This window comes from Hippopotamus amphibius, chromosome 2 (assembly GCF_030028045.1).
Source record: "Hippopotamus amphibius kiboko isolate mHipAmp2 chromosome 2, mHipAmp2.hap2, whole genome shotgun sequence".
NCBI classification, from domain to species: Eukaryota; Metazoa; Chordata; class Mammalia; order Artiodactyla; family Hippopotamidae; genus Hippopotamus; species Hippopotamus amphibius.
Window position 1 is genome coordinate 228,702,099 of NC_080187.1, and position 144,179 is coordinate 228,846,277.

The window sequence follows — 144,179 nt, forward strand, 5'->3', positions numbered from 1 at the left end:
TGGAAACTGAGCGAGTGTCCCTCCCTTTCTCCAGGGCATGCAGCCGGCACACCTTGGAGTCGGGACCCGAATTCAGACAGCCACTGACAGATGCTGCGCTTTCAGCCGCTATAGCTGACCGCCCTCAGGTTGTCTGACAGTACAGAGGGTCGCGCTTACTTAATGATTATACTTGCATAACACGTCTTTCATCTCTATTGCACGAGGCGCTTTCACCTGCCTTACCTGCTTTGTGTCCCTTTCTTTGTGCAGAGCATATATAAATGCATAGTTGGACACATTGTTCTTATTAGAGAATTTTAGGCAGGGTGGAGAACGGCTCACTGCTTTATACCTTCATGAAGTGTCTCCCATCACGGCGGGTTTCTTTAGCTTTATGGTTTCCTTCATCACACACATTAAAAACGGTGGCCGTACATTAAAGACGGTTTGTAAGTTGTTAACAGGTAACTGAACACTCAGCCATGCTTATTAATGAAATCACAACTTATTAACGTCATGACTTAGAGAGTTTTAGGAAAAAATATTGGGGGGAAAAGGGCAAGAACACCAACCAAAATATTAACCATCTTAGATTTCCCGGTGAATGTTTATTTCTACCTGGTGGGAGAAGGAAAAACAGCGCAAGCAGGACTCACGCCCACGGCGGGGTGCAAGAGCTGTTCTGAACGGCTTCCTGGTGGGAGTCAGGTTTTCCACTCTCTCCAGCACCCTGGCCCTCAGGAAAGGGGCTGGTTAAAGCCCACGACAGGAAGGCCAAGGACGAGATGTACAGGCAGTCTGCACCACACAGGAAGAGGAAGCAAACCAAGGTCCTTCCACGCACGAAGGGGATGTGGGAGGAGGAAGAACAGGCTGGGCCAGGGGGTCAGCACCTCGGTCCTCCATGCCGCTCCCCTCCGTCTTAGACTTTACCTCAGAGGACGGTTTTGGGGAAACAGGGACAGACTATTCCGTAGTTTGGTAGAGGCTGTAAGGGGAGCCCTGGTCATGTCCAACGTGGCCCCTCACCCCTTTCGCGTGCACAACTCAGTGATTTTAAATATGTTTACCAGGTTACGCCGCCATCGCGGCTACCTAATTCTGTTGTATTGAGTTCTGTACCTGCAGCTTTTCCCAGAATAGCTGTGGCAGAGTGGAGCTGATAACAAGTCCAAAGGACCAGGCTGGTGTTTCTGTGTATTTAATTTGGTGCTTCCACTGTTCATTCTTATTCGATACCCCAAATTCTGTGTGTATCCAAAAAGCTGGGTCTTTAGAGAAAGGCACGACTTAGGTAGCCTTGGTTACATGTGATGTGTTATGTCAGACCCAAGGTTCCCTAAATACCCATCTCGGTTGAAGTAGCTGGCTCATAGATTTGAAGAATATATTCAGATATCTTTAGCATGTTCATATAAATTATAAGGTAGTGTGATCCACGAACTTCTTTAATCACTATAGTTTCTTTGATTCATAATCAGAAGTTCTGATTCAATAGCAAGCCATCCTTTCTTATCAGTGAGTTGAATAGATGGACGAAAGATGAACACACACATTAGAAAAAAGAGGATCTCATTTCCAGAAAATAGGGTGATTTCTTGCAAATCACTTAATCACTCCCAGGAGGAAATTCGAGGGGGATCAGAAGTTCTGTTAACCTTAGCACCACGGGAAGAGTAAAACCTGCCTAGAACGTTCCATTAGGTAGCGAACAGAAGAGAAGAGAACCAGAGGGTGGGACGATAGAGGAAGAAGAGCAAAGTGGGTGGGTAGGGGGTGAAGAGAGCTGGACGGACACAGAGCAGCAGCTCCGAACGACTGCCTGCGGCTCCACTCAGAGCTCACAACCTGGATCGTATTGTCACTGAATCAGGTGTGTTTTGCCCGAGGCACAGCGAACCAAAACGCTGGGATGCAGAAGTTTCCAGCAAAGCAAACAGACTAGGGAACAACTCTCAACCGTCTCCCGCCCCAAGGCCAGGGGCTGGGGTGTTTGTGGAACGACTGCAGAAGGAAGCAGGTTGGCCTGAGGCATGGGGCTCACGGTGCGCATGGGGGGCGTGGGGAAAGGTGATCAGAAAAGGATTCGTGATGGTCATTCTGCCCAGGAGTAACTAATCAAGGCCCCTGCCCCTTCCAAAGGTCACCGAGAGGAGACTCACGCATGCCCAGTTGACGGGTCGGTCATCCTATCCCGTCTCAGTCACCTCGGCTGGAGCCAGACACAGCTGACGCCAAGTTGCTGCAAAACGACTCCCGCAATCATCTTAGAGTTTAGGCTGCGTGTGACTTGGAGGACATGCGCATCTGAAAACAACCTAGATCCGTGAAGGCAGGTGAAATGGATTTAACCCATGATTTCAATATGCTTTTTAGGTGATGTTTTTCTTTCAGTACAAAACCAAGGCAGTTCATTTTAAAAGGCCAGTTGTAATTATTTAAAAACAATCATATTGCTTTGCCACTCCAAGAAATGGTGAAGGAATCAGGTTAGAAAAAAGTCAGTGACGCTGTATCTTGCAGTACAAGCTTGTGGCTCTTCTAGGAGCAGGCTTGTTAAAGTAAGTTCCCAATGTTTGGAAGCAGACACTCCACAGCATCTAACTACTAATGCTTCATACTAAGTTAAGATTCAGGAGGTCAGTACCACTAGGAGACAGGGCCAGGTTCCCAAGGAGATGGGATGACGTGCAGGTGCCTTCCTGAGCTCTGGGGGACCTTCCAACGACACGTTGCCGAAGAAATGTTGCTCTGACAAAGGCGAATTGTCACCCTGAATAGGCAAACACTAAGAAATTCTAAAGAGACATAGGATGTTCTCTCATAAAAATCATTTATTGGCACACCAGAAATATCCATTTATTCTAGTACAGTAGCTTTGTGCATCGATAGCTGCGATTCTGTGTAAACTACGTGTTACCAGTCACTAGAAATCTAATTAGCAGGACGAATTTAACAAGGAACAAGAGTAACTACGCGTCTACAGCGGCCCAGCCATCGAGTCTCATTGGAGAGAAAATCAAATATTAAATTAGTGTTGGCCTGCAACAGAGCATCTCTGTAGCCAAGAAAAACCAAGGTGGACACAAACAGGATAGCACCCATTCAATAAATTAGGTACACTTGACTAGAACAACACCACAGCTAAGAGAAATACTCTAAATAAAACCCCAAAGTAAATTATTAGCTATTTACATGTTACTTTTTTGCCAAAACTTAATTTTTAAAAACAATTTTTTTTGATGTGGACCATTTTTAATGTCTTTATTGAATTTTTAATATTTTTGTGTGTGTGTGGTTTTTTTTTTTTTGGCCGCGAGGTACATGGGAACTTAGCTCCCTGACCAGGGATTGAACCTGTACGCCCCCTGCACTGGAAGGTGAAGTCTTAACCACTGGACCGCCAGGGACGTCCCTGCCAAAACTTTAATTTGTTTGCTTTCCCATCCTACCTCTTCCCTTGTGTTATTTTTGGGTTTTTTTCATGGTGAATTTCTTGGCTCCCTGGCAAATATTTAGATAACTAACCAGAACCTCTTTCTAGGTCCTACATTTTCTAAAACGTCATGTCGAACAAAAGAATCTGAGGGTAGCTTCTTTAAGTCTATCTCTACATGGAAGTAATAAGCTTATTATTCTGCTATCAGTCATAGCAGCGACCTACAGTTTCATTTCCTTCCACACATGATTTGACGTATTCCAGAAAGCTGGGCTGTGGATGGCTGCAGGGCAGATGGACTTCGTGTGTCACAGACACAGGGAGCGAGTCGACACGGAGGCAAGCGCGTTAATCCTGAGAATGCGAATGCCGTGAACCGCACCTTAAGATACCTCGTTACAGAGAATGAGGCGTCCTCCTTCCAGTCACTCATTCTTTTCCACATTCACTTTTAAGGCTTAGTATCATTGCAGCACTGACAAATAAGGATGCTGACATCGTTTCTACCAAAGAAGGGCTCTGTGATGAACGGTAGCAGGTACCATAACAGAAACAGCACAGCTGAAAAGGCGTTGAGTTGGCATGTTTCTGGCGCTACGGCCGGAACGTGTGGATTCTTAGCAGCATTGTAGGGGAGCTGAAAGATCTCACCAGTGAACCTCGTTGGCCCTTATCTCCTTTCTGGTACTAATAACAATCTGTAATCATTTTATTTCTGGTTTGTTCCCCTAGGACAATACAAGCTCTAGGAGGGCAGAGACCACACCTGTGTGTTCACCGCTGTGTCTCCACTGTCTAGAACAGTCCCTGGTCCATAATAGGTTCTCAGTTAGAAACCTGTATTAAATAAATGAACCAAATCAGGAAGTCCCCTGGCCTGCCTGTTTAGAGACTTCCAGTTTCATTCAGTGACGGGGTTTCTGGCCTGTCCTAACGACCCAGCAGTCCTATGAGCCCGCCGCGCTGTGAAACCTTTATGTCGTCGTGTAGTGGATAGTTTTGTGCTCAGTGGATGGTAAAGCTTCTCCCTGCTGAAAAGACGAGCTCTGCAGAGCGAACGCTGCAGGAGAGGCCGCAGGGCCAGAACATTCAAGAACATTCTAAACGGCCAGCACCAAACTCAGCTCATCCTTCCCTCCCTCTCCCTACCACCTACCTCTTTTTAAGAAAAAAGGTATCAGGAGAATTTTCTCTTAGCAGTGCCAGTTCAGTAAGTCACCAATGACACAATCAGAAGAGAAACAAAAGATAACTCACCTACATAAAGCACTGATGTAAATGAAAGCAAAACACGGGCGTGGAAACAAAGTGACCAGGTGGGCTGTCTAGGTCCTCTGTTGGTTAGAATTGCTGAGCGTGGAAGAGAAAGCAGGGTTGACAGCAGCAGAGAGGCTGGAGGGAAGGGGGCCGTGGGTGTGCGGGTCAGCGGCTCTCCCCTCCTCCCTCTCCCTGCAGCTCCGGCTCGCGCTCGCAGGCACTGGCGCCTCCGCACCCTCAGGCTATCGAGGCTCTGCTGGAGTAGACGTCGGGGACGGCGAGCCCGGTGTGAAGCGTGACCTGGGGGAAGAGACCGTGATTCCCGGAGGCACGGCAGGATCCTGCCCTGCACCCCTCCCCAGGGCACAGCGGGTGTGGTCCCAGCTCTGAGGGCCATCTGTTCACTGTTCTGTAACATCGATTCTAGCAAACATGAAAGAGAATGCTAGTAGAATTCAGCCTGTGCTAAGAACCTGGCCACCACGCTGGGCTCCCTGGTGTTGGACACACTTGATAACACGGTCCGCACCCACCGGCCTCTTCACAGGACTCTGGGGCAACTGTGTTCCTCATGACTGAACACGCAGGCCCTGATGTGAAAGTTAGCAAAGCTGTTGGCCACATCGCAGTGCTCACTGCCAAATCCAAGGACAGAGAACAGATGAGCGGACAGCCCTTCCCCTATGATCTGTCCACTCGTTATTCCCGTTAGGTTAAACCTTTCATTTTGGTGTGGCAGAGATGACTGTCAGGTATCAAGAAACATGGGCACGTCTACTATTTCACAGATTCCTGTCCTAAGTGGATGGCTGCACGGACCAGGCTGGAACCAGTCCATGCAGTGCTGTCTGTCCTCTCTCCCCTTCCCGTCCCTGTCTTCCCCAGCCCAAGAGTCTTTCTCTAAAGATACTCAGAACAGCCCGGAAACCCTGAAGAGCATCGGATACAATATTCTTTGCAAGGGAAACAGCTGAAGGTGTGGAATACTTTGAATGAGGGCTTTCTAAGACGCACTTCTAGGAAAATCTACAGCTTTCTTTCGTCCATCAGATTAGATTTCAGCCTTCCAGAAAAACCCATCTAGCTGCAGCAAGAGAGCAGGGCAGAGGTCACTGGGTGGCGAGCGCTGCTTCTGCACTGATAAGCGAGAATGGATTTTTAAAAACAGCTGCCAAGACAGTGGTTCTGTATAAAGCAAAAATCACCAGCAGTGTTTTGATTCTCAAGCCCTATCTATCCTATCGCGCGGCAGCCGTTTGCTGGATGAAGTTCACACCCGATGCTGAGTTCCAGCTCAAGACGGAAGGGAAAGCCCCCACCCCGGCCGGGGCTGGCAGGGCCCAGCCTCCCGCACGGCCCTGATCCTCTCTCCTCGGGCCCCTCATCTGCCCCTGCTGCCGCCCCGTGGCCCTCCCTTGCCTACGTGAGGCCCCCCGTGCCTTAGAAACGTTGCCCTGGCAGTTCCCTCTGCCTGGAAAGCCGCACACAGCTCACTCCCTCACCCTCTTCCAGGCTCAGCTCACCTGTGACTGCAGTAAGGCCCAAGGACGCTGACCACCTGCTTAAGACGGCCACTGTCCTCCCACTCGTGGTCCCTTGCCCTACCCTCGGTCTCCTCTCCACTGCATATCGCCTTCTAACACGCTACATAATTAACACAGCAGCTGTGCTCATCATTTACTGTCTGTCTCCTCTAACCAGAATGCAGCCCTGAGAGGACACGGTTTTTGTTTTGTTTTCACTGATAAAAACAATACTTACAATACCTCAATCATGCCTCTAATACGTCAATATGCCTTTACATAGTAAAGGCCCTCAATAGATAGTTTTTTAAAGGAGAAGAACCTGTAATCACTATTTACAATCAATCTTTATTTAGGAACTCGCAGGCAGGGACTACGTTTTCTGTCCCCGAAGCACCTCACAGAACTGATAAGCGTGCAGAGGAGATGCCCCAACTTTCCGAGCATCCTGCGAGCACTTCAGGCTCACACCTTCACTCCTCAGGCACTCACCGCGCTTTGCAGGTCATTTCATCTGTTTTCACACCAGCTGGCTCAGGAGTTTCCTTTCTAACTAGAGAGGAACCCAGGGCTCAGAGGGACTGTCATTAGCCAGCCACGCAGAGAAGCCCAGTTTCCCAGCTGCCGGTCCCTGGGCTGTGTCGGAACATAGTGCCGGGGGCTCTGCCGGTCTGGAACCAGCTCGCCTGTCTCGTCCACCCCTACGCTCCCCACCCCCTTTCCTTCCGCGTCTCCCTCCGGGCCTCGGGGGGTTGGGGCTGAGTCCCCCCCGCGGCAGAGCCCCGAGCTCACCTGCACGTTCCTGTTCAGGCTGACAGCCGGGAAGAACAGCCCCTCCACGTTCTCAAACGCGATGGGGCCTTGCTGTTCGTCGTTGATGAAAAATGTCAAGGTTTTTCGATTGAAGTCGAGGAGGACGCCGACCGTGGCCCCCTTGGCGATCCCGCCCTCAGTCCTGTGGGAAAAGAAAACGTTGGGTTTCACCTGCCTGTCATCATTCTAGAAGCTTCCCGTTCTGTATGGTTGACCCACTATTTCTTAACCCCTTTAAAAGTACCGTTCCATCCCCACCCGCACCCCAGGAGCCTTTTAAAACACTTTTCCTCTTCACGCCGCTCCTCACGGACGATTTTACTACCACGTCGCCTGTGTGTCTGCTTGCGCCGTGTGCACATCTGCGCTCCAGGTGTAAAAAAGCAAGTCTTCTGCCCGCTCCCCGAAACCCCGTTCCCTGCCCCGTTGAGAACGTCCAGGTTCCCGCTGCTCTGCTGTGTTGAGAGTCAACGCCTTCACACAGGCCTCTACGCCAAGCCACGCAGTAGAAAACAAAGCACCGAAGGCCCAGAGCAAAATGTAGCCCTTGGGCTCTCAGAGCTCTGCCTAGAGCTGGGTCACGCGCTTAGCACACGTGAGGTGAATTACACATCATGAAATCCAAAACGATTTCACTTGCGAGTCAAAGTAAGGACGCACGTAAGCGGAACCTAAAACACACGCATGGACGTTGGATTTGGGGCCTTACGCTGTGCGCTACACAGAAAAAGTCATTCCAGAGAGATGGTGCGTGGGGGCATGCTGGATTTGAATCTGGAAGCTGGAGGCGCTTCATAAAATGACCACATTGAAGAAGAGGACTCTCCTCTGTGTAAGGAGAAATAATTAATTACACTGTGGGAGGTGGAGTGACTGTCATTGGACAACAAACGGTGCCTTATGCTTCCACCGATGGTTCAGGAAAGCCCTCAAGCACAGTGGGTCAGATTTGTCTCTTTCCTCCTCCTCGAGAGCTAGCAGCACTGAACTTCCGCCTCATCTCCACAGAGCACGGACACGGAAGCGTGTGGCTCGTTCCCCCCGGCCTGCAGAACACAGACTGCACATGGTCGTTCAAACACAACTGGGTCTTGGACGTTCACAGCTTCCGCAATGAAGGCACTGGTGACATGCAGTGTACGTGCAGGCAGATGTGCTCGGCTTTGAGAACGTGCTTCTCTGCACCGTGTGGCAGTTGGGCTATTATTCACTCCTTTACTCCAAAATAAAGAAGCTAAAAGGGAAAAGTAAGCATGGTGCATGGGTGATGGCATCAGGGATCTGGTGACAGAGGGTCCCCCCACATGTGAATTACAGAAGATAACAGCTTATCTACATCCAGTAGGACTTGCTATCAGGCTGGAATGACATGTGTGCTCACTTCCAGGGATAGTGATGAACGCACAGCAGGATGCAGACGTGTAGACACTGTCCCAAGGGCACAGGAAGTGGGGGCCCCAGGAGTCCTGCTGGCTAGAAGAGGGGCAGGGAGAGGCATACAGAAACAGCTGACACAGTGGAGTCCGCTGCCTACCACTGCCCGGCTCACTTTCCCTGTGATCCGACTGAACACAACTGCATTTTTTTTTTCCCCACAGACATCAATAAGAATGTATGCTGGGGATATATTTGAGAATAAGGTGGACCAGGGTCCATAAAAGACACGTCTCTACCTAGGAAATGTGTGAAAAATACATTTGAGAAAGAAAACACAAACCAAATGAAAAAGGAAGTCTAGAGAAAATATCATAGTATGAGCTAAATTATAACTGCCTATGTTTTGGGTAAAGGAAAACCTAAGGCGATTGCCGTGTTCTCTTTCCCCAGCAAACTGGGTGCTCTGAATCTACACAATAAGAAGAGAGGTTTTCAAGCATAAAGCTATCCAAACTGGCGCCCATTAGATTCAGTGGAATGAATGGCCACTATTCTCAGCAGCGGCAGTGCTGCTCAGAATAAGAGGCACAGTGGCTTCTATTTCCAGGTGCCTCTGACGGGAGGCATTTTTGCACGACTCATTTAACCGTGGGAACATTTACGCTTAGAAAAGCATGATTTTCCTAATTGGTGGGTTGGAAAACGACGTTCAGAAAAACTAAGTATCTTGTCCAAAAGCGCTTCCTGGGCAAGCTGTAAGTCTGGCTTTTAGAATCCCGGGATGTTTTTCTCTAATAAACATGCATAAGGATTCTTCGTCTCCAGCCCTGGGTGGACCACAGCGATGAGGGGGCCTGGGGAAGGACTCAGGTCTCTGTCATGACACGCAGACAAGAAAACACCAGGATGGACTCGGCCAAGAGCGGTAGGACTGCTACCTAATAAAGACTGCCTGCCCGACTTCCTTCCTGTCGTCCGTTTGACGGGTCCCTGAACTCGGGCTCTGGTCCCTGACCAGGAGCCGACGTGAGGAAGGCCTGGGTGGGGGCGGCAGGGTACCTGTTGGTGTGCGCGTTGCTGTGCAGGAACCAGCTCCGGTTGCTGTCCACGTACATGGCCCAGGCTCTGTCGTCCTTTCCGAGCATCACGTCCTTCATCACGTCCGTGCGCGCCACGCCGAAGGCAGGGTCGGGGTGGTTGTCGTAGCGATCCACCGTGAGCTCCCAGTAGCGGACGCCCTCGGAGAAGCCGGTCTTCCCCAGCACCACCCGGTCATCGTAGCTGCTGCAGGTCACGGTCAGGTTGTCATTGGAGAAGATGATGTCAGGGTGAGCGCAGCCAGGGTCGAAAGCAAACCAGGCCACTGGGAACAACAGAAGGGAGGGCAGTTACCAAGACAGGCCCGATGAGCTCACACCGCAACTCACTCCTGGGCTGGAGAGGAGCGTCTTGTCCCGTTTGCATGCTTCCACGCGGGAAGGAGACGTCCAGGGCCAGAAGGGGCTCTGAGGGAGCAGACAGGGGCGCCTCCTGGGAGCTGGGGCTCTCTGCTCCCACAAGCAGACGGAGAACGCACGACCCATTCAGCCGGGGTTACCTGGCTCAGACTGCACTCCCGACCAGGTGGTCCGGGAGTGAAGTGGCATCGGTTTTGGAAGGGGCAAGTCCCTTCACCCGGTGTCTGGCGGAATAGTACACCAGAGACATGAGGCGGGAAGGATGCGCTAAGATGCCTGTGTAACCCTGAGACGGGGAGGCTAGGAGCTAAGAGTCCTAGACGGAGGAGGGATAAAACAGTGAAACAAGGAAGTATCCCTTCTGCAGAAGTGCTCAAAAATCCAGTCGTTTTGCAAATTGCCTCAATGTCGGTGAAAAGCTCAAAAGCTTCGACGCTATCAGCAATAAAAACTAATTTTCATGAGTGATTGTGACCTGGATGTAAGACAGGTTGCTTCCTTCATCATAAATACAGTTTGGGTGTCACTCCTAAAACTAACGCGTAAAACGTTCTGGACGTTCAGTGCAGATGGAATGACGTCTTTGTACACAGCGCTGTGCCCGAGTTCTAAATACCGCCAACCAAGAACACGCTCGGGACAGACGACATTGCTGACGTATCAAACCTGTGGACCACCTCACATGCACTTGGGTCTTTGCTATTTGTAACAGAATAAGGTTATTCCATACCTGCCAACAGCTTTTTAATGTCAACTGTTGTCATTCCAAGTGAAAGGCATGGGAGAGAGAAACAGGAAGCAAAAGTGACATTGATAAGAAAACATCTCTTTTGATAGACTAATACCAAAAAAAGACTCAGTTGAAAACTGCATACACTACCACCACTGATCTGATTAGTACCTTTGCCCTCAAGTGCTCTGCTTATAAAGAGTGCTTTGCATCGATGCATCTGGGGGGAAAGTAATCTTCCTTGAGGTATACAATTTAAAAATACAGGCATCTTTTTCATTCTAAGGTAAGTGAGAAACTGCTACAATGGGATTTGAATGACAATTAGACAGTTTTATTGACACAGAATAAGCTGCCGCCATTTATTTTGTGAAGGGAATGAAGCATACCAAGCACAGAAGTAAAAGGTAACAATTACAATAGGTATACTTGCCTAATTGAGAGTAAGGTGCAGACTGTGTCTCAAAATTGCATCCTATAAAGAGATACTACACATCAAAGCTGTGAAACAACAACCAGGTCAATAAAAATTATTTGTATACACGTAAAAAGCACCAGCTGAACAGAGTCACCAGAGGCCTGATTCATGAAAAACCAAAGCCCTTTTTATCTCAGTTTACTTGCCTGTGTAAAAACTGCTTCTCTGCCCTTTCAAAATGAATAGTACATCTTTTTTTTTAAAATAAAGTCTCCTCCAATTGTTTCTAAACTGTACAGCTTAAATTTCCTTAATCTTCCAAGTTTAATCTTTTCTACTAAAGTTTCCATATTCAAAAGAAAATGAGAAAAACTCATGCAATTAAAAATGGAGAAATCACTGGATCTTGATAACATCCCATTCTACATCACTAGTCCATGTACTTCTAACGCTGGTTATGCCAAAAGGCCTTTGTCGTGACTTGGGCCCAAGTCAAAGGATAATTATATAACTAAATGTGTAACGTAATCCTTATGTTAATGAATACATCTGGTAATTATTAATAATGACATGAATTCAATGTCGTACATACAAAAACGACCTCGTCTCTTTCTTAGATTGTTTTACTGCATCATCCTTTCCACCTAAGGGAGGGGAGGGGGGATGGTGGCTGAGGGGGTGGGAGTGGCCTCAGAGATATGTTGGAATCACCTGTGGACATTTTGCAACCACTTCCCCTCTCCTGAACACACCCTCACCGTCCCCAAGAGACGCTTCATCAGGGTGGATGAAGCAGTCTAGTCTTAAAATGTTCAAAGGTGTGTGAACTACCATTTCAAGCTGTGCCAGTGACTGATCTAGGAAATGTGTTTTTGATGAGCACCAGGGTATCTCCTAGAAAGGATCATTTAATTTTTTTCAACCCGGTAAGGCTCATATGTGCTACATGAAGGGTCAGACACTGAATGAAAAGAATTTTGGAAGACTTAAGAAAGCACCTTAGAAAGGACTAATGACTGAATGAAAAACAAAAGGAAAAGATTATGCCCTTACTCTTGATTACTTTATTTCTGTCTGGGATGAATTCACGGGCAAAATAATCATTTTCTCCAACTCGTGGCTGATACTTATGTTTCGTTTCAATCAGTCATCACTTCAATTCCTATTCACAGGTCAGCACTTAGTGAGTACGGAACACATGGAGTTTTAAAACGGAATCTCACATCCAGCTTTGGAAATAAATTTGTAGACTCTGAATAGGGCTTTAAGTTTTTTAAATGAATCATGCCTTGTGCAAGTCTTTTTCAAAACAAGTTTTCCGAAATCTTTTTACACTACTTTAAACACACCATCGTACATTTAAGGTTCAACGATACAACTAGAACACTGGTGTCAAACACAGCCATCAAATATCCAGAAACCCACATTTCATTTTATTCTTGAGACAATATACATTACAAAGACTATGACAATATTTCAGTACATCAGACACAAGTGAAAAGAGTTCCATAACAAAGCATGTTTAAAAGCCAATAGTGCACAGAAAAACAATAAGAAACACAAAAGCACAAAGAAAATGTCATTTTAAAGAGAGCTTGAAGTCCCTGCATCCTTTTTGCATGGTCATGCTGTGGCCTTCTTCATTCCAGGATGTGGGATGACCAAAAAGGATAACATAGCAAACAAAAGAAACCTCTGGAAATGAGAAATGTGCATCACGTGTATTCCTGATTACAAGATAGTCCTAAAGAGATCAAGTAGGTCTGCGTCTTAGATATTTTAAGATTCTATTGGCTAGACAGAGGTCACTGCATAGATCACTAGTCCAGCTTCCTGAGATCAGCCTGAAGCCCTGTCACAATCCTCTTGGCTGTGGGAAACTTTGGGGGGCCAGACTTTTCAGTGACTCCCATCTTTAGGCCTTAGGCTAGTTAAGGGTTTCTGATTCAGCTGGTGGTGGTTCCTCCCCTTTGCTTAGAAAAAAATCAGCCCTGAGCCTGACCGTCTGACCAGGGAGCACAGGCTTTTGCAGAAAATACTTTCACTTTCTGCTCTCTGGTTTGCCTGTTTTGTATGATACATTCTGCTCTTGGCAAGTTTTTTACTTTTATTTTTCCAATAAAGATCTCTTGAGTCTATGTTTAATCAGACCACTCCAGGCTGGATGCACAGATCCAGTCTCCCAGACACAGCTGGTTTCCTGGATGCAGCAGGGCTGCAGACCTCCAGACGAAGGCCACAGCCTCCACTCAGCCAGGACCTGTGCGTGAGCACCACGGCACGTGATGACAGAGCAGCCCTCCCACGGTGGTACCAGCCTGTGCAAAAAGAACAACTTCACTCATCACTTTCCAATGCCACTGTATACACTGACCACAGCCCGATGGTCCTCACATCACACAAACAAGAATGCCACAAAGCTCCATCATCCTCACACTGGAAGCGGGTCACAGACAGAGAGACTAGCTCATCACCCTCTGCACGCACATGAATGGCAAGAACAAAACAGGTATTTCAGAGATGCCTTCAAGGCACAGAGATCAAGAGGAAAGGTCAGAGGAGCTCAGCTCACCCGGTGCATTGAGAGACTGTAAAGAGGAGTGCAAGCTCAGCTGGTGGGGTGAGGATCGGAAATCAAAGTAGGATCTCCCGGGGAAGCTGGGCTGTAGATTAAGGGTGGAGGAGAAAGGACTCCTTCTACGGAGCGGCAATCTTTCCGAAGGCACTGGAAAAGGGACTGTCTGTTCTTCTGAATCTGTGTCTAAATGTAAGATCAATGCAAACTAGAGATCAGAAATCTGCCACCGGTCATGCTCACTTCCCCAAGTCCTGCCTTACCAATGCATTTTCACAGAGCCTCAGCCACCCCAGAGATGCCAGTGTGGATTGAAACTGGGAAGGAATTCTTGGCAGGTCAGAACCCACGACCAGAGGATACTGCAAATATCACAGACAATTGTTTTCATTTCCCTCCAATTTTCAGTGGTAGAGAAAGTGTTGGAAGTTTCCTCTTAATTAAATATCTTTAGAGTTGCATTTAGAAAACTTAGAGCTAAATTTTATCCATTGATGACCAAGAGGAGATTCATACTTTATCCTCTTCAGCTCCCTTGGATCTCACTACCTGTACAACAATGGCCTCCTAAAGGGTTTCTATTTAGGAGGTGATGATTTTTACCAACTCTTTGCTGTTCTATATTTTCCGTTTTCTCTCTTAATATATTTTTTCCATTTCTAAATGGACAAGATGGTTTTTTTGCACCACCACAATCAAAAGTTGCTCTTTGAATGAGAGCGGAAGACAGGGTTGAGCAAGTAATCAGGGAAGGAGCCTTACCTTTGTTTCTGAATTAAGATCAGCCCCTAAGGATGCCCTGAAGATCTCTGGTTCTCTAACAATAAACAGACCGTGGGCAGTGGTGAGGTGCATGGGTGGCAAAAATGTCTTTATTTTCAGATAGTCAGGTCTGGTATGAAGATCACTATTGTACCAGGGTAAGGACATATCCATTACTTGATCTGGTTTTAGAACTGAGGGTACTTTAGAGGCAGTTTCTCTAAATTACTAAAATCATTCCTTCGTCTTTTGTCAGATAATAGGTGGTTGTATGCCGTAGGGTGATCTGCTCAGAGAGACGTGTTTCACCAGTTGGGGGCTTCTTCGCACTCAGTTTTTGATAGTGATGATTTAGGGAATACAGATGGCACGGTGGTAGTATTCTATTTCCAAAACCGCCAAGGAACTTTCTCCGCAATGAAAAAAATAATTTTGTTTTGGTGGCCAGAGTGTGTTCCTGGGTTTGAGTCTGTTAGCACGTGCCTCTGTGCTGCACACATCCTTATCCTATCAAAGTGCTCTTCCCTGCACGCTCAGTGGGGCACGTTTGTGCAGAACAGATCTCAGCTGAAGAGCTCAGAGCAAGGGCATTGGCGGGTTTCAGCTTAATACTGCCAACCCAGCCTCGTTTTCATTTTTGAACTTATAACATTAAACTTAGCTTTTCAGGTTAACTTTTTTAGCCTGGGGGGATTTTGTTTTCTTTTTTTAAAGAAAAGTACAAACCAGATTTTCAGAGAAAAGGAATTGCTACGTATGGAGTTAAGGCGTTGTGTTCTTAACAAGAATACATTCCAATTTTCTTCCACCTAAACTTCATATGGTTTGGGTAACTTGGCGTGTGTGACTGTTTCCTTGTTCAGAAATGACTGATGTTATAATTATCTCAGGGGAGAAGTCGTCTTTTAGTTTAATGGAAAAAACTGAAAGACAACTGCATAGAACTGCAAACTGACATGGGCTCCCTTATAGGGAGAGAATTTACAACTGTATCTCAGTAAAATATTTTTAACAAGAATTTGCTTGCACATGTATTTTTCACCAGGTGATAGCCATTAATTCATTATACTTAAAATACTTGTTGCCCTGAAAATTAAGGGAAAGGATATATATATATATTAAAATGAGTTCCAGAGTATATTGAACCCTCGAGTCATCATCTGAAAACCAGTGAGGAGACAGGTGTTGAACCCAGACTCAGGGGGCATATCCAGTCCCAGCACACTCACCTGTTCTATCCTCAGCACCAGGAGGAGGCACTTAAGGGTTGGTGGCGGCACCACTCTGTGGGCGGGGCTGAGGGCAGCTATGCTTATTCATGGGATCAACAACTTGAGGCTAAAGTGGTTAGTTTCTCTCTCCTTCTGTATAGATCCATCATTGATCGATGACCCAGTCTTCCTTGACTCCTCTCAGTCTTGAACCACGTTCTCTATTCAGGCAAGCTTATTTAATACCCATGTTATCCAATCACTCCAGCTCTGTCTCTGGGTCTTTCCCACCTGTGGCCTCCCATATCGTCCCAGCTGGGCTCTTATCCCATTTTCTCTAAAAAGCTCCTAAAAAAAATGTCCTACCTCATCATGAAAACTGTGCAAATGAAGCACGAGAGAGAGAGCAGTTTCCACTTGATCCCAGCCAGACCTGTTGCACTCTTCCCCACGGGCACATGGTACTAGTGTTGGGTCAGCTGCCTACAGGTCATCTAAGCCGCTTGATACTGCCGTAGGTTGCAGGAGTCTTAGAGGGAAGACACGTATCTCAATAACACCTGAGCAGCAATCGCAGGCTTCCCCTCGGAATCCCTGAGGCTGAGGACGTGTGGCTTCGAGGCAGCCCCTCCTGTCTGCAGTTCTTGCTTACATGGGTCTGGATGTACCTCTCTGGAGGCCCTGCTCCTCACCTGCAGCATTACTCTCTGCGGCCACACAGGAAAGATCACCAGTTCTTCCAGGATCTGAGAGCAGTCACCGGTGCCCTTTAAATCATCCCTTTTCTGGGATACGTAGACTCGATTTCCAACCTTTCTTCTAGGCTGTGGATTTCAAATCTTTACTCTCCTCATCATGCCCCTCTGGACATGTTCAAAGACACGAATCAAAGGCAATAAGAAAATACTGGAAGCAGTAGTGCCACACCTGTGTTTAGCCAAATCACACAACTAACCCTGAGCGTACTCACAGCGACCCAGGTGTGTATCTGTTACACCTGGGATGCAGGAAGGATGTACCTCCCACTTCCTTACCTCTCCTTCCAAGCCCAACTACTGAGACCTGGAGAAGGCGTCTCAGCCATTAATATTCTATTTGTCACGACAAAGAGGAATTGGGTTAGTGTTTTTTCAGGATACATGATACGAAGCTATTTTTCAGGTCATAGTTACTATCCAGGATATTATTAATTTTTAACGTATAGGTCACGAGAGAAAGACAAATAGCTTCTTAAAAGATTTTTAATTTCTTGGCATGTTTCATCACGTGCAGTGATCCTGTCTGCTGAAGAGCTTTGCTGAGCAAAAGCAGGTTAGCAGGAAAGAGCGATGGAAAACAGAATGCCAGCTGCACGCTGGTGTGGCCACGCCAGGCACATCTGTGTTTTTAACGAGGACGTGTCAAGACACACGTTCCCTCAGCTCTGTCAGTGACCATCCTTCTCCTGCCTTTGCCTGGACCGCTTTCCCTTCCCACCGGGAACGGGCTGGACTCTGGAGTTGGGGTCTCTGCTTGAAAGAAGCAGTCAAGAATTTTCAAAGCAAACACTGGCTGCGGACCAGACTTATTATTTACTGACTTTCGGGTTTGAGGCAAAAAAAGAATATTTAAGTGATGTACTCCTTTCTGGCTTACTGGATATTTATTTTATTTGTTCATTAGCAGACACTGAATTAGAACTGAACAGCTGGCAAATGGGAAACGAAGTTGGGAGAACTGACTATAGGAAAAAGAATGATTTCGAGAACTCTCTGTCTTGTATATGACTGGTTTTTATATTTCTGAGGGTAGAATGTCTTGACTGTTTCCAACAGGTACAGTGCACTAAAGATTTCTGCAGATGTGGAATATCTGGTAATGTAAAGTACTGTCTTTGGGGTGTTATTTTTGGAATTCGAAGAGGAAAAGCAAACTGACAGGGGTTCCTTACGCTAACCCATCCTCTCTTGTGCTCTGGTAGAATTGTTGGTTCTCTTCCTGTCTGGGAGTGAACAGCTTCACAGCTTAAGCAGCCCTTGGAAGCTGGTTTGACCAGATGGCTGTATTTCAGAGCCCAGTAAGGCAAGATATGTCACTAAGAGCTGCACAAGCAGTGTTAAAGATGTTTCAGTGCAATTATAAACCAGCTGTAAAATAATTTGCTTTTGTTGGGAAGACTTTAAAAGAGACAAAGAAATGAATGTAGGGGTTGAGTTTCCTTAAATGATCTAATAAGCATCTAAAGTCACAATCATGCCCCACTGGTACATAATTTACGACGAAAGGTGGTATTATAATCTTTCTTAAGTGTGGCATTAATTGCAGTTGAGAAGTGAGAAACAAATCTGTTTTGAAAAGCTCCTTTTAAAAGAAGAAATGAAACAGCCTCTTCCCACTCCTGGGACAGTTGCACGCTCTGTCACCAAGTGCTCCACTCTAATTTAGAACACCAGGGCATTATTTACAAGGAACTATCATGAAAAGAACTGAAAATTCCCATATTTCAAATAGATACAAAAGATCCCAAAGGACTAAACTGCTCCCCAGAGTGTGCCAACTGTAAAGCACATTCCCCAGAAGCAAAAATAGGGGGTGGGTCCAATTCAGTCCTATGGAAAATCAGGAAATTCCCTGGGATGTCATGCATGTTGTCAAAATTAAAAGGAACAAAGTGTCTCTCTTTCCCGGGCTCTGAAAGCTCTCCTTATGCCTCTCACCTTGGATTTTGTAAAAGCTACCCAAATTTGTTCAGGTATGATTCACCTACTTTGAGGAATCTGTCCTGGAAATGCATTTCCCTCTAACTAAATACGTTTTGTTAGGTGTTGTCCGGGGAAGCTCTGAGGCTCAAAGTCAGGAAAAGTAAAGCAGAGGCAGAGGGGGAGATACCTCCAGAAGGTGACCCTTTATCAACTCTCTCCTGGTAGTGTTGAATTTTCAGTATCACAGGCAACCTCTAAGACCCACTAACACCCTTGGAGGAAGCAGGAAGTGGCTATGCCTGTTCATGGCATTTTCTGAAATAATTAACAGCTTTCAGCAGTAATTTTGAAGAGAGAAGCCACAGAAGAAAACCAGGGTGTATTAATTCTAAAGAACTTAGAGATCATCTGCTCTAAGTGTATAGTTTTAGAGACAAAACACCCCCCCCAGACAAAAACAACCCCCCCCCCCAAAAAAAAAATCCAAAAACAAAAGCCTGAAGTCCAGAGAGATTAAGGAACACGTCTACGTCTCACTGCCAGCTGTGATGGGACAGGATAGGGGCCCAGGCATGTCCGTTCCTGGTGGATAAAATTTGGGGGGTTACAAGGCCATGGCGCTCTTTTGTGCCCTGGACATGTATAAATGGTAAGGCTGATGCTACAGACCATGGGGCACATTCCACAGGTCTCAGGGGGTGACCAAAGTTTGTTTACATGACCTGATTTTCATTCTCCAAACCCTACCTTATAGTGAAGAGGAAGCTTTCTTGTCTGCACAGAGCAGGTCCGGGGACTGTGGTGGTTAGGGATCGGCAGGCAAACACGTCCCCCTCCCCTGTGGGATTCTGGCCACAGGGGGTGGGCAGGCTGGGATCCCATGAGGTTCTTCCCCACCCCCACCCCCCCGCAAAGTTACATCTTCTCTTGAGGGAGGGACGGTGTCTCAGTACCTTAAGGTTGAAGAGTACGAGGTGCTTATCCTGGCCCCAAATTGCTATAAAATATCTGCAAAGGGATTTTGAACAGATGCATCTGGGGTCATTCAGGACCTACGTTCTGCCTGCATCGCTGAATAGTCCCGGGGTTATTTCCTAGGATGTGTGGGAGAAGGAACTATCACACTGGAAAGGGTCCTGTGATGCTGGGATCCAACAGGAAAGAAAAAGACATTTTAATCTTCACGAATGACAACTTCTATGTCACCTTTTAGAAAGCAGTCTCTAAGATGCAGTTTCAAGAATCCCAACCCTTTTGCTGTCATTAGATAAAACAATCCTGGAAAGCGTTGGGGAGGTGGCTCCTGTGGTTGTTCAGTAAGACGATGCTTGAGAGCAACGTTTTCTCAGGGCTCTGAGCACCTGTGTGCGGGAGTGCTGGAAATTACAGCCTTATCTACAGCCTGATTCTCTCACCATCACGGATCACTCTCCCCACTTTTCCTCACAGTTGAGATCTGGAGGGATGAGAGCTTCTGTGAATAAATAGCTCTGTGGTTTCGACCCAAGCAGAGCTCCTAGTCCCAGACCTCACTTGGTGGGTCTTTCAAGGACCTCAAAGATGTGGCTCTGACATTCTTTCCCGCCCTAGGCAGTGACCTGTCACTGACAGCTGAAAGCATCCACACTGGAGAGACGCTCACCCTTCCCTTCACCCTAGAGGGAAGACACGAAAAAAGGACAGGACCCAAGGAGGCGCTTGGCTTTTGTACTGGAAATGAGAGCCATTTCCACACCTTCTTCTTAAGACAGGAATATTATTCTTTGGAACAAAACTCTAACATGCCTCTTTGAAAGTATTAAAGTCCTATTTCTGCCTGGGGTTTCTGGATGAACATGTGAGGCAGCTATACAATACTGCTTCCACAAGCTGTTTCCAGACATCTACAAACAGACGTAGGATAGTTTTCCCTCCTTCCCTCCTTCTGGCTGAGTGCAAACAGCACTGTTTTAATGTCAGTATCAGAGCCTACCGTGCTGGGCGCTGGAGCGGAAAGGCCCAGGCCTGGCACGTCACTTATCTTCTCCGAGGCTCTGTTCTCGGAGCGTGGAATATGTAGAGCGGAATACTACTACTACTACTAAATAATAACATAACGATACTAGTACTTTCCTCATAGAGTGTGGTAGGCAGAATAACGGCCCCCCACAAAATCTCCACGTCATAATCCCTGGAACCTGTGACCATGTCACCTAACAAAGGAACTCTGCCGATGTTGCTAAGTTAAGGGTCTTGACATGGGAATTATTCTGGACAGTCCAGGTGGGCCCTAGGTAGTTAATCACAAGGATGCTTATAAAAGGGAAACAGGAGGGACGGAGTCAGGAAGAAAGTGGAAGATGCTATGCTACTGGCTTTGAAGATGGAGGAAGGGGCCGTGAGTCAAGGAGTACAGGTGGTTTCTAGAAGCTGGAAAAAGAAACAACAGATTCTCCCCACGATCCAGCTCCGAGGAATGCAGTCCTGCTGACACCTCACTTTTAGCCCCGTGAAACCCATGTAGGCTTCTGACTTCTAGAACTGTAACGTGATACATCGGTGTTGTTTTAAGCTGCTAAGCTTGTGGTAATTTGTTAAAGCAGCAACGGGAAACTAATACACAGGGCGAATCTGGGATGTCGTAGCAACAGGACAGAAGAGACACAAACCACAGCAGTGGGTACAGAGGTATAAAGTCTATACAGCAGTCTTAGGGTGAAGAGAAAAGAATCCGTATTTTTTCCTTAGGACCTTACAGTAAATGGATAGCTTTTATACAATTCCTCCACTGGATTTTATAACCTAAAAATATTTGCTGGCTTTCACACTGCTGTCATTTTTCATGGAACCTCTTAATGGACAGTGAAGAAAGTTCTTGTAAGCGCTATGCAAAATCAAGTAGGGTCTATTACCACAGTATTTTGGGGGTACTCATTTCATATCGTAATTCCATAAAGCCTTCTAGATATACTTAATACACCATTATCAAGAGATCCAGAATATATACTGATTGTTAAACGTATTGGGTGGAAATCTTTCTAAAATTAATCGTACACTTTCTGAATTTCTTAATCTGAGCATATGCCAGAGAATGTTCTCTTTTGATTTTTTTTTTGGGGGGGGGGATAGTTCATGGCTTTTCCAGTTACCTTCCTTGCTCAGTGCTGCCAACAGCCTCAATTCACTCCTATACCAAATTTTTCTTCTCTCTTCTAATGTAATGTTTCCGGTCTGCCGTGCTCTTTGCAAATGGGTCAATGAGCTCAGGGGAATAAACTAAGTGTAAGTGAGAACCGAGTGACGCCAAGGGCTCTGCCGTGAAAACAGCACAGGAGCTTCTGTGCCTGAACTTTGTCCTTTTTTTTTCTTCCCAATCAGAGGTCATTGTTGCTTACATCTTGATTATAAGATGGCTACCTACACTGGAGGGTGGATATCTTAGTTCTGGAGAGGTGAGATGGTACCATAGTCTTTAGGCACTCGGAGTCAGGTGCCATGAGGTTCAGGGAGGCGGAAGAGTAAACCGTAAGCTCTAGGGCAGGGCCATGCTCTACGGGTCTCTGTGATCACGAAATCGACGCGCTCAGAGTTTTTGAATGAATGAGGCTTCCTTTACACAGTCAGCTCAAGGCATATTTTGACGTTTCTGCATACAGTTATTCCCTCTGCTTGCCTTTCTCTCTCTCTCTTCTCTGTGAAGTCTTTCCTCCCCTTTAGATCATGTTCATTTTCCCTGCAGTGTGCTGTACTTCCTGTAGCTATTAGATGTAAGACAGTCAGAATATAATTTCTATGAAAATATGAATTAAAAAACCCTCTTTTAGAAACATTTTTACTTTTAGAAGAGGCTGCTTTTATTTGAAATTAAACTCTAAATAGTAGAATTAAGGTGATATTAAAAATGGAATGGTCATACATTTCTGGTGTAAAATCTACCTGGAAAGCAACTTGTAAACATAGATCAAGGGCCTTAAAAATGTTCGCACTCTTTAGTCTAGTAATTCTGCTTCAAGGAAATGATCTTCTTATGTGAAGATTTGTATTGAAGAGTATTTCTTTTTGCACAGAAGGTGCAGGCCTCTGCATTCTCATTCCCCTGAAGGACTGGTGAGCTGCAGCTCCTGCTCTGCTGAGAAGGCTGCGTGAAGCAGTTCCCTGGCTCTGAGAGCTGAGGGGAGTCAGAGGAAGACCTTTGTCCAGCCAGATAACGGTCTCAGTGAATCATTTGAGCACCAGGAATATTATCTTTGGTCTACCTTACTTTTTTCTCCAGATTTGAAAAGAAGAAGAAAAAAAAGTACAGTCTGTTTAGATCGGTAGAAGGAAAATAGAAGATTTTCTGTCATTCTCGCCCATGTCTAATTTTTTTTTTGGGGGGGGCAGGACAATAGTCTCCCAGACACAGGATGAACCCTAGCATTCTATGTATTTAGAAGGCCTTGTTATAGAATGTTTGAAACAAATACTCCTTTGCAAATGATTTCAGTCTGTGATACAGCCATCATGGTTATTAAATGAATTACTTTAAAGATATATACAACCAGGTTCTAGGCCTTAGTTTAAAATTTCATTAAAACTCAATTGCTTACAGTTAACTTTCTTCTCAAGTCAGGGTAATTTGGTTTAGATCCGCAACTGGCCTTATTCTCCCGGCGGTTTTAGGGAACTAACCAGATGAACTCATATCATTATGCGTTTTCCTTTCCTTTTCTCTTTTGAGAACACATTCTTTATAATTTCCATCGCATTAAATCATTTTTCATTGTTTTCCTGACTGATCCCTTTATACAAATTATGGTTTCCTTATGGTCCCCTTTCCTTCTCTTACAGTGTTCATTGTAATTGGTAAATACGTAATATTTGCGGGTCTGTTTCTTTAAGGCCTGTCTCTCTTCCTAGACTGTGAGCTCTTTGACAGCTGGGGTGACCTCTGCCCAGTAGTCTATACCCGTATCATAGCATACGGCAGACACTGATCAAACACTGCCCAACAAATAGACAAATAAAATTTGCTTTTGAAAAAAAGGTCAGAATTCACAACAATGTGGACATTTGATCTGCCTGAACAATGTTACCTTTAGGTCAGCAGAAGGTTTTATGATAGTTGAAAGAGTATAAGTGATAAGTGATTTAAACCTTGGACTAAATGCATGTAAACACAAGTTAGACTTGCTATCACATATGAAAGTGTATCCTTCTGTGATACATACTTTTTATTTTGAACCTTGGAAAGGGGTTACCTCTTGCTGAAAAGAACATAAAAGATTCTGTTAAAGTAGAAAGCAAACCAACCATCCCATCACCCTCAATAGCAGCAAAGAAAAAATCTCCAAAGCAAGTCTTTCCAGGAATGGTAAGAAATAAGATTTATAAAGTATAAGTTCAGTTAACATATTAAATCTCTGCTAATGGCATTTTTCTCATTGCTTTCTAAAAAACAAAAAAAGAGGTATAATCCTTTAGTTCGATAGGCTTTCTCAATTGTTACAGATTGATCAACTCTTTTTTATTCTAATAAGCTATTAATTATGTATTTTCTTGCTTTCTAAATCTTGTCTCACTGTTGGAATGAATTAGAATGAGGGAGAAACAAATAGAACAAACCAAAGTTATGGAGAAAGTATGTGTGTGAACTTTATTTCATCATGAGAAAAACCACTTCTGTGCGGTAACAGAGAATACTGATATCTACACGATGATAGGGTTTCTTTGTATTTAGATACATACCTTATATTTGTACACAATATATAAAATTCATGGAGAAAGTTAATTTCTACAGTACAGTTTCTTTGCTGGAAGAGGACTTGTCCCGTTAGTTTCTTTTAGAAAATGAGCCCCAGTTCTGGGACTGTGGTACCAAGGATCGCGGTTCCAATCCTGCAATTTATTAGACACCATAATCTTATGGACATTAATCGAGACTTAGAAACTACATCCTCCTGCAGGATGAAAAGAGAGACATAAGTGCTCAGGCTGCTATGCTAATAATGGATTTTACCAGAATAGTATGATTTCCATGATGCATTATGAATAGAAATAGTTTTCCCGTAGGTCCGGTGACACAGATGAACAACATTGCTGCAAGCTGTCTCCCTGCTCTGATGGCATGCACGCTTCAATCAAACCGCTTTGTACACACGTGGGAAACAAGGCCTCCCCGCCCCCCCCAAGGGCCTTCTGCGTTGCACCTAGGAACACTTCTGGAGGGCTCTAGCATCTAGGATGGTGCTTTGGGAAAAGAGGCCATTGCTCTCAAGCTGATAGATCTCTTCCCAGAGGGAAGCTGCTGAGATGATCTCCCGGGGAGGCTGGGCTACCACATCCCTATAACCCAGACGGGGGCGTGTGGGCGTTTCCCCTTCACCAGCTCCTTCTTGAGCAGCGCCCCTAAGACTTACAGGTGCTCCCCACGCGTGCCTTTCATGGCTGGGGGCCTCTTCACCTTGCTGTGGGATTTGAAGTTGTGCTTGTTTTTAACCATGTGAACCATTTTAGGGGTGACTGGAGCATGCTGAGGTTCGTGGGAAGTGGGAAAAAACACCACCACAGTCTCGTCGCTGACATTTTGAATGTGAACAAAATCAACACCATGAGTCCTGCAGAGGGAGGTGATGGAGAATGCCATAGGGCGGGGTGGCTCCTAGGATGAAAATCACACCCAGGAGGTCTCAACGTGCTTTGGCAGCGACCACAAATACCGTGTCCCAGGTTTCATTTCATGTGTTGCAACTGCTTTAGAGTGGAAATGTTAAGAGCCTCAGAGGTTATACCTGGCCATCAAACCCAAGCCCCTCTCCTGAGATGGATGGCTTGCCTTTGAGGACCAGAATAGTTACAGTCTAGCCAAGAAGCGGACGTGCTCTAGAGATGGAGCTTGTGGGGAGGGCCCGGGGAGCCTCACCGAGCCTAGCGGGACTGGCAAAAGTGGGACGGGCGGGGTAGCGCCGAGGCGCGGGTCTCTTCCTGTCTGGAGCCCACAGGGCGCCCCGGTCCCGCTGGTTAAGCCAGGAGTGGCCGACAGGCCCTCTGGGAACAGCTCCTGCGCCCCCACACCCCTCGGAAAGACGTTGGGTCAGAGGCATCCACGGCTGGAAGGGACCTCGGCCCCACCCTCAGACACACGCTCCAAAGCGATTTCGCATCGTCCGGGCAAAACCGGCCGGGGCTGCGTGTTGTGCGGCACGGGAGCCTGCCCTAGCGCCTGGGCGCCGCGGTCTCACACAGCGCGGCGCATCCCGCCTGCACGCGGCAGCTCATCTAGAGCGTTATCCCCGGAGGCCGCCGCGTGGGCTCCTGGGTTTGGCTCCCGTCCGCAGACCCCGGGCTCTCTAAAGGCAGGAGAGGAGCAGCGGCTCCGCGCCGGGGTGCAGGGCAAGTCATGGAAACGCTTGCGAATGTGGGCAGTGGTGGGGGTACCTCCGGGCTTGCCGGCCTCTCTAGATGCCTCGCAGTTCTCGCTCTGAGGGATACTGCTGAAGGGCCTTACCCTCGGACGTCTGGAGGACCAGGGTCTTGCTGTACTGGCTGACTCCTGTTTTGTTGAAGGCCTTGATGCGCGCATTGTATGTGCTGTTGAAGTGAAGGCCATCCACGGTGCACATGGTCTCCTTCCCAACATACACTTCCTGCAGGTGGAAAAAGCACAGGCCGCCCGTTACCGCCAAGCCGGGCTCCGGGCGGTGCAGCAGGCAGGGGTGCAGGGGGCGGGGAGCAGGTGCTCTGGGGTCCGCCCGGTGGGACACATCCTGTGAGATACTAGGCACTGAACTGACCTCTGTGAGCCTGTGTCCTTCTCTGTAACACGGGGACAAAAATACCGACCTTGTGAGGTTGGTGTGAGGATTGCATACGGTCACATGTGCACACGGACCCGCGCCCTGCCTGGAGCGCGGCTCCGGCAGCTGACGGAATGCTAGTTGTCAGCAGGTGGGGCTTCAAAGAGTACCACTGGGCGCTTCCCGTCAGCAGCATCACGCTTATCATCATTGCCGGCATTTACCCATCAGTACGGGGTGTGAAAAACAGGTCTGAAAACATGAAGGTGGTCTCTACGCTGTGTTTATAACCCACGGGTAGCTTCAGAAACTGTCGCAAAGCCCGGAGTGTTGAAGTTTAGGAAGGGCAATCATGAGCCTTCAGATGTTTGTCACAGAACAGAGGGACGAGGGAGGAGGCGGGGAAGGAAGAATGACATTTCCAAAGCTTAAAATAAGTCCCAGCAGAATGCATCTTAGCATAGGTTAGGCGTCGGCCTCCCGCTTTAGCTGTACACGTTGCACCATGCTGCTGACGTAATGAGTAAAAATAAGTTGCATCCGCAGCGCAGCCTTAAGATGACACCTCCCCCGGCGGGATGCTAGGAAGACGGGGGTCTGGGGCCGCAGGCAGCCGAGCATCTCGTGGGAATCCTCTGCGTGGCTCTCTCAGCAGCCGCGCGCCAGGTGCCGGCTACGACCATCGCCCCTTCTTTACGAATGAGGACCCGAAGCTCGGAGAGGGGAGCGACGGGCACAGCCCCCCAGCTACGCGCAGGAGGTGGGGCTCGCAGGGAGGCCGTGGGACTCCAGAGCCTGCGGTCCTGCAGGGTGTCTTCAGAAAGGGGGGCGGGGGGCGCGTCTACCCGTTTGTCCTTCTGAACTAGGAGAATGACGGGCCCCTGGGCCGGACAGCGGGTGGCCCTCAAGTGGAGTAAAACTCAAGCTTTGTTCGCACCCAGACACTCCCAAGGACAAAGCTAGTGGCAGAAGCTGAGCTCTGCTGAAGTGAAGAGATAAGATGCCCACTCCCGCGGTCAAGGAAAACGCCCCCGTCTGCACATGCGCAGGAAGGCTCCCTGGGGGTCAAGAAGGGAGGGGCTGCCACCCCACAAAACGTGTGGACAGGCACCCCCAGGCCTCTGCGGTGGGGTCCCTCTTAGCAAAAAGCTGTGCACGCATGTTGGGGGGGGGGGGGGTCCTGGGACCGGTCAGGTGTGGAGAAAGAAACAAGATAATTGGCCTAATGTAAACAAAGACCCGGAAGGGCTGTCCTACGCAACGTGATGTAAATCACCTCTTTCCTGCGCTCCTGCATCTGGCAGCCTCTCCCCCTCCTCCGAGAGGACGCCCACACCCTTTCCTCTCTGGGTGTGTATTTCTGCCTTGCTTCTGACATAAACAAACTGTCTCTGTGTGCTCTCCCACGTATTATGCTGCGTCTCTAATAGGAAGCTTTGTACCTGTTTTTACAATGTTTGCCTCCTGGAAACATTCTTGCTTTGAAGCGGGGGAAAGAGCTCGGACCACTTTGCTTCTGGCCTCTAGCCCCTGGTGGTCTAAGCAGTCAGGAGTCCTGGTTTTCACCCAGGCTACCCAGGTTCGATTCCTGGGCAGGCAACTAAGATCTCGCTTCAGCACCGCGGACCGCTGTCCCCCCGAGATCACTGCTTTGACGGGACAAGGAGAAAGCAGGCCTCGGATGAAAGGCAGGCAGGCCCTGCCGGGATGGGTCTGAGACTCCACGGCAGGTCCTCCGAGGTGGTTACCCAGCAGGAGGCTGTCCACTCACCCGGAACTGACCGCCGTTGCCGTCGTCCAGCTCCAGGATGTACCCTTCGGCGGGCACCGTGGACAGAGGCGGCTGCTTCCAAGAGAGCGTAGCGCTGTTGTTGTGGGTGCAGCACTCCTCCAGCTGTAGGATGGGGGTCGCTGGGACTGGAGAGGAAGCTAAACAGAAATTAGTGTAACCCTGGCTTCTGTCGCGCTGCCAGCATTTCAGGTGGCTGGACTAGGTAGCTGGCCTGGGGTGCACGGGGGAGGGGCCTGGACAGGATCCCTCCCAGGGTCTCGGGAGGGGGGTGCTTTCTGGTCGACTGTGCTGCCTTCTCCAGGCTCACGGCAGCACGTCCTGCCTTAACTGGAGAGGAGACAACTGCTCTGTTCTCACCCCTTGAGCATCGAAGGCGTCACCCCCAAGGGAAGGGTTTCCCATGGGGGAGGGACGTCCCATCCCGCCCACTAAAGCCTATTCACTCATGACATGGCTGATACATTTACGGTAGAGGTTACTCTGAGCCTTAAACCTCTTTTAATAAAATGGGGACCGCCTGTGCTGAGAAGCAGCTCTGAAATCACTTTATTCCTAAGGTTCTATCATTTTCTATTAGTGATTCCACTCAAGGTTTTGTGCACGTAAGTAGCTGCAGCTGTGGATTTTTGAACATTTGGTACCAAGTGACACAAACAGTGATTTCTCAGTTTTGAAACTTGTGGGGAATTTGACATCATTCTTTCAAGGCTGCTAAACCTTGAAAATGGCACTGGCTGAAGTCTACCCTTTCTGTGGGTGTAGAGCAATCAGCTGTGAGCCTGGTGAGTAGCACGGGGACAGATGGGCCCGGCAGGGAGGGTCAGCGTGTCCTTGTGACCTTGTAAGCATCTGTCACAGTGTCACTAGTCACAACACCACCCCCCTCTATTCTGCGCTGAGTCTTGTGTTACTACAACTGCAGGTTAGTTGAGCCTTCAGACATACAGACACGGAAATGTCAGGGGATGAATACTCCTAGTTCCTAACATATGAACTCAATGTATGTATCTGGGAGCAGTGTTAGTTTTACTAACTGCTTAAAATTCTTCTTTCAGCACCAAAACATGAATTTATTTTTGTAGCACTTTAGCACAGGAGAGAATGGTTTGGACCACGTCCAGGGACGTTCAGATGAACAGATGTTAACTGTGGAACACCTGGTATGCTATACCAAAACCGGACTCTGTTATGCACTGAATTAAAGCTGCTCCTTGCCAGTCACCCCAACTAAGTAGATAGTTAATTCAACAGCAGTTTAGGAAATAGGTTCTATGGTGGATAACCTAGAAAACAAAAGCAGGGACTGTAACGTGAGATGTGAAGGTGAAGTAGGTCTATTATCTTATAGTTAAGAAATCTGGTACATTACAAGAAAACCGTGCCTGAGTTACTAGACCAAATATAATTAAATCAAAATCACGACAGTTAATTGGAGCTCATCAGTTTAGAAAGGGAAGTCATGTTTCAAGTTTCAAGGCATAGAGTTCAGTTGGAATCTTATTAGAGAACAACGGCTCTGCAGCCTCTGAGGTCCCAGAACACTGCTTTTGGAGGAAAGGAACTAAATGCACTGCCTTGTTCAAAAAACAGACTACGTGACTGGATGGAAAGAGGAGACAAAAGACAGAATTCCTTCAAATGATTTTAATGACCATCTGCTCCTGTAACAGGCATCACCCAGGAGTTGTAACTGGAGGTTAACGTAAGGTCAGATTCCAGTTAGGAACTTACTTTGTCATTTAAATTTTTTCCATATAAAAAGAATACATCTTAACATATTAACGGTGGGATAAAATCTGGTAAGTTTAAGCAAACCATTCTTCAAAGGGCTTCTAGAGACCGAGTGCTTCTCCCTGGGGATATTTGCTCTTAACTGTCCTTATTGGTTACAGCCTCTTATAAAACAACAGTTCCTTGGACTCTATTTCATTATCTCCCCTATCAGTCTTCATTTTTCCTTTGTTCATGTTTCAGGCAAGTCTACATTTCATCAGTTTTAAAATCAAAGACTAGGGTCACAAGATGGTTTCAACGTGAATCATACAAATGCTTGCGATGCCTCTGAGGAGAAACTTAAGTTTCCCACACAGACACAGGGTAATTTAAAGATTAATTGAAATACATGGTGTCATGTGTAATTAAAACACATGAACTGCATTTATAAGTCCTCAGTGGATACATTTTAAAAGGCCGAGAAGATAGGAAAAAAAAGTCTAACCAGTCACTAGTCTTCAGATCTTAACACTGTCCTAAATTTAAACGAATAAAGAGAGAGAGAGAGAGACAGGGAGAGAGAGAGAGAGAGAGAGAAAGGAACCCAGAAACATTTGCATGTGTCTAAATCTATTTTTCAATGCACTGAGAATTATTTTTTCTTTTTCCTTATTTACCCCAAAGTGATGTTGCGTATAAAAGGAAGCGTGACAAAATTACAGCCTCATTAGCAAAGACTAAGGCTGGCATTTCAGAACAACAGATTTCATACTGAGTGTTATATCATTACCCCTTTTTACTTTATTAGGTATAAAATAAATGATCTACAAGAATCCAAAGTATTTTCAAATTGATTTATCTCTTGTGTTTTGGAAATGGATAGCATTGCAGCTCCTGGGCTGAGCTGTGAGAAAGAAGGTTTTATTTTAGTGAAACTCCTATCACTGGAGCTACAATAGTTATCCCAGTCTCAACCCCTTCGTGATCATTCCTGGACATCTTTGTTTTTTCCTAAATAACTAGTTTCCCTTGACCTGATCAGAATTCTATTACTCAGCATCCTTTCAGCCCATAAAATCAAGCTTCAGGCTAAAAATTTTCCTCTTAGACACAGGAGGGTAGCTGTTCTTACTGACTTCCTTGGGGTCTGACGGTGCCTCACCTCTAAATTAAATTCTGCCACGGTGGCTTGTTATACCAAGGTTTTCAAATGTCTTAACCTCTATAAGGCCGTTCTAGTTCCAATCATCTGTCCTGGTTTTCATATTCGTTTACTTATCTCTCTAGTCCTTCAGACTGAGCGCACTCACAGCCACCCAGAAGTGCTCTGGGAGGCTTCAGAGGAGTGTGGTGAGGACGCGGGAGGAAAGGGAGCCCGGGACGTGGAAACACGGCGGGGGGCCAGACGGTGGGGAGAGGCTTACACGTGTTCACTCATTTAATTTTCAACACGACCCCACAAGGTAGGTACTGGGATTATCTCTGTGTGTAGACAAGAAGACTGAAACTCAGAAAGGGTTCAGGGCTCCAGGGGCTGGATGTTTTTTACATTGCCTTTCTAGTCTGGCGTTCCATAATGGAGAACGAAAGGGAAAGTGCAGGCCTAATTCCAAGAGCAATGTTCCTTTTTGGTTCCTATAATGTGAACAATAATCTGTCATCTTCTCTGAAGGTTCCTTTGCGGACTGTCCTTCCTTTTCACGGTGGTTGAACAATACAGATGGCATCTGAGGGAAGTTTAGACTTTAGAGGCAGGACAGGCTGTTTCTGGAAGGCCATCACTGGTACTTTGCTGAGGATAAATGTGAACACAGGCTTTGAGGACACAAATTCAAGGCCCCCAGACCAGGAACGGATTCCATGCAAGTCTGCATGTGTGCCCATCTCCATCACTGCCAAACCTCTGGGCGCTCTTTCTCCGTGATTCACAGGACAGTCAGCTCGGATCACACTGTCCTTGCCCTGGACCTCAGTGCACACTCAGGGCTTTTAGCGCAACATGAGTTAAAGAAGATAGATGTATCCTTAGGTGAGTAGAGGCACTCAAGGGATTAGCAGCCATTGGTCTATGTGCTAAAAATGCTTGATGGACAAGTAGGCCCGTGTTTCATCCTGGGCCAGAAGGAACACACTGGTGTTTCCTCTCAGCACTGACTCACGAACCTTGGAATACTTTGTGTACTTAGACAATTCTGGGGTAAAATTTTTCTGGGAGATGGGAGGTATCTGAAATGTATTCTGAGCCAAGCAGGAGAACCCTTGATAGACTGGGAAAAAAATATTAAAATTTCCTTCCTGTGACCTGGTAAGAGTTGAAAATACCAATGTGGAATTAAAGAAAAACGTGTTTATTACTCCGTCATAAAAACAGAAAACAAAGTTTAATCAGTCGTTTTCTACAAAAGAAAAGCCTGAGAGATCAAACACCACTCCCAGTAGTCTGGAAAAGGGTAAGATGATTTCCTAATCAAAATGCAACTGGAAACCATGCCATTACAATTTAGGGATGTTTGAACAAAGAGGGTCCCAGCATTTTCCACTCAGATCTCAACTGCTTGAGGGCGATGTGGAATCAGAAAGGGCAGACCAGTTAAATCCTCAGCTAATAAGAGAATAATTTTAGCTGAGTCGCAGATGGCCTAAGTGGGAATATTTAAAACCAACAACAGACCTATCTTCTTTGATATTAAAAAAATAAAAAGGATCTGAGATGAAATTTCAAAACAAGAGAGATGCTCAAATTTTGAGTCAGGAAGTAAACAGGTATTTTAGTTGTAAGTATGAACCATAGCTATAAATGCATATTTCAAGTAACTTTGAAAATATTTATTTTAAACTTTCTATGAATTCACTTAGCAACTTAGAAATCATATATTGAAACTAACGTGTTATCAGTCTCACGATGGTCAGATTAGCGCCATTCCAAATGCTACTTAAGTTTGGCCATTTGCACATGGATCTGGGGGTATAATTTCCTGAGATATTTTTCCTGGCAAGCTATGAAAGCACAGTTTCTTAAACTGACTATGACTATCCTAAGAAAATAAAAAGACCAACGCTATATCAGGCATAGCTGTGTATATGTTAACAGTTATCAAAAGAGCCAGTAGGAGAAGTCTTAACCACAGCCAATCAAGTTCAACTGTGTCATGATCTTTTGGCTTTTTCTTTCCATTGAAAGCACGACAGGTAAAAATTATTCAGATTTTAAGGAGGACTGGGCTCTCACTGAATTAATTAAACTCAACGAGCACAAAGCAAAGCATGTAAATTAACTCCGCAGAGGGACACTTAACAGAAGCAAATTACATTAACATGAAGCATTAAAAAGAAAAGGAAAATGGGATAATCCAGTCTCACACCAAATAGCCTGCTATATTAACTTCATAAATAACTGTTCTGGATGATTTTGTGTTCCAGGTGAATTTTCTGCGTTTTGGCCCCTAGCCTGTGTGGCACTGTCTGCTGTGTGCACCGCCGTGTCCACACCTACTGCTGTGTGCAGCCCTAAACGGCTGGGTGCGAATGCTGCAGGAACGTGGTCTGTGATGCACGGCACGTGAGCCTGCAGGTCCCGCATCCGATGAAGGGTCAGTTCACTCCAGTACAACAGTTAGCATCATGCCAACTGGCCTGGACTCCCCCGTAGCAGACGGACATGACTCAGAATGCACGGGGGAAGAGAGGGCTCTCCAGCTGATTAAAGCATCTGAAAGCCCCGAGGCTTCTATCCTGTACCTGTCCCTCCTCCTGCCCCATCACCAAGGCTAATTGGATTGGCTCTCTTTTTTTTTTTTTGTCTTCCACCAAAAGCCCTTACATTGCCCTTCTGTGACACATTTTCTCCTCTGAGCTACTTATGACATAACCTTTCAAAGACTCTACCTCGAAGGAATTGAGTACAGGGAGAGGCCGATCAAGGGGGTTTTACTTCCGGCTTTATATACTACTTGGATGGTAACACATCACAGGCTACCACGTAGGTGTTAAAGAAAAACAAATTTTAAAGCCTGAAAGCATTGCTGCAACAAACAAATTTCTTAAGTTTAAGAGAAGACTTCAGTTATTTCTTGAAGAAACCACTTAGTAAGGCACTAACTTCACAGCACAAACTGGAAGTTGTAGGTGTGGGATCTGAACCATGCTCCCCAGGTTTGCATCCCCGCCCCGCGACTCACTAGCTGGGTGAGCTCAGGGAAGTAACCCAGTCTTCCTACGCCTCAGTTTCCTCAGCTGCCTACTAGGATTTTGAGATTAAAATGAGTTAATCCATGGAAAGCACTTAGGAGTGTGTCTGGTTTGGTAGGCGGTCAGTAAATGCTAAATATTTTTGTTACTACAATGAAGCATTTTTGTTTACCATCTATACAGTACTTACTTCGAAAATTAAGGCATTATCCCAAAGCAATACATATTAAACAAAAAGATGAGAAATTTAAAATAAAAGAGAGCAAAAATCCATTAAAAAATGAGGGAAGTACACGTACCAGGGACAGAGACGAGTGTAACTGAATGATGTAGTGATGTAGTCTGTAACCCTAACACTAGGGTTATGTGCTTCTCTCTGTCTAATGAAAGGACACATGCAGATTTTTCTTAAGAAACAAAAATTTTAAAGCACTGAATTCCAAGTAATTTATAACACAGATGCTTAACTTGGGAGAAGCAAAGAGCAAATCAATTTCTTCAGTTTTAAAAAAAGGTAAGAAAATGACAAAGTTATAGGGATGGAGGACAGATCAGTGGTCATGAGGGATTGGGTTGGAGGACGGCAGGGGTGTGGGTGTGACTAAAAGTGGCAGCATGAGGGTGATGGAATCGTTCAGTATCTCAATGGCAGAGGTGGTTACACATGTGACATGGTGGCACAGAACTACACACACACACACACACACACACACACACACAACCAGTGTCAATTTCCTGGTTTTGATACTATGTGATAGTTAATGCCAGATGTAACCACTGATGGAAACTGGATGAAGGGTACAGAGGACCTCTCCTTACAATTGTTGCAAGTTCCTGTGAATGTATAATTATTTCACAATAAAAAGTTTTAAAAAATTAGAAATATTTTTCAAACAGGATATTGCTTACACCGCCATAAAGATACTGTTGCTGGTTTGGCTTGAGTTTTTGCCTTGTTTTCAAAGAGCTATTTTCCTTAAGATAATTTTCAGTACTCATACTTCCCCTCAGCCACCCCAAATCTCAGAGACATCTTGCCATATCCCTTAATCACATGGACCAAAAAGTTTTAAGAAGTTAAAGTTTATTACATATTTTCATTTTCCTTCTGTGTGCAGGCTCTCATTTTGCTGACCACTATAGGCAAGCTGGCTCTGATCCTCTCAAATTCCTGCTCACCCACTGTTTGCCACTATCTCTATCCCTGTGGAAGCAGTCTCAATTCTGAACTCCCTTGATTTATATCAATATATCTGGGTTACTGCCGGCAACAAGATTTTATTTACGTACAGCGACGCTCTTTCTTCCTCTTTTTATGTCTGCTCTTCTCTGATGCTGAGCAGGTGAAATCTCTAAGTTTCTCAAAGAGGAGAGCACTGAGTTGATCTGGATTCATCTGACTGTCTGAGAGGCAGGTCACCCAGCGAAAAGGGTACATTTCCATTACACGATAAGATAGGAGCCACTCCAGATTTCTGTAACATTAACGGGGGCGGGGGGGGGGGGAGTGGGTGTGTGTGTGGACTTTCCCACCTCTCAGCTGATCTATATACCTGGCAGCTCCCTTTTGTTTGCTGCAATCTGGCGAGCCGCCTCTATCCTGCTTCCAGCAGCAGGATGCGTCCTGGGAGTCGCTACGACCGTGGCGGGGGGGCGGGGTGGCGGGGGGTGCAGACACGCACCTTTCATCTGCACGAAGTCAAGCTGGTGGATGGACTGCAGCAGAGGGCTGTTGTCCAGACTCAAGTCGAAGTCCGTGGTCATCCTGGGAGTAAGCGTGCCCTTCCCCCACTGATCCTCCGTCAGGTGCACTCTCCTTATGAGGGCGTCAGAAATCTGCCACAACGAAGACCACAGCCTGAGAAATGCACGCCCACGCTGGACACACCGCCCTGCTCCTCGGCTGTCCCAGAGCATCCCACCAGGCGCCTCGGGACTCGCACCCTCCCTGTCTCTGCGCAGGCAGCCAGGAGCCTCGCGTGACAAGGGTGACCTGTGACTAATCAGGAACATGTGGACACCACTGGGAGTCAGAGGGAGGCACGATATATGATCAGCCGCTGTTATTTGCTCTAATACATGATCTGGATACCTGACCATGCTATTCACGACTGGGCAACGGAAAGCGAACAGCATTAAGTAATGACACGTTAGTTATTAGTTAAATCTACCAGAGCCAGCAATCCTTAGTTTCTGATATGAGCTGTGGGTATCCTGTCAAGACTTAGAAATAGGTTTTATTACATAGTTCAGAGAGGCTGCATATGATCATCTGTAAAACAGAATTTTCTACCCTTTAAGCACATCGTCTTCAAGTCTGACTTTATTCTTTGGTAGAGAACTTTTTCTTTTCTTATATTTAGGCCCCCTCTGTCGTTCTTAGCCAGTTTGGTAGGATGTGAGTTGGAATAAATCTACATGTTCCTTAATAAAAGGTCCCTTAATCACTGGGATCACAAGTTCAGTAAAATTTAGCTGACATCATAGCAAGTCACTAAAACAACACTGAAGAAACCGTGAGACATCCAAGGAATGAAAAAACTCCAATTTATTTGGGAAATCACTGACTTGCCAGAAGGAGGTGTCAAAAAGGTAGAAACCTTGTGTACTTACATTTCTAGCTACAAAACTGTCCAAGATATTCCTAAAGGGACCCAATTCTTAAGCAAGGCAATAACTCTGCTTTGGAGGAACTTAGAGGGAATTGTGTTTTCGTGATGAAACAGAAACAGAAACAAGTTTGAAAAGCCCATGCACTCCCCAACCTGGTAGCACATGGCGGCAGAGACTTCTGAGAAGCCAGCGAAGTTCCAGAGGCACCCACATCCACACGGTTGCACAAAGCTGGGTTCGGTGGGCTCTGTTGTGGAGGGGCTGTGCCAGGGCTGTTGCGAGTCTGGCCTTGGCGTCGCACACTCAGCCTCATGGGACACTGAGAATCTGAAGCAGAAACTAGTTGACACTCACCTGCAAAAAGCCACTAGGGTCATTTTCTTTAATCACCTCCAGGCAGTACTCCATGAGACCCGTGGTCTGGCGCAACTTCACTGTGCAGTGGGAGATCTGATCTCGAACCACCTAGGATTGAGAAGACAACAGAATGGTCCAAAATGGCAGAGGGTAGCAAAGAAAGCAAACTGGGAGTGCGGAAAGCTTCTTCACACCAGAATCCAGGAGCATCGTGGAATGGAACTAAATTTATGACAATATTGTGTGGTGATGTCTGCTGTGGACAATGGCTCTTACAGGGAGGGACTTGTAACAACTGGACCCACGAGAAAGGCAGGCAGAGGTTGGACCTCTGGGAAGCTGGTTACCTTGGCCCCTCAAGGGACATCTTCCACGGGTCCCCCTTGCTCCCCTCCTCTGGGAGCTGCTCTAAGCAGGAGGTCGTGGAGAGCCTATAGAGGAGCTGACTAACCTGAGATACAGCTGCAGCTTCCGCTCTGGGACAGAAGCCCTTTACCCATCCCTTCTAAAGAACAGCCATCACCATCTGAACCCAGATTATCTCTTGTTCTGATTCTCTTTTCCCTGGGCGGGTGGTAGGGTAGGGCTAGAGGTGGAACTTGCTGAAAGACAATAAGCTAATGACAACAAGTAAGCCAGAGAAAGACGGATGCAGAATCAAGTTATCACCCACTTAGCATCACTTGTTGCCTCGCTCTGGAAAGTGGTTTTAAAGGCTATTTGCCAAGCGATGAGTCTGCCTTAACCTAGAGAGGCATCTCTCTGAAACATGCAGTTTCTGCCTCTAGGATGTTGTCTTTGCCCAGTGTCAAGCGCATGACAGTCCTTGAAAAGCTTCCGTCTTTAGAAACATTCATCTTCTGTTCATCTTCTGCTCCGTGACCCAAATCCTGAAGAAGTTTTTGGAGCACAGAGTTGAACAAGGGTTTTCTAGAACCTCAATTACTCATCCTGTATATTTATACTACCGTGCAAAAGCCTCGAAAATAACCAGCATTCTGGATTTCATGGATAATAACTAAAGGGGGTTTTAATAATAATCATGTAAAAAATTTTCCTTCTTTTCAGTTTTGATTAGAAATTTATTTTCCATAAAAGACTATTACACCCACTTTCAAAAACAACAGGAAAATAGGTGAAAACAAAAAAAAGCAAATCGCCTCCTCACCCCAATGCAAATTTTTAAAGTATTTTGATATTTCCTTTTAGTTTTTTCCCTTAAGCTAGATTCAGTTATAGTTGCAATGACAGTACGTGACAATTTTACCCCTTTTCCACTTAACACCATATCATAGGCATTTCCCGTGTTGCCACCATCAATAAATGTTACTGGTTACATAAATATCCTACCGAGTGGGTTATCATAATTTACTTAACCTATTTTTGGAACAAAATATTTTTGAAAACATTTTATTGAAGCGTAGTTGATTTACAATACTAGTTTCAGGTGTACAAGATGGTAATTCAATATTTTTATAGATTATACTTCATATTTAACCTATTTTTTGACATTAACGTTCTTCCTAATTTTTTGACAGTTCATCCATTCCTTATTATTGATCTTCTTTTCTGATTTTTTATTGTGATAAAATACACACAACATAAAACTTACCACTTAAACTATTTTTAGTTTGACAACTCCGTGGCCTTAAATTCATCCACGTTGCTGTGCAACCATCACCACCAACCACCTCCAGAACTTTTTCTTCTTCCCAGACTGAAGCTCTGTACCCGTTCAACACGAACTCTACATTCACCCCTCACCCCAGCCCCTGGCAACCACCGCTTTACTTTCTGTCTCTGTGACCCTGACTACTCCAGGTGCCTCACGTAAGTGGAATCATACGGTACTTGTCCTCTTGTGACTGGCTTATTTCTCTTACATAATGTCTTCCAGGGCTATCCATGTTGTAGCTTATGTCAAAATTGCCTTCTTTTAAAGACTGAGCAACATTCCATCATCTGTATCCATATTTTCTTTATCCATTCATCTGCTGATGGACACTGGGTTGCTTCCACCTTTTGGCTGTTGTGAGTAAAGCTGTTACGAACGTGAGAATACAAACATCTGTGTGAGTCCCCGTTTCACTTTGTTTATCTGGTATATCCCCTGAAGTGGAATTGCTGGCTCATACAGTGCTTCTATTTTAATTTTTTTTTGCGAGAAATCACCATGCTATTTTCCACAGCAGCTGTACCATTTACATTCACACCAACACTGCACAAGGGTTCCAATTTCTCTACATTCTCACTCACCCTTGTTAATGTCTATTAAAAATATAAAAGTAAGAGCCATGCTAGTGGATGTGAAGTGGTATCTCACTGTGGCTTTGATTTGCATTTCCCTATGACTAGCAACCTTGAGCATCCTTTCATGTGCTTATTGGCCATTTGTGTATCTTCTCTGGCAAAAAGCCTATTTAAATCCTTTGCCTATTTTTAAATTGGGTTATTTGGGTTCTCTGTTGTCTTTTGACGCACAAAGTTTATAAATTTTCATGAAGTCCAATTTGTCTACTTTTTCTTTTGTTGCCTGTGCCTTTGGTGTTATATCCAAGAAATCACTGCCAAACCCAGTGTCATGAAGCATTTGCCCTATGTTTTCATCTAAGAGCTTTATAGTTTCAGTTCTTACATTTCAGTCTTTGATCCCCTTTGGGTTAATTGTTGTACATGGCTTTAGGTAACTGTCCAACTTCATTTTTTTGCATGAGGATAGCCAGTTTCTCCAGCATCATTTGTTACAAAACTTCCTTTTTCCCATTGGATGGTCTTGGAACTCTTGTCAAAAATCATTTGACCATGTATGTGAGAGTTTATTTCTGGGCTCTATTCAATTTCCAGTGGTCTTTTGTCTATCTTTATGCCAGTACTATACTTTGTAGCTTTGTAGTAAATTTTGTAATCAGGAAGTGTGAGAACTCCAATTTTGCCCTTCTTTTTCAAGACTGTTCTATTTGGAGTCTCCTACTACTTTGATAGCTGATTTGTTATTGCTTTCTAACTTTTAATATAATTAAAATAAAAAATAAAATGGAGGATTTAAAATCTCTTTATCGGAATTGAAAGAAACCAACTTTGACGTGAAGATTGTCTTGTAATTTTGATTTTGGAGGGGAGAGATCAAATTTTAAACTCACTAATTGATTTATTTTCTTCTGACATCTAGTACATGTCTGTCAAACTACCACCACCGTCTGTTGGTCTGGGATCAAGGGATGCAAATTATTATATTTTATTATTTTACTTTAAAATCAGAAAGTAAAGAAAGGTTGTTTCTGTTTCTTGGGGGGAAAAACATCCACAGGTAAAACACTTAAAAATGCAACACAGGTGATCTACAGCTAATATGCTACTCATCTCTGCTATATGCGGCTTGACTAAATTGTTCCCAGAAATGCTTTTACATTTCAGCAGCCAGTGCATCCGTGCTGCTAGACAGCAGAAACCCCAGCCGTCAGCATCCACTATTCAGGTGGCGTCTGCTCCAGACGACGCAGAACTGACTGGTACTGAAAGTCCCAATAACAAGCACAGACTGGATCGGAGCACTGTATCCCACAGTAAGTCTGCTTTGGAGGCAAAAAAGACTGAATCGTGTTTACTTCCCAGAACATGCAGCTCAATGATAATTTTATGACCGAAATGTGCTGAAATAAATATATTACTCAGGCCTCATAACATTCTACGTCTGCCTCTATAAATTTCCTTCTCAAGCAAGGTTTATTCGGTGCCAAAGGAGCTGTGCGAGTGGTGGGGGCATTGACTGCTCCTAAGAAGCGTCACTGCTGCACTGCCAGAGAGTCTCTGAGTTTCAGGGGAGTCTGCCATGGGCTCCTGTATTCCATGGCCCAAGCTTCTTGGAAGGACTCAACATCCCTAAATTCCTGGCTCTCAACTCCCACGGTTGCTACCGTGGGAGTTGCTACCATGGGTGCTAGTCCATTTTTAAAACATTTTAATGAACCATTTCGCAATGATCACAGTAGCCTGTGATAAAAATCACTGTTAAACATTAAACAGTGGGGTTCCCAGAAGTAGCATTTTTGGGTGTTCCATAATGAACTTTTAGTTTCTCGATGAATCTAGCAAGATTTCCCATCTTATGGAAATCAGCCAGATAATTAAATCTTTTAAGAGTATAAATGCTTTTTTCTCTGAGTGACTTTATCAGCTTTCTTACTCTCTATCTTCTTCACTCTGTGTCATTTCTACCACTTATCACTGTTATTTATTTCTACATTATATTTTCTTATGAAAAAAATTCTTAGGAAGCCAGGCCACGTCACTCTTTCTCTGAGTTCCACATTTCTGTGCAGTGGCTCTGACGCTCTGGAGTAACCCCTGGCACAGTGTCTGCAGCTGGCTGGACTTAAGGAGTTTCTTTCCTTAAGAAGGAAATGTCCAAGTTGCGGGAGTGACACAGATAGGAACTTGGAAACCATCTTCCTGTTTTCACATGCGTGAAAGCCTAAACCAGCTCTCGGGGGACAATTCATTAATTTGTGGTCCACAGTTTCAGAGAAGCCTTTCACAGTTTATCAGCAGTCACCATCTGTTCTGCCGGGCAAGTTCTATTGATCACTGGAAGAGCTTGATTTTGTTAAGTGGCAAATTTATAAAGGTCATTTCTTGGGTCAGGATATGACACTAACTATTCGGAAAAGGAGTATCTGAGAACAGACTGTTGTGTCCCTTTGAATGCTTAGACTTTTTTAGCATCCGAGAGTAACACTTAACAGCTTATACAGTACAAATGTGAAATTTTGTTCTGCCTATCCACAGCTACATTTTCCCACCCCGGCCCGAACAGGCCAATCTCCCGCCACTCAGCTCAGGCGATACAAAGAGCAGCCAGAACTGAGGTTAATTAAGGAGAATTTCATTATTTTACCCGATATTGACCTTGACACCTTCCCCCACCTCCGTTCACTTCTCCGTCTTATCTGCAGCTCTTTAAAAATGTTCCTTTAAATCTTCTTTTTAATAAATACCTTTTTCTCATAGTATTCTTTCTTATCATGGGGTCTGGAGGGATATCACCAATGAATTTTTAGTCTAAGTAAATACTAACAACCTCTCTCTCATATTTCAAGACATTTTTTCTTGAATATAATCTATACATTTCCATCACCATTTAAAACAATTTCTCTATAATGCAATTTTTTTTCTGTCCAAGATACAAGTACTTTTAAGACACAATCTTGAAGAATTTATTCTTCACAGGTCCCTTGGGTCGGTGGGGATAGTTTTTTCTATGTGTCCCATGATGTCCTGAAGCGAGATGACTGATACTTGAATTGACTCATTGGTGAGTTAAAGGTGAGGTGTTTTGACCATTAGATTCATCTAGTAAAATAAATAATCCTCTTGATTTTCTCCTGGAGTAGAATATTATCTCCTATACTATTACATTTATTGAAACTCAGAGGCATTTACATCAAGGAAGAGCATTTTTAATTTCTCCCATGCCATCACTCTCCCACGTGGTTTATGGAAATATGGTGAACACGTCCCCCATTCTCTTGATAGCATCCCCTGTACTAGTGTTACTAATTTAACCACATTGGCAACTAATCATTTCAAAGACAAGTCTGAGGCTTTGAGTTTTTAATCAATAAAAGGATCATTCAGACGTATTAAATAAATAAAACACATACCTGTTTTGAGGAAGGCTTGAGATTTTAACTGTAAAACTGTGAACTTTCTATCTCAGAAGTGTGAACGCCAATCACCTCATCATTAACATTTTGTGGAATATCCAACGCATGCTCTTAGTGTACAGAATACTGTGTCCTTGTACAGAGCAGTTAATGAAGGAAGAAATACAAGCCATTTGGAAAGAGAGGCAGCCTGGTGTGGTCCCAGCCACACAGGAGAACGTTTACCATTTACGATGTCCCACAATAAACGTGATGCATCCAGCACGGTGCTTCGGAGGATGTGAGATGTGGTGGATCATTCCATCACCTTCAAAGTGTGCTTTCAGTGCCCTCTGGAGCTCTATATGGGTTTAGGCAAAGGGCATTAGAGAAGCTCTGGGACTGCCCTTCACTGGCATTGCCAGTGTGGGTCGAGGGTGGCATGTGGGATCTTCCCGGCCCAGGGATGGAACCCGTGTCCCCTGCACTGGCAGGCGGATACTTAACCACTGCGCCACCTGGGAAGTCCAGGAATAGTTTTTGAAAGCTCAAAAGCATTTCTTCCCTCCAGCAGCTTTCTGACATTTGATTCGTCTACCACACCCTGAAAACAGATATTCGGCTCCCAGTGTGTTTTCAAACCACAGAATAGTATGAACGGTACTTTACATTTCAGACAATGTTCCTAAAATATGGTCACATCTGCATATACCTCAATGCCTTTTTCTCAGCTTATAAAGTAGTTCGCCAAGCTTGGTGTACTATCTTATGAGCAATTATCCTCAAGCCACCGAAGAACTCCCTAGGTTCAGAGACAACCACAGCTGCACCTAGGCCGGCTCTACGACGTGAACTCTGGTATTACGGCAAACGAGTCCTTGCAGCACTTGTCCGGCGTGGGCAGCGAGACCATGTTCCCAGCCTTCCCACCGCAACAACCTTGAAGCCAGGCTAGTCTCTTGAGGATTGTGTAAGGGCTTTACAGTGCCCTATGAGGTGTCGACTGCGTCGTCTCAATTTACACCTGGGTGAAAGAAACGGAGCCGTGGACTTGTCCATGGTTAGAGACCTAGTAAGTGATAAAGGCTGTCCTCACGCCCCGTCCTCTATGACCCAGAATCTGGGCTTCTCACCCCCCAGCTCCATCTTGCCTCAGAACCAGAACTGTTCAATCTGCTCAAGCAATCAGCACTTTCAGAGAGGGGCATGAGTGGATTATAAAGGCTGCCTTTATGCACACTTGCTTCCCAGCTCCCCGAGCCTTCTGGATGGCTCAAAAAGAGAAGGTTGCCAGAAAAACACACTCACACAACTCTCCTCTTTGTCAGCAAAAAGCAGGCCCCCCAGAGAACTATGCCAAAGGGAAGCGGAAGACCGTAAGATTAGCCCCGCCGGACTGTGAGTGACAGGCTAGCCAACAAAGACAGAAAGAAGTACTGTGTTTGGCGAGGGATGCCTAGAAAAGGCCAGTCTTTTCTCACAAATCCGAGCAGCAGCAGAAGTGACAAGAAAGAGAAGAGGCCGGAGGAGAGGAGCGGAGGGAGGGAGACGAGGAGGCTGGCGTCAACGCTCACGGCGCCGGCCTTGCTGGCTGCTTTTAGAAGCCGTGACAGATACCATCAGCTGGAAACAGCAGAGAGGCAAATCACTCGGGACAGAAGACAGGACAGCTCTGCTGCCGTGGGGGACGACCAGCCACCTGTCTCTCGCATCTGTAGCCCTTTGGGATCTGGGGCAGGGAGCTCCACCCTGGGCCGGGTGGAGTGAGGGCAGGCAGCTGCCTCTGCTCAGTGGTCCCTGAGCGCATCCGTGTGCCCGGCAGGGCAGGCCACCGTCAGCGATGGGCTGACACTGGGCACGGGGTCTCTGCAGCCCCCTACAGCTGCTCCTGCACCGTCTCCGTCCGCACTCCCAGCATGGCCGCTAACCGACTTCCGCACAGTCCCATCCTGCGGAGGCAGCACTGAGGAGGCGAGCCAGGGCCTCTGCACTTCTTGCCACGGATAAATGATGTTTTCTCCATCCTCAGTCCCCTATCTGCCCAGATGGCTGCCCTTACGTCTCTCCCGTAGAGAAAACCCAGAGTTGCCACTATTGTCACCCTATGACTTAACACAAATTGCTCCCCGGGTTCTGTTTAAAGATGCCAGGAAAGGGTCTGCAATGCTTCACAAAAGAGATGTCCATTCAGGAAAAAATTAACATTTTATGGCAACATATTAAAATGGCTGGTCCACCGTTAGAGGGAAAATCCCAGCTGTCCAGCTCATTACCCGAAGACAGCTGTGGTTTTATTTTAGATACTCTATGTGGTTCAAATAACATTTTAGTTCCACGATAACAATAAAAGTTCTGGGTTTTTGAAGGGTGCTAAAATGGAGGGCTATAGTGATCCCGCTTTTAGAACTGCGAGAGCAGGTGATGGAGACAGCATCTGTCGGTCCTCATGACTAGCTGGACGGAGCAAGGGGACACTGTGCTGCTCTTCCTCCTCTTCCCGCACAGCTTGGCCCCCTCCTGCAGGCAAGAATGCAAGCGGCCATCAACGCACTCTCCCAAAATTCGGGCTCCTCCGATGCCAGGTTTTCCGTGAGGCGCTCTGCTGCCCTTTCAGCTGGAAGTAACTGCTCTCCTCGTAGCTCTAATGTCATGGTCCACCTTCTCCGGGAAACTCACTCTCTGCCTGTGTTGAGTCCTCTGTGAGTGTAACTGATCTCATCCAGTGTCCCTCTCCCCCGGCCCCGTGCCTAGCACGCAGCGCCTAGCAGGTGTGCAGTAGGCAGGTACTGGCTGACTGGGGCAAGGATCAGGCATGTCCCCACATGCCCTCTCTCTGCACTGCACCACCAGCTGGAGGCAGTGGGGGGCCAGGGTCCAGATTCTAGGCTCTGAAGCCAGGTTACCAGCACTGGAATTCTGGATCCTTGGACCCATTCTTAGCAACATGGTGCTGCAGTTGTCTCCTCTCTAGAAGGTGGCTGATGGTAACACTGACCTTGCAGAGCTGTCGCGAGGCGCAGAGGAGCTGACCCCTTCGTGCTCCCTTCTGCAGGGTGCTGCCCCTCTGGGTGCGTCCAGCCTGCTCTCACCGTGTTGCTGCCCTGCTCCGGGGGGCAACAGATGGGGTGTGAGATGTCTCCAGGAGGACTAGGCCTCCTGCCAACAGGGCCCTGGATTTGGAATCAGTTGATTCCACTGTGTGATGCCCAAAGTCTGCACAGCTCTTCAGTGGCATAGCTTGCATCAGAAGTTAAGCCCAATCTTGTTTGTGTTTTTGAAAGTACAGCTTCCATTTCCCAATTCAAAAATACACTTGCCTCTGCATGGTCGTTCCGGCCACTCTGTCTAAAATCTGCACCCATCTTTCAGATCCCGTCCATTCCCCTGATTTTCTCTTAGCACCTTTTACCATCCCGCTGCGTATTTTACTTACTTACATTGCTGCTGTTTATCCCTTCTGGTTGAGTACAAGCGCCAGGAGGGCAGGGATTTTTGTTTACTTATTACGTCTGTACCCAGGGCAGTTCCTGGCCTAGAGAAGTCACTCAATGAGTATCGGTGATAGAAAGGAAAAAGCAGGTGAATGAAGAGACATGCCTGCTCCGCACTGGCTGGGATACTGGCCCCAAGGCTGTGAGCATCAGTCTGTCTGTCCCACCCCGAGAGCCTGGCTCACTGGCCTTCTACTCCCCCAGGGGCACAGCACTAACCTTCAGCTTGTGGTCATGTTCCTCGTTTGTTTGTTTGTTGTTAATTTAAAAATTTTTTATTTTATATTGGGCTATAGTCGATTTACAATCTTGTATCAGTTTCAGGTGTACAGCAAAGTGATTCAGTTATATATATATACACATATCGATTCTTTTTCAGACTCTTTTCCCATATAGGTTATTACAGAGTATTGAGTAGAGTTCCCTGTGCTATAGAGTAGGTCCTTGTTGATTATCTATTTTATATATAGTCGTGTGTATATGTTAATCCCAACCTCCTCATTTGTCCCTCTCCCCCAGCTTTCCACTTGGAGAACCATAAGTTTGTTTTCTATGGCTGTGAGTCTGTTTCTGGCTCGTACATAAGTTCATTTGTATCATTTTTTTTAAGATTCCACATGTAAGTGATAGCATATGATACTTGTCTTTCTCTGTCTGACTGACTTCGCTTAGTATGATCATCTCTAGGTCCATCCATATTGCTGCAAATGGCATTATTTCATTCTTTTTTATGGCTGAGTAATATTCCATAGTACTTATGTGTATATATATATAGTATATATATATACAAATGTATGTGTATTTACCATTAAATATGATGTAATAATCTTGCGACGGTGCCAAGGAAACACCAAATATAAGAAGAGTTTGTTTTACCAAAAGAAGGCACATCTGTAAGCATTTTGGCATATTTCCCAAAGATTCTGAGATTGAACTGCACTCTGACTGGCCCTGAACACATATCTTGGTTCTCCTGTAACTGAACTAGAAACTGTGTACCCATCCAGGCTTCGTAAACAGCATCCTATATTCATTTTGAAATGCACAGAATGTGGATGAGGGGCTGCCGTGAAATCACCTTTCACTAAAGAATGAAAGGTGTGCGCAGCGTCCCGCGGGGCAGATGGCCACCAGCGCCTCCCCTCCCCCGCAGCGGCCCCGCCCCTCCCCCGCAGTGGCCCCGCCTCTCCCCCCGCAGGGGCCCCGCCCCCCCCAGCGCAGCGCTCACCTTCAGCTTGTGCTCGCGCTCCTTGTTCACGCGGGCCAGCAGCTGGGCCTTCCTCCTGTTGAGGGCGTCGATGAGGGCGTCGCACTGCGCCACCAGGCAGGCCTCGAACTCCACGCTGTTCTCCTGCGTGAGAGAGCATCACCCTCAGCCGCCCGGGGCCGGGCACCGCGGGCCGCCAGAGGCAGCAGGGCCCCCGTGCCGCTGCGGGGTGGAGGTCCCTGCTGGGGGAGGACAGGAGCCCTGTCCACAGGGCACACCTGCATTTTATAAACAGCCGCATAAATTTACTCCACAGTGATAGTGTTTCGCATAAAGGAGTAAACATTACTCCATACCTTTACTCTTATCAAAAGGAAGTCAACGCCACCGTCTGAGTTATAACAAGTAAGATCAAGTTTTAGTTTGTAGAGCTGAACATGAACGGCTTCGAGGGCTGGCGTATACCCAGCTGTGCCCGTGGAAGGGGGCACTCAGGAAGGCTGGTCGCTGGAGGCAGCGGGGAGCTGCTGAGCCACGAGACAGAAAGAGGCGTCGGATTCAGGGGGAGAAGGGAGAAAGCGGACGGCAGTGGTCTTCAGTATCAAACAATAATCTGATGACGACAGACGTCTACAAGAATAATCGTGGGCAAAGGCACTCGCTCCTTTCACTGAAAAAGCAAGTAATGGCTGTAGGCAGGCAGTGAGCACCAGGCACACGTGACAGGCATCGGCCTGCTGTGAAAACCAGACACGAAACTACATCTGTGGGGGAACAGGAGCCGTGTTCTAAACGCATGCCAGCCTTCCCATGATGTTCACACTGAAGGCTGGCTCAAAGTTTTCTAGTTGGTTTTTTTTTAAGCTCTTTATTGGAGCTTTACACTGTTGTGCCAGTTTTTTTCTGTACACCAGAGTGAATCAGCTGTATTTATACATATATCCCCATATCCCCTCCCTCCCGTGACTCTCTCCCACCTTCCCTATCCCACCCCTCTAAGTCATCACCCGTCATCGAGTTCATCTCCCTGTGTGATGCGGCAACGTCCCACTAGCTATTTTACATGTGGTAGTGTATATGTGTCAATGCTACTCTCTCACTTCGTCCCAGCTTCCCCTTCGCTCTCCACCCAACCCGGTGTCCTCAAGTCTGTTCTCTACCTCTGCATCTTTATTCTTGCCCTGTCACTGGGTTCATCAGAACCATTTTTACTTGATTTAAACCTGTACATGCTACAGACATTTTTTAAATCAATTCTCTCACTAAATTATAAGCATTCATTAAAGGTAATCCTTTCAATAAGTTACACATGTAACTTTAATTCTCAAACCGTAATCTGAAAAACAATTGTAATTTACAGCAAATGAAAGCTGAATACTCCTCACACATACAGTAACAGCATTGAAAAAACAGCACTCAACTGAGTAAACTAAATTTGAGGGGCTGGAAAAGAAGGAACAGCTTAGCCTATCAAATTTTAATTTATTACCAAAGTCATGTGTCTCTTAAAGTAAGGATCTACGGACAGATATTAGGTCACTGTTTCAAACGCAAGGTCTTCTTCGTATAAGGCGTGCCTTTGCAATTGCTTGAGTGCTGACTTCTACAAATGTTAAATTTTGGTTTTCATGGCAATTGCTTTTGAACTCTTACAGAAGTCCCCCGGAAAACATCACTGAAGAGCTCTCTACGTCTCAAGCAGGGTACCATTGGCAGGGAGTGGGGAGCCTTCTCCGTGCAGGCTCTGATTTAGGGCAAAAAGAAAGCTTTGCACTGATGAAGAGGTGAGGTGCAGGGGGGAGCCTGGGGCTGCACACGTTATGCAAAAGCAAAGAAGGGACCAACTGATAAACCCTACCGCTTTGGAAAACAGGAGGAAGTGTACCACTGCTAGGCTGTTAGGGAATCAGAAATTTTAACATGGGCCTGCATGCCAACGAAGGGCCTAGAAATCAGTGTGAGATGCTTTGGAAGGCTGGCTTGCATTTAAAAAGCCACTTCTGCCTTGACATGGGTCAAATATTAACTCAGAAAGCCAGTCTACTGGAGGCCAGAGCTAAGATTATTTCTGGGAGGCAAACCTCAAAACACAGGAACACTAAACAGTGCAGAAGGTCATTATTTTAGCATCTCATGCAATTTACGGCTTCTCCCCTTCCGCTATAGTAGAGTTCACAAGCTCTCAAATGCCAGCTGACCTGTTGGTCACTGTGTCCACATAAAGCAATATGGAATTATGGTCACCAGGGGATCATGGTTGAAAAATATTTAAGTACCTAAGTAGAGGAGAAGTGTTATCATAGGATAGGAAGGAAGGAAAGAAGGGGAGAAAAAAAGGAAATGTGACCTGTTTGTTACTATTAGATAAGATATAATTATTGCAAGGTGCTTTGGGAACCTAAAGAATTTTAAAAATTCAATAATAATGACTGCATTCACAAAGAAATAGGTGTCCTTGCACAGCAGCAGAGAATTAGGAGCTCAGGGTGGAAGATGGGCACCAGTTGGAAAACGGGGTTGTGTCCTTCCGTGTTGGGGAAATGTAACCACCTAGAGAAGGGGTGTATTTGAAGTTGGTCTGTGTATGTGTTTGTATGTATCAGAAGAGAAAGAGCAGGAAAAAAACACATAGGAAATTTCCCACAAAACACAAAAATAAAAGAGAAGATGGACACCCCCACCCCTCCACAGGTACATCTTAACCCACGGGGCCTGCTTTCTGCCTCGGGTGCTGCCAGTACCTGGATCTGCTGGACCATGTTGCGCAGCTGCACCAGGAATTCCTTGGCTTCCTTGGCCCTGTCCGACAGCCCGTTCAGCGCCTGGGAGAGCTGGCTCTGCAGAGACAAAGAAGGAAACCATGGAGCTCTCACCGCAGGAGGCAACCACAAGGCCACACAGGGTGGTTTTCATCCGAGAGCCCTCACCCTCCTCAGATTCTCCTTGTGTGAGCTGGACCACTCAGCCAACATCTGTGCTTGAGGGTGCCGGTAATAACGGCATCCCGACTCCTTCCAGAGGCCCCTGAGGACTGTCTCCTCTGAGAGGGTGAACACTTCTGGCCACTGCCGTCAAAGGCCCGTACCAGCTGATATCTGCCTGGAAGTTCCTCATCTCAATAACTACTTAATTAATTCAGCAACAATTTATTTAATTTCCAATTAAAAAATAATGAGTCAGATGATTTGATACTTATCAACAGTATTTAGCTCCAAGTGCTACTGATCTGGGACTGGGGCAGAAAGAATGAAGAGAGTTAAGAACAGGATGAGGGGAGGAAGGGTGAGAGCACGTGTGACGCTCTGGGGTCACTTAAATGCAAGGACAGATACAAAGGGCAGGTGGCGTTCCTCCCCATCTGTGTCATCTTCCTCCTCCCAAGCACAGCCCTGTTGCCCCCAGCTCCTCTCCACTCTGGCCTCCTAAAGCAAGACACACGCTCTTCTGATTGCCCACACTGCCCCATCCACATGGGGATGCAGGGCGGGGGGGCAGGTGTCCAGATCAGCACTTGCTTTCCCAGCAAGTGGGAGGCTGCTGGGAGCTGCCACGTGGGGCCACTGCTGATGGATGAGACCTAAGTGGCGGCTGGCTGGGGCTGGAGGCGTCTGAGAAAGCTTCTGCTCTTCTGCTAGCATGGGACCCGTGTTCTTCCCTCTCGTTCCTGACTTTATGGCAGCTGTCTTGTGACTCAAGAAGAGAAGGCCAACACGGTAAGGGAGGATAGGTGAAAGGAGAAAGTGCCTGGGTTCCAGTCGCATCTTTGAGCATCTAAACAACACCTAAAGTCTCCTACCACCAGGCTTCTTGTTATTTGGGGGGAAAATTACCTCCTAGTTTAATCCCTGTACTGGAGTTTACCATTACTTGCAGGCATTACCACTGTACGTCATACAAAATTCCTTCTCCTGGCCGCCTGGGCAACATCCCTCCTGCAAATTACAGAGACAAACTCCTCTCCCCACAATACCTTCTTTCAAAACTAAAGCCCTCAATGGGAAGTTGCTGTATAACAAAGGGAGTTCAACTTGAGGATGGATAATGCCTTAGAGGACTGGGACGGGGAGGGTGGGGGGGGAGTCAAGGGAGGGAGGGAATACGGGGATGTGTGAATAAAAACAAATGATTGAACTTGGTGTACCCCCCCAAAATAATAAATAAATAAATAAAAAGAAAAAAAAGAAAAAAAGAAATAAAGCTATAAACTACATTAGCCCCTAAAACAAAACAAAAACAAAAACAAAAAAACTAAAGCCCTTTCTCTTCCTTGCCAACGCAATGCCTCATCCACTCTTTCTTTTCAGGAAAAGGACAGAATCTTAAAATTATATCTCTTGTAAACGTAAGGCCAGACACTATAAAACTGCTAGAGGAAAACATAGGAAGAACACTCTTCGACATAAATCACAGCAAGATCTTTTTTGACCCACCTCCTCAACTAATGGAAATAAAAAGAAAAATAAATAAGTGGGAACTCATGAAACTTAAAAGCTTTTGCACAACAAAGGAAACGATAAACAAGACGAAAAGACAACCCTCAGAATGGGAGAACATATTTGCAAATGAATCAACAGACAAAGGATTAATCTCCAAAATATATAAACAGTTCATCCAGCTCAATATCAAAAAAACAAACAACCCAATCAAAAAATGGGCAGAAGACCTAATAAGCATTTCTCCAAAGAAGACATACGGATGGCCAAGAGGCACATGAAAAGCTGCTCAACATCACTCATTAGCAGAGAAATGCAAATCAAAACTACAACGAAATATCACCTCACACCAGTTAGAGTGGGCATCATCAGAAAATCTACAAACAGTAAATGCTGGAGAGGGTGTGGAGAAAAGGGAACGCTCTTGCATTGCTGGTGGGAATGTAAATTGATACAGCCACTATGGAGAACAGTATGGAGGTTCCTTGCAAAACTAAAAATAGAATTACCATATGACCCAGCAATCCCACTCCTGGGCATATACCCAGAGAACACCATAATTCAAAAAGACACATGCACACCAATGTTCATTGCAGCATTATTTACTATAGCCAGGACATGGAAGCAACCTAAATGTCCATCAACAGAGGAATGGATAAAGATGATGTGGTACATATATACAATGGAATATTACTCAGCCATAAAAAGGAACAAAACTGGGACATTTGTAGAGACATGGATGGACCTAGAGACTGTCATACAGAGTGAAGTTAAGTCAGAAAGAGAAAAACAAATATCGTATATTAATGCATATATGTGGATTATAGAAAAATGGTACAGATCAACCAGTTTGCAAGACAGGAATAGAGACACAGATGTAGAGAACAAACATATGGACATCAAGAGGGGAAAGCGGGGGTGGGGGGTGGGGAAGAGGGGGATGAATTGGGGGATTGGGATTGCCATATATACATTACTAATAAGAGAAAAAAATCAAGTTGTACGCTTTAAATATATGCAGTTCATTGTATGTCAATTATATCTCAATAAAAGTTCTTAAAAATAAAAAATTTATATCTCTTGGCCCTATGGATGTCTTTCACTTATATGATATTTGCATTATTAAATACAAGTCAGGCACTGAATCTCTTTAAAAATGTGCGTGCCACATGCTTGGTGGAAGCACTGTGGGGCGGCAGGAAGAGCACAGGCTTTGGAAGGTTCAGATTCTAGCTCTGTCCCTTCCTAAGCATGTCCTTGAGAAAGTGACCTCTGCCTGAGTTACTCCAATGGAAAAAAGTGGGAATAATAATACTTTGTAGCTGGATAATTGTGAGGATTTTAATGCATTCATCAGCGTGAAGGCTCCTGCTAGTAAAGGATAGTGGTTAGGGGAACTATTCCAAATTCATCAGTGCTGCCAGTTACTGGTTCATGTCTCACACACGGTTTTACCTCATCCATAAATGAGAAGAATACTACGACTCTCAGGTGCCGTGGGCGTCACGTGAGACGCTGTATCTACAGCCCAGAACCCTGCTGACACATGTGCATGCTGAATAAATGTCAGCCCCTATGAACACTTATGCACCTCTGCCTTCCTGCCCACAGACACCAGCGACGGACTGTGGTGGGACTCACAGGGCAGGCTCCGGTCACAGGGTCTGTTGGAGGATACCCTTCATCGCCTGTCCTTTGATCGAGGTACCCAGACTCTGGGAGCCTAAAGCAACACAGCCCAGGAAGAAGAAGTGCAAAGTGAGCCGACAGTTGCGGAAAGGCTGCACAATTATTTATCACTGGGTCCCAGCTGCACTATAACTTGGGGTAAAAGTTTTCTCCTCAAGAACTTTTTCGGGAGCCCAAGGGATGAAGGAGGTAAAGAGAGTCTCATCTGGAAGAGCGGGCAGTGGAATGAGAGCCATGTTCTAAAGGAGAGCTTTTGTTACTGTGGCTTCAGAACTCATATTCTTTCTTTTTCTAAAGGTCAGAGTTTGCCGGGCTACCACAGTTTTCTTCCCCCTTTTATTGTAACCTATGCCTTAGTAATCACGTTTGGAGGTTTGAGTAGAGAAGTCAAATTCATTCAGCTACACAGATCTGGAGCTACCTGATTTCTGGTAGTCCAACTTTGCAGTTTAATGTGTCTGTATCATGTAAGTCAGACCTGATGCCCTTCTCTCCCGCTTTTCCCCTCCAACGCAATGTGCGTTGCTTTTATAGGACAGCCTTTTGATCACATTTATAAGCCACATCTGATGTAGAAGAACATTATTATTGATTGATTTTGTTTCCCAGAAGCATTTAAATTCCTGCTCTATGCTAACAGAGTTGTTCTGTATTCAGGACCACACAGTAGCCCTGTAAATTTATACCAGAACACCGAAGATGCAAATATTTAGTGTGTGTTTTCCTTTTGGCATCTTTAGCTGTACATGTAGCCATGAGAAGCTGTTTATAATGCCTAAGCAATAACATTCTGATTTTTTGAATATTTGTTTTCCAATTTCCTGAAAAAGTGTCATGATCAGAAAGTGAACGGGGAGTGGGAAAAAAATGTAGCCAAAGAAGCACTGACAAACTTACTGTCCAGAGCTCAGAGCACGCTCAGAATAACCAAGATGGCCCAGGAAGATGGCAGGTTGTTTGGGGCTTGAAGGAGAGAAACAAAGAACTCTGCCTCCTCCCTTCCTTCTCTCCTGCTTTTCCCCTCCAACGTCTACCCTGGCTGCTTCCCCTAGCCTCCCACGGAGTGTATGTTATAGGAGATCCGAGCTCAACCTGGGGCCCCCGGAGGATGTTTCAGACCCACTATTATTTAGGCTCAGGAAATGGTAACGAATTCAGTGCATCCTCCTAGCTGCCAAGCTTTCCCAGACCAGAGAGCCACATCTTCCTTCCCTTCCCTGCCGTGGACATCATTCATCTGTCATTTCTCCCCTCAATTTACTACGAATATGGGACGGAGACAAACTGGAACAAATGAAGGGAAGCTTCCTGGCTGTCTGGGATCTGAAGCTACAGGCACGAGATGGGTCAAAAAGGGTCAACCGAGAAATGGTACAAAATAGGTGCGGCGGCAAATACGCAAAGGCAGCCTGATGCCCCCGAAAACGACCTTGCTGCCTCCCTGGGCAGCTCCGACATTGTGTACCCCGCTCAGGACTGTAGCCCACGCCGCCACCTCCTACCCAGGTTCCAAGGTCAACACGAAACACAGGAGAAAAGTGAGGACCGATGCAATGTGATTCTGAAGGAAAGCCCCCCACTCTCCGAGAATAACAATTTTTCTCAAAGAAATACTGATTTTTGAGTCTCACTATATTATTGACATGATATAATTAAAAAGTAAACACAAATTCAAATGGTGTCAACATATTGGTCATTTCTTATGAGCCAGGAACTCTGACGGGTGCTTTTAACAGGTGCCCTGTTTAACTCCAATCACCCTCCTGCCATTTTGCAGAGGCTCCGAGGTGCGGATACTCCTGAGTTAAGGTTTTACCACCCACACATGGAAGATCCAGAACACAAACGCAAGTCTGATTCCAAAGCTGTGCTCTTTGCTTTGGCCTCCGGAGAAGAGAGCTATTTCCTCACCCACAGAGGAGGAAACAAAACAACCCACGGTGAGAGCACGTAAAACCAAAGAAGGTGAGTTGAGGAGGGGATTCTGACGACGAGGGAATTTGATTAGCTTAACAGTCGGATTACATGTAAACCATAGCAAGGCTAGTTACCCTATGAACTGGTCAACTTCTTTCCTGCATAAAGTTTTTTGGTGACTTTTAAAGGGACCCCTGTCAAAGAGAGGGGTCTCGTGGGAGACAGCCAGATGCTTTGAGTTGGGGTCTAATGTTGGCTTTACCACCTACGGACCTGAGATCACGGGCAGGGACTGGACTGAGTGTGGAATGAGGGCAAGGAATAGGAATCCGCAGAGTGACTAGAACCTGGGGACCCTCCCAGCTGAGCTGCCCAAGGGGCCGGGTTCTCCTTCCAGCTGGAACTTCAATTCCTGCCTGTACCTTTCCTGCCCCCACGAAGGGCTCTCTCCTCCGGTTTCTCTGTTGGTGGGAGACCGTGGATCTACCCCAGCCCCAGCTTACTGCAGTCATGGGTGGGAGGCCTCAGAGGCTGGCCTGCCTGAAGCTGCCACCCTGTCTCTTCGCCTAACAGCAGGGCTGGGGCAGTGAACAGGCTGCAATTTGCAAACTGAGTCGCTGGGCCTGGGAACTGAAACACACAGCCTAGGGGCAAGTGTGTGTGTGTGTGTGTGTGTGTGTGTGTGTGTGAGAACATGGGTATGAGGCTGTGTATGTGAGCATGTATGCATACGTGTGGGCGTGCGAGAGTGTGAAAGCATGTGTGTGATTCTATGTAAGCGTGAGTTGAGTGTATATGTGAGTGTGAATGTGGGTATAGAGTGTGTGCGTATGAGCTATCTCATCAGTGGTTATGGGTAGGGCCTTGGTCCACTAAACTGCTGTTTATTGCTAATTGGTTGTACCAAAGCTTTTCTCCTTGACCAAACTCTATCTAGCCAGGCTCCTCTGAGCCCTCTTCTTTACTTCATAGGCCTCAATTTTGGCCTACGAGGACTTGAACAAACACTAACACAGTTTTTAACAGCTCAAAACCGCATCCCTAGGCTGCCCTAGTCTCCCTAAAGTGTCTGTCTCTCTATGTTTTCCTTTATGAGTTTTATAGTTTCAGGTCTTACATGTAGGTCTCTAACCCATTTTGAGTTTATTTTTGTGTATGGTGTTAAAGAATGTTCTAATTTCATTCTTTTACATGTATCTGTCTAGTTTTCCCAGCACCATTTATTGAAGAGAGTCTTTTTCTCCACTGTATATTCTTGCCTCCTTTGCAGATGGACTTGGGTTTAAATCCTAGCCTTATATTAGCTATGTGACCATGGACAGATTACCTAACCACAGTGCATACAGTGCTGCTCTGCCCAGACTCCCTTTCAAGGCTGATGCATCCTTCTTCCAGCTGGGACTGTTGGCTGTTGATAAATTACACTAGGAATTGCTTTTGGCCATAGGAAACTGCATTGCTCAAGGCCATGCCCCCTTCCAGGGGTGTCCCATAGTTAGGGCCTAGCTGGGACCTCCTTGCCTTGATTTAGAATAATCCTGAAGGGCCATCCCAGCTCCAGAACTCCCTGCAGGATTGGTTGAGGCCCCTGTAGGTCAACTCCTCCCTCTGCTCAGTTCTGGCCTTCTCACTTCCTTGTAGGTGGATCTGTGGGAGACCACTGAGCAACTAACCATCCCTATGCAACTCTCTGGATCTGTGTCCAGGGGACCCCATCTAAAAACATTTTTCTAGGCTTCAGTTTCCTCATCTGCAACATGTGGATAATAGCAGTATCTGTATCATAGGACTGTGGTGAGGATTATGTACTATATAAAGTTGTATACAAAACCTGGCATATTGTAAGCATTTAATAAGTACTGTTGTTTTTACAATGAGAATTATATTAAAATATACATATATAAATCATTAAACACTTTGCCATACCACATGTCGCAATTTGGGGTTTGGTCAATTACAACTATTCAGGCAGTGGGGTACACTGTAGTATTCACAATTGTTTGTTCCCTCCCCATCTCTGCCACAGGACTTGGAGGACCTCCTGTAGATGGAGCACATGTCCCTGCCCTATTGTCACCCTTGGACATGTGATTTGCTTTCGCCAAAAGAGGCTTGTGATTTTCTGCCAGCTCTTTTGCTCTTCCTCTTTGTCACACAGATCCAGGGGTGTACTGATAAATTGGCCCTCAAAAAACAAAAATGACAAACAAACAAATTTTGATTTGTAGTGCTTGCCAATTCCCACAGTGTAAATACATAGTTGATTTTAGGCCACCAACATGGCATCACTGAACAGAGCTGGGGAGAGATGTGCCCCGTCAACTCTTTTGAGCTGTGGGCTGGTATGAGGCAGGTCAGCATGCCCCAGGGCATACCCCACACAGTGGCTGTGGGCCTTAGAAAGAAGACATATAGGATGGAACTTCAGACAACTTTCTATGGTATAATATGAGCAAGAAATAAACCTTTGGCTTATAAGCCACTGAGATTTGAGGGGTTGTTTGTTACTGCAGCAAAACTGACTAATACAGATAGCAATTATAAGTTTCTCTTCATGATGTATTAATTTAATCAATCTTCCATTTTACCATGGACCAGGCCCAGTGATTCATGTTAGGAAAACAACAATAAAGAAAGTAGACATAATCTTTTTCCCTCAAGGAACCATCATTGCATTGAAACTATCACCATTCTGAGCTTAATAATGTCCCATTTAAAAGTTCTCTCCCATAGGCTCTCTAATGAAGCAGAAGAAGACTAGAATATGCTAATAAGTAACAACAAAAACGTAGCTTCTCCACTTCTCAGGGAAAATGAGAAGTATCTGCTTTCCTAGTTAAGACACAGGAAGCTCTGGCCAGAGTTTGAATTCCAGAGATACCCTGCACAGCCTTTATCCACCAAACTTCAGATATTTCTCCATCTTAGACAGAAAACTCTCAAAGTGGAGATGCAAATCAACATGGAAGGTTTTTTTCAGCAGTGAAATAGAGGAGCCACTTCTCGCCTCAGAGCAGAGCAAAAAAACTGTTGCCTCACCCCAGTGTTCATAGTTTCTTGGTGGAAACTGATTTGCCACGTCTCTATGGCTTTTGCTTAGAGTGCGGGAAGCTGTGAAAGAATTCATGCAGCAACTGCTGTGATTGAAGGCTTGAAACTTTAATAAAGTGGCGGGCACACGGGCTGTAAGGTCAACACCACTCTGCCCGAGGCAGAGCGTGCATTTCTGTGGATGTTCTAAACCACCGCATGTGTGTTGTTAGGCAGTTACTAAGTATTGACAGCCGAGGATCAAAACTATGCCTTTCTTGGGCTAAGCCTTTGTGCAAAGATTGGATTTTACATCCTGGAGATGGACTACAGGATAGATATCCTTTGTGTGTGTGTTGCTTCTTCTCCTAGGAGAATTCTAGGGCTCCACCCACCAGGCTCTGAGTCCTTTTCCAGAAAGCTCTTTTCTCTGTGGTCCCCCTGGTTGCCTTAACATCCACTCTGGTCCATCGTATTCTTCCAGGTGCTATTACAGCGTTCTGCTTTGTCTGCTACTATCAGGGAACAGTTTTAAGACAAGCAAAACAGATTTGAGATCTATAAAATTTCAGTTCTTAAGAGTATTTAAATGCCTCAGATAGAAACTCTTAGTTCTACCATAAGGGGTTTTCATTAAATAGTTTAAAACATGCTCTTAGAAATAAATGAAAAGGTAAAAGAGCACTGAATTACTTTTCATAAAGAAATGCTTTGTGCTTTTTCAGAGTCAAGTGTTAAGTTCTCAAAACAGGAATGACTTCTTACTTATCCCTTCAAGTTTCCAGGGAGGAGAACTGACAAGAGCAAGAATTTTTGTTTTAAGAAATAGCTTTTCCCACAGCATTTCAAAGGCAGAACATGCTCATTTCAGAAAAATCAGAAAATAAAGAGACTTAGGGCTTCCCTCGTGGTGCAGTGGTTAAGAATCCACCTGCCAATGCAGGGGACACGGGTTCAAGCCCTGGACCGGGAAGATCCTACATGCCACGGAGCAATTAAACCCGTGCACCACAACTACTGAGCCCGCGAGCCACAACTAATGAGTCCATGTGCCGCAACTACTGAAGCCCATGTGCCTAGAGCCCATCTGCAACAAGAGAAGCCACCATAATGAGAAGCCTGCGACTGCAACGAAGAGTAGCCCCCACTCTCTGCAACTACAGAAAGCCCACGTGCAGCAACGAAGACCCAACGCAGCCAATAAATAAAAATACATAGATAAATTTATTTAAAAAAAGAAAGAAAATAGACTTAGAAGAAAACCCTCAATCTCACCAGACATACTACTAGTAGCCTTGAAAATGAACCCTTGATGTTTATCTTTTGAATTTTTGTATACACTTATAGTTACCATATAGTGTATATCAACAAAATTGGATCATGTCATATACGCATTGATATCTTGAAATCTGCCCTTTTCATTTAATATTCTACAAATATTTTTCCATCTGACTACATACACTTACTACCTGACTATATAATAGCTATATAATACTTTGATAACATTTACTACATGGCAGGCACTGCTCACAAAACTTTACACATATTAACTCATCTTTTTTCACAAAATAACACAGGAAAGGTGGATACTATTATTTTTCATATTTTTTATAGGTGAGAGTGAAGGCAAGGGAGGTTAAGTGGTCCAAAGTCATAAGGTTGTTAAGAAGCAGAGCAGAAATTCAAACCTAGGGAGTCTGTGGCCAGAATCTGTGCTATTCACCAATAACCTGTGGTGACCCACTGTGTAGGTGCATCATAATTTATTTAAATAAAATTCTATTTTAGGATATTTAGTTTGTTTCCATCTTGTTGCAAAGAGCTAAAATGAAATTCACGTAGGAAATATCTGAACACATTCTTTTTTAAAAATTTATTTATGTATTTTTACTTTTTAATTTATTGGCTGCGTTGGGTCTTTGTTGCTGCGGGCAGGGTTTCTCTAGTTTTGGTGAGCGGGGGCTACTCTTCATCGTGGTGCACAGGCTTCTCAGTGTGTCAGCTTCTCTGGCTGCAGAGCACAGGCTCTAGGACTGCAGGCTTCCGTAGTTGCAGCATGTGGGCTCATTAATTGTGGCACACGGGCTCTAGAGCACAGGCTCAGCAGTTGTGGCGCACAGGCTTAGTTGCTCCGCGGCATGTGGGATCTTTCTGGACCAGGGCTTAAACCCATGTCCCCTGCACTGGCAGGCGGATTCTTAACCACTGTGCCACCAGGGAAGCGCTGAACACATTCTTGATTATTCCCATTTCCAAAAGTGAAATTGCTTAATCAGCAAACTTTCATAGTTAGAGGGTTTTAAAAATCATGTTATCAAGATGTCCCTCTAAGTGATCATCTAATTTACACTCCTGCTGAAGGTGATATATAGGCAAGTATTCTTGCCTGTATATCTCACTCTAAATATTATCATTTGTATCCATCTTTGTAATCTGATAGGCAAAGAATAGAACCTCATTTTTAAAATCTGCATTTTAAAATTACCAGCATGGGTGGGTGAGTTTTTTTCAAAAGCTTCTCATTGATCTTTTCCTAGTTAAGGTGTAAATTTCCACTGGTATTATTTGTGAAGCCCTTAGAAGAAGTCCTAGTCCACAGGGTGTTCCTAAGTGTTTAAGCACACAAACTAGTTTCTTCCTACCACTGATGACTAGACAAGGCTGGCCTCACCACATGTGTTTGCTTACCTTAGGGGCCCAAAACTGGAAAGAGATACTGAAAATTCAGGTGGCTTGTTGGAGAAGAACTGAAGTCATAGATTGCTAGTTTTAGTAGATTATGGTCAGAATGCCTAGTTCACAAAATCTCTACTCTTTTGAATTATAATCATTATTTTGTGGACAGATACAAGTACGTGATAGCTTCTGGGAAACATGCAATGGGCATAAGAGAAGAATATACTCTCTTCTTACAGGACAGGATAGGTATAATATAAAGACGCTATGCATAATATAAACCTTTGTAACATATTTGCAAACATAATTGAACTTGTTAATTGGGTTATTAAGATACCTTATATTTTTGTTCATTATTTGTCTACTTGACTTATTCTAAAACAATCAAATTTCTCACCAGGATCATGCTCTCCTTTATTTTTAGGAGGTTTTGCTTTCTGTATCTGCTTGTTATGTCTTCTTTATACCTTTTAACATTGGATCTTTTCCTTCTATGTTTCACTTAGTTCTTCTGACCTTGAATCCCATTTCATCTGATACTGTTATGTATTTATATAATGTGGTCTCTCTCTTGTAGAACTTTGCTTATCTTTTACTTTAAAACTACATTTGTTTTTAACTCAATCTGATGTTTTTTCATCAACATAGGGAAATTTGGGCTATTTACGTTTATTGTATTAATTGATACAGTTGGCTGTATTCCATCAATATTGTTTATATTTCTATTTGTTATAATCCGTTTTTCCTTTTTAAAAAATGTGTGGCTTTATCACATTTCTTTTAATATCTTAATCCCACTCACCAATTAATTTGGATGTTTTGCTATACTTTTCCCCTTTGCAAGGTGCTACCTTCCCATCTTCATCACATGTAAACCTACATTTGTCCATCACTGAGTCAAAATTAACCAATAACTTTGATTCTCCTTTCCTACTAGAATCCCCCAAACGCTTGGCTTAATGTATCTCTCCGAAATTAAGAAATACCATTCTAAATAACCCTTGGGTCAAACTGGAAATTGAAACTGAATTTATAAATTATCTAGTTATTAATGGGGAGAAATAGTTTGTGAAAATATAACACATTGAAAAATACGATTATTTGGATGAGGTAGGAAACCCACATACTCTTTATAAGATTGTTCCCACTAGAAACATTGCTCTTAGGTGGCACTTGGAAAACCGGCAACATTTTTTCCCTTCTTCCTATTCTACACTTCCTAGACCCAGAATAGGACCCTTCTCAGCTCTAATATATTGGGTTGGCCAAAAAGTTCGTTTGGGTTTTTCATAACATCTTATGGGAAAACCCAAGTGAACTTTTTGGCCAACGGAATACTTTCAAAGGTAAATCACAATGGTGGCCAGATCACAAAAGAAAGAAGAGGATTTTTTGCACTTTAAGTGCTTATATCAGGATGACTCTGGAAGACAGTTCTTATGTTCTGAACATTCAATAATTTCAGTGTCTTTTTTTCCAGATTAAGATATGAGTTGCATGGCAAGATACAGTAGTCTCTCTTTATCTCTTTTAAAAATGTTTTTCATAACATCAAAGAATAGGTAATAGCTAAGCAACCTTGTAACGGTGACTGAAGTCCCAGGTTTCCTTTAAACTTTACTGGTAAACAAATATAACCGATGGCATTACCACCTATTCCTTAGCCTTTGAGACACTTTGGGAGGAATAGAAGCCACACATGTAGCATGTACACCATTAAGCAGCATTAAAGGAGCATTAAGCAGCTCCAAGGGAGCACCCATGCCTCAGCAGTGCTGCTGAAAGCAGGGCTCAGCCACCAGAATCCGGGTGACCAGGTCCAGTCCCTGGGTATCCATTCTACTTCTTGATGTAGTGGGCAGAATAATGGCTCCCCAAAATGTCCACCCCCTAGTCCTTGGAATCGGTGTTACCTTACCTCACATGGCAAAAAGAACTCTGTAGATGATTTAGGGAGATCCTCTTGGATTATTTTGATGAGCCCATTGGAATCACACAAGTCCTTAAGAGTAGAGGACCTTCTGGGCTACAGTCAATGAGAGAGATGTGACCACAGAAGAAGGATCAGGGAGATGCCACACTGCAGGCTCTGAAGGCCATGAGCCAAGGGATGTAGGTAGCCTCTAGAAGACGAAAAAGGCAAGGAAACGGATTCTCCCCAGAGTATCCAGAAAGGATTCAGCCCTGTGTGTTGGACTTTTAACCTACAGAACTGTAAGATTAAAAAACCCACGTTAAGTCATGAAGGGTTGTGGTAATGGAAACCTAACACACCTGAGAAGGTGGTCAGTTGAGCCCTGGATGCTGACTCCCTTGGGCAACAGCCAGATTGCTACACCTTATATATTGTAAATCTGTGGAGAATACGCGTCCTCTGTTCTCCCTCTGACATTGGACTGGCTCCCAAAGGAAAGTAAAATGACCGCAAAGAATGAAATGAATCTGGCCCATTGAGATCTGTGGTCATAGTTCAAGGTCCAGTTAAGGAACAGTAATTGGCTATTCAGTGCTCTACATACACATGTGAAGCATCTGAAGCACCTGACCTCCTGATAAACTAGAAATTCTGTGAGACTGAGCTGTCTCCACAGCTCTGTGGCTAATCAGCAAGAGTGACGCTTCCCCATGAGGCTGGAGTCAGCTACTGAATTTCAGCTACTGTAAAATAGGGACAGGGAAGAGTTTTGGTCTCTTCAGAGCAAGTGGCTATTGTTCATTTCGGAAGCCAAAACTGATGTGTGTTTTGGATACCAAAGTGTACCTTTCCACTTGAACCTGCTATGATCATCAGTTTGCATCGACCCTGAAGTCTCAGCTCACTTGAACTTCCACTTATCTTGGAAAAGCTACATTTTTTAAAGGCGTGGGGGCATTGGGAGGCTGAAAAATGTAAGCACAATACCCGAATTTTTATTCTGACCTCAGGACCCCACTACAACACTGAGGCAGATACTAGCACAGCTTCTTTAAAAAGCTTTTTTAGGAAAAAAGGCACACAAGGAGAGGCCATTACACACCCACTAGACTGACAACACTAAGTGCTGGTGAGGTCGGAGAGCCTCACACATGCTAATGAGAGTTAAGTGGCAAAACCTCTTGGGAAAACTGACGCTTTCTAGGAAAGTTAAATATACAGCTACCCTACATGGCAGCATATGTCCACAACAGACTTAGATAAAATGCTCACAGCAGCTTTATTTATAATAGCCCCAAGCTGGAAACTGCCCAAATGTCTATCAATAGTAACACAGGCAAATAAATTCTGTATATTCATACAATAGAATACTGCCTAGCAATGAATACGTTCAAGATAATGTTATACATGAAACATGAATGAGTTTTAAAACATTATGTTGGTCAAAAGAAGCGAGACACAAAAAAATACATATTGTATGTATGTAAAGTTCAAGAGCAGGCAGAACTAACCTATGATGATGGCAGTCAGGGAAATGGTGAAGGTGTTATGTGTTTCGTGTAGGGATATATTCATCTGGGTGGTGGACACATATACATAAATGTAAAAGTTTGTATATATATGTATAAATTCTAGCTGTAAATTTAAGATGTATATTTTACTGAAGATACTTTATGCTTTTTATTTTAAAATGGACATTCTCCCCCAAGGATAAATACTCCTTGTATATAATTAATCTCTGTTTACTCAGACCTTATGCTGTGGGACAACTTTCGTGTTCTAAAAAAAATTAGTATTTTTTCAGATGACCTTGTCTTTCAACCAGATCTCTGAATTTAAATAGATATCTACAGAACCTTCAAGAATCTCATAAGTGACTACTAGCGATATTTCACTCAGTTTTCTGTACTATGTGATGTTGGGAGCTGTTGCTGTCTTGGGTGACGACTGTGCTCTCCACCTGTCCTCTGACCATGTTGTCTTCTGCTGTAGACACCCAGCAGCACCTGCAATCTGGCCACACGGCAGCCACCAACTCTGGCTGTGTGCCCTCTCACCATGACATCCTTGTAATTTAAAAGGTGTGTCTGCTTTGATAAACAAGGTCCCACCATACAGCCCAGGGAACTAGATTCGATATCCTCTGATAAATCATAATGGAAAAGAATATAAAAAGGAATGCATATATATGTATAACAATCGCTTTGCTGTACAGCAGAAATTAAAACAACATTGTAAATCAATTATACTTCAATAAAAATAAAATAAAATAAAAGATGCATCTGGTTGAAGGTCCTTTAGGAGGAATGTGTGCCTCGTCTGAAAGGCGGTAATTCCTTAGAGGGAGCAGGAATGCTTGGAGCTATGGAGCAAGAAATGGAATGGCCCACACCCCCTCTGCTGGTACCTCCACCCACCCTCAGAAGCGTCCCATCCTTTAGGAAAGCACAAATACCATAAGGCTTGAAATATACTTGTGTTTTCTGGTCAACTCATGATGCTATAAGTTTGTAGGAAGAACTTGTGTGCAGAAGGCGTGCTTGGTTTGACCATGAGTTTGAGATGCATGCGATCCTTTCATCTTCATAACAAATCCATGTACTACTGCTCTGACAGTCCTAACACTTAACTTGTAAAGCCTAAATATAAGGAAACTGAATAATCCTCAACATAACTCTCTCTCTCACTATCATGGCTTCAATTATTCTGAGAACAAACTAAAACACAATCTTATTCTGACAAACAATCCTCTTCATTGACAAAAGAGAAACTCTCTTTGGGTTATCTTAAATAGCTTCTAAAACATACTTTGGTTTTTTTCCCCCAGTATTGAAAGGTTTCTTAGGGTCCAGTACTTACAGGTCAATTTTCCATCCAAAGTAAAACTAAGAGTGATTCTCAATATTGTTCAGGAAAATGGACTGAAACCATGTCTGATTTCTTTTTACCCTTTCCCTCTGCATCTTTGTCAATCCATCTCCAGGCAAGTGAACTGCAGCTCCAGCCTAGTGAAATGGGAATGGTTTCCATGGCAACAGATTTTCGCTCTGCTAGTTAGAGTCTAAGATGTGACTCCCACAGAAATAAATCTCCCCATGGGAATTGGTTGATTTTGTAAACGATTAAATAACTGTGCGATCACTTCCAAAGAAAAGCCTGTTAAAAGATTGCACGAGCAAGGGTGGGTTATGTGAGGTGACTGCTGAATCTGCCGCTGACATCACACAGACAGAGCAACGTGCAGGGAAAGGCCCGTTTGGAGCTGCAGCTCGCTCCGTTCCGCACCCGCCAAGTGTGGGCTGCACAGCCTGGCCCTCCTGTGAATTTCAATGATGTTTTCATCCGAGGTAGAGGGAAGAGATTTTAGAGCACCTCACAGCAAATGACAAGCATTCATCCCCAAATGTCTTTCCTTTTATCTCCAGAAACTATTCGTTCTTTCAAAAGACAAGATTCCGGAGCTGTTCTTAAGTATGATACGAATTTTTTTGCTCATTATCTATTTCTCTGTTAAAATTAGGTGCTGCTATCGTCCAAGAATACTCTTTTCTCTTTACCGTCATTTCCCCTTCTTGGTAATCCGTCTTATTTTATCAATTAAAAGTAATTCAAAATATATTATTTATTCTACATAAGATATATGGAAACATTTTCAGCTTTTTTATTTTCATTTCAAAACCAAACATGATGTTCAGCATTTCAAATAATGTTTTATAAACATATTTTCCTAATAACATTCATACACATCGTAAGTTAATTCTGATTTGTAAGAAAAAAATTATCATCAATCTAGCAGTACCTAATTAACAAAGTAATTTCCATTCATTCCATTCCTGAATCCATTAAGCCACATTTCCTTCTGAACCGTGGGACTCACTGCTGGAGCAGGAAGTTCTGTTGGAGTGAGATGGCATCCTCAGGAGAGACCGGAGGAGGGAATGAGGATACAGCTTTGAATAAGGATGCCGATTATGCAAGACTGTGATAAGGCCCCTCTGCAAAGTACGAACTGGACAGCTCCACCAACCGCTCCCTCCCCGGCCTGTTACGCACTGTGCTAAGTGGTTTTGAAATGCCCGTGCAACCACTCCACAGCATTTCCTCAGCACCCCGCCTGACCCTGTCCCCAGCCAGCGGAAGATAATTACGGCCAACTCTGGTAAAGTCTGCCTCCCTGCGTTGTGCACCTTCCGTGTCCCCCCAGCCCGTCTCCTGCTGCCAATTCTTCTCCTTCCTGCTCTCAAAGCTTAGGAAGCAGCGGATACCAGTCATTTAAAAATGACCAAATACCCCATTATCCTCTCACTGAAATTCATTCACGTTAAAATTTTATCTAAACCAAAGATTTCCCTTTTAAATCTCTCATTTCTAGCTGTCAAATGAAAGACTTTGTAGTGAAGGGAATGTCTGGTAAGGTTGAGAAAACTGGGAAGAATTTTGGGGAGGAAAGGGGACCTTGACGTTACCTTAGTTTTACAAACGTACTGGCCACAGAGGCAAACCTGAAATGATCTTTTTAGGATGAAGTTTCTCTCCTCCCATCCCTCCCACTGGGTACCTTCCTTCTCAGGGTAAGAGCAGCCCTCTGAGGCCTCTGGAGGCCTGAGGCTACTGGCAGGTATGGGTGGAGGAACTCATGTCCCTTCATCACGAGCCTAAGCTTTCAACTGACGTATACAGCTTTAACGACACTTTATGTAAAAATATTTTCAACGGAAACACACAGCTTTTAACAAAAATTTATATTTTGTCGTAATTTTAAAAAACACCTAAAAGAACCATCGATTTTGAATGTATATGTTCTTATGTAATTTATTCTTTTTAAAAAGTCCCCTTAGCAAATCTTATCGTTGTACAGGACGTGCCCTCACTCAGGCCCTGAAAGGTGACGTCTTCCTTCCTGATTAACAGCTGGCTCCAAGATGCCATTTCCTAAATGTTACGCCCGAAAGACTCTGTCATTACTGTTAGAGCAATGAATATCTAGCTATACCAAATTACATTCCCCAATCGTGGCACATGCAGAGGTTTTCAGGGTTAAACTGGTTGCCTGGCAGCTTAGGGAAGAATCTTCGCGTCGGCAGTCCCTGCCCTGTGAAGGTGTGCATGTGATGTGGAGGCCGGGCGGCACATCGTGCAGCTCTGTCCCCGAAGTCCTGTCCCGAGAATTCTCATCTCATAGACTTTACAGATAGGAGCCACGTTCAGTGTGACCGTCCAGGAAGAGAGCCACTGATGCTTTTCCCCGGTGAGAATGACAGCAGGGTGCTGAGCACGTCTTCCCTCATATTTTCAAGAGCCCTTCTCAACAGAGCACTGCTAAGAAGGTTCACGCATTTGTCTGTCTGTCCATCCATCAAATCCTTCCATCGAGTGTGTCCTGTGTCAAAGTCATTGGTTAGTTAGGGACACAGAGACCAACCCAGGGCCCCAGACGCTGCCCTGGAGAAGCTGGTGAGCCCGGAGAGAGGGCAGGCACACAACTTACATAAATGCACACGCGTTACGGTGCAGTGAGAGGTGCTCGTCAGGCTACGGTGGACTTAACAGAATGAAGTGCCTGGTTCTCCTTTGGGGGTGGGGGTTAAGAGAGCATCAGGGTGTAAAGCTCAAGAGCTGTAGCATTCCCAGAGGGGGTGAGATGGCCCGGCTTGGTGGGGAACTGTGAGCCGTTCAGCATGGCTGCCGCAGGGCAGTGACGTGACGTGAGACGTTTTGATGCTTTCTCGGCTTCCCGAGGTAAGCAGAGCCATCGCCGATCAGGTTGTTGCTAAATTTCTTAAACGAGTAAGCACAGGCATTATCCTTGCTTTTATTCTGCTGGCTCTCAGGAAAGGTTGGAACTCTCATCTCCTCTGCAGTACAATTTCCCTTGAACCCAGTGATAAGCAAGGCAAGCCTTTAAAATGCGTTGTAGATCCTATTTACTCTGAAGTTTTAACTCTTTGATATATTACCATTAACACAGGGCTCCCCTACTTCAAACAGCCTCAAAGAGCGTTCGTTTTGGCACAATCAACAGACGCAAAGGCAAAGCAAAGGGCTGGGCTGGATTCTGAACCCACACATTGAAAGTCGTCCCATCTCAGTCTCATCACTTACATTAACCTAGTTCAGTGTAAGGACCACGATGGGCTTTTCCTATTCTTCCATCAAGACTGAAAAGATTACACTGGGTCTCACTGTGACTTAGCAGCTAGAAGGCGGACATGATGTGGAGCGCTGCCCTTCCAAATCCTCCCAGACACACTCATGACAGCGCTGCCAACACTGCTCAGAGCCACTTGGCAACGGCTTTCAGGAAGAGGTGCCCTCCCTTTGTTTCTCCATTCACTCAACACACACACACACACACACACACACACACACACACACACACACATACACACACAGAGTGAGCACTGGCTCTGGGGTAGACACGGTTCTGTGTATTGGAGACAGGTGCTGAACACAAGGAATTCCCACCCTCACAGCGTTCATGTTCTGCTGCGGGGAGAAAGAACAACGCTGCCTCTATATCTAATACACGGCATTATACAGATGCAGATCTCTCTTTCTATCCATCTTTCTATCCACCTCTCTCTTGCTCCTTGATGTCAGGTAGTTACAAGCGCCTTGAAGAAGAACAGAGTGAGGAAAGGTGAAAGAGGAGAGAGAGAAGGGGAGCGTGGGGCATGGACAAGCAGTGAGGGGTCGCAGGGAGGGCCTTGCTCAGCAGGTACCTTTTAAACAGAGACCTGAATAAAGCAAGGAAGCCAGTCATGTGACTATCCGGAAGAAAGCCAGTCCACGCAGAGGGAATGTGCTTAGCAGGTGTGAGAAGCAGCGACACACGGAGTGTGGCTGGAGAGGGGTGCGGGTGGGCCGAGAGGGGTAGAAGAGGGGTCTGCAGTGGTCACATAAGGCTTTGTGGGCAAGGAATTCTTGAAAGTAACCGATGGACAGCCATCAGACACACTGATATTACCTGATTTACCAGTTACATAAAATAGTTATTATAACCGTATAACCACAGGAAACCCTCCCCGTAGAAGACTGTATTTTCCAAAGATGGCCTTATCTATATATTTATCTCTTCCTACACGTACTTCTAACAACAGGACCCACCAAGAGAAGTGGTCTAGGTTTCCTCTCCTTGAAGCTGGAGAGGGGCTTGGGATTGTCCCAATCCATGGAGCACGACAGAAGGGATCTTATGTGCCTTCCAAGTCTAGGTCATAAAGGGATAAAGCTTCCTTCTGCTTGGCTTCCAATCTCTCTCTCATTCTCTCTCTCTCTCCCCGCCCATCCCTCTCCCTCTCCCCCTCCCCCTCTCTTCCTCTCCCCCTCTCTCCCTCCCTGGATGCTCAAGAATCTTGAAAAATACCTTGCACAAAGCACTATTTCATATGTATGAAATGTTTTACTAATGATAATAAGATGAGCTTTATTTTAGGCACCCTCACAGTATTTACAGACTCTTGTCCCAAGATGAGTCGTCAAACCCATTTCCTCCCAAAGTCCTGAGGGATATCCTTTGCTTCTTCCTGGTACTTTCTTTTAAAGAGCTTAACCTTTACGGAGGTGCAGGGCTCTTACAGATGAGAGGGATGCCCTGTGCACACTGACGATAGGGGATGCGGCTTCAATTCAGATGCAGAAAAGGTCATGCAACACTGTTTGTAGTTCACACTCTTCGGGGGTGTTTCGGACAAACAGGCTCAACTGCAAAATTGATCAGAACGAGTATTCTTAGGGATGAGAGGGGTTATAAATTATCACCCAAAGACAAAGACTATCAAATGTAAAGGAAATATTTATGGGCAAAGATGAATCTACAGGGGCCTGCTGTCTTAGAATCTTTAAGAAATGAAGTTGTCAATCTGATCAGCCGTCATCTCTAAAGATAGATGGTCAGCCTGAATTTAAAACATTCATCATCTGAAAATTTAGTAACTGAAGGGACCATCACAGAATTAATCTTAATCTTTCTCCAGAAATAATTTTGACATCGTTATGAGAGTAGGATTTATGACTCACACAGAAGAAAAAGGATTAGACCTTATTGGTACTCATTTGGCTTATTACTTTGAAGTTACCATAAATTATATCGATTCTAAGAAGCGCCATCATTTTACGTTCCAGCAAGAAAGAAAAGCACTGCCAGTTAAACTATGAAGCAATTTTAAAAAATCACATTGATTGCAAGTCATATCCTGATTGCAGAAATGATAAAATGTGAAAAAGCATGTGTAGTAGGCAGAACAATGGCCCCAAACACGTCCACATCCTGGTCCTCAGGACCCATGGATACGTTAGGTGTTCACATGGATGAACACATGCAGATGGAGTTAAGGCTGCTAATCAGAAGATGGGGGAGGTTATTCTGGATTATAATCACAAAGGTCCTTGAAGTGGAAGACAGAGGCAGGAGAGTCAGAGGCAGATGTGATTACAGAAGAATGTCAAGAGGAGCAAGGTGGTTGGCTTTGAAGATGGGTGAAGGAACTGTGAGGTAAGAAGTATGGGTGGTCTCTAGAAGCTAGAAAAGACAAGGAAATAGATTCTCTTCTAGAGTCTCTCTAAGGAATGCAGCCCTGCTAACACCTTCATTTTAGCCCAGAGAGATCTGTATAAAACTTTTAACCCACAGAACTGTAAAAGGTAACACATCTGTGATGGTTCAAGCCACCAAGTTTGTAATAATTTTTTTAAATGAGAAGCTGTCCTTTATTATTTGTTTTTTATTATTATTTTGGTCTTGAGGCATGCGAGATCTAAGTTCCCGGACCAGGGACTGAACCTGTGCCCTCTGCAGTGGAAGAGCAGAGTCCTAACCACAGGACCGCCAGGGAATTCCTGTGTTTGTATAATTTCTTATGGCAGTGATAGGAAGCTAATACAATGTATATCTTAGAATCCATGAATATAACTCGTACAAATCTGAAATTATAATATTTATATTTTACTAGATATATAAATTCATGAGACACTCAGTTGTTATTCATAAGTAAACAATTGTAGACAAGCCTGAAAAGCTGAATTATGCACTCCCCTCCCATAGGGGACAACCTTCATTAAGATGTATAACTTCAGAAAAATATGTCCAGAAACCAACCTCACTACTCAACATTCCATTTGTCTCTGATGTTTTGCTCCCTTTTCTCTATCACGGAGGTGGAAAAGCAAACCTTTACAATAGGACACAATAATGCCTATGCATTCATAATCTCTGATGCAGCTAAAAAATTAGAATATTCCAGAGTATTAAAACGTCTTTAACCAGACCAGAAATTAGCTTTTAGTCAGTGAATCTTTATCATGTAATGAAATGAAAAGCATTAATTGGTATTTATTTGGTTTCAAAAAATTTTAAATATCAAATTCTCTCTTAGCCCTCAGTCTAGCACATAATACATTCATTCTACACAAATACATAGTTTACAAGTGTACTACCTAAATCCAAAGCTGAATTTCTAAAAACAAAGCAAAATCACATTCTCATTTTGAATAATCTCTAGCACCAGATATACTACACTCTAGATCCCAGATCTCATCATCGCTTGTATAAAACTTTGACATTAAACAAATGAGTCCAACATTTTTCAGGCAGTTTGGAAATGTCACCTCACATGGGCACAGCGAGCTATCCCTCAGAGGGCACAGTACTCTGAATACAAAACAGATGACCGAGGCATTGGTTTGGAGCAACAGCTCAGCAAACCATCAAAGAAAATTATCATTTTGTTATTCTTATGCCATTATCCCTTCTTACAGTTTCACAATTCCAGGATCTTAATTGTAGCTGGTCCAAATCTTGTTTTTTCCGGCCAACAGTTTGTTTGTTTGTTTATTTATGGCTGCGTTGGGTCATTGTTGCTGCACGCAGGCTTTCTCTAGTTGCAGCGAGCAGGGCTACTCTTTGCTGCGGTGCACAGGCTTCTCATTGTGGCGGCTTCTCTTGTTGTGGGGCATGGGCCCTAGGTGCACAGGCTTCAGTAGTTGTGGCTCACGGGCTTAGTTCTCTGCAGCATGTCGGATCTTCCCGGACCAGGGCTCGAACCCGTGTCCCCTGCATTGGCAGGCGGGTTCTTAACCACTGCACCACCAGGGAAGTCCAGTTTTTTCTTCTTATTTCTTTGTTTCCTCTATCACTGTTGTCTTGTCATACATAACACAGTTTGCCCAATCCTTTCCCTGATCTCCTTCAAATCAAACGTTAGTGTTTCCAGCTTCTGGGATCAAGAAGCAAATATCTATTAAGGTGAAACAGGGATTTAAGGCAATATTTCGTGCCTAATATTCATCTCGCTTGGCTTAGCTTCTGCCCATCAGATAAAAAACGAGTAAATGAACCCACTTCCCATTAACAGAATCATTCTGGAAACTTTTATTTTTTGGAGCACTTACTGATAAGGCTCTTTGGTTAGCCAGCATAGGGCTTCAGACATATTATATCTGCGTGGCCACTGATGCTGTGCTCTAAGTCTTCCAATCCTTATTTCATCACCCTAAAATCTCCCACGCTTGGCCAGAAATTGCTGCTCACACTTTCAATGGGAAGCAGATAGCTTGGGTGGTCTCGACAGCAAATGATGGAGCTAATGAATTGTTCTATTACTGCTGTTAGCCTGATTTCTAGAAATGCTGCTCATTTTACAGAATTCAAATGTTTCTGTTTTCTAAAATAACCCAAAGAAATTTACAAATATTCTTTTATTTGTCTTCAAGAAGATTATAATGCAAGTCACAGTATTTCCTCTTAAAGATGAAGGGATTTGTTTTCTGGAAGTCACCATAATTAATATCAAAACTTGAGTCCCCTCTCTTTTATAGTAATATTCTATCTCCTAAAATCAAATATATTACATTAAAAATACTGCTTTGTCATATTTGAATTTTTTTTCTTAGATTTTATCTTTAAAATCTGCTTGTCAACTGTTCATTTGTGACCCATTGAAAATACAACATACAGTAACATGGGCAGAATAACACTGTACATTGGCAAATTTCAGAAGATATGCAATCATGTTTTTATTTTTGTTATAAAATCAAAACCATGGTCTTTTAATCTGAATTTACTCATCTTTCTTCTAGTAATATAGTCTGACTAAAAAAAATTCACCAAGTTTACAAAATCCATAAATTTAAAATATTCTTTTGAGACTAAACCATTTGTCCAAGGCTAAGCCATCTCTCTGGAATTCAGTAAGAAATAAGAGGTAGGTTGAAAAAGACATCTGCAGAACCAAGTTGATACACAAGTTTATGCACTAAAGATCAATTCAAGATAATTTACTCGGAGACAAAGTTGGGCCCTGATTCCAAGACAATTTACTCTGATTTTAAATTAAATTCTAACAACCTTAATTATTTTGTTTCAAAGTCTACAACTTATCGAAAGTAACGTTTCTATACATGGATTACAGCAAGAGGCAGAAGTTGATAGCCTATCAGCAAAGAGACTTGTAAAACAAGTGAAAATGAAGAAAAGTCCCATGGTAATCTAGGGGCCTGGGCTATTACACTTCAAGCGTCCTCAGCACGCCTGAGGGCGTCCTGGCATTAGCGCACAGCACAGTCTTGCACTGGAACTCACAGCTGAAACTGAAGTCTCGTCCAGACATAACCACTTATCACCCGAGTGCCCTTGAGCTAGTCACTGAGGTGCTGTGAGTCTCACGTCCACAGAACGGGACGCGTTATTCCTGCCTTGCCTGGTCTATCAGTGTTACAGGTTGGAAGACGACATGAGATCACACGTGTGTTTACTGATTCAGCTGCATGTGAGTTCTTTCCATGAGAATAAAGATGATAATTCTCAGCCTCTGGGTGTGGCCCTAGGATGAACTTCTGGCCCTTGTCGTAGTGAGAATGCAGGTGTGGGGGTGAGCAGTCCCGGGCCAAGAGCATCATGGCAACAAGACCAAAGGGGCCTCCGTTCCCGACGACTCCTTCAGCAGAACAGACATGCTCAGCTCAGGCTTTCATGTAAAAGAAAATTTCTATCATGTTTAAATGCCTTCAATTCAGCTGCATGTGGTGTGTCTCGATCACACTAAATCTGAATGACCTATGCCCTGAAAATTCTGGATAGGGTTTCTTATGAGATGTTTGAAGAATAAGAAACATACTGCTGTTTCTTAACCTTAAAAATTATATTCTTAGCTCTCCACATGCAAGTAAGAATTCTCATGACGATTTGCAATTTTCTTCAGAGACTATAGTAGGAAACAAGGATTTTGGAACCCACGGGCTGACTACACAGGTCTCCAAGTTCTCTAGGGCAGGTCAGAATATGTTTTTAAGGAAGAAATGATGAAATGGGAGCCTAGTTGGCCAAGCCTAGGACCCCCCGAATATTAGCCCAAAGCCCCCCTCCTCCCCATAATGTTCTTGGGAAATCAGCTCTTTCCTCCAAGGAGGGAAACAGTGGAACACAGAAGATCAGAGAGAAGAAGAAGGGCAGAGATTTTTCATTTCGCCTGAACGCCACTTCTACAACTTTGCCTGCTGTTACCATGGTTACCACATGACTTTTGAATTAATTTCTACAGAAAGAGCAATTGTGGACACCGATAAGCATAGCGTTTACCCAGGTGCCTTTGTCAGTGACCAGAAATTACAGGCCATCTGCTGAAAATACACGATGGGGTAGTCTTGTCTTTCAACATTTACTTCCGATTGCTCACCACAAACTGGGGACAGAGAATTGGGGGCACAATGAAAAGCACGGGGAAAATACAGTTTTCCTAGGGAATCCTCTACTGTGGCTCTGGATATCTAACCGTCAGCGTAGCTTCTTTAGAATACTGGTTATTAGCAAGGCCCTAAAACCAGGTTCCAAATAATGCATTAAGTGGAAAATGTGGAATAAATTCTGTAAAAGAAATGTTTTGTCCCAGTTTCAAGATCTTTATGGCTCTTTCATTAAAAAAAAAAATTTCTACTAAACTGGAATACACAGATGAATTACCTCTTGCCTAGAAAACTAAGAATTTGTAATGGGTTTTCTAGCTTTCCGTCTCTTCCTTCTATAAAGAAAAATGCACTTGACTGGCAGGATAGTCTTCAGAAAGCATTTTTATTATATGTCAAGAGTCTAAATATTATTATTTTGTTCGGTCAATTCTCACTCTCTAGACTACCCTTCAAAGTCCTATATCGACCAATCTTCCTGTGACCATCTCGCCAACCTCTTCACTCCTTCATTACTTCTTAGGTCAACATCATAACATTCTCCGCACATATCACATTTTTCTTATTTTTACAGAACCACACAGTATGTGTTCTTTTGTGTCAGCTGCTCTTGCTCCACATCACGTTTTTGAGATTCATTCATACTGCTACACGTTCACTCCTTTGTGTTGATGAGTAGTATTCCATTACGTGGCTGTTCCACGATTGTTAATTCACGCTGCTACTCAAAGGCATTTAGGTTGTTCCCAGTTTTAGGTTATTATGACTATGACAACTATGAAAATTCTGGCACAAGTCCTTTGTAGACACACGTTTTCATTATCCTTGGGTACATACCTAAGAGTGGTATTATTGATTCATAGTGTAATAGAGTGATCAACTCGTTGATTCATGTTTAAATCTGTGAGAAATTGTCAGTTTTTCCAGAAATCATTTATTCCCCCACCTGTGATGGATGAAATTTCTAGTTGCTTCATCCTTTGCTAGTATTCGGTATTGTCAGTCTTTTTAATTATATAAAAATGATATAAAATATAATATAATGTAAAAAATAATTATAATGTATACTAAAATATAAAATGGTATCTTATGGTTTTAATTCACATTTATTTAATGATTAATGATATTGAGTACTTTTTTCATGTGCTTAATGGCCATTCCTTTATTTTCTTTGGTAAAATGTTCAAGTATTTTGTCATCTTAGAATTGGATTGTTTGCTTTTTATTACAGAAATATATATATACGAGATTCAAGTTCTTTGAAATGTCTTATTTTTTCCTAGCCTACATCCTGATGCCTTTTGATATGTAGAAAAATTTTTAAATTTTGATGACATTAACTTATATATTTTTTCTTTTACAGTTAGCACCTTTTGTGTCCTCTTTAGGAAATTTTTGCTTTTTTAAAACTGAAAATATAGTCTTCTCTGTTTTCTTCTAGAAGCTTTATGGTTCCAACTTATACTTTTAGGTCTATGATCCAATTCAAGTTACTGGGAACATCCCCAATTCTTTCTGGAACACTTCAGGAAATTTCTTTCTTCTTTCTCAAGGGGAAACTTAACTTTTACTCCAGAAATAGCTGTCTTCATACTCTGTCTTATTACATGAGAAAAAACACTGAAGGAGGATAAAGTAACTAGGCTTCTGTGACAAACCTGTTTGGTATGTCTGACCCACATTCAGCCATCCAAGGAAAGTTCCCTAACCTCTGAATTAATGAACTCTTCTTTATAATTATTCTTGTCACATAATCAGTTATGGATCTATGGATTGCACTCCCATATTTAAATAAGGATAAAAATAAAAGCTCCCACAATACATAGGAGGAATTCAATTTTTAGTGGACAAAGTTATAAAAAAAAAAAAGACTGCAGATAAGGAACAAAGCTTTTCTATTGAGACAACAGAAAGGAAAAACAAGCTTTACCTCTGGAAACTTTTAAAAATTCATATTTAATATGGAATCAATTACTTTGTTGAGGTTATAGAGGTTTCAACTCATTTTTTTCTTACAGACTACTTGAATAGCTCTTACTTTCATTTAAGAAAGAATTGTTCTCTTTTGAACAATATATTTGCATTTGCACTAATTGTTTGCTCTTAGAAAGCCCTTCTCCCTAAATTGCTTCATAATATTGCTAAGTGACAGTATGAAATATGGACAAAATCTGGTGACTTGATAGAGAGCGATACATAGTGTAGACAAAGCAGAGGTGGCAAATCTTTTCTAATTAGCACCTCTGGGCCCAAAGCAAAAGCAGCTTATGGCAGAATTAGGATTTTTTAGTATCTGTGAATAAAAAAAAAGAAATTTAAAAGACAACTGAGTAATAAGAAGGCAGACAACTCAATGGAAGAGTGCGCAAATTACTTAGCTGACTGCATATAAAAGAGGATATTAAAATGACCAGGAAACATGAAAACGTTCTCAATACCAATGCTTATCACAACACCGTGATACTGCTTTTACCGACCAGGAGAGCTAAAACGAAAACACAATTCATAGCAAGTGCTGGTGAGCACGAGGGGTGCTGCTGGTGGGAATGCACGAGGCACCAGCACGTGGGAATGCACGAGGCACCAGCACCTGGCAACGCGGTTTGGTTTGGCAGTGCGTGCTAACGCTGAGCTCATGCGTGCCCTGTGACCCCGCAGCTCCCCTCCTAGGGATGCAGCCAACAGAACTGCTCACGTGTGCGCACCCCAAGACGTGTACTGTAACATTTATAGCTGTGCTACGCGGAAGAGCCAGTACCTGGAAACTGCCCAAATGTCCACCAATGGTAGAATGGATAAATTGTGGAATATTCCTAAAATGCAATACTGTAAAACAATGAGAACGAATGCCTTAAAATTACACGCAACAATACGCATGAATACCACAAACATAAAGATAAGCCCAAGAAGCCATGCGGCAGTGCGTGCTGTCTGATTACACTCATGTGAAATACAAAACCAGGCACCGTTAACATGCTGTTAGAAGCCAGGACACTTGTACCCTTGGCAGGGGCTGGTGGAAGAGTCGGCTGGAAGGGAGCACAAGGAGGGCTTCTGGGGGCGGATAACATTGTTTCTTGATGCAGTGCTAATTACACAGGTGTGATCAGTTTGTGAAAATTCACTGAGTTGTACTTTCATGATTTCTACACTAAAAATTTCTGTAACGTTTCCTTTTTCTTTTCTTTTCTCGTTTTCTTTTTCTTTCTTTCTTTCTTTTTTTTTTTTTTTTGCAGCTGCAGGCTCAAATAATTTTAGAAATAATTTCAGAAAACTTGCAATCTGGCACTTCCTGGGTCTGACATAAAGGGAAAGCACCAGCGGCGAGTGCGGTGAGTGTGGCGTGCTGGAGCTGGCTTGCTCAGACTCTCACCCCAACTCCAAGGTCCCTGCTTTCACGTCGGGGTAGACGGCAGTCAGACACGGCAGGTCCTACAAGTCAAGGCTTTACAATTGTTTTTTTCCAGTGTGTGACTGAAGCACAACAGTGACCACAACAAAAACCAAATATCTATTTCTTTTGCATAAATAATAATCACTTCAAATTGAAGAAATCTGGCATCTACAATGAACATTCCCTTTACAAGATTAGCACCAAACTGGCTCCTCCCCTCAGATAAGGCCCTGCACATCAAGAATCAAGCCTCAACATCCCCATGATGGGGAAGTGGGAAGGCAAAAGCATATTTACCCGTTTTCTTTTAACCTTTCCTCTCTCTCAATCAAATCTTCTCATTTTAGGAAGTGAATAATCGAAGCAGCTTTTTTATTCCTTTTTGACCATCCCCCTCCGCCCTGCCCTTTTCTCTGTCTGCAAGGAAGCGACACGGAGTGTCATCTGCAGACGGCGTAGTTACAGACCCCCCCGCGACAGGGAAACAGAGGTCAAAGCTGGGCGGCGTGCGCGCCCCTCTCCCTGCCTCTGCCCCTCCACCTGCACTGTGAGCCTCCCTCTCACAGGGCTCTGGGGCCCCGGGGCACTTCCAAGGCCAGGGTGACGTGAGGGGAACGGAAGATGCTGCAGCGGCTACCCGGTCCATCTTCTTTTGATCCCCAAATATTGAAGCGCCAACTGAGAAACTTGAAACAGTAAGAAACCTGAAGTGTCTTTTCACAAAGGCACAAGCAGCAGGCAGCAGACGGTTTTATCCAAGAAACTCTTGTCAGGAATTGAGCCAGAGAAACATCAATAAATCTAGATCCCAATTAAATCTGACACGGGCGGTGGCTCTAGCTCTCATCTAATCTCACATCCTCATCCTATACATAAGAAGCTGGATGTCCAGAGAGGCCAAGAGAGGTGCCCAAGAGGCAGACACAAGGTCAGAACCGGGGCCTCTACCTCTGTGTCTCTCGTTTTTCTCTTTGTCTGGATACTTGGCAGCCGCTTTTACACATTCCTGATGGAGCCCCTCCCCCACCCTTACTCCATGTTACTGTTTCCGAAATTGGGATGCAGCTTGCAATTCTTTTTACAATTCTTTTTACTTGTTTATCACTTTTTTTTTCTAGAAAAAAATTAAAGCCTGTGATTAACGTGTTGGTGCCCTGGAATCTAGGCAATGTAGATTTACAACAGATACTTACATTTGAAAAATATATACCGGAGATTTCTTCGTAGGAAATGTCTCCAGTACGTTTAAAATATGATTTCGTTTGCATGAAGTTTTCAGGAACACATGCCCGCTTGGGGCTGCATTTGGGAAGCCTCCTTAGCAGCTTGTTGCCTGTCAACCTTCTCTCCCTTTTTGCTGTCCTCCTTGACGTCATGGCCCCAGTTCCTCACAAACCCCCAGAGGTGAGTGAGAGTCAGGAAGCCTTGGAGCAGCCGCCGGGGAAGAGCAGACAGCCGTGTGGACAGCTGCGAACCCTCTCTCTCAAGCCTTTGGGGAGGGGGTCTGCTCTGTCTGAATTTCTCACTGCTCTTGGCCAGCTTCTGACTAACCCAACGTGATGGTTAATTTTATGTGTTAGCACGGCTGGATCCACTGGATCGCAGATATGTGCCTATACATGGTTTCTGGGCACGTCTGTGGGGATGTTTTGGGATGAGATTAGCATTTGGACTGGCAGACTGAGTAAAGCAGATCGCCCTTCCCAGGGCGAGCAGGTATCATCCCGCGCACTGAGGGCCTGAACACAAGAAAAACGTGGAGGGAGGGAGGATCTGCTCTCTAGGACTGACTGCTTGAGCTGGGACATTGTTCGTCCCCTGCCCTCCTACTGGGAGTCACACCATCAGCTCCCCTGGTTCTAAGGCCTTCAGACTCGGAATGAACTACACTACCAGCTTGTCTGCGTCTCCAGCTTGCAGATGGCAGATCAGAGGACTCCTCAGCCTCCAATTACATGAGCCAATTCCTAAAAATAAGTCATATACATATGACATTATTATTTCGTGTCCTATTTAACACCTAACAATAGCTCACATTAATTGTGCACTTATTCTAGTCAGGTTCTGTTCCAAGGGCTTTGTATGTACCATTCCTTTCATCTTTACAACAATCCTTGGAGACTGGTCTGATTATCAGCTCCATTTTACAGATGAGAAAACCAAGGCACACAAAGGTCAAGTAACTTACCCAAGTTCACGCAGCTAAATGGTAGAAAATCTAGGGTTTAAACCCAGGCATCTGCTTCTTAATCCCTCCATTGTGTTGCCTGAATAATAGCAGACTCAGAAACAGAACTCAGCTCTTCTGGCCCTATACCAGCTTTTCTGGCCCAATACCATGTAAGCAGCTCCACGACAGCTTTACCAGGGAGAGGCCTCTTCAGCTGGGCTCTAGTCCTTTGGCTCTAACTCTCATGAGAGCACGTGCTATAAAAGGGCTTAATCTGAGATGAGTTTTTACATTCTGCCACGCTCATTCTGTTTCCTGTTTCTCTTGACTACTTTACTGCCTGTTACCTGAATCCCTGCTGTGCATCTCCGACTCTTCTAGCTTGTATATCGTGTCAAAATGCTTGCCATCATTTGCTCTCAGCCGACAAGGCGCTGATGTGACAACTTCACGATGGCGTACATGATCAGCTGCTTTCAGGAGCGGGGGAGGAAGGAGTCTCCTGTTTCCTGCAGGTGACATGGTGGCCTCAATAGGGTATTTTCAGGTTTGAGGTAAGGTGATCACGAGCTGTCAGACTTTAGTCCTGGCCCCGAGTCTCAACTTCAACATGCGTGAAGCCCTCCTAACCCAATTCTAATGACGATCAGTATCAACGAAACAGTCCACGGCGGGAAAGACACTGATGCGACCCGTCTCGCAGCATGGTTTACACAGCCAATCCTGTTCTAGCGACAACTGTTCCATGACCTTGGTTTTAATACATGACAAGAACCAGTTCCTCTCAGAGGTGCTTGGGAGTTAAAACAGTCACATGCCATTATCTAGTCCTCTTCCTGGGCTTATAAAAGTGCTTTGTTTATATGATCAAACTGGAAATCTCCCTCACTGTATGAATTTCCCCCGTTGAGTAGCTGAATAAACCTGAGCTCAGTGCTGGCTAAACAGCCAGAGGTCTGACGCTATACCATCCGTGTCCTGAACCTGATTCAACACCCGTAAGGCCCTCATTCAGCCCACACTGGGCCTTGAGGAAGTTACAGTGAGGACGGAGCTCTAAATTCCTCAACATGGCTGGGGGGGTTAAAGAACAGCAGGGCACAAAGCAACGCAGTGGGATCAGGAGACCACTGATAAATGCGATTTGATCCCTGATAAAAATCATGTGATATGAACGAATACGAAATGACATTAATTTTCAAATCTAATATTTATGCAAATTTTATACCAATCCCTTCAGACATACTAATTATAGAATTTCTCTAAAAACACCAGGTTAATTTTTGATGGCTGTATCTCACAATAATAACCTTTTGTACATACAAGTTTCAGAAAACTTAATAATTGACCGTAACCCAAAGCTATCATAACACGCAAATTACATACTTAAATTGTAAGTGGATGGCTTTCTTCTTATAAAAGTAAATAGAAGACCTAAGGGAGTAAAACTGTAATATAATTGAACTATTTGGCTCTACTCCGAAGAGAGTAACTGACCTGTCTTTGGCTAGTTTCCAAAATGGGTAATAATCTCCTACCTACTAATTCATTCCTTCTCAATTTTGCAGATAAAATGTATAAATTATTTTTTAATTCCTGCCTTCAGTGTAAGCAGAGCTTCCAGGCTCCACTACATCTCTGCCATATTTCACCCCAGTGGCGGCTATACGACCGTGGATTGTGTTTGCACTTAGTTCGATCATTTTATGGCGTGTCTCAAAAGAAAAGTGTTATAGGAGTTCATTTTTATACAAGCCAGATGTATATGTTGTAACCTTATTTTAACATTACGGGTGATGGGCCAAGCACATTACAGTACTCTATTGCTGGGATCAGTGCCAGCCCTGAAGCTGCCACCCACACGGGACGAGTGGAGGAGCTGTCAGCGCTGGGGCCGCTCCTGGGCAGGAAGGGAAGGAAGCCAGGGCCGGGCAAGTCAGCGTCCGGCGGGAGGCGGAGGGTGCACAGGCCAGACGGACGGGGCGGAGAGGCTCCCCGGAAGTGGCTGGTCAAGGGTCCGGAGCTGGAGGAGCAGATGGGACACATGGGTCAGAGCAAGGCATGGAGGTGACCAGGGAGGAAGGCGCCAAAGCTGGGCCTGCAGACAGGTAAGCAGAAAGCAGGAGATTCACGGGAGGCCACAGCGGGAGGGGAGGGCAGGAGAAGAGAGGGCTGGTGGGCAGTAAGGTGCCCACAGAGCTGGCACGTGGTGCGCCAGAGGGGGAGGGGAGCAACAGGAGACCGTTTCGCTTCATCTCATAAACTTCTGTCGTGCTTTTGGCCAGGGCAGGAGCCAGGCAGGAGCCAGCCATGCTGCAGTGCAGCTGTGCTCCCTGAGAGAGGAGCAGAGCAAAGCCTGTTGTCCGCAAATTCTTCCTTTTCCAGCCTTTGTGCTGAAATTCATACCATTAGATCAATGTTTTGAGCGAAGGCACTGTCTACTGAAGGCAAATGTTAAAAAAAGGGCTATCACTGGGACTTCTCTGGTGGCACAGTGGTTAAGAAGCCGCCTGCCAATGCAGGGGACGAGGGTTGGATCCTTAGTCTGGGAAGATCCCACACGTCGCAGGGCAACTTAGCGGAATAACTAAGCCCGTGCACCACAACTACTGAGCCTGCCCTCTAGAGCCCGCAAGCCACAACTACTGAGCCCATGCTCTGCAACTACTGAAGCCCACACGCCTAGAGCCCATGCTCTGCAACTACTGAAGCCCACATGCCTAGAGTCCATGCTCTGCAACAAGAGAAGCCACCGCACTGAGAAGCCCATGCACCGCAACCAAGAGTAGCCCCCACTCACAACTAGAGAAAAGCCCGCACACAACGAAGACCCAACACAGCCAAGAAATAAATAAATAAATACTTTTTAAAAAAGACTATCATTTATAATGAAAGAACATTATTAAATAGGACAGACATGTATAATTTCCCCTTAAAGAGAGAACAACAAGGTTAAGGTAAACTTTGACAGTTGTAGCCTGTGGAGTGTGGGGAAGAAAGCTGTGATTGTGCTTGTCTGGGGGCATGAGAGGGCCTCCAAAAGAGAGAAGAGGTGTTTCAGTTCAGCCTCACACACATGTTTGTGCATGCACGCGTGCACACACAGGCGCAGAAGCAACTGAAAATAGGTCCTTGGATGCTCAGAATAATTAACATAAATTCTAAGAAACCAAAGGCACTTTTGGTAATACATACTGTACGTGGTTTACTGACGTGCTCTGGCATGTGTTTCCCTGACTTTGAAGGGGTTGGGCAAAGGATCCCAATTCTATCAATTTATGACTCTCAAATATAGGGGAAAGGTCCACCACTTGACACCTGAAGTGACTTTTTTGAATACCACGTGGTAGCCTGTAAGTAACAGAAGCCACGGCACCATAGGAACTTTATAATACTTTACTAAAGTGAACTCCTTCACCAAAGTCGGGAGGCATGGAACTAGCGGTAAAGAGGAGGCACAGCCACCACATTCAGGGACTTTGATAATGAAATTAGTTCCTCCTCTTGCTTTTGGATTTTTCCACGTTTCCTATTTGTCATGAGCCAATCCCAGTAGAGCTTCTCCGAGCTCTGCTTCAGAACTGGCTGATAGAGGTCACTGGGTAAGGAAGCAGCCGTAGGTCCCGGTAGCCCAGTCTTGACAAGTTTTTTCTCCCACTCATCTCTGTGTCAGCTTTTTATTTCCTGTGTCTCTGAGAGATGAGAGGCTCACATCTCTGTTCCTTTCATTCAAAAAGTGAATAAATAGAATATATATAAAGAACTCTTACAATTCAATGATAAAAGAGAAGTAATCCAATTTAAAAATGGGCAACGGCTTTGAATAGATATTTCTCTAAAAAAAATATATAGCCAATAAACACATGGACAGATGTTCAACATCACTAGTCATTAGAGAACTGCAAATCAAAACCACAATGAGACACCCCGTCACATCAACTAGGATGGCTCTAGTTAAAAAGCCAGACAATAGCAAGTGTTGGTGAGCATATGGAGAAATTGGAACCCTCATCCGTTGCTGGTAGGAACGTAAGATGATGCAGCCTCTTTGGAAAATAAGAATCAAGGATATTCTCAATGCTGGAAGCATTACTTCTCTCTTGGGCTTGATGGTTTTTTTTAATTAATGTAAAATATGTGTTGATTTGCCAATACCGATATTTATTAATATGTTTTTTACCTACATAGCAGGATCTTGCTTTCAAGTCAAACTCTTCCACAAAATTTCTATATCCAGTGACTAGAGCAACCTTTCTTAGTTAAGGTGTAAAAGTGCCTTTTTTGAATGGTAAGGGAATGGTAGTTATACTCATACAAGTTCCTATATTCTGTATTTTTTGTTCCTCAAAGTAGAATGTAGAGAAAATTGTTATTAAATTCTGAGTATTTTAGTTCCATCATGGCAGATTTGCTTCCATGTTGGCAGAAGGTAGCCAGATAACACGAGCTGCATGTAAACATGGAGCTACTTCATACTGCGTTGACTGTGTGCTAAAAGCTGTTTATCATATTTCATTGCTGAGTCTTGGCCAGGTGACTGATGGTCAATAACCTCAATAACAACGGCTTGTTAAAAGCACCATGGAGTTATCTGTGCCATGTGAGATTTATTAGATTGGATGGCAGTCCAATTTTACATTTGGTTTTATGTGAGTCACGTAAAACATCTCACAGATGTGGGGTGGGGGAAATGGCAGGGCACAAGTGACACCATTGTATCACGTTCATGAATTAGTGTGTCGGCTGATGGCATACACATCACCAGCAGCGCCATGCAGTGGACACACATCTATAGAAAAATCAGCTGTTGATTATTTGCACGGATGAAAAGAAATTAAAGTACAGATGATCAAAAATGGTAGATTATGTTATAAAGTCATTTCCCTTTGGCTTTGGGTGAGTTACAATTACAACTGAATCTGTATATATTGGACCTTTGGAGCATTTGCTCCTTACAAAATCAAAAAGCCTGCTATGAAGACCTGCCTCAGGTAGAAACTGTTTAATCCCCCATATTCACATTTACTTCTCTCTGCAGCTGGCTTTGTTCAGAGACTAGATGATGCCTTAGACTGATGCACAGCACAGGTCAGAGCAGCATGGCCCTCTCGCAGGCTCCTCCCGGAGTGTGGCAGAGAGTGATAGGTGTTTGGTGTCAAACATTTGCGTCTTAACATGCAAGCTGCAAGGAAAGTAAAAGTAAAGAGAGGATGAAGAAAAATCTGAATAAAGCTGAATAGATGCTATCTGGCTGGAAAGTCAGCTTCGATGAATATAGCAGCAGTAGATGAGGATTAACTGTCTACGTGTACTGGCTAATGACAGAAGGCGGCTATTCCCACACCAAAGCACAGTATTCAGCACTCTATTTTCCAAGCTAATTTTTTAAGGAACAGTTTCTTCTCTGGTCAGAGCTATTAGTATAAAATGTGCAGTTCTGGTTCTCTGCAGGGCTTATGAAAAACCACTTTATTTGGCTGTGCTTTAATCCATCCTTAAACAACAGGCTTTACCAGGTCACATATTTCTTTTTATATTTATGGTAAAAGGAAGGTCAGGTGTTCCCCTGAACAGGAATACAAGTATTTTTTTTTTAACCATCTCGGCAACAGGTACAAGAAAAAACTGAAATTAAACATGGAGTTAATATCTGCTTACAGATTTGAATGCATTTTTATGTTTTCCAGGATAGACTTATGCTTTAGATTTATGGAAATAAAGATACTTAAAATGCCAAAACAACCACTTGTTCTTTTTTATCATTTCTGCCTATAAATCTTCAGATGATGTTTTTGTTAGACGAGGACAATGAATCCCTGGTTGAGCTGATAGAACCTTACTGCCAACCTGTCACTTGCCTGGTTGTGACGAGAAAGCAGAGGTACCCGGCACACTTCCGATGGTCTGGTCTATGGAACTCCCAACATACTTGTCTCTCCCTTCCCACCACCCTGGATTTTCCTCTTTAAATTTATTTTGTCACAAGGAAATTTAGGAGACAGATGACTTTTAATTTTTAAGTAATTTTCATACATGGGACCTAAAAGATCTCAGTTATTTGCTATGTCATTGAATGTATAAGACCATAAAACTGTGCTTTGCAGGTCACGTTTCCTGTGATTATCAGAAGGTAGGATGGACCAGCAGTTCGACCCGGGAGCTCTGGAGTCAGGCAGCCTGGGTTCAAACTTTGGCTCTGCCTCTTCCAACTGCTACGACTTCATAACCTTTTTGTGCCCCAGTTTTTCTGATAGGAAAATATGTGAATTCTGAAGATTAAATGAAAACTTGGCTGGAAAAGGCTTAGAACAGTACCTGGCATGTAGTAAGTGCTTGGTACATTTTTAACAAAAAGTGTGAAATACAGTTTTTCAAATTTCATTATTATTGTCAGGCTCATATGAGAAACTTAAAATACTGGGACATGTTGCTAATCATTAATCTTCATATGGATTCTTTTTTCTTTAAAGAAACCTTTTAAAAACATCTTCTGAGTGTGGAAATGGGGGAAACAGAGATACATAAGAAAAGTCTATGACTTTGAGTTATTAGGGTCCACTGGGAGATTCTAAAATATGCAATTATAATACAGTGGAGGATCTCTGTGTGAGCCATGGAGGGGGAGTGGCAGGGAGGCGCAGAGAAGCCAGAACCGAGTTTAGGACCACACTGAAAGGGAAGTGGATTGAAATGACCAGTTCTGTTTCAGACGTTTCAGACACTCAGGTACAAGTGGGAGTTGAAACCATGGGGTCAATGAGTCTCTAGAGACAGGTGTGTTGAGAACAGAAACGTCGGTGATGTTTCTTTATTCATGACTAGAAATTCAAGACAAATTTTCTTGCTCTTTCAGCTTAAAATGAATCACGCAAAATGAAGAAAACTTCTTTTGCAGTTAAGAAAAAAAAGCGTCTGTAATTAAACCCAGCTGGGGTGGGGGTGCTACTGGTGTAGGAGCAACTCTGCTGGAAGGCAGAGCAGCACACGTGTTCCCGGCTGGCGGGCGGGATGGTCTGGGGCCAGGCTGTGGAGGCTGGCTCCTGTGAGCTGGGCTGGGCAAGCCTAGGGGGGTGACTGAAGGTCCAGTCTAAGAAAATGGTGGAGGGAGGCCTGGTGGACAGGGAGAGGGCAGGTGGGGAAGCTGGGAGGCCACGAAGGTCAAGAAGGAAGAGGTAACTTAGGGAGGCGGAGGGGACTATAGCGGGATTTGCAATGTCAATCAGAAAAGTTAAAAAGATGGCAAAGCCAGGGCCAAACAGAAATGAAGTGAAATTGTGACAATTTCCCTGACGATGGTGTCAAGTGCACTCTGTGCATTCTGCTTGGGTTTTTCCGAGTGATCTTACTCTGGGATGGTTCTCAGTTTAAGACAGGGGCCCAGTCTCAGGTTAGGGGTAAAACTGCTGTGAGAACACCCCAGGACAGTGGCTTTCGGCTTCGAGATGTTATGGGGGATGAACTAGACATGCTGTTGACAACACCTAGATGGTCTCTGATAATCTAGATTCTCTGCTGGTGGCCATTTTATACTACCTCCTTTTCCAAGGTTAAAAACTGATCCTGAATGTCAATATGAAAATATTAGAAAGCCTGGGATGTAACAGGCAAAGTACTACTCAACTTTCACACACCGCTCTGCTCTGTTGTCACAAGAGCAGCATTAGTTTTGACCTTTTAACAGTTTTGTCCTTTTTTTTTTTTTTGCTTTATAAAAGAACTTTTAAAACAATCTATTTCTATCACAATTTAGTGAAAAACTCAATCAAGCCAGTCATTTGGCATCATGTATACAAAGTCTAAAAGTAGTCAGAAGTAGGTCAAAGCAGTTATTTTAAATTATATTACATTAGTATTACTGATGTCCAAAATCATTTTTCAGTTATTTATAATAGAAAAGCAATGTATATTAAACATAAGTACATACATACTACAAAACTTATATAATTGCTTTACCTCTTTGTCTGTGACTTTAACATTTAAGGAATAACATAAATTTAACTTTTAATACTTTAGATTTAACATAAGATTTAAGGATAGGCTAATTAGCGACATTTATCTGCAGGCTGGAGTCTTAGAGTAGTCTACCCTGCACACACAAGAAATTAAGAACACTGACTGCCTTACTGACTTGTTGGCTAATCATTGCCTAGAATGGTGTTTCCCAAACTTGTGTGGAAGCAAAAAGAGCTTCCACAACCTAAGTGTCCATCAACAGATGAATGAATAAAGAAAATATGGCATACACACACACACACACACACACAATGGAATACTATTCAGTCATAAAAAAGAAGGAAATTCTGCTATTTGGGGCAATATGGATGGACCTCGAAGGTATGCTAAGTAAAATAAGTCAGACAGAGAAAAGCAAATACCAGAAATTCTTACTTACACGTGGAATCCAAAAAAGCTGAACCCAAAGAAATAGAGAGAAGAATGGTGGTTGCCAGGGGCTGGGGGTGGGGTAGTGGTTGGGGGGAAGTGGAGAGATGTTGGTCAAATGGTACAAATTTCCAGCTATAGGATAAATAAGTTACAGAGATCTAACGCACAGCATGGTGACTATACTTCAAAATGCATTATGTATGTATATAATATATACTTGAAAGTTGTTAAGAGAATAAATCTTAAAACTCATCACTGTTAAAAAAGAAGGATAATTATGTGAGGGGATGGAGGTGTTTACTAATCTTACTGTGGCAATAATTTCACAGTATATACATGTATCAAACCATGTGGTACACCTTAACTTTACGTACACATCAGTAATGTTTCAATAAGGCTGAAAAAAAAGTGAAAAGAAGGAAACAAACAAAAAAAGCATTTCCAAAGTCAAATAAGCTTGGAAAATTCTAGGTTGAATCAAGCAGGTTTCTCTGCCTCAGGATCGATCGGTACGTTGATATGACAATGCAGAGTGTGGACCACCAAGAGCATGTTTAGAGTAGAGAGCCTCAAACTTATCTAATTATGGAAATTTCGTGGGAACACACTTAAAAAAATTCCAACCTAAAGAATGGGTCAAAACAACATGGGTGTCTGCAGAAGCTTCTTGCCTTTGAAAACGAACAAAGTTGATTATTGTCAGAAGTTTGATTTCAGAACCTCCCTGTCCAGCCTGTGGGTCTAAACCGTAACATCACCATATACGCCAAGTAATTTAGAATCAGTTAAAGAAAATTGCCTTAGGTTTCCTTGTAAGCAATCTCTCAATAAGAATAGAGGAAACCAGCCAAAAAGCTAGTTAAGGTTATGCAGCGGTAAACGAGTAGACAGTGTTAGATTAAATATCATATATAATTTCTGCTTCATTGAATTAAAACTGCTTTTTTTTTCTATTTATGGTATCAGAAGGCAACCTTCCAAGTATACTATTCTAGAGATAATACTTAGAATGAAAAAAATTAATATCTTCAGATACAATGTTTATATGTGTTAAATCTCAGTTGAAAGTGACAGAAAATCAATACAAACTAGCCCAAGAGAAAAAGGAAGGAAAGGTTTGCTGACTCACATACCTAGAAAGGCAGGAGGGGGTAGAAGGGGGTTATGTGAAGGGTTCCAAGGGCTCAAATAGTGTTCTCAGAAGTCTCTGTTTCTTACCTCTGTATCTCTGTGGATTGCCTTACTTTCTTCTACTAATGGAGGTGGAAGAGGAAGAGCCAGGGACACAGACACTTCTTGGCTTTTATTCTAGCTGCAACAAGCCCAGAAGAAAGCAAGGCTCTTCTGTCCCTGACTCAGTATCTATAAACCTCAGAACAGGACTCTGATTGGCTTGGCTTGTCACGTGCTCATCCTCTGAATGAATCACTTTGGCCAGAGGGACAGGGTGCCATGATTGGCCAGGCCCATGTCACATGCCCTCCCCCTCGGCCAGGTAAGGCAGCGCACTGGACTGGCAGCCCCGTTAGAACCGCGAGGACTGGGCAGAGGCAGCGATGCGGCGGTGAGGGCAAGCACTTAACCAAGTAAGAATACTGCTGTTATGAGACCAGAACATAAATGACACAAAACGCTAAACTCCACGGTTACTAGAAGCTCTTCTTCTAACAAACAGATGGAATTATTGAAATGAAACCAAATGGTTTCCCCCACTCCCAAGCCAATCGCACACTTTTAAAGAGGCACCCAAAGTTAGTGCAGAATCATGTTTTGGCACCTCCTGTCCTCCTTCCTCCATTCATACACAAGCCAAGCGAGGGACCGCTTTGCTCTGAGGTGGCCACATTTACCACGATATAGTACAGCCGTGGGAAGAACCACATAAACCGCTGGGTGGTGGAGCGTCACCGGGGAGAGGAAGCACGGAGCTACAGCTGCCGGTGTTCTCTACACTTTCTGTCCTCCTTTCCTTCATCTCAACTCTGTGGCTCCACTTTTGAAGCATCTCAAGAAATCAGTGCTATAGCTAAAATGCAGAGAATCCAGGGAGAGCAAAAGGGCTTTCTTCTGCACTCAGAATGGCTTCCTCTTAGACTGCAAGAGGCGCTGGTCAGTGCCTCGCTGCCTCCGCTATTCACAAAGGCATTCTGCCCTGGGCTTTCCTCCAGCCGAACAGTGAAACCAGGAGCTAGGTTTATATCAAGCGCTGTCCATTAGGGCCAGGACTAGGGTGAGGGGAGGGAGGCGCTCTCCTTGGGTGCAAAATTTAAAGGGGTACCAAAAACCGCAGTAGGCAACATAAATAATATTTTAATGCAATATTTTTAAAAATAAAAATGGATGCCAAAAAATCCACAGTGAACAAAAGAGCAAAATCTTAAAGATAGGCTCAATACTACTGATTTTTCCCTTTTGACTCAGGCTCCAATGTGGCGTAGCATGGCACTGCTGCTGATCAGCATTTAAAATGTTGATATTCAGCATGTCATGGATTTTTTTTGCATTCATCTTTGTATTTTGAGATATTGCTTTACAATATACTTTTTTATCGTGATTACTAAGTTCTTGATACTCCCTTATGTTTTTCACCCAAGGTGAGTGCCTTACTTGTCTCACCCAAGTCTTCTGCATCCACCTCACCAAAGGGGTGAGCTTACACCCTAGGCAATCATCAGTAAATCCCTGACTCAAGCTGAGCCAATCACATTCTTTCTCTAAACTTGAAAATGTGGCCGAAGAGACACAGAGACACTAGTTAGATGAGAGTGGACGCCTGAGCTGAAATGTCATGCTGCACTGGGGCTGGAGGAGTCATGTCGGGCCTTGTGCAGGCCAAGAAGGCCCATCCAGACAGAGACGCAGGATGAAAGAGTTAGGCACGTGCCAGATTGTATTATTTGTTCAAAATATTCTCTGCCCTCCTCTACAAGGCTCTTCTCTGGTGCCTTTCTCTGTTGGAAGAGTGAACTTCCTGCAGCACAGATGTCAGGCTTGACCACATGGTTTGTTTCAGCCAATGGAACGTAAGCAGAAGCGACATGCCATGTCTGAGTGGAAACTCTAAGTGCCATTGAGTGGTTCTGCTTTGCTCCTTTTCTCTTCCATAAGGTTGGCGTGTTCCAAACATGCTCTTTCAACCTAAGTTCAAGAATAAGGAGGGTGTGGAGAAGGGCCAGAACTGACTCTCAGTAGGTAATGGTGTAAGAAATTATACGGTGGTGCTGTAATTCACCAAGATTTGGAAATTGTTTGTTACTGCAGCATAACTTAGTCCAAGCTGACTGGTACACAGAAGTGAACTTAATCTCTAGCTTTCCAGTTCCAGTCTCCTTGTGAGCTGATTTTATTTCCCACGAACTCCTCTGAGATCCCCTAAGTGGGTTTCTGTTCCTTACCACCAACGAACTCTGATAAAACTGATAAAAATATTATTTAGAACTATTTTGTTCTTAAACATTTATCATATAATAGGTTCTAGCCTCCTCTGTGCCAAGGCGAAGTTACATGCATATACAAATGTTGAAACATGCTTAGGTGAGAGAAGTGCAATGTATTGTACCCATGGTCAGGATAATTTTTTGCCTATGTATTATTCTTATTACTCAATGACAGATGGCTGTGACCATTTTCTCTAACTTTATGAAAACTGTGATTTGATCTGAAATTCTAATCAATAGCACCTTTTCATGGTATATACAGGAAGAACAATTTCTGCTACTTCTAAGTGATAATGATATCTTCATCGGTGCATCTGAAAAAAAAAACCTGAGTCATATCAGTTATCATTTTAGTTTTATAACTGAAAAAACAAAATACCCTTGTTTTATATACAAATAAATCTTTGTGTAGTATTCTTGTTCCTTGGGCTTAACTCAACTACTGTCTCGAGACCCTTGAGGATATGGCTCACTCTTTTAGGCCACCTTTAAGCGTAGCCTTTGTACTGCACCCTGTGCTCTGTAAAGAGCAAGCAAAGTATCCCAAACTGGGGGATGAGATTTTTAAGCGGTAACTGTTCACTAGCGAGACAATAACTTCTGTTTTATGCACAACTTTCTATTTTGCCAAACTGAAATTAGTAAGTTATAAACATTTGAATTACTTTTTCAAAATACTTTCACAAATATAGTTTTAGCTCCTTTACATCCTGTGGGTAAGAAGAACAGGTTGGCTGCAGATGTGCTTAAAGTTAGCAGTGAGTAAGTGGCAGAATCAGGTCTGCAACCCAGAACCTCAGCTAGCTCTTTCTAGTTTTGCCTCAGCACAAAGAGGAGCAATTCATTTCTCTGAAATATTCTCCTTAGTAACTGTAAGAATGTTTACATGGCTCACAGTATGTTCTGATTATACTAGAAGTAAATCTTTAAAAATTTAAAAACATGAACATATGTTACCTGCTACATTTACTACAGGAGCATCTAGATTATATTGTATTAATATACATCTGCATATATATATCTAACTGAACACCACTTTAGTTACATTAAATAACACATTCACTACACAAATATTTGATGAGATGCCATCATACTACAAAGTGGGTATTTTTTCTAGAATGCTTTGAAGATGAAAGCACAATAACTGGTGCTTTATTTTAAAATGTTTAAATTGCAAATCTTTGTTTTAAAAAAAGAGGGTAAGAGAGAAATAACATTTGAGACAAGATTCAGAATGAACAGTCAGTGTTTAGGGTAGAAAGGAAAAGAAAATTCTTGCTCAACGGTATAAACACAAAGGAATGGTTACAAATATACTACTGATTCAGTGACTGATAAAATACACCAGGAATTCAAGGATAATGTTAGATTTAGAAACATGAATTGCCAAAATTACAAAGTAATAATAATGGTTCCAATTGCCTATATGAAAGTGTCTACAAAATCTTTTTTTGTGTGCGTAGCAATTCTTTATACCAACCTAAGTTCGATAAGGAATAGCTGATAATAAAAAGTGTTACCAGATATTTGTCCTATAAGGTCACTTCCTGCATTATTTTTCATGGATTTTGAGGGCCATCTATATCTGAAAAGTATTTTAATTTAGTCAACTGACAAGTAATAAATTTCAACGAGTTGTTTTTAAAACCACTGAAAAGATAAACTTCAGCCATTTTGTCTTGAATGTGTAAGGTGATGACTTCCTGAAGGGAACACTTACTCACAGGCTTTTCTTTATCACTGGAAATGACTAAATATTAATGAAAACTTTCAGGTCTAGTGATAACCTGTGTTGATAACTAACTACCCAACTTTGGGAGAACTACTTAGTGTAATTCTTTGCTTGCCTATGTTTTGAAGGACAGAAATTCTGGCCCATGAGCTGTTTGTGAGGATGGAAGATAAATGGACTATATGAGAAAACTGGATGTTAATATATTAACTACCTTATTAAGGAGATAAGGTGGGGGAATAACGTTCGTTGTTCAACTAACAGATGATAAGTGAATGCTAAAATCTGTCATCCTTCTGCCCTATATTTCTTGGCAGTTCAATAATCTTGATGTTGACTGAACAAAAACTATATTTACTACTTTGAAAAAATGTGCAAAAGATCAGAGGAGACATTGCCTTTTTAAAAAAACGGACCAATATTCCATTCCTAGCCTCCTTAGGTCATGTCTTAAGGGCTTTACATTACTCTTTTTTAGCAGACATCCAAATTTCAATGCTGTGTAGACACCAGTGTCTATTTACAATGTCAATTACTGATAAAACAAATGGTTTAACATTTCAAATCTACACGGGGCTTGATGGAGATTTAAAGGTTGCCTCTGGTCTTAAGGGATAAAGTATAGGTTCTTCTTCACAGAAAAATAATGCTGTGGTTTGACCATCCTAATTAGCATGTGCTCCAAGTTCTTTTTCCAGACAGGGTGATTAATTTCTTAGTTCCAAGGATAGTTTTGTAGGGCAATTTAACATAGGCTATAGTTATCAGTTAAGAGTGAAATCGTAATATGAAGAAAAATTGGCCATGAACTGAAGTTTTGAAAACTTTCAAAATTAAACATCATTTAAATAGTTTAAATTGACGTGTTTAAAAAATAATGGCATGTGCCTGGGGTGGGGGTGGGGGAGCTCAAATTTGTGCTGAATTAAGTCTGCATCAATACTAATACAATTTAATAGGCTATATGTGAGAACACAAATGACTGTAAACATGGATCACATTCAATTAATATTGAGTTGAGCTCCTTTACTGCTGAAAATGGTGTTTTATTTTTTCTTCTTTTAAATAAAATATCAATGTTTCCTCCCCTCCTCCCTAACCCCAGGGCCTCTCTCAAAGGCTAGCCTTTCTAGTCTCCAAGGAATGCCAGGAAACCCTGAGTGGGGCATAGTTAAGGCCTGAACACCATCTCTACTGCCCTGCCTCATCCTTGGGCTTGCAACTCAATGATGTGAAGAAAACCTCCCTACAATAGTCATGAACCCCTGCCTTGCCCTTTGCATCTCCAACTAGGTGGATTATTTAAAAAGTCAAAGTCACGTACATCTCCTCAAGAGTGGTTCTCTTCCTTCTAAGCAGTGTAGGCAATAACATTATAAAGATCTCTTTCCTCATGAAGTTTATTTACTGTGTGTGTGTGTGTGTATGTGTGTGTGTGTTGGGGGAGCAATAGATAAATAGAAAAGTAACATGATAACTAAAATATATAGCATGCCAGTTAATTACTACTGAGAAAAATAAAGCGGGGAGGTAAGTAAGGGGATCAGAAAGATCTCACTGCAAGGGTGGTACCTGAGTAGTGATCTCAAGGAGGCAAGAAAGTGAACTATTCAGATACAGGGTACTGGTCCCAGGCTGAAGGAACATCAAATGCAAAGGCCCTGGGGCTAGAAGGGGCCTGGCGGTGGTGGAGGAACAGCAAGAGGCACAGCGTGGCTGAAGCAGAGGGAATGGGAGGAAATGAGGTCGATGAGGCCAAACGGGAACAGGTCATGTAAGGTCCTGGTGGAGCATCCTAAGGACTGTCTAAGAAACGTGGGGACAATTGTTGGATTTTGAACAGAGGAGTGGCATGACCTAACAAGTTGTTAAAGGCCCTGTTCTTGAGGCTAGCTTTGGCGGAGGTGCCATCAAAAGAGATCAGAAAGATAAATCTGGTAACAGGTGTCTCCAAGTTTGCAAGACAACTACTGACAGAGGAAAAGGGTTGAACTCTGTGCAAATGAGTGTGCTGGTGGTAGATAGGAAGGGGTTTTCCTGGGAGACTGAGAGATGCACCTGCCTGGCTTTCAGCCCGCGTACATGCAGACACGTCCAGTCCAGCTACTCCAGCCCAGATCCCCTCCGCGAGGGTCAGGGCCGCAGCCTTCCGGCCGTGTTGCCATGGCAACTACAGGATTTCCCCCGCCCACTCTTGAGCGCAAAGCACCCGGACCGCATCCCTGCAGCGCCAACGCCGGGCCTGGGCCAGCGCCGGCTCACCAGCATTCAGCGGGCTGCGCGGCCCCCGCCCCCGCCGCCGCCGTGACTCCGGGCTCCCGCCCAGCCAGCGGCTCCAGCACCCCGCGGCCCGCGCCGCCCAACCGCCCCCGCCGCCTCGCGGGGCCCAGGGCCGGAGCCCCACGGCCGGCTCTGCCCCGGAGCGTCCCCGGCGGCCCCGGCGCGCAGCGCTTTCCCGCACGCGCGCAGCGGGGAGCGGGCGCCCTGCTTGCCCCGGAGGCCCCTCTGCGCGTCCCCGCCACGACTCTCCGCAGAGGCTCGACTCCCCCGTGCGCCGTGTGAGGTCCCCCCGCGCCTCCCGCAATGCACCAGGCGCGGGGAGCGGGTGTCGGCGGCACCGCATTGCGCCCCGGCTGGGACGCACGGTGCGCAAAAGGGGGATCGTCGGCTGCGAAGCCGCGCGATCGGAGGCGCGGGCAGTTAGGGGTGGGTTTCCTTAGCGCTCACCTTGTGCAGTTTCCACATGGCCCCCAGAGCCTTGACCTCGTGGCTGGAGTGCTTGCCCTCCTCCAGGCACTGGTAGCACACGGGCATCTTGCACTGCACGCAGTACATGCTGTGGTTCTCCAGCTCGTGGTCTGTGCAGGTGGACACCTTCCGCGGGCTCAGCCGCCGGCTCACCCGGCCCTGGGCCGGGGGCACCAGGCGGTGCTTGGCGAGGGGCCCCCGGGGCGGGTGGCAGCGCAGGCGGCACGGGTCACAGTAGAAGACGTCGCACTGTTCGCACATGACGGTGGCCTCCTTGGGCGCCTTCTCGCAGAGCTGGCACTTGAGGGCCGCCGCTTTGCTCTGCTGGTAGCGGTCGATGACCCCTTCCAGGACGCGGTTCTTGGGGAAGCCGCGCAGCCCCCGGTCGTCCAGGATGAGGCTGCGGTGGCACTGGGGGCAGGTGATACAGGAGTTGCGGGGCACCGAGGCCAAGGCCGGGGACAGGTGGGCGGCCGGCGGCGGCATGGCCGGGGGGAACACGCGGACGCCGTTGGGGGACTTCTGGCACGGGGTGGTGGGCGCGCTGGCGAAGCCCCCGTAGGAGCCGTAGCCGCTGTCCGCCTCGCTGTACAGGCTCATCTTGTCCAGGTCCAGGTAGTCGTAGTCGGAGACCCCGGAGCCCGAGGCGCGGCGGCTCTGCGGGGACTCCGACTCGGGGGTCTGCACCAGGATGTTCCGGGCGCACGCCTGGCAGATATTGTGCGAGCAGGGCAGGATGATGGGCTCCCGGTAGAAGGAGCCGCACACCGGGCATTTCAGCTCCTCTTCCATCTCTTCCATGGGGACCGCGCTGGGAGCGGCGCAGCGGCGGCTGCGGCGGGCGCCTGGGCTGACGAGGAGGCCGGCCGGCCTGTCTTGTCCAGCACCTCGGCGGCGGCGGCAGGGGCAGCAGGGGCGCCTTCCCGCGTTGCTCAGGCGCCGACTCCCCGCGAGGCGCTCGCGCTCTCTCTCCCTCTGAGCCGCCGAACCGCGGAGCCGCGCGCCGGCCCGGGCCCGCCCCCTCCTGCCCGCCTAGTCCCGCCCCGGCCCGTAAGCGGCGGCCTATTGGACGGCAGGCGAGCGAGCGGAGCGCTCATTGGCCACATGCCCCGCCCTTCTCCTCTCCCAGGCCACGGCGGGTTTGGGGAAGGAGGCTGGGGCGGCGGGGAGGCTTGGCTCCCGGCTGCCTGATGTCGGGAGGGGGCCGGCGTGCGGAGGCGAGGGAGCCGGGACGGAGGGATGAGGCGGGATGACTCATGCCCCGCCCCGCTTCCTTCCGACCCCCGGCTTCGTCGCCCGCGCGCGGGCGTGAGGAGCGCCTCCCCGCGGCGAGGGGGCGGGCGGGGGCGAGCGGCTGGCGCCCGTGGCCGGCGCCGCGTCGGGCGCGCAGCCGCGGTCCCCGGGCCGTCGTCCCCGCGCCGGCGCCTCACGCCTCGGGGTCCGCGCCGCGGCCGGGCCTGCCTCCCCTCAGGAGGCCGCGGAAGCCGGCCCCGCGCTCCCGCACCCGGGCGTCTGAGGGCGCCGGCCTGGCGCGCGCCTCCCCGCCGCTGCCGCCCCCGGGGCCCGGCGTCTGGCGGGGGTGGACGGCATCCGTCTGCGGGGCTGCTGGGAGGGTACGCGGGGCGCCTCACGCGAAGGCTCCGTGTGTGAGTTAGGGTGTGCGCCGCCTTCGCCTCCCGCCTCCCGCCTCCGCTCCGGGCCGGGCGCTGCGCACGCGCCCCTGCGGCCCCCGCCCCCCGGCTGCCCTCCCGGCTCGTGGGGCCCGGGCGCCGGCTGGGCTCTCCCCGCCGAGGCGCGGGGGGCTGGCCTGCTCTGAGCGCCCACGGCGCGGTGGACCGGCTCCGGGGGCGCACGGCCGCGGGGTGTGCCCGCAGACGGCGGCCTTCAGCGTCAGGGGGCCCGAGCATCTGCCGCGGCCGCCGAGGCCGGGCTCTTCCTGCCGCCTCTCGGGAGGCGCGCGAGGCCACGGCGCTGCCGGCGGCGAGGTCGGGTCAGCGCTCGCACGCGGGCACCCGCCTGCGCCCGGCCCCGCGCCACCGTTGATTGGAGGGTGGAGAACAGAACAATCCAGAAGAACACGGAAACCCAGAGGACAGAACCCCATCTTTAGGCTAAGGGACATGGTGGTGTTCTGGGGTAGTAGCTTATCTGAAGTGGCGCACGGCTGCCTTTTGCTGAATGATTCATGAAGTAAATGACAGAATTTCTTTCCAAGCTGTAATACATCTTCCAATGTTCCGTCTTCCAAAAAAGAGAGAACTGGATTATATGCAGCTCGTTGAAACCCTTCTGCTGCGCAGAAAAAAGAAAAAATAGGACTTTTTATAACCCTGCCCTTGGAGAAATAGTCCAATAAGCTAGGTTATCTTTCCAACACCTTCTTCAATTGCCGTAAAAACAGCATGGGATCCTTGTTTGGGGAAAAAAGTTCTCATTGTTATTTAAAGTTATGCTAACTACAAATGCTGTGTGATTTAAAAAAATTTTTGTTGGCGTATAGTTGATTTCTGTGTGATTCATTTTTAACCTAGCTTTTAACTAGTTGAGTCCAGAGCATCCAAAGGCACGTGTACTGTGTTCACAGACACTGAACTTCTTCATGTGTGTTTGGAACATTATCTTTTTGCAGGATACATCTAATTTACAGGTCGCCATGGAATTTGCTAATAACAAGTAGTTAATGATTCATACATTGTTAGGAGTGTCAGTAGCACTCATAATTTACACTCCTTTAAATGACTTTTATATGCATTTGGCCAACTGTAGGAGCCTTGGGCCAGTGCTTTGGACATTTCAAGGTGAGCAGCTGTTACTCTTTTTATGAGTTTGAACTTTGCTTATCACAGTATACCATCTGCTATGGATTGATTGTGTCTCCCCAAAATTCCTATCTTGAAATCCTAACTCCCAAGATGATGGGATCAGAAGGTGTGGCCCTTGGCAGAGCCTTCATGAACGGGATTAGTGCTCTTAAAAAAGTAGCCCAAGAAAGCTCCCTTGTCCCCTCCATCATATGAGGTTACCAAGAGAAGGCCACCATTGTGAGGAAGCAGATCTTCACCAGTTACCGAATTTGCTGACACCTTGATATTGTACTTCCCAGTCTCCAGACCTGTGAGAGAGATATATGAAATATGAACTATACTGAGATGATTTAATTGTTAGATCTATTTGATCAGAATTAGCTAAATCAAACCTAGGAGATTTAAATGACTGTCATTTGTTTAGTGTTCATGCTGTTCCAGGCAGTGGGTTAATTTATTTACATGCACTACCTAGTTCAATCTCTGTAATAACAAGAAGAGATGGGTATAATTATCCCATTTTAAAGATGAATAAACTGAGGATAAGCAAATACTGAAGGTTAAGTATTGGTAAGTCTGGGATTTTTTTCTTTCTTTGTTCATGCATTCATTCAACACATCCTGAGCTCTACTCTCTGTCAGGTTCTGTGTGTGATAAATACCCAAAATGATCTTTTTTAACTGGTATGCTTATTTTGCTTACCTTCCCAATAGTTTATCATTTTCTTGAATTTGTTTCTCTAAAATATTTAAAATTTCCCCCTCATGTTGCAGTATTTGGCCATAATGTACTTTACAGCCCTCCAATGAATTGTGCTTAAAGGAAATAACAATCTGAATGTAGCTGATACTATAGCAATACTGTAGGGAATATCTTTTCTCTTCCAGCTGGGTGATCAGCCCAAGCCCTGAAGCACGAGGATTGATAGCTCTGTAATTTCATCCTTCCTGGGGTGACTGCAGATGTTCTCATTTGTGTAAAGTGCCTCTGAAACTTACCATTTACCCAAATGATGTTCTTTAGCAATAAGCTGAGCAACTTTAAAATGTACTAACAGCTTCTCCACTTTTTTTAAAGACAGATGTTTTCCAATGAAAACTTTAGGTGCTTTCCTGTTACTTTTGACTACAATGCTTATTAACACAACAGTCTAAAGAATGAACACTCAGAGGAGAAAGAATTCTCTCTCTTCTCTCTTCTTCCCACATTCTCCCCTACAGCCACCAACCCTGAGTTACAGGGGGAAAACATTAACGAAAGGACCTGATTATAGGCTCTGGCACTTTAAGATTCTCTGACACATAGATAAAAATATTCTGTATTTACTTTGTGATTAAGTATATTGCTGGGACTTCCCTGGTGGCACAGTGGTTAAGAATCTGCCTGCCAAGGCAGGGGGCACAGGGTTCGATCCCTGGTTGGGGAAGATCCCACATGCCTCGGAGCAACTAGCCCAGCATCACAACTGCTCAGGTCTGCGCTCTAGAGCCTTTGAGCCACAGCTGCTGAGCCCGCACACCACAACTACTGAAGCCTGCGTACCCTAGAGCTGGCATGTCACAACTACTGAGCCCACACTCTGCAACTATGGAAGCCCAGGTGCCACAATTACTGAGCCCATGTACTACAACTACTAAAGCCCATATGCATAGAGCCTGTGCTCCACAGCAAGAGAAGCCACTGCACTGAGAAGCCCACGAACCACCATGAAGGGTGGACCATTATTTGAAAGTAATGGAGGTGATGTTCTATTTCAAAAGAAATTTCGAGGAAACTTTTTTTAATGGGGTAATTTAACCCATTAGTATTTAATTTTAAACTTGTAATGTTTGTGCCATCCTTTAATAATTAACTTCCATGTTTATTGTTGATATTTTGTCTTTTTTTTTTTTTTTGCCACACCACACAGCATGTGGGATCTTAGTTCCCTGACCAGAGATTGAACCCATGCCCCCTGCATTGGAAGTACGGAGTCTTAGCCACTGGACTGCCAGGGAAGTCTTTCTTTTGTCTTTTTAATTATGCAATAATTACAGTAAATTAAGTGTTTTGTCCATTTAGTACTATTGGATCATGACCTTATCCAAATTCTGTTTCTAACTACAAGTAATATAGGACTAACACTTTGGAAAGGGCAGACAAGAGAATCTGGGAAGATGGAAGTTTAATGAATCTGAAGGTAACACAGCTGGAGGATAAATCCAGGAGACCCAATTTGTGAATAATAGGAATCCCAGAAAGAGAAAAGGCACAGAAGGAGGAAAAATCACAACTGAAAAAGTAATTTTCCTGAATCAAATAAAGATATGAGATTACAGATTGAAAGGATTTTAGAATTATATATGACACTGATTTTTAAAAAAAGACCCAAGCACATACAGATACAATTCTTTAACTCCAAGGAAAAAAAGAACAACTACAAGCTCTCAGAAACAACTTATTATAAAAAGAACAGAATCAGATTGGCATCGGACTTCTTTTTGCAGCCCTGAAGGCATGAAGAATGTGAACTAAAATTTACAGCCTACTAGAAGTAAAAGAAGGCATCTAAGTATTTTCTAGCCAGACAAGAGATCATTTGATTGTTAAAGAAAGATTTTGCAAGAATTTAGAGAATATGGCACTGACATATTCCATCTAAGCAAAAATACTTGAGAAGGATTTTAAACTAAATAACAAATGAATTTCAGTGTCCTCAAAATGGGTAAGGAGCTGATGGGAAAGTAAAAGTATTCTGAGGACCTGATATTATTGGGGAGAGAGAAAAAATGTAAAAGAAAAGGTGAGAAATAGAGTATTTTTGTTGGAGTGATGACTTATTCTTTTTCACATCAGAGTAAATACATATATGCATTATGAGGCCTGGGAAAGGAAATACAACAATGTAATGGAAAGTACAACAGAACTCACAGTTAAACACGGGGTAAATACTACGTGAAACTCGATGATAACAAATTTCAAAACCTAAAGAAATGGGTATTTTCCTGGCAAAATATATATTAACTGAATTAATCCTTCAAAGTAGAAAGCTTGAATAAACCAACCTCCATAAAAAAGATTTGAAAGGTTATTTTTATTTTAATTAATTAATTAATTAATTAATTTATTGCTGTGTTGGGTCTTCGTTGCTGCACACAGGCTTTGTGTAGTTGTGGCGAGCGGGGGTGGGGTAGGGGGCTACTCTTTGTTGTGGTGTGCAGGCTCCTCATTGCTGTGGCTTCTCTTCTTGTGGACCGTGGGCTCTAGGCATGTGGGCTTCAGTAGTTGCAGCGCACCAGCTCACAGTTGTGGCTCACAGGCTCTAAAGCCCAGGCTCAATAGTTGTGGCTCACGGGCTTAGTTGCTTCGCAGATCGAACCTGTGTCCCCTGCATTGGCAGGCGGATTCTTAACCACTGTGCCACCTAGGAATTCCCTGAAAGGTTATTTTTGATTTATCATTAAAAAGGATAGGATGGTGTACAGATGAGCTGTAGCTGACTTTTTAAGAATGAGTAGTTTTAATGTTATTGAAATAACCTAAATTAAATAAAAATAGTGTTCCCTAGTCCACTTTATAAAGCCATCATAACTTAAATAACACAATATATCAATGATAATATAGTAAACAGAGAATGCAACAAATAAAAAACTGTAGACCTAAACAACCTAAGTAATAGATGTAAAGATGCTAAGTAGGATATTAGCAAACAGATTTCAACATTGTAGCAAAAGATTAATAAACTATTACCAAGTAGGATTTCTTCAGGAATCTTAGTATGGTTGAGTGTCAGGTACACTATCGACACAAATTATTACATGAAAAAGTAAAGGGGCAAAACTCCCTCTTTTGGCCATATGGGAATGGTCCTCCTTCCATAAATGCCTAAAAAGCAGGATCAACTGCAGGGATCAACTATTGTCAGGCACTAGATAACAGACAGTGTAGGGTTATAATTCCTGAGACACGGCAGACAGAGAGGTGAGTCCTGCCTTCAACCAGGCTTTCTACCGGATGCTAACTTCCGGACTGTGATACAAGGAGGAGGAATCCAAACACAGCCCACCAACCTCCCTGAGCTGAGGAGACAGATTTGATTTTGGGAAGGTGAAGGAAGCTAGAATTTGGCGAGAGGAGAGAGCTAGACAGAGAGTTTCAAGGAAACTGCATGGGAATTTGCTTGGCTGTTTGAACACAATGTGTGTGTGTATAGGGTGAATCTCCACCAGGATGGGCAATGACAGCTTCTGAGGGGGGTTTCCCTGGTGGCGCAGTGGTTAAGAGTCCGCCTGCCAATGCAGAGGTCACGGGTTTGATCGCAGCTCCAGGAAGATCCCACGTGCTGCGGAGCAACGAAGCCCGTGTGCCAAAAAAAAAAAACAACTAAGAAAAGAGAAATGATTGGAGTTGTAATATAAACAATTCTCCGAGCACACGTAGAACTAGGAATCATTCGTATTCTCGTCAGCCAGAATGAAGAGAACGCATTGAACATACAAAAATCAATTGTATCCCTACATCAGCAATGCACAATTAGCAATTGTATCAAAACTGTATTTATAACAGCATCAAAAACCATGAGTTTGAAATAACAAAATATGTATAAGATCTATACTCTGACACAGAACATTCCAGAGAGAAATTAAAAGCAACTTTAATAAGTGGTGAGCTATGCCATGTTCATCGGTTGGTAGACTCGATATTGTTTAGATGGCAATTTCCCACAAATTGATCTATAGATTCAATGCAATTCCAATGAAAATTTTCAGAAGGCTTTTTTTGAGTGTAAAAAATTAAGCTGATTCTAAAATCTACTTGAAGATGCAAAGAAGCTAGAAGAGCCAAAAGTGTTTTGAAAAAGATCCAACTTGAAAGATTTATGCTAACTGATTTTAAGACTTACTATAAAACTGCAGTTGTTGTGTTAGTGGCTTAAGGATAGAAATATATAGCAATGAAACAGAATAGAATTTAGAAATAGACTCGTATCTATAGTCAATTAACTGTAAATAAAGATTCTAAGCAAGCTGTGTGGAAACATCTATTAAAGTTAAAAACAAACATCAATAAAGTTAAAAAGTTCAAAAAGCAAAGAGAGATGTTGGCTTAGTCTTTATACACTTTGTTCTAGGTTATTTCACTTTTTATAACAAACATGTGTTATAAATGTGTTATAATTTGAAAAATATCTAATAAATAATTCGTGGAAGAATTTTGAAGTAATTTCTGAAGGAGCGTGAGCACTTTTACTTGGAATTCCCTTTCTCCTACCTAGTCTTCATTGTTATATGCCAGAATGAAAAATCATCTCCTATGTTTCTGATCTTAAATTTTAGAATCCTACTTTACATATGCTGTTACAGTATTAATCTGACTTTATATCACTTACTCTATCCTAACAGGAAATCAGAGCTACTTTCTCCTTAAGCTTCCCAATACAGTTCCAGTGTCATTGCTCCTTATAATGTTCTCTGGAGATGTCTTCCTGGTGAATTTCTCTACTTTCTACAAGTTTTCAAATATTTTTCCCCTGCCTTTAAGAAGCAGATAGTTTGCTAGAAAACTTAACTCGTCAGCAGAATTCTTTTTCTGTAAGTGTTCAGTAAACATTGTCCTAAGCTCTTCTCTGTTTAAGTCTCAAAGTCAGAAGCCTTTCACAATTTCTTTTAAATTTAGCTGTTACCGCTTTTGGTAATACTGGAAGACCAATATAGGAGAATATAGGATATAGGGATACAGGAATTCTTCTCTTAGGATTCTGAATTTGGGAAACTGAAGGACTGAGTATGTTAATTGGAGGTGCTACACAGAGAGGTCATGAAGCATACTAGAGGCCACATTAGCCAACACGGTTATACGGAAGCTAAAGTTTCAAGGAACATGCCTGGCGTGGCAGCTGTCACCAGTGCTTAGCAATATCTTTTCCTTCCTGGGCATGTCGGAGTCTATGCAAACTTCTGTTGTTTGGCAAGAGACTGGGACCAGGTCTGACCGTAGACATGTGTGCAGAAGTGCTGTATGTTACTTCCAGGCTGAGTTAATAAAAAGTTCCTGCACAAAGCTGCAGAAAATGTGTTGAGATTTTGTTGAACCACAGATCAGAGCTGCCTGGATCACTGAATCTGCACAGGAGAAGCAGCTGTCCGAATTGCCAATTCACTGCCTGAAGAACAACCGAGGAAAATTAGCTTTTGTGTGTTAAGCCAGAGATGTGAGGGCTGTGTGTTCCTGTAACTCAGCACCACCTAACCTGACTGATACAGTAGTAAAGGGAGATGAATGGAAGAGACAGGCAGCCGCAAGTCATGAAAGAGCCCTTGAAAGAGACAAAGTAGCTGTGTTGCTTCTTACCTGTTTGTTCCAGTTCCCATGAGGCTCTGCATTGGGGCGGGGGGGGGGGGGGTCTGTACTTGTGTGCCACAAATTTCTTGGTATCTTTACAATAAATGTAACTTTTCTTGGTTAGCTGAGGTGTGCTGTCTTTCCTTCCAATCAAAAGACCAAAATCAAATTATTCATTTAGGCACGTTTCAATCACTTGGATACTGAGATCTGCATTGTCGTAGATGCTCTTGTTGCTTTGTCCACTTTTCCTTAGCATGTACCTCTTCGTGCTAAAGGCCACTTAGTGCAAAAACCTGTGAGTTTTGGAGGGATTTTTCTAGCCAAGAGAACACGCTCAGCTAAGACAGAGTGGAAGGCTGGAGAATTAATACCCCTGGAAGCAGCCCTAAGAAGTGATGCTGAGGAGGTGAGGAGTTGGTGGATGAATAACTAGGTTCCTCCCATCTCTTGGTTGAGATAATTTTGAGACTTGTTCCACACTGTCTCCCAGAGTTCCGCAGTGGGATCAGCTCACGTTGCCCAAAGTGGCTTAATAACTCTCCCTTTATTGACTACCTTCTGGTCTTTTCTTACTTCAGTTCCTGAACAGTGGTCCTTAGGATTACCCCCCAAATAAATACTCGCGCTTAAATTCATGTCTCCAGATGTGCTTCCAAACCAAAATGACCATTTTGTGTGCATAAGTAGGGAATAAAGGGAAGCTTCATCTCATGAAGTTGTCATTTATTCCTCCATCCTCCAATTTTTTTTGTGATGTTCAGCCCGTTCCACCTTTTATACTACCTGATTTCAACGCCAGAATTTTCAGTTGGTTCCTTTTTAGTGTCCATCTCTTTGTTTTTTATTTATTTATTTGGCCGTGCTGGGTATTAGTTGTGGCACACAGTGTCTCTTTTTAGTCGTGTCATGCTTCAATGACATTTACAGGGTATCACATAGAAAATGACATGCCAATTTTTATGAAGTGGCTAATATTTATTGCTCCATGTTTCTCTTCCTTGATGCTGCTCATGGATACTGTATTAGAAGGCCTTTATGTAGCTCTTGGGATCATTTCATTTATTGCTGGTTTTTGAGCCCCAGATTTTCCACTTTTACTCATCCGCTTCTGATGAGAGCCTGAATGAGAAGGATCATCTTTCTTGCTCCACATCCATGATTCAAATCTCTTTGAATTGCTTGCAATCACCTCAATTGATTGGCTATTAGATTATTTTATAACACTTCACAAACTTGGATATACATTTGGTTTTTCACTGCGACCTCCAATTATCCTGGAATAATTATTTGTGCAGTGTAGATGACAAATTATTTATAGGTTGAATGAAAATCCTCTTTACAGATTCAATAACAGTAACATGGGCTTTTATTGGAGTGGCATGTTTCTTTGCGGTTTTGAAAATACCTGGTTCTCTAAAGTGACAGTTTAAAAAAATCTGAGTACAGTTAATTATGGGTTTAATTTTTTAAAAAAACACAATCAATTAAAAATATGTATTGCTCACTTGTTGATTATGAGAAACCAAAGGAAGACATCCCTGCCCTCTCAGAGCAAATGTTTACTAGAGAATAAGACAAAATCACTCGCGATCACAGTATAAGACTGTGAGTGCATGGACGGGGTCCACGGTGTCATGGGGATCAGAGGAGGGAGGCAGCATGTATGGCTGAGGTTATGCAGGCTTCACGGGTTGGATTTCAGAAGAAAGAGCTAGGGTGGGGAAGAATATTTAGTAGGGAACGTAGTCAGCGGGGAGGTTGGAGTTTGGGGCTTTTGAAGATAAAATTTGTAGTAAAGGGAATTAACCCATAGTCATTATTTTAGCATATAGGACAGAAGAACATATGGATGGAAGAGGGAGCTGGATTTTTCCCAAAAGGGCAGAAACATGTCCATAAGTCTTAGCATCCTCTGAAAGAGTCAGAACAATTCCTTGCTAACTAACAAAAATCTGATCCTCTCCAGAGTCCTGACAGGTAAAAGGGACGTTAACAATATATTTTAAGTAAAAAAAAAAAAATACAAGTTAATTGTTTAAAAGAATAAATAACTTAGAACAAAGAATTGAAGTACTTTTACTTTTTGGCTCTTTTATTGTAGAGCCAAGGCAGGGTCACATAGCATTTATTCAGGTTACTCAGATATTGTAGTTTTCTCTTTGAGTTCCTCCATTCCGGCTGCCATGCGCAGTGAGCAAAAGCACGGATGTTGGGATCAAACAGAGCTGGATGTAAACCCACTTGCCAGCCCCAAGAACACGGGCGTAAGCCCCACGAGGACATCGTTCTTCTCATTGCTCTCTATCCCCAGCGTCAGTGACAGTGCCTGGAATAGAATGAGCCCTCCATAAATACTTGTGGGGTAAACTGATGGTCCTTTTCAACCTCAATTTCCTTATTAATAGAGCGGGAAACACAATACCTAACTCAAGGGTTGTATTGAGAAATTAAATAAGAAAATGTTAGGGAAATCCTCTCAAACTGTACCTTTCATGTACCAGGTTTCTAAACACATGACTTTCTTTCCATCTTCAGAGCAAGATGTGCTAATAGTATCTTTCATTAATTGCTTTTTTATTTTTATGACTGTACATGCGGTTTTTAAAAATATGTGGTCCAATATCTGCAGATCCAAGAGCACCATGAAAATATGCTCTTTACATGGATTGGGGAAAGAAACCAGTACTGGCTGGGATGCTTTTTGCTTGCCCAGCCAAAGCCTATGCTGAGAGAAATGGAGACAAGGCACCGAACGACAGCAGGGCGAATCTGTGATTCTCGCCTCTGTGTCTGTCTGGGAACGCCAGTGGGTTCACCTGTTTTCAACGACATGACCAATGAATTTAGTTTTACAAAAATGAAAGCAGGCCAGTTGATCTAGACTTTGTCCATTAATGCAGCTCAAGTTAGAAACAAGTCACTTAAAGGACTAGCTCCTTTTATTCAATACAGATAAAACTCCTATACTGATAATTCCATTGAATTTTACGAGAATTCAATCCAATAAAATGTGGGCCAAGAACTATGCTGGATGCTAGGGATACAAGGGCACATAAGAAACTTCCTTTTGTCTTCAGATTCAGCATAAGATTTACAAGAGACAGAGAAGAAGAAATGGTGAGGCTTTGCCTGTATACGTCAACCGACCTTTGAGAATAGCTTAGACATGCCCACAAAAGTGGCTACTGTTAAGCCCATGGCTGGATAGACCTCTGCGTAGTAGTAGGTTGGCTCAACCTTAAAAATTAAAATCTCCAACCACCACCATACCTTAGATGGCCAGTTCAGCCTCTGGCCCTAGAGAAAGGAAAAGTCCTTTCCCAACCTCATTGCAAGAGCCACCTCCATTCCTATTCAAAGATAATTGGCGGTGAGCTGTCCTTTCCTGTCCCTGGAGACTGACAAGGAAACATCCATTCCCTTTAGCAGTAAATAGGGAAAAAATTTCTTCTCCTGCTACTAAGGGCAGAGATAGACCTAATATGTTATTAAACTGAACACTGAACATCTCATTTGGAAGTATGTGCATTCTAGTTACTGCTGACAAGGCCATTTTCCACCAAACAAAGCTGAGTATTTGCTTAATTTGGAGATTTTCATTAAAAAAAAAGAAAAAAGAAGAACCTCTTCCATCCATGTTACTGCTGCTGAAGACAAAAAAATTTCCCTTTTAAATGACACTTCCCCAGTTCAAGTCTCCATTACCTGCTGCAGGAGCTGATTAAGCCTGGCACCGTAAGTGTCTGTGGCTTGTTGGTGACCGCACATCTGTGAAGGTGCAGACCCGAGTCACATTTTGGTATCTTCTTTGTCTCATAGTCTGTTAATAAGAGTCTACTAAATGCTTATGGGAAGCATTACATTACATTTGCTGCTTTTAATTTCACTTTATTCCTTTAGTTATTATTCTAAGGGAATTCTGTGATTGAGCTAGTCATAACCGTATTCTCTCGTGGGTTCTTTTGCATGTAGAAGACAATAGATCTGCTTGTGAGAGCATATGAAGATTTTATCAGGTCCTACAAAAGGCACTGCAGGACATTCGTGGAAGCTGTCACATCCAGTTGTATCAATCCAGATTCCTCTGTGTACCACTAAGAAACATTCGAAGGATTAAATCATTAACAGCTTTTGTCTTCATTAATTAGTATAGCCTAAAAGAATTTAAAAAATAAAAATAACACTGACTGTTGATAAAATTGACTGACAAATTGCAATGTCAGTCAATTCAATGTGATGAAAGGAGAGACGGTTAGTACAGTCAAGTCAGACACAAGATCAGTGATGTGGGGAATCAGTGAATCGAAGACTATGGGTGTACACCTGCAAACCTGTGAATAGCTAAGCAAGCCTAGGGAGTGAGGTCACCTGAACAGTCAGAGAAGCTTCTTGGAGATCGAAGGATGTAATACAAGGGAAATCAGGTGTGGTCCTGTCTATCACCCTCATGTTTCACTATGAGTTTAAACGTAGAGAGGCTGAGCTAAATAGACCTATTGCTTCATCATTACTTAAGAAAAGCAGAATACAAATACACCTTTACTGGGTTCAGCAATTTAGTGAGTGAGAATAGTAACACGTATGCAATAAAGTTTCAGTTGTAGCATTTATAATAACCACAAGTCAGTCTTCCTTCTCTCTTCTGCTGGGTGAGGGGAGGAGTCAGGCTAACAAGAGCTGAGGGAACAAGCCATTGCGGTCGTTTCTGTCCCGATGGAGATGCTGAGAAAGAGTTTTCTGCAAGGCTCAGGTAAAGAACCATCTACAACGGAGAATCTGACTTCAGTTCAAAGGAGGTTACTTGCTTACATTCTTCTTGCAGAGAAAATAGAAGTCTAGAAAGTCAAACCTTTCTCTATTTTTCTTTTGTTAGGCTACTTCTCCTAAGATTTTAATGTATATTCATTTGGGCTGAATTTTGGATTTGGGGAGATGCTAAATTATCATGCTAATGGTATACTCTCAATAGTTAAGCTCCAACGGCCTGATATAAGAATGGGACCTGCTTCTCAGCCTTTATACTCAGGATTTCTTGTGTCTGTTGCACAATGCAATCAGCTGTATTGCACAGGGAAACAGATAAGAGATAGATAGCTAATTGAGAAGGGGAGGTGTAGTGGGATTTGTGTACCAGAGAACAGATGAGTGGGTCTTGCAAGAGGAATGAGGAGAACAGAAAGGAACACAGAGCTGCAGGTTGGGTAACATTATGGACTCAAGATTAATGAACAGAGACAACTCGTGCTAGAGCTGGGGACAGAGAGACAAAGAAGGACAGAGCAGCTCTCTGCTGCTGAGAAGGAATGGCTGGGGTAGACTGTGCACATTGGGAATAAGATTCAGAAGAAGGCTGCACCTGCTTTTATGTTTTGGCATTAGGTACCTGGCTGTTTCAACCTCAGCTTTATTCCCATTTATATATAAAAGCACGGGAAAAGCCTCAAAACATGCAGCAGATGCTAATGTGCTCACCTCTGAAAGCCCAGAAACCAGAGGTCCAGTGCGGCTCTGTTCCTGCTTCCTGGAGGGATGCAAGGCAACCGGACATATTATATTGACCGTGTAGATTGCCTTTTGGGAAAATAGTTTTCAGTGATCTGTTTCATAACCTTTTTTGTAAAACTGTGGGGTAGGGGAATGGTATAAGTTTTGGTGTTATCTTCCTTTACCATGTGAGGAGTTTTGATTGCTAGAGGGACCATTTATGCTAAAAATAACTAGAATGTTAAAATACAGAATGTTTATTTGAAATTCAATGTGCCTGACCTGAAACCATAGTTGTTAGATAACTGTCCTCCAAGTCAAGACATTTACCCAAGAACCTACACTTAAGAGGCTTTCCCAGGAAATTAATTAGAAACAAGCTACTTCCTTATTAGTATAAATGGTTTAATAAACTAGTGCTCTTAGCATAAGCACTCATTGTTCTTTAAGTTTAAATTTTATTTCATTTGTTGGTACAGACTCTTATCTGCCTCTTTTACTGCCGTATGGATTTTTCTTATATTTTTTCCATAATTCTTATCTACATTTTGGAGACCAAGACTGCCTCTGTAGCTTCTGATGACAACTGTATGGGAATTAAGGGCACCTTAGGAGTGAGAAGCCACCAGTGCAGTGTGATCCAGTAACAGGTATTTTTTGAGTATCTGTGGTGCAAAAGACAAGTGATATACAGAAATACTAACTTCATTCATCTGTATCCAGTTGAAATTCTTCTGTAATAATAGTAATATTAGTGCTTGATGCCGTGCTAAGTGCCGGCTACCATGCATACACTGTGCTAACCAGTAATGTATATTGTTTCATTTAACCCTCACACCCAAATGTGCATCAGCAGAGGAGTGGATGAAGAAGATGTGGTACACGTACACAGTGGGATATCACTCAGCCATAAAAAAGGATGAAATAAGGCCACCTGCTGAAACATGGATGGACCTAGAGACTGTCATACTGAGTGAGGTAAGTCAGACAGAGAAAGACAAATATCATAGGATATTGCTTATATGTGGAATCTAAAAAAAATGGTACAAATGAACTTATTTACACAACAGAAAAGAGCCACAGATGTAGAAAACAAACTTACGGTTACCAGGGGGGCAAAGGGGAGGAGGATAAATTGGGAGATTGGGGTCAACATATACACACTACTATACATAAAATAGTTAACTAATATGGACCTACTGTGTAGCACAGGGAACTCTACTCAATGTTCTGTAATGGCCTATATGGGAAAAGAACCGAAAAATGAGTGGATATGTGTATGTGTATAATTGATTCACTTTGCTGTACACCTGAAACTAACACAACATTGTAAATCAACCAGAGTCCAATAAAAATTTTTTAAAAATCCTCACACCCACCTCATTATACAGGCATCATCATCTCATTTTTCCATTTATGGTTGAGAAAACTGAAGCTCAGATATTTAACTGCCTGAGATTTCACAGTTCCTAAATGGAAAAGTTGAGGTTCTCACACAACTTTGACCGACGCCTAAGCTCCTTGTGTCCGTCTGCTCGGGCTGCCATAACAAAATCCCACAGACTGGGTGGCTTGCACAACAGAAATTTATTTCCCCCCAGTTGTGCAGGCTAGAGTCAAAGACCAAAGTGTCCGCTGGGTTGGTTTCTTCTAAGGTCTCTTTTCTTGGCTTGTAGATGGCTGTCTTCACACAGTCTTCCTTCAGCGCCTATCTGTGTCCTAATCTCCTCGTCTTATAAGGACATCAGTCCTATTGGTTAAGGCCTACACCCATGATGCCATATAACTTTAATTACTTCTTTAGAGACCCAATCCCCAAATACAGTCACATTCTGAGTTACCGGGGGTTAGGACCTCCACATATAAATTTGGGGGGAACACAGTTCAGCCCGTGCCTTTAAGTCATAAAGTCTGTGTATTGCCTATTAGAGGACGTATTAGGCCACGAGTCATTTTTAATCTGCTATGAACTAGTTTTTCTCCAACCGATTTCCTGCAGGGAGATTTTGGTAATGAATCTAATGGAGAAAGTTGGGGCACCGGGCCCTTTAGAGAATGAAGAAAAACGAGCAAGAAAGGGGGCCGGGGGCGCTAGAAAGCTGGCGTCTCCTAATTTGCTATTTTTGGTAGAGCCAGATTTACGGAAGTAAATTACACACAAGCGTCACTTTCTATTTTTATTTCTATATGTCATCTTTCTAGCGTCTTCACATTTTTGTTCTGAAAGTGTCATTGCTATCCATCCAAGCCGGCAGCCTCCTCAGCTCTTGGAAAAGCTCCTCAATAACCTCATTGTCACTTCTACAATGGTACACACACACACATGCACATCTGCGCGATTCTCTATCACTTAAAGATACGTTATTAAGGAATTTCCCTGGTGGCCCAGTGGTTAAGACTCCGTGCTTCCACTGCAGGGGGCACAGTTGCAATTAAAAATTGCAGTCCTCTGTTGATATTGATTGGAATCCAGAAATTGTTAGGAGGTGTTTGGAATATTTAATACGAATTCGAAGGGAGCCAGTCTTGCGGGATGATGTTTTTTTCCTGGTGAACTCCCAATTTCCATCAGAGCTGTTTCATGGAAAGGAATATATCAGAGAGTAAATCTGAGCACTGCTCGCACCCTGCCTTCCCAAAGCCCCGATTTCTATAACCTTTTGGGAGCCACGCCTAATGGGAGGGGACAGGGCCTTTCCCTCCACCTTCATCTATCAAGAGCAGGTCCTCCCATGACTCTCTCTTCTCCCACGCTAGTGAGTCTGCCCATGGATATATCCTGCTGAATTTGCCCCTTTTCCAGAGGCAAAATTAACTACCAGTTTACTTTTGGACACCAAGCTCAATGTTAATAACCCCTCCTGACAGCCTGTTAAGAGCTTTCTGAATCGGGACGGGCTAACAGGTTTCGGTTTGCACGCCAACTCCAAACGATTGATTGGTAGTGACCGTCTAGGAGAGGGTGGTGTTATAGAAAGGTTGTGAGGCCGTTTTTAAAAAGAAAGAATGGCATAATCCGTTAGTGAGGGCTACTGTGGGAGAGGGACTAGTGGCTCAAGCATAAATTAGCTTCCATCATTAATAAATTCAGAGCCACAACTCATTGAGAGGTTACCCTGTGCCAGGCACGGGGCTCAGCCTGGCACATTCATTATCTCAGTGAACCTTCACAGCTCTGCAGGGTGGGTGATATATCCCCGCTTTGGAAGGGTAAAGAAATGTCGGCACGGTGGGATTAAATAACTAACCCAAGATCACCCAGCTAGGTAGAACCAGAGCAGGAATCTGTACCCTGGCAGTTATGACGTGGACACCTTGAAACAAGACACCAAATGTGTGGATTAGGACTTGAACGGAGGCTGCCACAGACAGAGCCGTGGTGCTCCAGTCACCACTAGACAATCACCGCCAAGGACCAGGGAGTGCCATTTCCTTAGATATGTCCTCTATACTGCCTTTCTCGCTTGCAGATGGGGATGGAGGAAAGGTGTGGTTTGAGAGGGGAGGACTTGTCTTCCTATAGATCAGTCCACACGTATTTAATGAGCACCTACTCTGTGTCAAGCATTTGGGGACACAGCAGCATTTCCTGCATTCAAGGAGCTCATGCCCAAGTGGAGAGAGACAGCCAATAAACCTAAGCAAATAAGATAACTTCAGACCCTGATAAATGTTGTGGAGAGGCTTAAACAGGGTTACAAGGCGGGATTGAGCGGGGGGGCTACTTTAGCCAGGGATGAAGGCATCTCGAGAAAGGACTAGAAATATGGGAAGGAGGCAGCTAATGGAAATCCAGGGACAAGCACCCCCAGACAAAAGAAGCAGCAAATGCAAAGACCCTGACACGTAAGGAACTTGTGTTTGCAGGAAAAAGGCTCAGATATCTGCTGTTACCTTGTTCGAGAGGGAAGTCATTTTCACTAGTCCTGCTACACTAAGAATATATTTAACACAAAGCAGACCCCCTTTGTTCTAACCACGTAATCCTGTGCAACAGCTGTGGAGGGGTGGACGCCGGAGGTTAAGGGATTTAGTGAAATGACAAGGATTTTTTTTTTTTGAGTCTTTTCCAGCATTGATTTGAGGTTGATTTACATTAGTTTATGTGCTTCTTAAAGTAAAATAATGTATAAGTATTGACAGTTCGTCGTCATTATAAAGAGGACCATTATTTGCTAAAAGCCTGAATTAACATTTGCAAAACGGCTTGACCAAGTTTCCTTCCGAGACAAAACCTCTGGCATTGCTGTCTCACATGCCTGTGCTTATTTAAGAAGCACTTATCAGGCCCCAGCCATGTACCCAGAAAGTGCCAGCTTCTACGGGAGTAAACTTACAAGCAGAGAAGTCACGATGTCTACCTTTGAGAAACTAGCATTTAGTTGGGGGAATGGCTGGATAAATATTTGAAACAGCTAAGCAGCAAATCTCAAGCAATTCAGGAAGAATGACAGTAACTAGGCTTGCGTAGCACAGTGTAGTTCCTGGATCATTTTCACACACCTTTCTTTGTTTCACCCCCATGTTGGTCTTTTGAGATCGTTATGGATGGCATCCCCATTTCACAGATGAGGAGACTGAGGCTGAGAGCGATCAAATGCTCAAGACAATTGAAGAGGGGCAGAAGTGGAGCACTGCAGTAGTTAAGACGGTGGACTCTGGAGTCAGACAGATTGAGTTTTTATTTTTGGTTCTAACTCTTACCAGTTTCGTAAACTCGGACAAGTTCCTTACCCCTTCTAAACCTCAGTTCCCCCATTTGTATGGATAACAAGAGTGTTTACTTCCCACAGGTGCTGTATTAAATAAGAAGTGTATTGAAGGTGCTTAGCACAGAGCCGGGACCATAGCACACACTGGATGAACACACCCTTCGCTATGAAGAGGTAGCAAGTCAGGATTGAGCCCCAGCATTTCCAGCCTCTCAATACAAGACCCTGGGGACTTCCTAGGTGGTGCAGTGGTTAAGAATTCACCTGCCAATACAGGGGACACGGGTTCCATCCCTGCTCCACGAAAATCCCACATGCTGCAGAGCAACTAAGCCCGTGCGCCACAACTATGGAACCTGCGCTCTAGAGCCCGTGAGCCACAACTGTTGAGCCTGTGTGCCATAACTACTGAAGCTCATGCACCTAGAGCCCGTGCTCCACAAGAGAAGCCACAACAATGAGGAGCCCGTGCATCGCAATGAAGAGCAGACCCCATTTGCCACAACTAGAGAAAGCCCGTGTGCAGCAACGAAGACCCAATGCAGCCAATAAATAAATAAACTTATTAAAAAAAATACAAAGCTCTGCGTGTGTGACTGTGAGTGAGTTATTTAACTGCTCTGCGTCTCTGTTTCCTCATTTGTAAATTGGGGATAATATTGTGGTTACCTCATAGGCTGATGTGAAGATAAACTGATGTATTCTACTTACAGCACTTAGAACGGTATGCGCTCACAGTAAGCTCCCTAAAGGAATGTACCGTGAGGGCTGAAAGATGGAGGTGGGGTGAGTTTAGCTAGGAAGGCTTCTTCCAAGCAGCACTTGTCACTTCCATCCTGATGGAACCAATACCAGCAGGAATCCACACGCACATCCTGCTGATCAGCCACCTCGCACGGTTGGGGGAGGCATCCTGGCTCGATTTGCAAACCTACCTCCGCCGCCTCTCTTGCACCTGTCAAAACTGTAGGGGCTGCTCAGCAACACATGAAAAATCTAATTTGCTATTAAAGTCATTTTTTTCCCGAATACATCTGTCCATCCTTGGAGGTGGCAAAACACATTTGCGAATTCGCAGTCCCGCATGGAGGGTATGAACTTGTCAGCTTGTTCTGTCAACAGGCGTGATGTCTGAGCTTTGTTGCCATCACAGAGCAGCTTGTTATCTGCCAACCCTGACTGTTTCTCTCGCAAGCGGGAATTTGAAGCTTCTCTTAAAGGGATAAAAAAGCTTTACCAAGCCCCAGCTATAATTAAAAGCCACAGCCCTTGACTTTGTCAAGCAGAAGGTTTGGTCTCTGCGTTCTCCGCTGGTTGAGCTCCACGCCCGAGGGCTCTTGCCTGTTTCTCTCCTCCCCTCCCTTCACCCTTCCTTCCCTTTCTTCCCTTCCACGGCCTATCTAATCAGGGTGGGAACTCAGCTTTGTTCGCCACTCTGTAAGTATTTTTCAAGTTTCTATTTATTGTACGTCTATCAGGTGTTTAATACATGAACTTGTTTAGTCCTCAAACAAACCCTGAGGATTTGAACATTGGCCTGCTTGTTGACAGAGCCAGGAATTTCAGCCATGATGCTTGCGCCGAGTCTGTGCAAAGAGTTTGCCTCTCTTGCCTGTTAAGTCATGGAAGTTTTGGGTTTTGTAATAAGGAACTGTAGTTTAATTACATACCTACATTTTGGACAACTGAGAAAGGTCAAATATAAGCAAGTAGTAGATGAAATAAAAAACAGGAGAAAATAAGCCTAGATGCAGAAATTAAATTAGGTGAATCTTGGTGGCTTCTTATAAGTGTCATTCAAATAGATTTTATTAAAATCCAACTGGATAATAAGAAAGAGGTAGGTTTTGGGCTTTGGTATAAGATCCATGTGAGATCACATTCTGACTCCCCATGCGGGCTTGGGCAAGTTATCTCATCTATTAAAGACAATTTCTTCAACTACAAAACAGAGATGATACTACCTAAATTATAGAGTGGTTAGGAGGACTAAATAAGCTAACATGTGTAAAGCACCTGGCTCATGGTTACTCCTAAATTAGTTTATACTTCCCTCTGTTTGAATCATACCTCTCCTTAATGGATATAAAAGGGGACATTTTTCAACAACTCAAAGAACCACAATGCGAATGTAATTTTATTATGAAAGAAACAACAGTCTTTTGTCATGATCTGTCCAGATAGGTAAAAAACAAACAAACAAAACTACTTAAAAAATGAGTGATATATAATAAAAAAATTATATATAATAATAATGGCATCCTGCCATTGAGTAAGAGTGGTCTTTGCCTGCCATTACAGGCTTCTCAATTAATTTTTGGGGGAAACCATTGCTACATAGAAAAAAGAGATTGAATTAAATTAATATAATTTCCAGCTTCTTCTTCGAGGGAGCTCCATTGGTATACAGCATAATTGCCAGGAGAAAGGAGTGTATGTTTTGAATATGCGCAATGACCTTAGGAGATTCAGGCTAGACTTAGATAAAGCAACGTGAACTTAGGTCATTTTGCTCTGGGAGGTTCCAGTTTCCTGTAATTGATGCTACTCATGCCAAGGTCCAGTGTCAGAAAACAAATGATGCAGATGTGGACATCTTTTTGTTGCTTTTTAGGTATAAAAAGGGCACGTGGACAAGTCTCACTGGTAACCCAAGTGTCATAAAAAGTTACTGGGGAACGTTACTTTTCCCTTAGACTGACTTTGGGAAGAGGTATTTTGAAAACCACTCTCTTCAAACTGTTTGGTTGTAAGTAAAAATAAGTGAAAATGTCAATTAATTTCATGGTGGAAAAAGAATCAAACTTTAAAACAAAGATTTGTTTAATGAGGATTCAACAACTGTTTTTCTTTCTGTAGAGTTACTGTTTATCACTTCCTCTTGGCAACTTCTGCCGTGTCAATTTTAGTAATAACATATGGAGAAATGATCAAGTTCCATCCATTAGGTAAATGTGATTTATCCTTTAATTTTTCAAACCAAATGGTTGGTGGTTTTCACAAAGGGAGACGTTTTGTTCTTGCTAAATGACTAATGGTACACGTTGATTTACATCACCAAAAGAGGAGAGTAATTGACTTGAGAGCTTGTTTAGAAAGGATTTTTGAAGAGACACTTCATCTTCCAAAAATGGGGCACCTGAAGCATGAATGAAGGTCCTAATCAATCCTCCTTTGTTTCAGAAAATTGAAGACTGTTAAAAAAACAAACAAACCCAGAATGCAAGGAAAAGACATATATTCTAGAAAAGGCACTGAGCAAAAAGAAAAGCTGATGGATTTAAAAGTTAGGGATTTAAAATGTTAACATTGGCATCTTTCTTTGTAGTATCTATTTTCTATAGGCTTTTAGAAGTATAAAAGTGAGGACAGCAGGTTAAATCAATTTGTGTCACACAGCATTGTAAAAAATGTTTGGCATTTTTCAAGATCAAAATAAAGGCATGTTGGACTTCCCAGGTGGCGCAGTGGTTGAGAATCTGCCTGCCAATGCAGGGGACATGGGTTCAATCCCTGCTCCAGGAAGATCCCACATGCCACAGAGCAACTAAGCCCGTGCACCACAACTACTGAGCCTCTGCTCTGGAGCCCGTGAGCCACAACTACTGAAGCCCACGCGCCTGGAGTCTGTGCTCTGCAACAAGAGAAGCCACCTCACTGAGAAGCCTGCGCACCACATCAAAGAGTAGCCCCTGTTCTCTGCGACTAGAGAAAGCCCTCGCAGCAACGAAGACCCAGCACAGCCAAAAATAGAAATAAATAAATTTATAAGAAAAAACAAACAAAAAACAGAAACAAAAAAATAAAGGCATGTTCATTTCAATTTGAAAGTTTCCTGCTTTTTAAAAAAACTTTTTCTCTTATCGTGGGTAATTGCGAGTACACCTCTTTCTCCTGGATCTGAAACCAGTTCTGTGTCAATTGAGGTCCTGAACTGCTGTTAAAACTGGCATAGATTGGGAGAAAACAGAGACCCCCAAATTGGTGACTGGATATGGAATAATCTGAGAAGACTTCCTGAAGGAGGAGAATGAAGAGAAGACCATTTCAGGCGGGAGAAAGCTATACTGTGGGAATAAATTGTATTTAATGGAGATAATAGTAGCTTACGTTACCAATTCCCAATTGATAGACATGTAGGTTGTTCTACCATTTCTCTGTTTCAATCAATGATGATCTATCTATGAATCTATGTACCTATCTATCTTGTGTATTTATACACACACACTATGCAAATATACTGACAAGATACAGTCAGAAATGGAATTGCTCATTCGAGTCACTATATACATTTTTGTAGATATTATCAAATTGCCATCTAAACAGTCCATAGAAACGTACATTCCTGCCAACAGTGTATGAGACTGTTTTCCTCAGGTTCATGCTGGATGTTATGACACTTTTAAATCTTTCTAATCTAATATGTGAGAAATAATATCTCGAGATCTTTATGATTATCATTCGGTTATAAGAAAGATTAAGTTACAGTATTTTCACATATACAGGCCATCTGTGTTTCTTTGTAAATTGTCAGTTCATCTCTTCATCCACATTTTTAAAAAAATTAAGCCTAGCTTTTGTAATTCTTTGGCTTTTAACTGTCAACGTGGCTTCTTTTTAACGTTTGACTTTTATTTACTGTTATACTTCATACCATTTTCATGTTAATATTTTTCATCTTTCCTCTAAAATAATCTCTCGTGTTTTTTCTATGTAAATGTGTTTATTTCATTCCTTTTAATTTTTAACTCTCCTATTTTCTAAGTAACCTTTTGGTTGTGCTCTATCCTTAACCCACCACTGAACTTTACTACTTAAGTCACAGGACAGCAGGGCAGACTGGAGGCCACCTTTGCAGCTGCCTGTCGCCCCTCTTGCCCCCTTAATGAATCGCTTACTCTTTCATCTTTACCTTGGGAACCTCAAAAAACTAAAGAGCTGAACTTGCTCAGGACAACTCCAATTTTCGCTCGGACAGATGGTGCTCTTGTTTTCCTGAAATGGTGATGTTACCGAGTCCAAGCTTGCTTCTGCTCGCTGCACGACAGGCCAGTGACTCAGAGATGAGGTATTGAGACAAGGAATAGGACTTCATTTGGAAAGCCGGCAGACCGAGAAGATGGCAGACTCGTCTCTCAAAAAAAACCACCTTGCAGGGCTCTGGATGCCAGTTTCTTTTACAGTATCAGAGAAGGAGGGTCGGGAATAAAGTAACAAGCTTTGTCAGTCTTGCAGAACATCTCCTGAGATAAGTAGCCTCGGGGAAAGGATGTGTTAATGTCTTCTTTTCTGCAGCCAGTTCACAGGTGGGTAGGGTTCCCGAGGCAGTCCACTAGGTATAATTATAATAACAAAGGTAACAAAAAGCAAAAGTCAAAGAAACAGATCTAATGTGGTGTCCAATTTAGCTTTTCCCTGTTACGATGATAGTTTTGATAACTCACACTATCCGGAAACTGTTTCCAAAGATGACTTATGAGTAGTAGTAGCGGGTTTGTGAATGGGAAAGGAGATGAGAATGTGTCCTTTATACTTATCCTTATCTGCACTGCTTGGGATGTTTCCACAACTGTGTAGTATTTTCATAAAATAAATAAAAAAGAATAAATTTTGTATTCTTCAACATTTATAGGCCATGGCCATGGGACAAAGTATGTCACTAGTGTCCCAAAGGTGGCATGAGAAGTCTGAACTCTGCTCTGATGTTGGTAGAAACATCTTGATAGATGCTCCTGGGATGTGATGCCAATGAATGTCTGTGCCCAGGTGGTGGACAGACCCGACAGTGGCCCCCGTGATGCATATCTTCTGATACTCATGGCCTGGATAATCCCCTCTCTCTGTGAGTGACAGCCGGGACCTGCTTCCAACCGACAAAATGTGGCAAAGGCGATGGGGTGGCCCTCCCATGACTATGTTCCGTTACATCAGGTCACACTCCTTGTTGACTCTCACTCCTGCTCTCCTGCTGGCTTTATAGAAGCAAGGAAGCTTTGCCTATCCTTCACCATCCATTCCGCAGCCCTGTCCCCACGGCAACGGTTTCAGGTCACTGCTCTGGCTACCACTGACCTCCTTTCCGGCACCAGGAGATGTCCCTATTTTGTGTGTGCATAAATGTGGCTTTGCATTTATAAGAATTTTTATAGTATTTTATAAACCCTTTCTAGGAGTTGCAGTGGGAGGCTTTTCAGTTTTCTTAGTCTGCCACATTGCTGAAACTGGATCCATCAAAAGGGGACATTTTCTAAAGTTCTAAGTCACATTTCCTATCTCTGGGGGCTTTCAAGTTTTGTTTGGTAACAACCACTTCAATGCCTCAAAGTGTCAGCTATCACCCTGCAATCACCTTCCTCACTCAGCATCTCTCTTGGCCACAAATCACAAGACTCCAGACACCACCGGGTAAAGTCCCACCTCTTCCTGCCCTCAGATGCAAGTACATATATGAACACATGCTTACACATATGCACATCTTCCTCCCCTGTCCACAGAATTTCTGAGGGGACACCAAGGCGCCAGAAAACAGGCAGTAAGCTGTCCCCATAATGAACTCTCCCTTGTTCCCTGAGAGTGCTATGTTCTCTCGGATGTTCTCGGAACTCACTGTTCCCTACTTGGGCTATTCTCCTTTCTCCCATCTGGCAAACTCCTGTTCGTCATTCAAAACCCAGCTCAGGGACTTCTCTGGTGGTTAAGAAGCTACCTGCCAATGCAGGGACATGGGTTCCATCCCTGCTCCAGGAAGATCCCACATGCCGTGGAGAAACTAAGCCCGTGTGCCACAAGTGTTGAGCCTGTGCTCTAGAGCCCGTGAGCCACAACTATTAAGCACCTGTGCCACAACTACTGAAGCCCACGCGCCTAGAGCCCGTGCTCTGCAACAAGAGAAGCCACCACAATGATAAGCCTGCACACCACAAGGAAGAGTAGACCCCTCTTGCCACAACTAGAGAAAGGCCATGTGCAGCGACAAAGATGCAACACAGCCAATAAATAAATAAATAAATTTATTAAAAAAACAAAAACAATGCAGTCATCCCTTCTGCAAAGCTTTTCCTGACCCTTTATTGCCTTGCACATCCTTCTATTACTGGATTCATCATGCTACACTTTTGTATTTGAATGTCTTCCTCACTAAGCTTTGTTCTCTTTGTACCTTTAATGCTGGCACGTTACCTGGCTCATAGTAGGCATTCAACCGATGTTTACTGACTTTAACTTAGGATTTCAGCGTGACATCAGGGAAATGTATTGACAACACAGATGGCCCTACTGGCAATCTTCCCCCAGCACCTCGAAATTTGGGAACGTGACACAGAGGTTATACCTTTTCAAAGGTATTAACGGGGAATTTGTTGGGAATGTAAAATGGTACAGCCACCATGGGAATCAATTGGTGGCCCCTCAGAAAGTTAAACACAGAATCACCATGTGATCTAGTAATTCCACTTGTGGTATATACCCCAAAGAATGACCCCAGCGACTCAAAGAGGTACTTGACATCAATATTCACAGCAGCATTGTTCAGAGTAGCCAAACAACCCAAATGTCTATCAACAGAGGACTGGAAAAACAAAATATATATACGATGTGTGTATGTTGAATAGAACTACCGTGGGATATTATTCAGCCTTAAAAAGGAAGGAACTCCTGATACGTGCAACCACATAGATGACCCTTGAAAATGCTATACTAAGTAAAAGAAGCCAGACATAAAAGGACAAAAATTATGATTTCAGCTAGATATAGTACCCAGAATAGGCAAAGTCATCAAGACAGAAAGCAGAATCCTGGTTGCCAGGAGCTGAGGGGAGGGAGTAGCGGGGAGTTATTGTTTAATGGGTACAGAGTTTCCTTTTGGGATGATGAAAAAGTTCTGGAAATGGATAATGGTGATGGTTACACAACATTGTCAGCATACCTAATGCCACTGAATCGTACACTTAAAAATATTTAAGACAGTAAATTTTAAGGTAAGTGTATTTTACCCCAGTAAAATAGTAACTTGGTCTCCCTGGAATGGGGGAAGGGTAAAATTCATCTAGAGAAAGGACCCATATCTGAGGGTCTGGCCTCTTGTCCCAGGGAAGTGTTGACGTCTACAACCAGAGTTTAATTTTGCTCCGCCAATTACTTAGGAACAGAGAGAAAAAGAAATAACTCCTTGTTGCTTTTTCTGAAATGAATTTAGATTCAAAGAACATTTCCTTGTACCATCTGGATTAGCTTTTAATATTTCCAAGTAATCCTACAGTGGTTGAATCAGTTTTGCTATTAGATCAATCACTGCAGTTAAAAACTGATAAATGTTACAATATAACCAGAAATTTCAGCCAGCCAGGTTAAACCTAGGTCAGTGATTGGCTTATGCTGCATTTCCTGCACAAGCTGGGGAGGAGGACTTGAGCCTTCTTTGTGGCAGGCTGACCTGAAGACCCAGGTCAGAGAACGCATCACACTTGCCTTGCCAGGATTTCACCAGATAATCATAACACACACTGATGCAGGGAGTTGGAAACCAGACTGTATCTGTTTTCATTCGGCCTGTGTCAAACACAGACAGCATGTGATTGCATTATAAACTCTTGAGACAGACCTGCTTCTGGAAAGCTTTCCAGTCCTGTTGCTGCTGCCATGGCAACTGCTGGAGCTTCTGGTGCTGTCGTGGCCGTTCCTCCAGCACTGGACCGTGAAGCGTGACTTCTGTTTCGTGCTCGAGGAAAGCCCAATTTCGAAGGCTGCTGCAGTCTCTGAACATCCTAAGTGGAACTGTGTCTTCTTTTCGCTGCTCAGAGCAAAGGTGCTCTTTGGGGTCTCAGCCCTGTCTCTGCAGGTGCTGCCCAGAGGATCTTTTGGGTGGGTGCTTATGTAACCTGGAGATGCGACGGGGCCTGCTCCTCTCCCACTGTGTGACTCCCACAGTGGAAAAATAACTACAGGCATGGTGGTGAGTAAGTAGGGGGAAAAGCAAAGAACTGAGTGATGTGCTTTCTGGCATCGTGTGACTGACAGTCCTGAGGGGAGATTCTCAAGGGGTGATGTCCTTATAGTGCTTCAGGACAGAAGCAATGGCCAACACTGAAAAATATCAAGCAGCGGTTTAGAAAATGTCGATTTCAATTTCCAATTTCATTAATACGATTTTCTAGGTTAGTGGATTAAATAGAAGGTACAATCTAACAAGTGGATTTAAAGCATCTTTTTAGACTTCATTTTGATACGCAATATTTACAGGTCACTGTGGCATGTGACTCTGACAATTGTGGATACTGGAGGACCATCGTTCACTAACTTTTTTTGTAAAGAGAGATGACTTTGTAAGAAATTAGGACTAGATCTTTATGTTTAAAATGATTCCTTCCTTCAGGTTTTCTTTTATACATAATTAAAATTCATAGAAGTACGTAAAAGACACTGGTCTAGGGATGGTCAGTTCTTAATGTGGTCAGAAGAAATTCGTTTCCTGCATAATAAGGGCTTTTCATGGCCTTTATCATCTTGCTGTGCCTCATATTTTTTCACTGCTTATCACAGTGTATTAATGAATATTCATTAAATTCCTGGGAGCAAAATCCCTTGAGTTAAAAGACTGACATCATCACCGTCTTATCTACTTTGTCAGAGGAGAGAAATGAAGACGGATTGAGCTTGTTCTCTCCTTCCTAGAGGAATTTGGCTGGAATCACAATTCACTTGCCTAAAACTGGCTGGAAAACATGGGAGGGAGGTGGAAAGAGGCTGGAAGGGAAGAAAAAAGCATCTATATTTAACATTTTTACTTCTATTCCGACTCCGTGGAGATTTGAAGGCAGGCAAGGCTCTTGGCTTCATCTTGACTTTGGATCCTGTTGCTTCCGTTGGTGACTGTGCAAATGGATTCATCATGCTTAACACATGCCAGCTCACGTGCCCCTTCTGTTTTCTTCACACCATGTTGCAGATCTGCTGGTTTGTGTTCCCTCAGTCTCTCTGGGACATTCGCCTCAGATGCCCCAACACCAAGGAGCCCTCTGATCAGAATGGTGGAGGGTGAGGCCCAGAAGCAGATAGCTGGCCTCAGGGAAGTGCTCCGTGGGGAGAAGCTCAGAGCACCTGCTCCCAGCCCAGAGGTCACTTCACCTGCTACACAGTGGACATCCATCACGTGGCCCCTGGGAGTGAGGGATACTGCTCGCACGGCACCGTATACCACGAGTTTATCAAACCCTCCAAAGTCACCGTCACTCCACTCTTCCTGGTTGACCTTCCTCTTTGGAGTCAACTTTTTGTTGTTGCTTTTGTTTAGTAAACCTTTACTTAGTCACGTTCTGTATTTGAGTAGAGTATCTCTGTTGTGAAATTGAAGTTCAATTTCACACTTTGCTTACAGCATTCATTTATACAGAAAGGATATGTACGGATGCACAGGCCTATGTAGCACGAAGAAAATTTATTTTGAGGTTTAATGGAGAAATTATGGGGGTGCAGGAAAGAGAGATGGGAGAGAGAGGTCTCTTTAGAGAGAGTGGAGAGAAGGAAATCAGGCCCGTCCGTCAGAGATGGTAGGCGACTTTAGAAATAGTGATGTCTGATTTAAATATCTATTATATATGTGTAATTCACATGGTTCAAGAATGAAATATTGGAATCTCCTTCCCACCGTATCCCCAGTTTATCCAGACCACCTCTTCTACTTTCCCTGCCCTAGTAACAACTATTACATTCTCAGGAAAGTTTCCAGCTTCTCTGTGCATATACAAGCAAATGTGAAGCAATCTATTGATTTATTTGTTCATTTAACAAATTATCAAGTGTTCTAGGCAAAAAAATAGAGAAAGATTCCTGTCCTCAAAAGATGACATTCTAGCTGGAAGAGGCAGATGATAAGTCATAGACGTGATAAACTTGAAAACAGTGTTTCCCACTAGATTAACGGGGCTAGTGAAGGAGAGTCAAGGAGGACCCGTCCGGGGAGGTGGCCGCTATTTTCAACGTGGTGGTCAGAGGAGGCCTTGTAGAGATGGTGATATTTAAGCAACGACTTGAGAAATACCATGGGGGAAAGATTCAGTCCCCTGCGTACTGAGAAAACGGTCTTCACCTGTGTTTCCCACGCACACGAGAGGCCCTCTCGGGTACACTGGGAGGCCGGCACACACTGCCACACGGAAGGGGATACAGGTACTCCTCCCACAGTCAGTCCTCCTCAGGAAAACATGCATTATATTGCTAATATAAAATTTTCTTCTTCTAGGAAGAAACCAGAAGCTGCTGCAGTTTGGCTGTGGTGACCACATCTAGGAGGTAAAGCAAAGGAAAGCTGCTTCTTTGCTTCCAGCAGCAGCAGACAGGGTGTGGAGAGCATAGTACAAAGTCTTCCTTACTGAGCACTTAACTCTCTACCAGGCCCCCTGCTAAGTGCGTTCTCTCATCGGATTCTTGCAACAGCCTTCCAGTCTTGCAGGAAAGGTATTTCTCTGCTATTTTTATAGATTAAATTTATTAATTTTATAGATAAAAAACTTAGACTCAGGTTATGGAAACCGGCCAAGGTCACAAAGATCCTGAGTGTCTAATTCTGAAGCCGAAGATTCTGGAGTAGATTAGACTCACCACAGTCCTTGCTTTGCAAAGTAAATACTAGGCAGGGGAGTCATCTGCCTTCTGTCCTTCATGTTTGGAGCAGCTGGGCTTTGAGTAGTGCAGGGAAATATGTATGCAATGTATGTGATGCTGTCATTCTGTGGTTGCTTATAGAATGTGTTATACTTGGCATTCAGCTTGATATTTTTTTTCCCTTTTGTTATAAAATACCATATCAAATCCATCCCTGTGAGGCCATCAAATGTCCTCATTGACTGTCATATCACTAAGCTTACCTGCAGGTTGCTAAGGCGGTTTTAAAATTAATTGCATGGTTCCCACGTAAAGCTCACAGAGTCATTGTTTTGTTACTATGATAAAATAGTACAGTTGTCATTTAAAAGTTTTAAGAACACATAATCTCACATAGCTTCCAGGCCACGATTTATCAGGTGACTAAGTTCCTTGACTTGTTGCTGACAAGAGTTTACAGGAAAGAGAACAAGTTTTTAGTCAAGTAGGTCTATTTTAGGAAAAAAATAGATCCCACTCACATTAATGTTTACATTAAAATTGTATCTCTGATGTTCCTCTCTCTATCTGAATTCTGTGTACTCACTAAAGGCAACAAACGTAATATCTTTATGGGATAAAACCCATTCCCAGGCCAATGCCAGCTGCTTTATTTGAGTTACTGGAGCTGGACTGTCAATTCTGTAATTAATACATCAACAGTCAGTCCTTCAAACATGCGGTCATTTTTCTGTTCTTCTATCCTTCTCTTTGATTCTTAGAAAGATCTAAAATAAAGTTTGGAACCCTGATAAAGAATTGACCCAAGCACTTCTTCCTGTCGTTGAAGATGTATTTTAATAATTGAATGCTTAGCCTTGGAAATACTCCACTTTGCAGAAATGAAAGGTCTGCGAAGTTGCTCAGCTAGGATCTTTTAATGTGTGACTAATTTATTAAGCAAATGCAAAACATAATTTTGATTCCAAAAACATAATTTTAAGAAATATGTTTAGTTATTGTTTCTCAATATGCCACGTGTTCACTATTTTTAGCTGCTTCAACCGTAAGTGATACATAGGAGTGATATAGGAGGGATAGAGATAGAAAAAGAGTTTCTGACATTCTGTTGTGTTTTAAAAATTACCTAGAAGCAATACGGAGAAATAGTCCCCTGGGACGTCCCTGGTGGCCCAGTGGTTAAGACCCCATGCTTCCAATGCAGGGGGCATGGGTTTGATCCCTGGTTGGGAAACTAATATCCCACATGCTTCTTGGTGCAGCCAAAAAAAATAAATAAATAAAATAAAAAGAAATATTCCCTAAACGGTTTCCAGCTTCAGCCTACATTTTGTAGTAAACTCCAGTTTGATGCCAAAGATACCTCTTTACGGGAGGAAAACAAAAATCGTAAGTGTGGAACCACTTGGCACTTTTTGGAAATTCTTGTAAGCTGACAAATAGTTCTATCCTGAAGTGCAGACAACAGAACAACTGAAATCACTCCTATGGTTACAAAGGCAAAAATGTCCTTGTCTGTTTTACTGTTATCATCATTATTATGACTAAGTCTAGGAAAACTGCCTTCTATTGGCTTTATTTTTTTTTAATTTACCCAGAAGGAAATTTTTTTTCTTTTCTTTTCTTATTTTATTTGTTTATTTTTGGCTGCGTTGGGTCTTTGTTGCTGCTCACAGGCTTTCTCTAGTTCTGGAGAGTGGGGGCTACTCTTTGTTGTGGTGCGTGGGCTTCTCATTGTGGTGTCTTCTCTTGTTGCAGAGCACGGGCTCTAGGCGTGCAGGCTTCAGCAGTTGCGGTGCATGGGCTCAGTGGTTGTGGCTCACGGGCTCTAGAGCACAGGCTCAGCAGTTGTGGCGCATGGGCTTAGTTGCTCCACAGCATGTGGGATCTTCCTGGAGCAGGGATGGAACCCGTGTCCCTGCATTGGCAGGCAGCTTCTTAACCACTGCACCACCAGGGAAGCCCTCTGTTGGCTTTAGATGTATCCTTGGTTACCTGCACATAGTAGATGCTTGGTAACCTTTTTTTTAAATGAATGAATGAATGAGACGTGTATGTTTATGGCTCAAATGGGAAACGAGTTGGAGGATCTTTAATATTTCAGAGTCGTCGCATGAGTCAGCATCACAACATCCATGCTAAAGAGGATCTTTCAGAATGATCTCTTCCCAAGTTATTTCCTGCATGAATCGTTCCAAAGTTCTTTCAGACACAGTGGGACTCCTGAACGCCCATGATGCAAAGCCTCGGCAATGTGTGAACGTGTAGGAAGTGTTTTTAAGATTCTCTTTCCCAATCATCTTGCTTTTTGGCAGATGACACAGTTGAGGGGCAATATGTAGGTGGACATTTTCTAAATTATAAAATATGGGCGGCTAGTGGGTGACTGCAGAGGCAATGGTATTCACAAAGCGGAGAAGATCAAGTTTGAGAGTTCGAAAGGGCACCAATTCTTTCACAATGAATCAAGAGCCCTGAAATGTGGTACTCATAGAGAGGATAAAGGAACCAAAAATATACACCCGGCACTCTGCAGGAAGCGGTGCTGAAAGGCAAGGATCCCGTGATTTCTGAACCAAAACGTTCATTTTTTATGCTCTTCCACTAACTTAATCTCCCATTTTCGGATTTTATACGCACACACACGAACACACACACCCCCCTACGTACCAAAGTATAGTGTAAGCAAATGTGAGTTATAAAACAAAATTAGCATATATAGTACATTCTAAATAAAATAAGAATTGGACAGCGTCCTCTTTGTGGAGGATTCCGTGTGGTGACATTGAGTAGTTCAGTCCCAAGTCACTCGCTGTATTAGGGAGTTTAGCAGCAATAGAAGCTTGAGTGTCAGCCTTGGAAACTGGCACTTGGCTCCGTTGTTACACAGAGTGGATCCATGTCTCTAGGGCTGACTTACCAGAGATTGATGTCTAAAATCAAAATGCCAGTTTCCCACTGAGCCATGAAACTTAAAACTGTCACGAAGGCAGGAGTCCTCACGTTGACGTGACCAGCTCATTTTCTCCCTAGAAGACCAACAAGGGACGTCAGGCTGGAACAAGAAGACTTGTATGATGAGCGTGGATTCAGAACACAGAGAGTGAGGCCAACTGAGCAGCTGAAGGCATTAAGCTGGGGGCGGCCAGCGCAGACGCGTCCAGGGGCCAGGGAGGTAAGTGAGCTGCGTGAAGGCGCCCGCTCGGGGCCGGGGACAGCTCCTACACAGTTCTAGCTGATCGTGGCCACGTGGGGATGTGGGATTTTTCAAAAAAAAAAGTAATACATGGATAATCTTATGTAAAATCTTTTCATTAAAAAAAGTTTCCAGTTAATTTGAATATTAAAAAATAGAACCTAACAGAGCCAGACACATCCAGCTGTGAGCAAGGTTAGGTGTCCAGTACGCCAGTGTGTGACCTCTGCCTTGAGTTTCCAAAGCCTGATGCATCTAGCTCATGTTAGGAGTGATCGTGCTATAAGATTCAAGTAACTCCGAGCCCCTGGTGAAGGCTCCCACCCCGTGAACAATGTTTAGACACACACAGCCAACACTTGTCTGAGTGACACGTTTTCCTGTATTTCTGTGATGAACCAACCTCACCCCTTGCACACACTTCGGGTGAACGCACCCTTTAGGTACCATAACACATCCACTCTTTCACAGCCCAGTCTTGCTGACCTCACAGCTGTTGGTCTCTAAGCAGATGTGTGTTCTCAGCTCTGATCACTATACATTGATTGCACAGCTTAATGCTCAAGTCAATCTTTATTTCCCTCATTTTCAAGTTCCAGGGGTCAAATCGCTGTATCTTCATGAACTGATAACACGGTCTTATAAAACGTACATCATTTTGTCAGAATCGTAATTTACTTTTAGTGCTGCCCATTTCACCTGGGATAAATTATTTTCCCTACCTTTTGGTAAAAACAGTGATCTCCCAGGTGACTTGTTTAAAATAGAACCCATTCAATGGGCCATCTGTATGATATCTGTATTACAGTTTTGAAAAGATAGAGTAATATTTGAGAACTGTTTAGGATGAAATAAACTGCAGACATGAGTATTAATGTTTTTCTGCCTAATCACAGCTGGCTCATTAGCTATGCTATTTTTAAAATCAGCAGCATGGTCATAGAAACATTTTCTTCTCAATCTGCCATACCAGTAGGCATGTGGTGCTGATGCCAGCAGGACAACACTGAGGCAACGAGGCCTTAAAAAACAACCTGTGTTATTATGTTTTACTTTGGGTGCTAACTTGAGATTGAGCAGCTGTTCAACAAGTGTAGGAGGCGTTTCAGAGCCAGATTTTGGGTCTGGACCTAAAATTCTGCAGAGTGGAATGGGAGGTTCTGTCCTAACAGGGACCAATCTGGGTGTCAACTCCTAGACAGGACGTGCACTGCAACAGAGCCTGTGGTTCACAGTCCCCAGCCCTCCAACAGAGAAGTGAAACATGTTTTATTTGGCCAGTCTGATCTGAAAAGCGTTGGGATATTTGGTATACAGGGGCATTTTATCTGACAAATGACACCCGGCCCTGAAGTTTTGGTTGACTTAAACAATTGTTCCACGGAGGGAGAATTTTCAGAGAGATGCATTGAAGAGAGAGGGAGCTGCTTGAGCCATCCACATACAGAACTTAAGGGTCCAGCTTTCTTTTGCTTATAAACTACTCATTCAAATCATGTCCATAAAAGAGATTTCTTATTACGGAAAATTTCACACGTGCACAGAAGTTAAGGTCATACTCCAGTGACACCTCCCCCCAGTCCCACCGTGTACTTTGCAACCAGTCTCACCAATTATCAACTTTGGCTAATTCGTTTCATTTATACACCTACCTGCCATTTCTACCCCCAATGTATGATTTTAAAGTAAACCTCATGGACTTCTTAGGTGGCGCAGTGGTTAAGAATCCGCCTGCCAATGCAGGGGCACAGGTTCTGTCCCTGCTCCAGGAAGATCCCACATGCCACGGAGCAACTAAGCCTGTACACCACAGCTCTTGAGCCTGTGCTTTAGAGCCCAGGAGCCACAACTATTGAGCCCATGTGCCACAACTACTGAAGCCCACGTACCTAGAGCCCGTGCTCCGCAACAAGAGAAGCCACGGCAATGAGGAGTCCGTGCACCACATGAAGAGCAGCCCCCACTCACCACAACTAGAGAAAGCCTGTGTGCAGCAACAAAGACCCAACACAACAATAAATAAATAAATAAATAAAATTTATAAAGTAAACCTCAGGCATTATCTAAAATATTTGTGTGTGCATTTTTAAATTTTTTAAAATTATAATTTATTATTTTAAAGATTTATTTTATTATTTATTTTTGGCTGCATTGGGTCTTTGTTGCTGCACACGGGCTTTCTCTAGTTGTGGCAATCGGGGGCTACTCTTTGTTGCGGTGCACAGGTTTCTCATAGTAGTGGCTTCTCTTGTTGCGGAGCACAGGCTCTAGGCATGAGGGCTTCAGCAGTTGTGGCTCACAGGCTCTAGAGCACAGGCTCAGTTGTGGCGCTTGGGTTTAGTTGCTCCTTAGCATGTGGGATCTTCTCGGGCCAGGGACTAAACCCATGTCCCTTGCACTGGCAGGCAGATTCTTAACCACTGCACCACCAGGGAAGCCCTGTGTGTATCTTTAAATAATTACTTTTTTTCTAAAACAGACAATAGCATTATTACACCTAAAATTAAACGATAATAGCTAAATATCATCAAAGATCTAGTCAATGTTCTAATTTTCCTGATTATCTCATAAATAGCTTATAATGAGTTCAAATTAGGATCCAAACAAGGTTCACAGATTGTAGTTGGTTGTTGTGTCTCCTGAAGGATCTTTCATTGAAAACAATTTTATTAGAATATAAAATAAAGACATGGAAAACTACCCAAAACAAATGTATGACAATTAATTTTTATAAAAATGAATAGCTCTATAACCACAACCCAGGCCAGAAAATTAAACTTTGGCTTCCACTTCAGAAGCCCTGTCCGTGAGACTCAATCCAATGATGAACACCGTCTTCCCCAATTACTTTTTTTTTAAATTTATTTTTATTTATTGGCTGCATTGGGTCTTTGTTGCTGTGCGCAGGCTTTCTTTAGTTGTGGTGAGTGGGGGCTCCTCTACATCGTGGTGTATGGTCTCTTCATTGTGGTGGCTTCTCTTGTTGCCGAGCATGGGCTCTAGGCACGTGGGCTTCAGTATTTGCGGCACGTGGGCTCAATAGTTGTGGCTCATGGGCTCTAGAGCACAGGCTCAGTAGTTGTGGTGCACAGGCTCTGGACCAGGGATCAAACCCATGTCCCCTGCACTTAACCACTGCACTCCCAGGGAAGTCCCCCAGTCCTATTTGCTGCTTTGCAAATATTTTTATCACCCAATTGTGATAAAATGTCCCTGGGCATTATAATTTAGTCTTGCCTATTAAAACATGTATTTTAAGTTTTAAATGAATGATCTCTTGTTTTTCCTTTCATTTTATCTGCGTCCTTTGATCGGCAGAGTTTCCCACAGCCTGGATTCTGTTGATTGGGTGCTTGTGGTGTAATTCAACAGGTTCTCTGTCCTCTGTATTTTCGGCAAGTTGGCAGCTGGATCTCATCGACCCTGTGGTCCAGGCAAGGAGGTGCTGGCAGTTCTGTAGGAGGCCCATCTGGCTGTCTCCAGGGTGATGTCGGCAGCCATTGGTGATTGTCACTGCCGGTATCTTGTAGTTCGCTTGGTTTGCAGAATGGAGATAGTCTAATTTTAATAATTTCTACTCCATTTGTTCGTTGAAAAACTATGATAAAGAGATATTCCTCCAATCTATTATTTGGTTACCCAGTGGTATAGTTCATGTAGAAAGGCAGGATAGATTCTTTGTTTTTATTTAAACCATTTTTCAAGATAATGAACTGATGCCTCATCACATTCTGAAGGTGATCAATTCTTTGTGAGCTTAACACACACGCTAGATTTAAACATATTTGATTTGTTTGAATCCATCAAAATTACTATCATCATGACTGAGGTGCCAGCTCTCCCACCTTTGGCCAGTGAAATCTCCTTCAGGTGGGCTGTGAACTTTTTTGAGGTAATCCTAACAGTCTTTGATATGTTCCTTGGTATTTGATAGACAAGCTATTCCAGGCTCATCTTGTCATTTTCTGTCACAGATTTGGAATTAGCCATTTCTTCCAGAGGCTCTGGTTTCTTTTAGCACTCAGTCTATGTGTATGTCTGTCTCTATGTGTTTACTGATATTAATATACATATATACCTTTTATATGCTACATATAGTATATAAAAATATACTTTTTGAATAGTTTAAAAATAAGTTGCGAATCCCAATGACACTTTCAGTGACTTGATAATATCATCTAACATAAAGTCCGCTTATCTTCAAAATGGCATTTACATATTTTTAAAATCCAAGATGAAAACCAGATTTATGCGTTCTGTTTGGCTGTGATGTCTCTTTCATCTCCTTTAATATAGACTAGTATCCCACTGCCTTTTCTTCTTTCTTTCCTGACACTGACATCTTGAAGTGTCTGAGCTGTTGTCTTACGGATTTACCACAGTTCTGGATTGGTCCTAATGATAAGATTCAAGTTAAACATCTTGGCAAGACAACTACATAAATGATATTGTGTATTTCCCCCTGTAGCATATGAGAAGGAGGTACGGAATGTAAATTTTGTTCTGTTGTTACTGAGAAACAAGTTTGATCACTTCATTAGGGTGCGTCTGCCAGATATCTTCACCATAAACACATATTTTTTCTCTTTTAATTAAAAAAGAATCTGTGGGATAATAATCTGAATAATATAGGTATCTTATTCTCCAACAAACTTTCACCCAATGGTTTTAGCATCCTCTATTAATCCTTGACTGAATCAGTGATTACATAAGGTTTACAGAGTGATGATTTCTAATGACGTCCTTTTGTTTCTATTTACTATTTCCTTCTCTTTAAGTTATTTTTCTATGAAGATCTTTTCCTCTTTTCTCTTTTTCTGTCTCTCTCTCTGAGTATCACTAGCGGAATCACGGATTTTTAAAATGACTTTATTCAGCATGGCCAGGGGCGACACCTTTGAGCTGGATCCTTCAATATGTTTTGTCCATTTTAGCTTTCTTGTCACAATCAGAAGGACATTTTATAAAATACATGGAAATGTATAATATAAGGTCCCACACCATTTATCAGTTTCTAGCACAGAGACCAGCATCCTGTAAATTTGTTGAAATGAACTACATTTGCACGCTCCTGAACCATGACCTTTCTTCGTGTGAGTCTAGCCAGCAAAGAGTTATTTTTTTAAAGAAAGAGAGGGTGGTGTGGTGGTTTGGGAGCCAGGCCTAGCCCGGACTAAATTCTGCTTCTAGTTCATGAACAGCTTAATAGACCATTAAGGTCTCAGGACGTGGTTCAGCCTCTCTGAGTTTCAGTTTACTAATCTGTTCAAAAAAGAGAGAGAGAGAGAATAATAAGATAGAGTGACTCTGAGTGTGGTCCGTCGCGGGCATTCAGTAAAGACAGCAATCACACAGCAATCAGAGTCCGAAAAGACAGAACAGCATGAAAATCCAATTTAATACTGTTTTTTTTTTAATTTTTTTGCTTTCTGTGCGAGAAGAAAAGACTTATCAGGGAGGGAGCCTGTTGAGGGCTGCCCTTGGGTACAGACTTGGTAGGAATCTATCTTGTTTTTATCCTATCCATGTCTGAAAGACAAGATTCTGATTCGTGAGTGGGATTTTTTTTTTTTTTGTCTACAAATAAATGCTTGTTTCCTCTCTGGTTCGTCCTCCCTCTTCTTCCTTCTTTCTTCCTTCCTTCCTTCCTTCCTTCCTTCCTTCCTTCCTTCCATATTATGGTAAAATAGATACAACATTAAATTCACTATTTTAATCATTTCAAAGTGTGCAGCTCAGTGGTACTGACTACATTCACACTGTGCAGCCGCCACCACCATCCAGCTCCAGAACTCTTCATCTTCCCAAAGTGAAACTTTGCACCCATTAAACACTAAGTCCCCACCCCCAGCTCCCCCAGCCCCTGGTAACTACCCGTCTACCGTCTGCAAATTTGACTCCTTTAGATAACTCATGTAAGTGGCATCACATAATATGTCTTTTTGTCTTTAGCAGCTCATACACATGTCTCATTTTAAAATGTTTCATTACAAGAGGAAAAAAATACAGGGACTTCCCTGGCAGCCCCGTGGTTAAGACTTTGCCTTCCAATGCAGGGGGTGCGGGTTCCATCCCCTGGTCGGGGAGCTAAGATTCCAAACATAAAAAAACAGAAGCAATATTGTAACAAATTCAATAATGACTTAAAAAAACTAAAAAAAAAAATACAATGCAGTGTAAACGGTGGAAAGCATCATCAAGTGTATTACACAATTTTCAGAAAGATAAACAACCAACAGCGGGACAAGGTTTTTTTTTTTTTATTTTTTTTTTCTGTTTGCTATCAGTAATTAAAGCCAAAATTGTATTATTAAGAACAAAATAAAGATGGGGAGAAAAAATTCTCTGGGTAAATGGCTCTTCTGGCATTCTATATTTTTTCCTTAAATTATCACCTTATTCGGTTATGTCTACATTTTAAAAAGACACCCAGAACTGCCCTTGAGGACAAGCATGTCACTTACCACGGGGCTGGTTGGCTAGGTGCCATGTTCTGAAAGAGGTGGGGTGGGGGTAGGGGGACAGGAGGAAAATGCCACGACCTGTAGCCTCTGATCCAAGGCAATGTGCCTCCTCCACCCTGGGGAGGTGCCCTCAGTGACTGATTACCAGCTATGTGAGACATGTCCAGAGAACAGAGGACGGATTCAGTCCAGTTCAGTCTCTCCCCGCTGAGTCAGAAGGGTCTCCAGGGACCGCACCTCTCACGTGCCAAGTCTTACCTCCCGTGCCCCGTGTCTCCTCGTGGCAGCGGCAGCCTGCCCTGCGGGTGTGTGAAGTACCAGCCCCCGGGGCACTGCAGGACCCTGCTGCTGCGCCTCCTTCGGCAGAAAGCACATCACCATTTGGATGTTATGGGAAAAGCAACCCCGCTCCCCGATGCCCACCTCACAGCCCTCAGAGGCCAGAAGCAGCAGTGCTGAGCCACCGCTTCCTGTTCGCCAGGGGTCAACGCCAAGCCCAGCAACAAGACCCACGTAGTTCTGCGACTACAGTTGCCGGAGCGATGGACAAGCTGCTGTCTATGTGCGCGGCTTCTCCTGCTGGACCACAGACCAGCAGCTGAGCCAGGCTATTCACTTGCAGGAGCCTGTGATGTGGTGGAGCTGAAATCTGCAGAGCACGGAGCAAATGGCCAGTCCGAGGGGCTGTGCTGAGGAAGCCTCTGAAAACCCTGTCCACAAAATTGTTGCTAGAAAAGCACGTAACGGAGAAAAAGCGGATGTGGGGTCAGCCACCAGGCAGAACCTGTCACAGTGTGCGGCAGAGGCTCGGCATCTGAACGTATTTGAGTCTCAAGAGTGGAAATAGCTCCATGGGACCACGCCCGAGATGCTAGTGACTCTGCTGACAGACGGGCCACACTCTGGGCACCTCGTAGGCTCATGCGTCCACGTGCATAAGCCCCCTGTGTGCTGCCTGACTTCGGTTGCCCTCCTCTAGCCCTTCACCTGATGGGTCTGGTCCCAGCCCCGATTCCATCCATACCACTTCTCTCCTCAAGCCCCGGAGTCCCTCCTCTTCCTCCTGGCATCTGTCATGGGCATCTCATGACCCTCCATGGTCTCCTAATTTGGCTGTACCTCCCGCTGGGCCATTCTACCACCTTTACCTCAATCCAGCCTTCTTTCCTCCACCAAATGCTACCGTGGGGCCTCTACCAGATATTTACATGAAGACCTTTGACCCCTCTATCCACCATGGCAGCCAAGATTCGGGCTTTCCACCCTCTGTGGTGAGTGAAGCTGAATTTGGAGAGGTCATGAACAAAACAGTCATTGCCAACAGTGCCCATTCCAAAGTGATTTCCAAAGTGCGTGGGATTACAGTGACTCGACTGAGATACTTCTTGTGGCTGTTGCTGTTATCAAGCAGTCTCAGGCTGTCAATGACTAGTGTTCCTGTGTCCTCATCTCCTCTCTCAAGAGGTTCATAGCACTGAAGCCACGTCCTACAGTGTGGGTGCCAGCAGGAGCTCTTCCAGAAAAACACATCTGTTCCAGGAGAGATCACCTGGCTGGTCCCAAGAGAGCCGCCCGCAGGAGGCACCAGGACCTGCTTCTTAATAAAGGTCCTTACTTCCAAGAAAGGGACCAGGGGCATGAGATATACTAGAATAGAGAACGGGACTGCACCACTAAGAGTCTGGTTGGAAGCAAATGTTTTTTTAATGGACTTGCATCTCCTCACCTTCATCAGGCATATTTTGTGGATGTACCTGAGAATTTTGAAGGCCCGGATTCCTCTGAATCCAAGAAACATTCCCCTCCATCTTGCTAGAGAAGAGCAGCCCCGCTTTGCCAACAAGATGACACAAGGCTTTACCTAAGGCAAATGTAAGATGATACCTGTCCTTTTCAAGAACGACCCCATCTTCCATCATTGCCATTAGATTTCTTTTTTTATTGGAGTATAGTTGATTTGCAATGTTGTGTTAGTTTCAGGTGTAAAGCAAAGTGATTCTGTTATACACACACATATATGTATCTATGTGTATATATATATATCTCGATATATCTATTTTGTTTCAGATTCTTTTCCATTGTAAGTTATTACAAGATATAGTGCCCCGTGCTATACTGTAGGTCCTTGTTGTTTATATGTTTTATTTATAGTGTTGTATATCTGTTAATCCCAAGCTCCTAATTTCTCCCTCCTCCACCCCCTTTCCATTTGGTAACCAGAAGTTTGTTTTCTATGTCTGTGAGTCTGTTTCTGTTCTGTAAGTAAGTTCATTTATATCCTTTTCTTAGATTTCACACATAAGTGATATTACGTGGTAATTTGTCTTTCTCTGTCTGCCTGACTTCGCTTAGTGTGATCATCTCCAGGTCCACCCACGTTGCTGCCAGTGGCATCATTTCCTTCCGTTTGTGGCTGATTTTCCACTGTGTGTGCACGTGCCACGTCTTCTCTGTCCCTTCGTCTGCTGAGGGACACTCGGGTTGCTTAGAGCGACCACACTCCGCGTCCTGGGCATACCTCTGGAAAAGATGAAAACGCTGATTCGGGAAGACTCACACCCCCCAGTGTTCAGAGCAGCGTTATTTCCAGTAATCAAGACATGGATGCCTTCAGATTTTAACAATTTGGGTCAGCTCTCTGCACGGCCCAAGCCGTCTCCACTGCAGGAGCAGACAGCTTTCTTAGCAGAACTGCAGGATCTGATTAAAATGTACTGACAGGAACATGGACACGTGTGTGGGAGTGGATCTTGAGGTTGATGGACAGAGGGGGGTGGGATGTGAAGGGGAGCAGCGTATAGGGAGCATTTATTGACTGCAAGCACCCTCCCACGACTCAGGATTTAACTTACGGGCAGGGACACTTAATAGGTTGCTGGCTGGGTTCTTTGTTGGTTGGACCTGAAAATAACTTACAATGAATGAGGCAGAAATGCCCCAACTGTCTGGGCAAAGTATGGAGAGACGAGTCAGGAGAGTGCATTAGCACTGGTTTATCACAGGACACTGAGAACCTAACCAGCACCGAGTTCCCCAGGAAGAGGGTGCAGAAGACAGTCCCATCACTATGACAAAAAGGAACGCTAGCGAGGGTGACAGTGGCAGCACTGACACGTCAAGGGCGCTGTCCTCCATAGGCTTGACCGAACCCCGGCTCCTCCGGTTCCAGCACAGACCTCAGCAGGGGCCCCAGAGCTGGTCAGTAGACAGTCCCTGCGAGCTGCCAGGGTCTCGCCTCAAGCACGTGCCTGGCCGGCCCTCTGCTTTCTGCCTGAGGACCTTCTGCAAAGTCTGCTCAGCCCACAGGGGTGTGATGCGGACGCGTGGGGATGGTCACGCCTCAGGGGAGGAACCTCAGGGAATGGGGACCAAGCAGTTATGAATGAATCCCCCTGCATCCCTGTCCCTCAGCGGGGCAGCCCGGGACACAGCGGCCACAGTTCCTCTGAGGGCCTGTGGTGAGACGAGTCCCTGACGTCCACGGCGGTCAAAACTCTCTCTATCGGCCTCAGATACAAGCTGCGCCAAGGTCAAAAAAATCACCTTGTATGGCTCTCTCTCCTGTGCTGTCCCCCTCTCTCAGCAGCCTCGCTCCTGCTCCCTGGGGTCACCTCCCAGCTCAGCTCCACACCCCAGTCTGTGTCTCATGCTTTGCTTTCAGGGGAGCCCCATCTAAGGCTCTTCTGTACTAGAACTTCAAGTTCCTAGAATTCACGCCTGAGTAGCTGGGCACCAGTTAGATATCCTCATTTGGAAAAAAGTCATTACCTGATTCTTGGTAATATTAGCAATCTCAAAACTACATTTCACTCTCTCCACCCCAAGTCCGTTTAGGGGAGAGGCAGTATTTTTCCCACAAAGTATTTTCCCAAACCCCTCATGCAGGCCTTGATGGCAAAGCCAGGGAAAGCTCGTGATACAACGTGTGTGAGCAAAGAGCCAGAACAACTGTGCTTCATAAAGAGAGGTTGTTATTAAAAGCAATAGGGCTCTAATTAGGTCTAGTGCAGCTGAAAGTAATTGCGTTTTCTCATGTAAGCATTTTAGTGTGTCCAAGCGCTCAGCCTTAATTCTCCACACTAGCTCTCATTGCTTGTTTGCACTGCCATTTGCTAAGACCTGCCTGTCCTAAGTTATTATCATTCCTGTTTATTCTCAATCTGATGTATTTTCAACCTGTAAAACATTAGATGGCTCTGTTTCCACCTTTATGAGGAAAAAGAATCTATCCTGACTTAGATCTCAGATCTTGAAATGGTCTCCCTCTGGCCCCAAGCCTCACCACTTTAATTTGAAAAGCTTCCAAAATCCCATTTCCTCCACCGTACTGCACCAGCTGCAGCCTCTAGAAACCCAGAATTCCTCAGAGCCCCACTTTCCTGCCCTCCCACGAGGGGCCCTCAGTACCGGGCAGGCGCTGAGATCCAGACTGGTTGTCAGATGCTCCTTTGTCCTCAGTGCCGTGGTTGTTCAATTAGAAATTCCTTGACATCAAAAATAATGTCTTGGTAACTCAGTTCCCAGCACTAGGTCATGCACAGAGAAGCACTTAATATGGTTTTTGTTTTTTGTTTTTTTCACTTTTTAAAAAAAATTTCTTATTTTTGGCTGCTTTGGGTCTTCGTTGCTGTGTGCAGTCTTTCTCTAGTTGTGGCATGAGGGCTACTCTTTGTTGTGGTGTGCGGGCTTCTATTGTTGCAGAGCACGGGCTCTAGGTGCGCAGGCTTCAATACTTGTGGGTCACGGGCTCAGTAGTTGTGGCTTGCAGGCTCTAGAGTGCAGGCTCAGTAGTTATGGTGCATGGGTTTAGTTGCTCTGTTGCATGTAGGATCTTCCCAGACCAGGGATCAAACCCGTGTCCCCTGCATTGGCAGGCAGATTTTTTTTTTTTAGAACTTTTATTGAGATACAGTTAACATACAATAAACTGCATGTATTTAGAGTGTACAGTTTGGTATCCCAATCTCCCAGTTCATTCCCTCCCAACCCTCCCCACTTTCCCCACTTGGTGTCCATATGCTTGTTCTCTACAGCTGTGTCTCTATTTCTGCCTTGCAAACCGATTGATTTGTACCATTTTTCTAGATTCTGCATATATGTGTTAATATACGATATTTGTTTTTCTCTTTCTGACTCACTTCACTCTGTCTGACAGTCTCTAGGTCCATCCATGTCTCTGCAAATGTTCCAGTTTCATTGCTTTTCACAGCTGAGTAATATTCCATTGTATATATGTGCCACATCTTCTTTATCCATTCCTCTGTTGATGGACATTTAGGTGGCTTCCATGTCCTGGCTATTGTAAATAGTGCTGCCATGAACATTGGAGTGCATGTGTCCTTTTGAATTATGGTTTTCTCAGGGTATATGCCCAGCAGTGGGATTGCTGGGTCATATGGTAGTTCTATTTTTAGTTTTGCAAGGAACCTCCATACTGTTCTCCATAGTGACTGTATCAATTTATATTCCCACCAACAGTGCAAGAGGGTTCCCTTTTCTCCACACCTTCTCCAGCATTTACTGTGTGTAGATTTTCTGATGATGCCCATTCTAACCAGTGCGAGGTGATACCTCATAGTAGTTTTGGTTTGCATTTCTCTACTAATTGGTGATGTTGAGCAGCTTTTCATGTGCCTCTTGGCCATCCGTATGTCTTCTTTGGAGAAATGCCTATTTAGGTCTTCTGCCCATTTTTGGATTGGGTTGTTTGTTTTTTTGATATTGAGCTGGATGAACTGTTTATATATTTTGGAGATTAATTCTTTGTCTGTTGATTTGTTTGCAAATATGTTCTCCCATTCTGAGGGTTGTCTTTTCGTCTTGTTTATAGTTTCCTTTGCTGTGCAGAAGCTCTGAAGTTTCACTAGGTCCCACTTATTTATTTTTGTTTTTATTTCCATTACTCTAGGGGGTGGATCAAAAAAGATCTTGCTGTTATTTACGTCAAAGAGTGTTCTTCCTTTGTTTTCCTCCAGGAGTTTTATAGTGTCAGGCCTTACATTTAGGTCTTTAATCCATTTAGAGTTTATTTTTGTGTTAATACGGTCTTTTTTATGAAGGTAGAACCACATTTAAATTCAGGGGACACAAAAGAAAAATTTCAAATGTGATATTTTAGTATCTAACAAGTGAATGATATTTTGCTTGGGTTAATATTAGAAGGCTCAGTGAGTAGGCTCACATAGCTATAATATAGTTCTTAATACTTAGAAGCCAAAAGTAATTTAAAAACATGCAGACAGCAATAAGGTATATGTGCTGGAGAGAACAGAGCTACAGAGCCAACTCTATTCCTATGTGAGGCTGAGCATTCTCTATGGTATAAAGATAATAATACAGCAATATCCTAGATCCACTATCACCACGCATGTGCTTCTGTGTCTACACAGCCGTAAAGGGCATGGGAAAAA

General features: G+C 44.1%; 1 protein-coding gene and 1 pseudogene across 5 annotated transcripts; one reads left to right on the plus strand and one right to left on the minus strand.

Moving 5' to 3' along the window:
- Positions 1-2,827: 2,827 nt before the first annotated feature.
- On the minus strand, positions 2,828-98,247 carry TRIM9 (tripartite motif containing 9). 5 transcript variants are annotated; one of them, XM_057725026.1, is made up of 13 exons: positions 97,166-98,133; positions 49,724-49,819; positions 47,004-47,126; positions 36,640-36,750; positions 35,355-35,508; positions 27,751-27,896; positions 25,691-25,829; positions 13,569-13,757; positions 11,012-11,053; positions 10,579-10,602; positions 9,451-9,754; positions 6,994-7,156; positions 2,828-4,978 (listed from the first exon to the last, which is right to left on the minus strand). In XM_057725026.1, exons 1-13 carry the CDS (start codon positions 97,985-97,987, stop codon positions 4,916-4,918), a joined length of 2,376 nt encoding a protein of 791 aa, XP_057581009.1. In that variant the 5' UTR covers positions 97,988-98,133; the 3' UTR covers positions 2,828-4,915. The 5 variants fall into 5 exon arrangements, with proteins under 5 accessions (XP_057581009.1, XP_057581012.1, XP_057581013.1 ...); XM_057725029.1 differs by lacking the exons at positions 47,004-47,126; positions 49,724-49,819 and having other exon boundaries at positions 27,751-27,908; XM_057725030.1 differs by lacking the exons at positions 10,579-10,602; positions 11,012-11,053; positions 13,569-13,757 and having other exon boundaries at positions 27,751-27,908; positions 97,166-98,247.
- Positions 98,248-138,184: 39,937 nt separating this feature from the next.
- Positions 138,185-139,585, plus strand: LOC130844730 (cleavage and polyadenylation specificity factor subunit 7-like; annotated as a pseudogene).
- Positions 139,586-144,179: the final 4,594 nt, after the last annotated feature.

Coding starts and splice junctions, on each gene's coding strand:
- TRIM9 (XM_057725026.1), bottom strand. CDS start 97,987: ATGGAAGAGATGGAAGAGGAGCTGAAATGCCCGGTGTGCGGCTCCTTC. Junction 25,830..27,750: donor GCAACGGCGGTCAGTTCCGG/GTGAGTGGACAG, acceptor TTCCACCTGCAG/GAAGTGTATGTTGGGAAGGA. Junction 13,758..25,690: donor GGTCCTCCAGACGTCCGAGG/GTAAGGCCCTTC, acceptor TCTTACATTTAG/ACACAGATTCAGAAGAACAG.